General features: G+C 33.5%; 5 protein-coding genes across 26 annotated transcripts in view; 3 read left to right on the top strand and 2 right to left on the bottom strand.

Annotated features, from left to right (window-relative positions):
- The window catches only part of LOC112789907 (phospholipase A1-IIdelta), an 18940-nt gene extending 3327 nt beyond the window's left edge, over positions 1 to 15613 (top strand). The window contains exons 2-6 of one of the 5 annotated variants that reach the window (XM_072232620.1): positions 7515 to 7715; positions 8521 to 9263; positions 9360 to 9446; positions 9578 to 10813; positions 14632 to 15613. In XM_072232620.1, the coding sequence (XP_072088721.1) occupies positions 14675 to 15463 (789 nt within the window). In that variant the 5' untranslated portion in view covers positions 7515 to 7715; positions 8521 to 9263; positions 9360 to 9446; positions 9578 to 10813; positions 14632 to 14674 and the 3' untranslated portion in view covers positions 15464 to 15613. Of the gene's footprint in view, positions 1 to 7514; positions 7716 to 8520; positions 9264 to 9359; positions 9447 to 9538; positions 10814 to 14631 lie in introns of all 5 variants that reach the window. The other 4 variants (XM_029296625.2, XM_029296626.2, XM_072232619.1 and 1 more) reach the window with 4 other exon arrangements.
- A 13847-nt stretch (positions 15614 to 29460) lies between these two features.
- LOC112789906 (RNA polymerase sigma factor sigB) lies at positions 29461 to 35655 on the top strand. Its single transcript, XM_072232618.1, has 7 exons — positions 29461 to 29941; positions 31583 to 31758; positions 33038 to 33640; positions 34166 to 34396; positions 34502 to 34642; positions 34773 to 34973; positions 35076 to 35655. Exons 1-7 carry the CDS (start codon positions 29569 to 29571, stop codon positions 35358 to 35360), a joined length of 2010 nt encoding a protein of 669 aa, XP_072088719.1. The 5' UTR covers positions 29461 to 29568; the 3' UTR covers positions 35361 to 35655.
- Positions 35656 to 69879: 34224 nt separating this feature from the next.
- Positions 69880 to 102548, top strand: LOC112789905 (chromo domain-containing protein LHP1). 7 transcript variants are annotated; one of them, XM_025832061.2, is made up of 7 exons: positions 69899 to 70020; positions 99020 to 99374; positions 99457 to 99482; positions 99560 to 99646; positions 99755 to 100486; positions 102048 to 102108; positions 102213 to 102548. In XM_025832061.2, the coding sequence occupies exons 2-7, from the start codon at positions 99171 to 99173 to the stop codon at positions 102252 to 102254; spliced, it is 1152 nt and encodes a 383-aa protein (XP_025687846.1). In that variant the 5' UTR covers positions 69899 to 70020; positions 99020 to 99170; the 3' UTR covers positions 102255 to 102548. The 7 variants fall into 7 exon arrangements, with proteins under 7 accessions (XP_025687842.1, XP_072088718.1, XP_025687840.1 ...); XM_025832057.3 differs by lacking the exons at positions 99020 to 99374; positions 99457 to 99482; positions 99560 to 99646; ... (1 more) ...; positions 102048 to 102108; positions 102213 to 102548 and adding exons at positions 77343 to 77418; positions 78622 to 80056 and having other exon boundaries at positions 69880 to 70020; XM_072232617.1 differs by lacking the exons at positions 99020 to 99374; positions 99457 to 99482; positions 99560 to 99646; ... (1 more) ...; positions 102048 to 102108; positions 102213 to 102548 and adding exons at positions 77343 to 77418; positions 78610 to 80056 and having other exon boundaries at positions 69880 to 70020.
- A 3043-nt stretch (positions 102549 to 105591) lies between these two features.
- LOC112789902 (uncharacterized) lies at positions 105592 to 107720 on the bottom strand. Its single transcript, XM_025832054.3, has one exon. It carries the CDS (start codon positions 107568 to 107570, stop codon positions 105681 to 105683), a length of 1890 nt encoding a protein of 629 aa, XP_025687839.1. The 5' UTR covers positions 107571 to 107720; the 3' UTR covers positions 105592 to 105680.
- A 29987-nt stretch (positions 107721 to 137707) lies between these two features.
- LOC112789901 (uncharacterized) lies at positions 137708 to 141296 on the bottom strand. Of its 12 annotated transcripts, none has more exons than XM_072232612.1 (8): positions 141245 to 141296; positions 141117 to 141161; positions 140660 to 140695; positions 140032 to 140087; positions 139077 to 139157; positions 138558 to 138599; positions 138272 to 138404; positions 137708 to 137949 (listed from the first exon to the last, which is right to left on the bottom strand). In XM_072232612.1, exons 4-8 carry the CDS (start codon positions 140032 to 140034, stop codon positions 137846 to 137848), a joined length of 363 nt encoding a protein of 120 aa, XP_072088713.1. In that variant the 5' UTR covers positions 140035 to 140087; positions 140660 to 140695; positions 141117 to 141161; positions 141245 to 141296; the 3' UTR covers positions 137708 to 137845. The 12 variants fall into 12 exon arrangements, 10 of the variants coding, with proteins under 10 accessions (XP_072088713.1, XP_072088716.1, XP_025687838.1 ...); XM_072232615.1 differs by having other exon boundaries at positions 138272 to 138401; positions 141245 to 141294; XM_025832053.3 differs by lacking the exon at positions 140032 to 140087 and having other exon boundaries at positions 141245 to 141289.
- Between the last annotated feature and the right edge of the window lie 2883 nt (positions 141297 to 144179).

Genomic DNA, 144179 nt, shown 5'->3' with positions numbered 1-144179 from the left:
TGTAGAATTTACGTTAATAAACCAAACTGAATATGGTTTCAGTAATGAGGCAGATCATATATTAATATAATTCGAACCAACTTGGTTCGAACTGCATTTCTTAATAATTCGAACTAGGTCAGTTCGAATTATGAGTTGAGTCTTCTTCACAAATCGAACCAGCTTGGTTCGAACTTCGATTGCAAGTAATTCGAACCAGAGTGGTTCGAATTATAGAGAGAGAAGCCGGCCAAAGTAATTCGAACCAGGCTGGTTTGAATTAAACAACTTTAATTCGAAGGAGGCCGGTTCGAATTAGTGGGAGAAAGAGCTCTATATATATGGCTGTAAACGTGAGTTGGTCTCATTAGAGGGAGTAAGATGGCTAGTGAGGAGAGTTTTGTTGTTTTGGTTCACCACAGAGGATCCATTAAGAGGAAAACTCGTAGCGGAGTAAAGTTCACAGATAAGGATCCTCTCTGTATTGTCGTTACTCCTACGACGAGCTTTGATGACCTTGTTAGATCTGTACTGATGAAGCGTGCTCCAGGATACCGTGAAGTATGATTGTTTCACGATTAGTAGCGATGAGGACTTGCAAGTAATGTTTCTTTGTCGGCGGCAGTTTCCGGAGGTGAGGACACCAGAGTTGTTGGCAAAGCTGGTTGATGTGGTATCCAGCTCAGGGGGTTCGAACCGGAATACCACCACTTTAGCAACGGCAGCCGGTTCTAGTTCTCGGCCTCCCGTTGGTTCTTCCTCCGTCCCTGTGTACCAGCCAGTGATCCAACCTGTCGCCTCCCCGTCTTTTGCTGTTGATCTCAACAGCAGCGTAGGCGACGAGGTAGGTTCAAGGGAAAATCCGCCGAACCCTTTACTGGGCGTTGCACCGCTTGGCGTTGGAGACGGATTGTTGGGTGATGTAGAGGAGGATGACGTCAAGCCGGATATGATTGACGATGACAGCGGCGATGATATTGGAGCGAGTGAGCCTACATTGGCGGTAGGTGGTTCTAGCTCTGGCACACAGCAGTATCCACCTCATTTTTCCTCTTTGGACTTGGATGCCATGAGGCAAGAGGGGGTTTCTGGGCACTCTGTTGGATTCGGAGCTAGAGATGCAGAAAGGACTGCTGGTCTGACAGAGTTCCAGGTTGGTCAGCAATTTCAGGATAAAGAGCAGGCCCTGTTAAGTGTGAAGACTTACAGCATCCGGCGAGGGGTACAGTATAAGGTAATCGAGTCTGATTATCGCCTGTATGTGGGCAAGTGTTCTGAGTTTGGGAATGGGTGCACATGGTTGATTTGACTGAGTCTCCGACAGCGCAAGGGCATTTGGGAGGTCAAACGATACAATGGACCTCACACTTGTCTTGCCACCTCCATCTCGAGTGACCACAGGAGTTTGGATTATCATGTGATATCGGCGTTCATTATGCCAATGGTTAGGGCTGATGCATCCGTCAGCATCAAGGTGCTCCTGAATGCCACGGCAGCACACTTTGGGTTTAGGCCGACTTACAGGAGGGTCTGGATGGCTAAGCAGAAGGCTGTTGCCCTCATCTACGGTGACTGGGATGAGTTATACAATGAGCTGCCCAGGTGGGTGTTGGGAGTCCAGTTGACGATGCCTGGTACTGTTACAGTCCTAAGGACTAGCCCCGTTCGAGTTGGAGGACAGGTAGACGAGTCTCAAGCTTATTTTCACAAACTTTTCTGGACATTTTCACCGTGCATCGAGGCATTCCGTCATTGCAAGCCGCTAGTCAGCATTGACGGCACCCATCTATATGGTAAGTACGGAGGAACGTTGCTCATCGCAATTGCACAGGACGGGAACTCGAACATTCTACCTGTTGCATTCGCACTAGTAGAGGGTGAGAATGCTCAGTCTTGGGCATTCTTTCTCTCCCACCTTCGTCAGCACGTGACACCGTAGCCGGGTCTCCTGGTTATATCGGACATGCATAACGACATCAAGGCTGCGCTTGAGGCTCCTGACGGAGGTTGGTTACCCCCATCTGCATACCGTGCATTCTGCATTCGACACGTAGCTGCTAACTTTGCCCTTACTTTCAAGGGCAAAGACGCACGTAGGCTTCTTGTGAATGCGGCGTATGCCAAGATCGAGGTTGAGTTTGATTACTGGTTTGATATTCTGCGGTCTGAAGACCCGGCGATGTGTGAGTGGGCGAACCGGATTGATTATTCCTTGTGGACTCAGCATCGTGACGAGGGGCGGAGATTCGGTCACATGACGACGAATATCTCCGAGTGTGTGAACTCAATCCTCAAGGGTGTCAGAAACCTACATGTATCCTCATTGGTGAAGGCAACATATGGTAGGCTTGCGGAACTTTTTGTTCGCAAGGGGAGAGAGGCTGAGACCCAGATGGGAATCGGACAACAATTCACTCAGCACTTGGACAAGTGTATTGAGGCCAACTTGAAGACGGCGATGTGCTTCACGGTGACTTTGTATGACAGGGATAATTCCGAGTTCACCGTAGCCGAAACCATTCTGACTGGTTCCTTCTCATTGGGTAGCTACAGAGTATCGCTTGCCGCTCGGACATGTGACTGCGGGTACTTCCAGGCGCTTTATTTCCCATGTTCGCGCGCACTTGCATGTTGTGCCTACTCACTGGTGAACTGGACCACTTATGTTCACAGCGTGTATAGGATTAGTTCGGTATTCAGTGTGTATCGTATGGGATTCACCCCTCCGATTCCGGAGGGTTTCTGGCCACCATACGACAGGCCTACTGTGATACCGGACCTTGACAAGAGGCATGCGAGAGAGGGTCGTCCGAGGTCCACCAGGATACGAACAAATATGGACGAGGCAGATCCAAACTGTCCAAAGAGATGTGGCCTATGTCGCCAACCCGGACACACACGTCGGAGTTGCCCACAGTTGGGTGGATCGTCTCACACTAGGGGCCATTAGTAGCCATGTTCTTAGCGTTAGTACTTATTTTAGTTAAGTTTTATTGTTGATTTTTTAACTTTCATGTATTCAGCATGCTGCGTTAAGTAATGAATATGTTATGTATCACTTTGAGTCTTGCTACAAATAAATGCAAAATTTAATAAATAAATGTACATATTAGACTATTATATGATGCAATGATTATAAATAGTTACTGATAAATCCGGTAAACAACCGTTTTCAAAGTACAACTCGATGAACAAACAACAAAGGAAAACAGCTCTAAAATAACAACAAAAGTACATATGGCTGTGATACATGAATAAACCCTACGGAACAAAATACATGATACATGACTCATTTAAATAAATGCGAGCACGTACCGCAACGACGAGGTACCCGTGCTCGCTGACCTCTGCGGATAAACGGCTCTTCATCCTCGATCTCATCCGCATCTTCATCCGGGCCAGGCTGTGCAGGTGGCGTAAAATGGGCGGGTGCCGCAGACGGCTCGGCAACAGACTCTGATGCACCAGCGTAGGCGGATGGTGGGGTACCTCCCAAACCAAAATGGTCACCAACATATGCCGTAGGAGGCTCGTTGAGATCAACGACTAACGGTGCCTGCGTGCTGGATGTCTGACCATGCCTTCGGGCCGGCACGTCCTCCTGCATGATGGCGGTGATGTCATCCAGAAACTGTGCACCCCCGAAGTCTGCATCAAGCGTATCTGAGGCAAGGAAGTCTGACCACTGTGATCCCGGAATAACCCATGGGGTACCCTCCTGCTGAGGCTGGTCATGGGCGGGTACACCACCGAAGTAATCTCCAAGAGGCCCCAACCCAAGTCCAGCGTGACCAGGGTCAGCCACGTCACCCATACCTGATCCATACTACTCACCTCCTTGTCCGCCATCGTGGGTACTAACACCATGAACTGCAACAACACCTGCACCATCCCCGCCCACCGGACCATGCTGATCGTCGCCATCGTTGTCAGGGTCACGAGGACGGTGGTCCCCCTACCACGCCCTCTCCGTCTCCCTCCCTGGCCTCGTCGTCCGCCTCTAGTGGGACCGTCATCGTCATGATCGTCAATAGCCGCATCAAGCCACCTCCACTCACGCTGGCTCCGTCGTGTCCCCACACGAGCTCTCCTCTCAACCCGCCGCCTGTCCGGCACGTCCTCAGGTCGATCCATGTCAGGAACTCGCCCAGCACCCCTCTGTGAGGCCTCAACTTGAATAGGAACGGCTCTCGGATCCATCAACTGCATCTCCGAAGACAAGAACATCTTTCCATGCTGCCTCCACCAATCGAGGAACTGCTGCGACGGTCCAGGGTCGGCAACAACATCGAACCTCAGCACGGTGTCCGCACGGGAGTCCCAATAAAGATGCCACTTCTGCAACTGGTAAGGGAACCATCGATCGCCGCCTCTGTCGTCTTTGGACATCAGAAATTCGATGTTCAGGGCGGGATTCTGACAGGGCTGCACACCTCCAAACTGCGGAAGAACCCTATCTATCTGATGCCACTCTATGACGGCAAAGTAGATCAGCGACGTCACAGACCGCCACAACGCCATATGCCGAGGCTTCAAAGCCTCTGGATGCACAACCTGAAGTACGTAGGGAGTTGTGTAAGGCATCCAGATAAACTGCACAGAGAACTCTCCATTGTTAGGGCAACTCATGGACCCAACTCATAAACTGTGGTTAAATAAAGAAACTTATTACGTAGCGTACTCACTTCCCTGTCCTGTAACCGGTCTATCCTCAGCCTCCACATCTGCACTCTAGGACCTTTCTCGCTACCGGAAGGGTTGTATCCTGACCACCTGCATCATAAATGTGTGTTTAGGGTTTGTAATACTTTTTTAATCAACATGGAATTATTTATATTCAATTGAAATAGAGAAGGCTAAGTAGAGTACCTCGACCCCAATGGCCAGCTGAACGTCTCATACCGTTCAGGCCTAAACCGAGGAAATCGTCAGAAGATCCAAGACTGAAGTAGCTGAAGTGGGCCCACTAACTTGACCACATGTCTGTTCGCCACTCGGCACATGCACCGGTACAACCAGGCCAGTGCTGCAGAACCCCAGCTGTAGGTACCCATCTCCTCCAGCCTAGCTACGTAGGGAAGCCATCTGATGTGAATGCAGTTGCCGGACTTGTCCGCAAACAGCTGCGTACCCAACAACATCATGATGTATGCACGGGCATATCTCCGCACAGTTTCGTCATCAGCTTCCTCAGGGCACTCACCAAAAGTCTCTTAAAACCAGCTGCAGTTCACTGCGTACTTCTGAACCTGGCTGGGAGGAGGAACCACTCCGAGCAACTCCTGGAACTACACCCAGGCTGGACGGCCACCCTGGATGTAAATATGGAATTCTGATAGGCAGCCGCTGACGTAACGCCCGTCCACTGGCAAACCCAACTGGTATGCCACGTCCTAAAGTGTGATCGTGCACTCTCCGAACGGCATGTGAAACGTGTGCGTCTCCAGACGTCATCGCTTGACGAATGCACTGACAAGGGCCTCGTCTAATCGGAACCATCTATCGTTCAGCCTTGCTAGATGGTATAACCCGGCCATCTGCAAGTATGGAACGTATCTGTCATCGAGTCGCATGCCCTGCTGCCGCCGCATGCTCCGGATGCATCGCTGGGGCTGCACATGACATGCACCGCATTGTTAGAACCAGCTTCATAACCAATGACAAACATAGCCAAAATGATAAATCATCAAGAAAACGTCATACTAAATAAAACCGCATAAAAATCCATGAACGAGAACCACATGCAAAACAACTACTATAGACCACACAGTTAAACCACTAACATAAAACAGCTAAACTAGAACCACTTTCATAAAACTGCTTAACTAAAACCATGAACATAAAACAACTAACATAAACCACGAACATAGAAAAACAAACATAAACCACTAACATAAAACAGCTAACATAAAACAACTAAAACATACCACTAACATAAAACAACTAACACAAACCACTAACATAAAACAACTAACATAAACCACCAACATAAAAAAACAAACATAAACTACTAACATAAAACAGCTACATAAAACAACTAAAACATACCATTAACATAAAACAACTAACACAAACCACTTACATAAAACAACTAACATAAACCACTAACATAAAAAAACCATACCACTTACAAAAAATAACTAACATAAACCACAAACTAAACCACCAACATAAAACAACCAACACAAAACAACCAACACAAAACAACTAACATAAACCACTAAAATAAACCACTAACATAAACCACCAGCAGAAACCACCTACATAAACCACCAACTAAACCACAATCTAAACCGCATGCAGAATCTCTCAACTAAACCACCAGCAATACCACAACGATTTACTGCTAGCACTAAGTTATTTCTATACTAACCTCGTCGTTGATGACCCCGGCTATATGAGCAACTCCGTCCAAGCGATATAACTGTGTCGGATCGTCCCCCATCAGTAGAGTATTTCGCTCAGGTCTTCGTCGGATAGAATCTGGGTCGTTTTCTCTGAGATTTGGTGGGGTAAGGGAAATGAGGAATTGTTCGAATGAGGCTGATTCGAACTCCTTATATAGCCGAATCACCTGTAATTCGAACCAGGTAGGTTCGAATTATTAATGAGCCACGACAAGGGTAATTCGAACCAGGTTGGTTCGATTTACATGCAATTGTATACTTCGTATAATTCGAACTACCCTAGTTCGAATTATGTGCATAATTTCGAACCACATTGGTTCGAATTATGTTCAACCTTTTCTCACCCTAATTCGAACTGCCATGGTTCGATTTATTAACATTTGTAGTTTGAACCAGACTGGTTCGAATTACATTAAAATTATCACCTGGCTTATTGCTGAAACGATTTTCGTTTTGACTTATTTACGTACCTTGAAATTGCCATTGGCTTATTAGGGTATTTTGCCCTTTTTTTATTTGGAATAGGACACCTAATTTAAAAGATATATATAATAACCCATTAATGGTATGATATGTGCGTTTGTTTTACAAAATTGTTATTTACATATTAAAATTGGTATCCACATTTTTTACATTTAAAAACAAAAAAATATATGAAAAATAAAAAATGAGTGAGTTTGAAAATAAAAGGCTAATATAAAAATAATACTATTATTTTTAGTGTAAAATAACATTATTCTTTAAGGCAAAAAACAGAAATAAGTCAAGGGAGAAAATAATTTACGGGGCAAAATACCCTAATAAGCCCATGGCAGTTTCAAGGTACGTAAATAAGCCAAAACGAAAATCGTTTCAGCAATAAGCCAGGTGATAATTTTAATGTAATTCGAACCAGCCTGGTTCGAACTACAAATGTTAATAAATTGAACCAAGGCAGTTCGAATTAGGGTGAGAAAAGGTTGAACATAATTCGAACCAATGTGGTTCGAAATTATGAAGCACATAATTCGAACTAGGGTAGTTCGAATTATACGAAGTATAGCATTGCATGTAAATCGAACCAACCTGGTTCGAATTACCCTTGTTGTGGCTCATTAATAATTTGAACCTACCTGGTTCGAATTACAGGTGATTCGGCTATATAAGGAGTTCAAATCAGCCTCATTCGAACCATTCATTCTTTCCCCTATCCCACCAAATCCCAGAGAAAACGACCCAGATTCTATCCGACGAAGACCTGAGCGGAATACTCTGCTGATGGGGAACGATCCGGCACGGTTATATCGCTTGGATGGAGTTGCTCATATAGTCGGGGTCATCAACGACGAGGTTAGTACAAAAATAACTTAGTGCTAGCAGTAAATCGTTGTGGTATTGCTGGTGGTTTAGTTGAGAGATTCTGCATGCGGTTTAGATTGTGGTTTAGTTGGTGGTTTATGTAGGTGGTTTCTGCTGGTGGTTTATGTTAGTGGTTTATTTTAGTGGTTTATGTTAGTTGTTTTGTGTTGGTTATTTTATGTTGGTGGTTTATGTTAGTTGTTTTTTGTAAGTGGTATGATTTTTTTATGTTAGTGGTTTATGTTAGTTGTTTTATGTAAGTGGTTTGTGTTAGTTGTTTTATGTTAGTGGTATGTTTTAGTTGTTTTATGTTAGCTGTTTTATGTTAGTGGTTTATGTTTATTTTTTTATGTTGGTGGTTTATGTTAGTTGTTTTATGTTAGTGGTTTGTGTTAGTTGTTTTATGTTAGTGGTATGTTTTAGTTGTTTTTATGTTAGCTGTTTTATGTTTGTGGTTTATGTTTATTTTTTTATGTTGGTGGTTTATGTTAGTTGTTTTATGTTAGTGGTTTGTGTTAGTTGTTTTATGTTAGTGGTTTGTGATTCTTGTTTTGCGTTAGCTGTTTTATGTTCATGGTTTTAGTTAAGTAGTTTTATGAAAGTGGTTCTAGTTTAGCTGTTTTATGTTAGTGGTTTAACTGTGTGGTCTATGGTAGTTGTTTTGCATGTGGTTCTCGTTCATGAATTTTTATGCGGTTTTATTTAGTATGACGTTTTCTTGATGATTTATCATTTTGGCTATGTTTGTCATTGGTTATGAAGCTGGTTCTAACAATGCGGTGCATGTCATGTGCAGCCCCAGCGATGCATCCGGAGCATGCGGCGGCAGCAGGGCATGCGACTCGATGACAGATATGTTTCGTACTTGCAGATGGCCGGGCTATACCATCTAGCAAGGCTGAACGATAGATGGTTCCGATTAGATGAGGCCCTTGTCAGTGCATTCGTCGAGCGATGGCGTCTGGAGACGCACACATTTCACATGCCGTTCGGAGAGTGCACGATCACACTTTAGGACGTGGCATACCAGTTGGGTTTGCCAGTGGACGGGCGTTACGTCAGCGGCTGCCTATCAGAATTCCATATTTATATCCAGGGTGGCCGTCCAGCCTGGGTGTGGTTCCAGGAGTTGCTCGGAGTGGTTCCTCCTCCCAGCCAGGTTCAGAAGTACGCAGTGAACTGCAGCTGGTTTCAGGAGACTTTTGGTGAGTGCCCTGAGGAAGCTGATGACGAAACTGTGCGGAGATATGCCTGTGCATACATCATGATGTTGTTGGGTACGCAGCTGTTTGCGGACAAGTCCGGCAACTGCATTCACATCAGATGGCTTCCCTACGTAGCTAGGCTGGAGGAGATGGGTACCTACAGATGGGGTTCTGCAGCACTGGCCTGGTTATACCGGTGCATGTGCCGAGTGGCGAACAGACATGTGGTCAAGTTAGCGGGCCCACTTCAGCTACTTCAGTCTTGGATCTTCTGACGATTTCCTCGGTTTAAGCCTGAAGGGTATGAGACGTTCAGCTGGCCATTGGCGTCAAGGTACTCTACTTAGCCTTCTCTATTTCAATTGAATATAAATAATTCCATGTTGATTAAAAAAGTATTACAAATCTTAAACACACATTTATGATGCAGGTGGTCAGGATACAACCCTTCCGGTAGCGAGAAGGGTCCTAGAGTGCAGATGTGGAGGCTGAGGATAGACCGGTTACAGGCAGGGAGGTGAGTACGCTACGTAATAAGTTTCTTTATTTAACCACAGTTTATGAGTTGGGTCCATGAGTTGCCCTAACAATGGAGAGTTCTCCGTGCAGTTTATCTGGATGCCTTACACAACTCCCTACGTATTTCAGGTTGTGCATCCAGAGGCTTTGGAGCCTCGGCATATGGCGTTGTGGCGGTCTGCGATGTCGCTGATCTACTTTTGCCGTCATAGAGTGGCATCAGATAGATAGGGTTCTTCCGCAGTTTGGAGGTGTGTAGCCCTGTCCGAATCCCGCCCTGAACATCGACTTTCTGATGTCCAAGGACGGCAGAGGCGGCGATCGATGGTTCCCGTACCAGTTGCAGAAGTGGCATCTCTATTGGGACTCCCGTGTGGACACCGTGCTGAGGTTCGATGTTGTTGCCGACCCTGGACCGTCGCAGCAGTTCCTCGATAGGTGGAGGCAGCATGGAAAGAGGTTCCTATCTCCGGAGATGCAGTTGATGGATCCGAGAGCCGTTCCTATTCAAGTTGAGGCCTCACAGAGGGGTGCTGGGCGAGTTCCTGACATGGATCGGCCTGAGGACGTGCCGGACAGGCGGCGGGTTGAGAGGAGAGCTCGTGTGGGGACACGACGGAGCGTGAGTGGAGGTGGCTTGATGCGGCTATTGACGATCATGACGATGACGGTCCCGCAAAAGGCGGACGACGAGGCCAGGGAGGGAGACGGAGAGGGCGTGGTGGGGGGACCACCGTCCTCGTGACCCTGACGACGATTGCGACGATCAGCATGGTCCGGTGGGCGGGGATGGTGCATGTGTTGTTGCAGTTCATGGTGTTAGTACCTACGATGGCGGACAAGGAGGTGAGTGGTATGGGTCAGGTATGGGTGACGTGGCTGACCCTGGTCACGCTGGACTTGGGTTAGGGCCTCTTTGAGATTACTTCGTTGGTGTACCCACCCATGACCAGCCTCAGCAGGAGGGTACCCCATGGATTATTCTGGGATCACAGTGGTCAGAATTCCTTGCCTCAGATACGCTTGATGCGGACTTCGGGGGTGCACAGTTTCTGGATGACATCACCACCATCATGCAGGAGGACGTGCCGGCCCGGAGGCGTGGTCAGACATCCAGCACGTAGGCACCGTTAGACGTTGATCTCAACGAGCCTCCTACGACATATGTTGGTGACCATTTTAGTTTGGGAGGTACCCCACCATCCGCCTACGCTGGTGCATTAGAGTCTGTTGCCGAGCCGTCTGCGGCACCCGCCCATTTTACGCCACCTGCACAGCCTGGCCCGGATGAGGATGCGGATGAGATCGAGGATGAGGAGCCGTTTATCCGCAGAGGTCAGCGGGCACGGGTACCCCGTTGTTGCGGTACGTGCTCGCATTTATTTAAATGAGTCATGTATCATGTATTTTGTTCCGTAGGGTTTATTCATGTATCACAGCCATATGTACTTTTGTTGTTATTTTAGAGCTGTTTTCCTTTGTTGTTTGTTCATCGAGTTGTACTTTGAAAACGGTTGTTTACCGGATTTATTAGTGACTTTTTATAATCATTGCATCATATAACAGTCTAATATGTACATTTATTTATTAAATTTTGCATTTATTTGTAGCAAGACTCAAAGTGATACATAACATATTCATTACTTAACGCAGCATGCTGAATACATGAAAGTTAAAAAATCAACAATAAAACTTAACTAAAATAAGTACTAACGCTAAGAACATGGCTACTAATGACCCCCAGTGTGAGACGATCCACCCAACTGTGGGCAACTCCGACGTGTGTGTCCGGGTTGGCGACATAGGCCACATCTCTTTGGACGGTTTGGATCTGCCTCGTCCATATTTGTTCGTATCCTGGTGGACCTCGGACGACCCTCTCTCGCACGCCTCTTGTCAGGGTCCGGTATCACAGTAGGCCCGTCGTATGGTGGCCAGAAACCCTCCGAAATCGGAGGGGTGAATCCCATACCATACACACTGAATACCGAACTAATCCTATACACGCTGTGAACATAAGTGGTCCAGTTCACCCGTGAGTAGGCACAACATGCAAGTGCGTGCGGACGTGGGAAATGAAGCGCCTGGAAACCCGCAGTCACATGTCCGAGCGGCAAGCGATACTCTGTAGCTACCCAATGAGAAGGAACCAGTCGGAGAGGTTTCGGCTACGGTGAACTCAAAATTATCCCTGTCATACAAAGTCACCGTGAAGCACCTCGCCGTCTTCAAGCTGGCCTCAATACAGGTAGGTTTCTGACACCCTTGAGGATTGAGTTCACACATTCGGAGATATTCGTCGTCATGTGACCGAATCTCCGCCCCTCATCACGATGCTGAGTCCACAATGAATAATCAATCCGGTTCGCCCACTCACACATCGCCGGGTCTTCAGACCGCAGAATATCAAACCAGTAATCAAATCAACCTCGATCTTGGCATACGCCGCATTCACAAGAAGCCTACGTGCGTCTTTATCCTTGAAGGTAAGGGCAAAGTTAGCAGCTACGTGTCGAATGCAGAATGCACGGTATGCAGATGGAGGTAACCAACCTCCGTCAGGAGCCTCAAGCGCAGCCTTGATGCCGTTATGCTTGTCCGATATAACCAGCAGACCCGGCTGCGGTGTCACGTGCTGACGAAGGTGGGAGAGAAAGAATGCCCAAGACTCAGCATTCTCACCCTCTACTAGTGCGAATGCAACAGGTAGAATGTTCGAGTTCCCGTCCTGTGCAATTGCGATGAGCAACGTTCCTCCGTACTTGCCATACAGATGGGTGCCGTCAATGCTGACTAGCGGCTTGCAATGACGGAATGCCTCGATGCACGGTGGAAATGTCCGGAAAAGTCTGTGAAAATAAGCTTAAGACTCGTCTACCTGTCCTCCAACTCGAACGGTGCTAGTCCTTAGGACTGCAACAGTACCAGGCATCGTCAACTGGACTCCCAACACCCACCTGGGCAGCTTGTTGTATGACTCATCCCAGTCACCGTAGATGAGGGCAACAGCCTTCTGCTTAGCCATCCAGACCCTCCTGTAAGTCGGCCTAAACCCAAAGTCTACTGCCGTGGCATTCAGGAGCACCTTGATGCTGACGGATGCATCAGCCCTAACCATTGGCATAATGAACGTCGATATCACATGATAATCCAAACTCCTGTGGTCACTCGAGTTGGAGGTGGCAAGACAAGTGTGAGGTCCATTGTATCGTTTGACCTCCCAAATGCCCTTGCGCTGCCGGAGACTCAGTCGAATCAACCATGTGCACCCATTCCCAAACTCAGAACACTTGCCCACATACCGGCGATAATCAGACTCGATTACCTTGTACTGTACCCCTCGCCGGATGCTGTAAGTCTTCACACTTAACAGGGCCTGCTCTTTATCCTGAAATTGCTGACCAACCTGGAACTCTGTCAGATCAGCAGTCCCTTCCGTATCTCTAGCTCCGAATCCAACAGAGTGCCTAGAAACTCCCTCCTGCCTCATGGCATCCAAGTCCAAAGAGGAAAAATGAGGTGGATACTGCTGTGTGCCAGAGCTAGAACCACATACCGCCAATGCAGGCTCACTCGCTCCAATATCATCGCCGCTGTCATCGTCAATCATATCCGGCTCGACGTCATCCTCCTCTACATCACCCAACAATCCGTCTCCAACGCCAAGCGGTGCAACGCCCAGTAAAGGGTTCGGCAGATTTTCCCTTGAACCTACCTCGTCGCCTACGCTGCCGTTGAGATCAACAGCAAAAGACGGGGAGGCGACAGGTTGGACCACTGGCTGGTACACAGGGACGGAGGAAGAACCAACGACAGGCCGAGAACTTGAACCGGCTGCCGTCGCTAAAGTGGTGGTATTCCGGTTCGAACCCCCTGAGCTGGATACCACATCAACCAGCTTTGCCAACAACTCTGGTGTCCACACCTCCGGAAACTGCCGCCGACAAAGAAACATTACTTGCAAGTCCTCATCACTACTAATCGTGAAACAATCATACTTCACGGTATCCTGGAGCACCGTGATTGGAATGCGATAGAAAAACTTCTTAACCCGTTTCGCACCTTCTAGACCGAGCTTCATCAGTACAGATCTAACAAGGTCATCAAAGCTCGTCGTAGGAGTAACGACAATACAGAGAGGATCCTTATCTGTGAACTTTACTCCGCTACGAGTTTTCCTCTTAATGGATCCTCTGTGGTGAACCAAAACAACAAAACTCTCCTCACTAGCCATCTTACTCCCTCTAATGAGACCAACTCACGTTTACAACCATATATATGGAGCTCTTTCTCCCACTAATTCGAACCGGCCTCCTTCGAATTAAAGTTGTTTAATTCAAACCAGCCTGGTTCGAATTACTTTGGCCGGCTTCTCTCTCTATAATTCGAACCACTCTGGTTCGAATTACTTGCAATCGAAATTCGAACCAAGCTGGTTCGATTTGTGAAGAAGACTCAACTCATAATTCGAACTGACCTAGTTCGAATTATTAAGAAATGCAGTTCGAACCAAGTTGGTTCGAATTATATTAATATATGATCTGGCTCATTACTGAAACCATATTCAGTTTGACTTATTAACGTAAATTCTACAGCACATTGGTTTATAATGGTTTTTTGCCCTAAAAAAATGGTTGAATAGATTAAATTCTACAAAAAAAAAATTAAATTTGAGATAAAATTTTTAGATACTGACAAATTTAGATTAAAGAGTCTGATAGATACCAAACTGTATTCACAGTTTCATTTGATCAATATGAAACAATAATTAAAATTTATTTTAATTATTTAATTTAATATTTATAATTTTATGTTTATCATATTTACAATTATATATTTATTATATTTAATATTATTGAACTATTTTAATAATAATTAAAATATAAAATAAAATTTGTTTCTTATTATTTCTGATAAAAAAAATATATGAGAAAATATAAAAAAATAACGTTTTTTTATAAAAAATGTAAATAATAAATTAAAAAAATTAATTTTATAATTATTTTAATTTTAATTTAATTAGGTTTGTTTATGTTTAGTGAGTTTAGGACATAACCCATTTTTCACCGTCTATCTAGCAAAATTGAAAAATATATATGAAACATCCCAGTTGCAAGCACATAAATAATTGAACTTAACTTTAATTTATTTTATTTAATTTTGTTCCCATGTGTATCAATTAGATCAATCTAATCAATAACCGAAGAAAGTCTTGCAAATTAATTAATGCAAAAACTTGGACAAAGCCAAAGACGGAGACGGCAGCAGCAGCAGCAGCGACAGCGAGGAAGACGCAGCGACAGCGAGGAAGACGATGACGTCCCCAAAGTAATGAAGGGTTGGCTAACAATCTACACCTCCGAAGATCCAAAATCTCCATTCACAAAACTAAGCGCAAGGACACAAGTCTTAACCAAAGTGAAAGCCCTGTTGAAACTCTACAAAGACGAGAACCCTAGCGTGGTCCTGGTAGGGCACAGCCTAGGTGCATCCTTGTCCATCGTGAGCGCTTTCGACCTCGTTGAAAACGGCATCACCGACGTCCCCGTCGCCGCTTTCGTTTTTGGTTCACCCCACATTGGGAACAAGGCATTCAACGAGAGAGTGAAGAGTTTCAATAACTTGAAGGTTCTTCATGTGAGAAACGTGATTGCCGTAATTCCTCATTACCCAGGGAGGCTGCTAGGGTACGAATATACCGGCGTGGAGCTCGAGATCGATACGCGAAAATCGCCGAATCTGAAGGACTCGAAGAACCCTAGCGACTGGCATAACCTGCAGACAATGCTGCATGTGGTGGCGGGGTGGAATGGGAAGCATGGTGAGTTTAAGTTGAGAGTGAAGAGAAGCTTGGCTCTTGTGAACAAGTCTTGTGAGTTTTTGAAGGATGAGTACCGCGTGCCTGGGTTATGGTGGGTTGAGAAGAATAAAGGGATGGTGAAAAGGTACGATGGTGAGTGGGTCCTGGATGCCCCAGAAGCGGAGGACATACCTGTGCCTGAAGATTATGATTGAATGGGAATAAGAAAGAGAGATAAAAAAACTTAAGTGTCTATACTAATTTTGTTTTGTAAATGAGCACTTGTGAGTGTGAAAATAATGAGAGTATGTATGTGTTGATTTAGTAAATACAAATAATAATATGCTGAAAATGTTAGAGGACAACATTTTTATTGAAAAGAAAATAGAAAAATAATCGGTGTTAATTTAAATATATAAAAAAAATAATTTTGTTAAGTAAACAATGAAAATAGTGAACAATATGAATAATGAATTCAAATTTTGGCTCATCAAAGACAAAAATAAATTTGTGTAGAATAAAATATAAATCTGCGATAAATTAATTTTTGATTTGTCGATCGAGGGATAACCTAAAAAACTAAAAAAAAATCATAATCTAAAATGACAAAACATTTCTCTTAATATATGTCTATAGTTTTTCTTTAACTATTTTTTTTAAATAAACAACCACTGTTTGTGTAATCAAAATGACAAAATAAATCATAATCCAAAATGTGATAACATTATTTGTCGTCGTCGTATGTTACTTCAAAAACTTATTGTGTGTCACGAAATAGTTAACTGAATTAGATATAATCCCTCTTTGAATTATATTAATTTGACTAATTCGCGTGGATATGGTGGTCCTAATAACACGCCGTACTATGGATACGGTGTTCTATTTTGTAAGTCGTGAATCAACTCTTTTCCCTTCAATTTCCTATTATTTGGGTTGAATCTTGTTGAGTTTAAAAAAAGATTTTATTATGGAAAAGTATAGCAAACATCTTTTCTACTAGTGAATATAAATCAACTCTATTATAATTTAAATTTTATAAATAAATAAAAATTTAAAAATTAAAATTTAAAATTTAAAAAAGATTCTATCTATATTTATTAATTATAATCATATTTATAGTATACAATAAAAATAATTCACAAAAAATCTAATTCCCTTTCATTCACTTGGAAACAGTCAAATCTCTCCCTCCACAAAGTTGTCATTTCCACGCAGTTTTCGGCGCCGCCCATTAACTACCGCCACGTCTTTCGTCACGTTGCGTGGCCTTTTTCGCGCGTCTCGCTATTGTCTTTTTTCGTTGGACATAACCGCCTCCACTGCCATGAATTATAATCTCGATACATTTGCACCGCCAAACACCATCGCGGTCTCTATCCGTTGCGCCAGACAGTGCAGAATTTGCACCCAACGGCTCCTTATCCGTCGCGACGCAGCCACCGCCAAATCCTCATTCGCGACGAGCGATCAACTATTTCGATCCATGGCGACTTTTCCACTCGCGATGCGCGACCTCTATGGCTTCCTCCTCGCAACGTGCCACTGTGAGTCCGCACCGTCCACGCAACACTGTCTAAGACGTCGTCGCCGGCCACCCTGCGACTCTTTTTCTTCTCCTCCTATTTGGTTTTGAATGATTCTTTTAACTAGTTTTTATGTTTCTTTTTTCTAAATTAAGGATGATTCTCTGGATGATTCTTTTTTCTATGTTTTATATGTTTTTTCTTAGATTTGGATGATTTCTTTTATTAGTCTTGGATGATTCTTTATCCTATGTTTTGTATGTTTTTTTTCTTAGGATTTGGATGATTCTTTATCTTATGTTCTGGTATTTTTTTTGGAGTTTCGAAGTTTTTTTTTAAAGAAGAATTAGAATTTGCATAATAAATAATAAAAAGTGAATTAAAGTAAAAAGAGGTAATTATTAATAATTAATTTTTTATCTTTTAAAAAATAAAATTTAAATAATCACTAATTAATGACAATTAATTAGTATAAAATGCAGTTAAAAAACACTTGTTGGTGTATTGTTGATTAGACTCCTGTTGATTTTCTAGCGGAATTATTTTATTATTTATTGTAACTAGTGTATGTTCTCGTACACTGTACGGGATAATTAATAAAAATATATAAATTTTTTTATTAAAAGAGATTAAACAAAAAATATATATAATAATTATTACTATAAATATATATTTTACAAAATTATAATTAAAATTAAAGTTTAATTATTTTTAATCTTAACAATATTTAAAATAATTAGTATTTATCTTAACTGATTTAGATTGATTGAGTGGTTATCTCACTCAACTACCTAAGTAGATATTAGAGTTTTGAATCCCGCTTTGTGTATGTAACAACTCATTGACTAGTGGCATACCCTTAATAAATGGAGCTTCAATCTGTGGAGGATTAGTTCTCGACCTGCTAAGTTGAAAAATAGTATTTGTCTTGAAAGTAGAACAATTCTCATTGATGATAGCAATACTTATGAAGATTTGCCTTTGTTATAATTTTATTCATTCAGGAAGTCAAACAATATGATCAACGTTATTACCGGTTAAAATTTTATATTTTATAACATGATTTTCAAACTTCTAAACTTATAAACTTATATCATTACAAAAACTATTAGATTGATTAATATATTTTGGTAATATTACCAAAACACCGTAGTTGAGTATATTAATTTGTGTAAAAAGAAACTATAATAACTTTTGTTATTCAATATATAATTTATTCTATTGAAAAATGAATTATTATTCCTAGATTGAAATATATTTTTTTTCTATTTTTATATCATTTTATTTGACAATAATTTTCATTAAAGAAAAAATGAATGACTATATTATTTTATAATATGATGTACAAAATAATTTTTTATTTCAAAATTAATTCTGGTTAGTAAAAAAAAATTCAAAATATTTTCTTATACAAATTTAAATTAAATTTGAATTTAGAATCGATTAACAACTCACCTTTTTTAAAATTTTAATAACAAAAACAAAATTAGTTAGCTGTAAAATATTCAGCATTTAATAATTTCAATCATTTAAATTTTAATTACCAAAAATTGAGTTAAAAATTAATTATAACTTAATAATCAATAATATATATATATATATATATATATATATATTAGTACACAAATAATAATATTTGATATATCATTTAATTTTTTTAACAGAGCTAATATATAATTTATTGAGAATTAATTTATTGTTTAAATTTTTTTATAAACTTTATAGTATGTGAAAATAGTGATCTTATTTTTTATTATTATTTAAAAAATTATTCATAATTTTTTATTATGTAATTAACTTAATTAATAACTTTTATTATTGTTTTTCTACCAAAAAAATCATGTTTATATTATTTGTATATTTTTTTAATAGTAATAAATATGTAGGTATTCGTACTATTATATTTATTGTCTTAGATAATGGCTTAAGTTACTTATTTCATATGTTAAATAATATAAATTATATTTTATATATTAAATTCATCAATTTATCCATATTAAGAGGAGAAAAAATATCCAATAGATCGTGTGTTATAAAAATTAGTTAATTTACATATAAATTATCTTTAGAAAAATAAAGAAATAATTTATCACATATAATAATCCTTGATATATATAGTGTATATTAGGATGATCTATTTTAATTATGTAAGTGATTATTATTATTCACTTTTTCAATAAGATAGTAAATAATATTTAAAATTAAAAAAAAGATAATTAGATTTTTTTAGTTTGATTATAAAATCTATTGTAAGTATACCTAACTTTTATATATACTAAATATAATCATATTTAATAGTATAGTATTTATTACAGTAATGACTCAAAATATTAAGTCAAGTGAGTAAGATCTAACCTAGGGCTATTGTTAGGATCCTAAATCCGAATTAGGTTCATTGTCTTGAAATAAACCCGATGCAGATAAAGTTCACGTATCCTATCTCAAATCGGCTCAAATTGAATTTTCGTTGCTAGTTAGATATAGTAATAGATACTCGTGTGGGCACGGTGGCGGACCCCTTTTCCCGTCCTTCGCTCCCGTTTAAAAAAAAAAAATCCCCCGTTCGCTCTCCATCTTTATCGCAAGTCCCCCTATTTAATTATCCCCTTAGCGAATGTAGATACCCACGATTATTTATGGATATTCTTTGAAAATTTTTGAAAAAATAACAAAAAAAATTATAATATAATAATAATAAAATAATCAATTCGATATAATTCAACACAACTCAGAATATATTCATTATAAAAAATAACATTTAAAAAAATATAAAAACATCTTCCAACATAATAACATAATATAATATTTTGGAGCGAGATTAAGCGATATAATGACGAACTTAAGAGGTAGAGAAAGTGACTTAGACGAAGAGTAAATACAAAATCAAGGCTAAAGATGAGTCTAGAAAAAAAAAAGAGTTTAAATTGAAGACAGAAATTGGGATTACCAAATTTAAAAAATGAATATATATATATATATATATATATATATATATATATATATATATATAAATTTGTAATTTATATTCAAGTGGATTTAACGGGTCCCTTGAAGAGGATACCTATGTCTTCATCCTAGTCTATTTCACGTGGACAGGTTTTCACCAGTAAAAATTTTACTGATCCCCATTTAGTTTCAGATTGGCTAGTCTTTTTTATTATTCTAATTGCTAGCATTTGTTGGTTCGTGACATGAAACTACTCTAGCCACTACTTAGTAAATTCTTAGATAACCAAAGTTCAAGTTATATCATTCTCATAAAATAGTAACACCCTTAAAAACTATTAATCAAAATACATAAAAAATATACAAAACAAAATCATAAAAAATTTTGGTAAAATAAAGAAATTATAAAAATTATAACGGAAGTAAAAAAAAACAGGAAAAAAAGTATAAAATACATTCTAATTATATATATATATATATATATATATATATATATATATATATATATATATATATAATAGGTAAAACTTTAAATTAAATTCATTTATTTCATTTTCTTATTCATTATTTATTAAATAATTTAATATTTATTTTAGTCAAATCAAATAATTAGTATAATTAATTATTTATACTTAATGTTATTTATTTAGTAGTATAACTGAAACATATTGAAATATCAAAAATAAAACTAAAACTAAATATTAAGGATAAAATTAAAAAAATTATATTTACAATTTTATATTTTTTTAAATAAAAATAGAAAATAATATATTTATAAATAAATAAAAATTATTATTAAAAATTGAATATTCAGATAAAACAAAAATAAATTATAACTTGTAAAAACAATTTATAAGATTTGTTACACAAATATTAAAATGTATGAACCGTCGTGATATCAGTAAACACAAATACAAATCATACAATATAAACAAATATATAAAAGTAGAAATAAAATCTTCAAACTCAATCAATATAACAATAAATGAAAATTTTGTTATTTATCTACTAAACGCGGTAGTAAATACTGGACAAAATGAAATCATATTTTTATAAATATATTTATAGATAACTAAAAAATTAAAAACAAACACACTAAACAATGTAGAGCATCAATGGTAAAATATAATCTAAAAAAGTCACTTAAATTCAAAAAGAACATGTATGTGATGAATTATAATAAATTTATATATGAGGAGTAAAAATAAAATAAAAAATTTAAAAATAAAATAAAGAGAACAAATTAAAATAAGTAAAAGAAGGTAAAACAAATAATGTGTGAAATAAATAAAAAATGTATTGTAATAGAAGATTAATATAATCAATGAATATAACAGATAAAGGAAAAAAATTAAAATACGATCTCATTAAACAAATTTCAAGAAATTTTTTTTGAAGAATAACCTATTAATCAACTTTTATAAAAATATTATAACAAATTTAAAATGTCTTTAAAATAATTCTATTAATCAAAATATATAAAAATAATTGATATAAAATAAAATTATAAAAATATTTAGCAAAAGTATGATAGAAAAAAATAAAAATAAAGAAATTACAAATATTACACCCAAAACACAAAATAAAAAGAAAAAAGGGATAGAAAGCACATTCTAATTATATATAATTAAAATATATTGCTGAATTATTAAATTAAAAAAATTGAATTGATGTCTAAAATAATTACTAAAAATAATAAATTCTGATGAGTAAAAATAATAAATTAAACTAAAAAAATTTAAAAATATTATCTGAAAATATAAGAATCATAGAATATATAATATAGGAGTATATATACATTAACAACAAAATAAAATCGTACCATATAGAATTAGAATCCTTCAGTATTTTTAAATAAATTAAATGAATTCATTTAAAAATAATAAATTTTCATTCATTACAATGATTAGTACCCGTTTTATTTACTGGACCGTACTAATAAAAGAACAATTAAAAAATATATGTGATCAGTTTAAATAATATATTTAAAATCTATTAATTAATACAAAATATAAACTCCTTACCTTCTCAATAATTAATACTCATTTTATTTAAGAATCAATTAATTAATACTCGTTTTATTATATATATATATATATATATATATATAAAATAATAAGATAATAAATTAAATTAAATAAATTCATTTATTTCATTGTCTTATATATTATTTATTAAATCATTTAATATTTATGTGGTTTAATGAATCAAACAAAATTTTAAATAATTTAATATCTATTCTAATTAAATTAAATATTTAATTAGTTATGATTGATGTAATTTAATGAATCAAATAAAATATTAAATGATGAAATATTATTTATTCTAATAAAATTAAATAAATATAATTAATTAGTTATAATTAATACAGTCGAATGAATCAAACATATTAAATTAAAAAATAATTTAACTAATTTGTCTCTTAACCACACAGTTTAAAAATATTTATTTTTTAATAATTTTTATAAAATATTTCTTTTCATAATATTTTTAGCTTATGCTCTAAGGGCACGGTTAGCAGAGCCATCAAAAAATACTTAATTAGTTAATATAAATAATTAGTATACTTGATTTGGTTCAATAAATGAAAGGAAATAAATGTGAAAGGAAGAGATGAAGAAAAAGTGAACGAATAAAAATATGTAGTTATCAAAAGACAATAAAAAAAAGTTTTTTTTATTTATTAATTATTAACTTATTATAATTAATTTCACACTATTTATTATGTATTATTCATCTTACAAATTAACACAATCAATTAATTTAATTATAGATAATTAATTATAATTGATATAACTCATTTCACTATATTTTCTAAAAAACTAATTAAAAAGGCACGTTTTAATTTTTTGTTAAAATAAAATAAAATAAAATATATAAATTGAATAGATATAAATCTAAAAATTATAAAATTTTATTAACAATTTAAATAATTAGTAACATAAAACTGAATTCAATGTCTATTTAAAATAATTACTTACATTCTATTCTTCTAATTATTAATAATTTAAAAAAAATAATACACTATAACTTATTTTTTTATTTATTTTAAGTAATTACTAATATTTTATTTTTTAATTATTTTTTTATTTTATTTATCATTCATGCTTTCGATCAAATATATTAATAAACAAATAAACTAAATTAACTACCTCAATTATACTTGGACTATTTAATAATTCAACATAATCTTTTCAATTTGGGATTAATTACTAACCATAGAAAATAAAAAATTTAGAGTAATTTAATATTATGAACATTAATTATGTATTGTGAAATAACCTAAAATCATAATGTAATTTATTTTTTAAAAAAAAATCAAGCATTAATGTTAATTATGAAATAACCTAAAATTATAATGTATTTTATTTTAAAGAAACAATCAACCATTAACATCAATAAATAAAAACTATCGTCAAAATGCTTTGATTAAAAATATGAGGAATTAATTACTATTCATTATTATTAATATATCGATTATATCAAAAAATAAAAATATAATTGTCCGCATTTACAACATTAGAAGAATTAGCATCACAAGTAGAATTTTATCAAAAAAAAAAAAAGAGTAAAATTGCATATATATATATATATATAGTGAATTTTAAAAATAAAGATTGTTGAATAGTTAAGATTTTTTTTGAAATAAATAGTAAAAAAATGTTATAAACTATATTCTTTCATAAATAACCCTTTTAAGTTGTACGTTATGTTTGGCATGATTTATTTGTATATTATTTAAATTGGCATTATTTTTATAACGATCATTTATTCTTAATAATTGTTAGAGTTTTTGATGCCTTACAATAATTATCTATAAAGAAGAAACATATATATTCTGAAAAAGTTATTAAATAAATTTATTCTTTTTACCCTATTTTTACATTAAAAATTTTTTTGTTCTATCCTTTTTTAACTATTATCATGTTATTATAATTGTTAAATAATATTGGAAAAAAATTTTAAAAATAAAAATAGCGATGATACTTCGGAATTAAACTTAAACGAATAAGATGATTCAATTAATTATACAAATAATAGTATATTTATAAATATTAATAATAAAAATAATCTCACTAATGTAAATGACCAATGCAATAATTATATGAAAAAATAAATAATTACATAATTGCATAATTTTTAAGATCCTATATGATTGAATTTAATGGACAAATTTAAAAATATCTATACGATAATGTTCTAATATTTTAACATACTGTAAATAATACTATAATTTTATATATAATATTATAACTTTAAGTCAACTCCTTAAACACATGAAGTACACATGGTAAAAGAGAATATTACAAAATAAAATTATAGTAAGATTATTTAAAAATATCGTAAAAAAGACACATCTCTTTTGTTAATCAAAAGCTAGAAGGAAAAAAATATGCGCCTAATAGTGAGCAACTAAAATAGACAAAAATCTTTAAAAAATATAAAAAAATGAAATGTATAAGTAGTAATAAAAGAAATAAAAATTAAATAAATTACAAAAATTGTATCCTAAACATAAGAGAAGGAGATAGAAAGAGAGAAAAGAGAAGGAATGAATAAAAAATACATTATAATTTTGTATAAATAAATGCCATTGAAAAAAATAAACTAATTAAATTAATTCATGTATTTTGTTATCATATATGTTATTTACTAAAATAATTTGCTCCAATCAAATCAAATCAAATAAGTAATATAATTAACTAAATTAATTAATTGATATAATTAATTGTGAGATTTAAATTTCTAATTAAATTAATTAATTGATATCATTAATTAGTTATAATTGATTTAATTATATAATTAAAAAAATAAATCGAGAAACATTCTCAGAAACATGCCACGCCACCTCCATTATTAAGTATAGAAATCCAATTTTTATATAATAGAATAGATGTCAAATATTTAATTAATTGATTGTGGCCATTAAATTTAGTTTGTGATTTAATTGAATGTGCTGTAAAATTTCAAGACCGTTAATGCTTTTAATGCTCTTGAGCCTTGGCATGTCATTATATAACATAACATAACGAGATATAACAGATTACGATACCCCTCATGTTGTGTCTGTTGTCACACTTTAAGTGCCTCCCCGATACCATTATATTCTTCCTATCTATCTAAGTAACCTTCTTCTTTTTCCTTTTTTATCTCAATTATAGTTGCTGACTGTTATGCTGTTTTCTATTTCTATTGGATTGGGGTCTTGCTCGTCTTTTCTTTGTCGTGCCTCCATATGAAACCAAATATGCAGCGAAAATAAAGAAAAATTTATGTTTACAGCATACTGTACTCTATCGGCGACCTTCATTTTAGCGACACCAACACCGCCACTCATCCTTAATTTGCAACACTTGGGGTTATCCGTTTTAGATGCGTATTCTGATTCACTCATTCCAAACACTCTTTGGAGAGCCTATACAGATGCACTTGCTCCACCCACCTCCGGTGTTAGGGGTAAGAATTTAAGAGATAGGGAGAGAATAGAAAATTTTTCAATTAAGAGCCAATAAAGAGAAGAGTGAATCCCAACTAGGGCTAAAGAAAAAAGGAATTAATTACTAAAATTATTCATTGTTGTTCCTGCTTAGTAAGCCGGGTTTGAGGTATAACTCATCCTGTTCAGGGATTGAGCTGGCCTTTGCCTGAGACAGATGATGTATACGTCAACTTCAAGAGAAACGACGGCAGCAGACACCTGCAAAAGTACTCCGATGCTCAAATTAGTAAGAGTGGAAGATGAGTATAATGCAATTCAAAGCGAATAGCGTACATTTTATATAGTTAGAGTTTGGTATTTATAGAGTGTAATCCTCTGAAGAGAGGTTGAAATATTTTCCTGATCTTTCGATAACCACCTTAGCTTATTTCTAAGTGGGTTGTTATTGAGATTCTCTCTATACAAAGATAAGCCATGTTTGTTATTGTATTTGAATTATGATTTATAAGCATAGTTGGACTGGGTTATAAGCACCTTATCACAGTTCCCAAGCTTGACATGTGGTCTTTTTCAATACAACGGGTTGAGCTTTCGAGTTTTATGTGGACCTATAAATTAGAATATTGATAGTAATAGTAGTAGCCCCCAAACTCAACTTGTTGTATGTTGAAAAATGATAGTCATGCTTGGGAATAATTTGAGGTGAATAGTAAAGTAAAAAAAAATTGAGAATGATTACAAATAATGGTTTAAATAATGAGATGAAGATTAGCCCCCAAGATTTACTTCATAATTTTGAGAATGAGATTTGCTGTTGCTTGTATTAGTGCACTTTTGGATAAACTCATAGTTGATTGTTTGTTAGATTGACTTTGACTTAGATGTGCCGGTTTGCTTTGACTGGTTTCGACTTATAAATGTCATTTTGTATGGAGTGGTTCTGACTTATAACTGCCGATTTGTTTGAAATGATTCCGACTTATAGGTGTCAGTTTGTTTGGAATGATTCAGACTTTTAATTGCGGATTTATTTGAAATGATTTCGACTATAGGTGTTGATTTGTTTGGAGTGAGTTGGACTTATAATTGCCGATTTGTTTCAAAATGATTCTGACTTATAGATGTCGGTTTGTTTGGAATGATTTGAACTTATAGTTGCTGATTAGTTTGAAATGAATCTGACTTATAACTACCGGTTTGTTGGATTGATACTGACTTATAACTGTCGATTTATTTTTGTATGCCAACATTAGTATTGGTTTGTCGTAGTTCCTCTTAGATAAGAGTTCTATTAGCTTTCAAGAATTGATATAGCAATAACAGAATAGAATATTATAAGTCATGGTCTCATGGAGATTATAAAATGTAGAAAGATAATGATTGGTAGAGCATATATAATTGCTCTCGAACTAATTAATAACTGAGTTTGTTCTCGAATTGATAGAAAGCTGATTTTTGTTCTCTGATTGATTGATAGATTTTGAAGTTGAATGATTGTATCAAAGTATCACTTGTGTGAGTTTCACTTGAGCTTGAGTATCCGATCTTTATAGTTTGGTTGTTAGGGATAATAGAACATGATAAATAACTTGGTATCTTGTGCGTTTGAAAATCGAAGTGTAGTTCGATTTTGATTTGATCGTACTGGATGGCTTATAGATCAATTAGGGATAGTGATCAATGAGATTAATAGAAAAAATTGAAAATAGAAGAGTAAATATATTTTATAAAAATTGAAAATAGAAGAGTAAATATATTTTATTAATGAAAGAAGAAAACATCACCATGTTTCGACTTGTGAGCTTAGCTGAAATGCACCTTTAAGCCAATCTTATACATTGATTATGGAGTTGAGCTCTATTAGAAGGTTCGAATTGTTCGAGTTATAGTCTGCATGGTGGTACTATTGTTGGAGTTATTTTTGGTAAGTTTGTTTATAGCACTGCCTGACTTTCTTCCGGTCGGCATGATTGTATTATCCTGTATACAAAACTTGGCGTAGAAATGTACAGTAAAAACAGTGGTACCAGATATACTTAAAAAAGTTCTATCGAAAAAGAAACGTAGACCGACAATTTACCAAGAAATATAGCGTGTCCAAGGTTAGTATATGAAATGGTAAGATACATAAAAGTGAAGCGATTCAAGTATATAGAGCAATGTATGCCTTATAGAGGTAATGTTGTATTGAAAATTAAAGTAAAAGAATTATATAAGCATGTTAGGTTATGCGTACGCATTGTGTGACCGTGGTATAATGCTTTATCGATTTGATTTGTTGCGGTCATTCGCCTTTCGATTGTTTTTCGAGGTAATTTCGAATTTTTCTTTTTGTACAGAGGATTATAAACACATGTTTTGAATTCATCGGTTAAAGCTAAAGTTGAATTTCATTATTTCGAGAACAAATAATTGAAGAGAATGAGGATAAATATCTGTGAATAAAACAGCATGAGCTAACACTGAGCAGTCAAAAGGCGATTGACAAGGCCAATATTAATAATAGCAATAATAATCTAAATGGCAACGAGAGAAGTTCATTGTCAATTGGCTTAGATTGTTTGGATTATATATGATTCCACTCTTGGTTATATGTCAGAAATAATAAAATCAATTTATTTAATCAAATGCTTGCATAATTGTGCTAATTCAGAATTTCTAATCAAAACATGGGAACAAAAAATGTCTTATATGTAGCTAAAATTATGTACCATTAGACAATGTTACCAGAGAATTTGGCACAATTTGTTTTTTTTTTTGTTGATGAGTTTGGAGTGACTATTACCACGATAGTTATTTCTGAGGTGTGGTCATCATCGCTGTCACCGTTACCAAAACTTCTCTGGTCCTCTTCATCACCTTGTTCGTTTTGGTTTACAAGTTCAGTTAACCTTCGAATTTATGCTTTTAGTAATTCTTTGATCACTAATAGTTCGGCTATAGTAGGAGGAGAAGGTGAATTGTTTTGCTTTTTTGCCATTAGTTATAACCTACAAAACAGGATAAATAATCGGACAGAAAAAAAATAGTGGCGTTAAGTAGACTCGGCCACATGGTGGGTGGCAAATGTTTCTACGTAGTAAGTCGGATTTGAGGTATAACTTGTTTTGTTCAAGGATTGAGCTTGTCTTTACGTGAGACGAATGAGGTACACGTCACCTGCAAGAGAAATGGCGATGGCAGGCACCCACAAAACACTCCGATGTCCAAGTTAGGAAGAGTAGAAGATGAGTATAATGCAATTCAAAATTAATAGCGTACTTTTTACATAGTTAGGGTTTAGTATTTATAAAGTGTAATCCTCTGCAGAAAAGTTAAGATATTTGTTTTATCTTTCAGTCACTATCTTAATTTATTTCTGAGTGGGTTACTATTAACGAGATTCTCTCTAACAAAAGATAAGCCACATTTATTATTGTATTTAAATTTCGATTTATAAACATAGTTGGATTGAGTTAGGTTAATTACAAATTATATTCTTATTATACCTATTTATAGTAAATTAATTACTAGTAAAACTATCTTAATTAGACCTTGAACTTCTTCTTTACTCTTAAGATTAACTTCCCATTAACGACAACCTTGCCTATAAGTTGTAAAAAAAATAAAAAATCCTAATTACAATTAAAAAACATTTAAATCTAAAAATAATATTTTCTATTTTATTTTTATTCTACTACTACAAAAAACAAAATTACCACTAGAATTTCATTGATAAAATTTTATTCCATCAATCTAAAACAAATAAAATATATTTGATGAATAAATCTTTTTTTTTTGGTCGGTGGATTGGACCAACCTCCAATCCTAGGTACACAACACACCCACACACTCCTCACATATTTATCACATTTTTTCCTCAATTGTATCCTCTAGAATTTGAACCTTAGACCTTGAGGTGGGGAGGGGGGAGAAATGCCACTAGAGTCAAGGCTCATTGGCGATGAATATATTTGATGAATAAATCTTTTTTTTTTTTGGTCGGTGGATTGGACCAACCCCCAATCCTAGGTACACAACACACCCACACACTCCTCACATATTTATCACATTTTTTCCTCAATTGCATCCTCTAGAATTTGAACCCTAGACCTTGAGGTGGGGAGAGGGGAGAAATGCCACTAGAGTCAAGGCTCATTGGCGATGAATAAATCTAAAATTAGGTCTTAGTTTGTTAGACTAAAAACTACTACTGAAAATAAAAAATCTAAAATTGGTCCAAAAGAAATATAATTCTCAAAATTGGGCTTGAATTAAATGGATCACCTATCCTCTTCTTATTTTGGGCTTCATTAGGTTTCGGGCCAATGCAACACCAAACTCAATTGACCCAACTCCTCTCTCCTTCCCAGGGAAGGAATCTCCAGCGACTCCTTCTCCTCCACTGTCCTACAGCTGCTGCCCTCCACCCATGTCCAACCCTTGCTGCCCTAGGATTGATGTTGCCGTCCAAGACCAGCACGCCCCCAACCCTGCGTGCAGCGGCCGCCTTTCGGGCATACCCGTCACAGACCCGAGTCCACTTTCACGGTCCCAAGGAAATACGGCGGCCATGAGTGGTGCTGGCTTCGCCATGATTGAGGGAACTCGACGGCACAGACCCCTGCCTTTTACCGTCGCCGCTCTGTCTTCCATCGTCGCTGCTCCGTCAACCCGGAACTTCGCGAGCATTTGCTCTCCCTTCGCGGAGGCGCCGTCCTCGGCGACGCCTCCCCTGTTTAGCTCTGCAACGTCGTCGGTGCCGGGCAAGACCACCGCGTGCGAGTTCAGATGCGGTGGCTTTGTGTTGGGAATAAGACACAATTCCCCCTTGAGAAAACACCTTTGACAGAGAAATAAAATAGACACAATCACAACACAAGAATTTAACGTGGAAACTCCAATTACCGGAGAAAAAACCACGGCCGTTGTCAAATGACAACCAGAGAATATCACTATGTGAAAATTGTTACAACACATAGACTTCTTTCTCTCACCGGCACCCCAGTACACCCACACTCTTTCAAAGCAAATATCTAACTACACCTCACAACACTCTCTAATCAAAGAGTACAGAGGAAAAGAAAAATCAGATACAAGCTTAAAGTGTTTCTGACTGGTGCAAAAACAAATGAAGAACTTAGCCTCATATTTATAGCCTAGGCCACCCACTCCATTTGCTATCCTGAGCAATGTGGGACTAATTCAACCAAATCCTAACAATCTCCACCTTGATTGAAATAGTCACACATCTTCAGCTTCCATTGTCAACACCGACAATTCTTTGCTGCCATTGTCTATACCGACAATCATAGTTCAGAGAACTATCATACTCCACCATGAAAGTATACTCACTTGGAATTAGACCACTCCAAGCATTTCGCCTTGGTACAGATCGAAACCTTGCTGAAAATTCATGGTGCAACTTCCAAATTGGCTTTTCCTGGAAGTTCTTCAGCCATCGACCTAACTCCGCCACACACCTTGCATCTCAACGCCAACCAATGCCCGTGTGCAATTGTGGACCTGATTGCCACAACTCATCCTTATCCATGGCAGTGCGGTAATACCATGAGGATACTTCTTGTCTTCTAGAGAACATCATCTTCTCTCATAGAGAGAGCAACCAGAGATCTTCTCCTTCAACGCCTTGTGCAAACCTGATTGTATCAACACATCCTTGACTTGTACTTGCCACAAGCCAAAATTGATTCTTCCATCAAATTTCTCTATTTCAAGCTTCACAGCACTTGAATATCCTGACATTGTTGCAACCGTATACTGGAATAGTATAACTCAACTGTAGACCGTGCACTAGGAAGGGTCCCCAGGAAAGAGAGGTGGGTCACAATGGACACACTTAAATACCAAGTCTTTCCTTAGCCAGAACCTTTTCCAAACTGCACTCTCACCGAGTCACACTGCCTTCCAGCAACAACAACAGCAACCAAAGAGATTAGACTAGGCTGCAACCACAGAGCATACTAAGAATAAATCCCACCGAACCGAAGCTCTGATACCACTTGTTGGGAATAAGACACAATTCCCCCTTGAGAAAACACCTTTGACAGAGAAATAAAATAGACACAATCACAACACAAGAATTTAACGTGGAAACTCCAATTACCGGAGAAAAAACCACGGCCGTTGTCAAATGACAACCAGAGAATATCACTATGTGAAAATTGTTACAACACATAGACTTCTTTCTCTCACCGGCACCCCAGTACACCCACACTCTTTCAAAGCAAATATCTAACTACACCTCACAACACTCTCTAATCAAAGAGTATAGAGGAAAAGAAAAATCAGATACAAGCTTAAAGTGTTTCTGACTGGTGCAAAAACAAATGAAGAACTTAGCCTCATATTTATAGCCTAGGCCACCCACTCCATTTGCTATCCTGAGCAATGTGGGACTAATTCAACCAAATCCTAACACTTTGGTGGTGGTCGCGTCGCCTTCACCTCTGCCGGTTCTTGGTTTGCGTCCTCCACCTTCTCCGTCGCGACGGCGCCGTCTTCGGCGCCGCTTCTGGCAGTGAGTTTCCCGTCTCCGTTGCCCAGAGTGGTGCCATTCACTGCTCGTCCATCAACATCGTCACTGTCAATCGCGATCGCGGTAGATATATCTTCTGAATCTTCTACTTGTTGAATTGATTGTGTTGTCATATCCTGAATTGTGATTGATGATGCTGGAACTGGACATTGAAATTTTGATTGAATTTCTGGATCTGAGATTTGAAATTCTGCTTGAGCTGTTGATTCTGTGGATGAATTTTTTTGGATCTGGATATGGTGTTGATATGGTAATTTTGGCTTTGAAATTTCTGGAAAAGGATTTTTCCATCTTTCTTCATAAAATTTTGCTAAATAAAATGCATCCAAAGAGATTTAGGATTGTCAAATATAATTTCTATATGGATATGTGTTTAATCCATTGAGAAAATTCTTCAATATTTCCGCGACGTTAAATATAAGATAAAAAGGCAGTAAAATACTCAACTACACTTCCAATTTGTTCCATTGGAGGTGAGATCACCAAACCACCATGAAAATGGAGAATGGTGGCCAATGAAAGCACCAAATGTTAGGGATAAGAATCTAAGAGATAGGGAGAGAATAGAAAATTTTCCCAATTAAGGGCCAATAGAGAGAAGAGAGAGTTGAGAGAATCCCAATTAGGGCCAAAGAAGAAAGGAATCAATCACTGAAATCATTCATTGCTAGTTACATTCTTACTATACCTATTTATAGTAAATCAATTACTAGTAAAACTATCTTAATTGGATCTTAGGCCTCGTTTTTACTCATAACAAACAGCTACCCTTCCACAATCATTTTTTCCCCAATCTATTATCAATTCGATTTCACCATTCTTGGCTCCGCATTCCACTTTTTTGTATTGTTACATTTGTATATTTGGATTGAGTCATGTCAGTGTGATCTTATTGCCCTTGGCGATGCTTTATTATTGTTATTATTATTATTGTTATTTACTCATTCATGGACAGGGAGCTTACTTATTCCTGTTCATGGCTGCATTAAGCCTGCCATTTTGACAAAGTTCAGCAACATTTATCACCATTTTTTATGTTATTATAATTATAATCCAACTGTCGATGAGGCTTGACATAGTTTGTAACATTGAACTGGATGTAGACAATTTCCATTCTATTTTGTGTGCTTCTTGTTACAAGTTGTTGTAAAGGAAATAGTTAAGATAGGAGGGGGAAGGAAAAACAAAATTTCATTGTTTACCCATTTTTTTTATTATTTCTTTTTCACAAATTCATATTATAGGAACTTAAAATAGAAGCCAATCAGGCCATTATAATTAGAAAATAGGTTTAGTTATATCGAACTCACCAAGAGACTAATTTATTTATGCCTATAATCAGGCGAAGTTTAAATCAACCTTATCTACAGAATCACTTCTTACTAGTGAAGAGGCTGTAATAGCTGCTGCTGCTTATGAAGCTGTTGCTCTTGCTAAAGCTGCTGTGAAGGTTGCAAAGGATGCAGCCCTGCTAGTTAAAAAGAAACCCTCGGCAGAACCAGCATTTAGATCGCATGTATCTTCCAAATCTGATAATTTACTTCTGAAGTGGGTTCAACGTATGGAAACAGGAGATGACATAGCAAGACGTCCCATTGACTCTGGAGCACAAACAGTGGAAGATGTAAACATAGTGGATAGTGATGAGGAGTCTGATAATGTGGAGCCTACCTATGAGGAACTTGAGCTTCTGCAGGAACAGCTTTCAGATAGTATAGCCGTAAGATCTAGGCGCCAAATAGAAAGAAAAGCTAGAAGAGAGAGGGTGGCAGAGAAGACTGCCACAAATATTGTTTCTTTCAAGTCTGGTTCCCCCAGCAGGAGAAAGCGTGTTCCCGTTCAAGAAGTAGACTATTCCGATCCACTTCGTTACTTGAGAACAACAACCAGCACTACTAGGCTTCTTACATCAACTGAAGAAGTTCAACTGTCTGAAGGAATTCAGGTGAGAATCTCATGTTAGTGGTTATGCACTATTTTTATACTACACTCGCGTGGCAACCATGGTTTCATGCATTTTATTTTTAATATGCTCCAAATATGTTATATAGTCTCCATAAAATGCATGCTGATTTTATGATTCATCAATAAATTTTATGCCAATTTTAAGATATATCAAGTTATGCAAGTCTCATCCGTTAGGTTTGCGGCTATTCACTTAATCTTACTTCCTGTTTAGCTGACCATTTTTGTTTTTTGTTTTAAGAATCATCAGAGTCAGAAAAGGAATGCAATATTACAATGAAATTAGAAATAATATACTTATGCAGATTATTATTCAAAGAATTTATATTTTAGGAGATTTTAATCCTTTAAGTTATAAAATTGCCATCAAGTACCCCCCTCCCCCCCCAAAAAAAAGAAAAAAAAGAATAACTGTCTTCAAAGTTTCTTTCTGATAATGCAGTGAAGTTTATAATATTCTTTTTGTCGCCTAAATTATCTGGCCCCTACTGCGAATATGATTCAGGACCTACTAAAGCTTGAAAAGCTCCGGGAGGAAGTTGCAGAAAGATGTGGTGGGCAACCCACATTTGCTCAATGGGCTGCAGTAGCTGGAGTAGATCAGAAGACCCTGAGGAAACGTCTAAATCATGGGAAATTTTGCAAAGACAAAATGATTAAAAGCAATATACGGCTTGTGATATCAATTGCTAAGAATTATCAAGGAGCTGGGATGAACCTGGAGGATCTTGTCCAGGTATATTACCGATTCTACAGTTTTCGGTTAAACACATTGTAGCTATGACGAACATGATGACCTTATTGTTTCAGTAATCAACTATATAATTCCCATTGATTACAGGAAGGATGCCGAGGCCTTGTGAGAGGTGCAGAGAAGTTTGACGCTTCCAAGGGTTTTAAGTTCTCCACATATGCTCATTGGTGGATTAAACAGGCAGTTCGAAAGTCGCTTTCTGATCAGTCAAGGACCATTCGCCTACCTGTGAGCATTATACTTATCTTTGGTTATCTTCTTTCTGACTATGCGTGTTACAGTGAAAGAAACTGCAAAGTTGAAATAGATCTAATGTCTATGATCGTCTGTATCATTGCATTGTTTTTTGTTTCGACAGTTCCACATGGTGGAGGCAACTTACAGAGTGAAAGAGGCAAGAAAACAATTTTTTAGTGAAAATGGAAGAAACCCCAATGATGAAGAAGTTGCTGCAGCAACTGGACTGTCAATGAAGAGGCTTGGTGCTGTACTCTTGACCCCAAAAGCTCCCAGATCTCTAGAGCAGAAGATTGGGATCAACCAGAATTTGAAGCCTTCGGTCTGTCCTAAACTTATTAAAATTTATTATGCTTGATGGAAAAGGACTTGTCTATGTGAGTTCATTTTACTGATATGATGACGGATTTGTGTTTTTGACCAGGAAGTGATCGCTCATCCTGATGCTGAAACAGCTGAGGAACAGCTCATCAAACAAATGATGAAGAAGGACCTCGAGATGGTGCTGGAAAGTCTTAATCCCAGAGAGCAACAGGTCATAAGATGGAGATTTGGTATGGATGATGGAAGGATGAAGACATTGCAAGAGATAGGGGAAATGATGGGCGTGAGTAGGGAGAGAGTCAGGCAAATTGAGTCTGTTGCTTTTAGGAAACTTAGGAACAAGAAGAGGACCAAGCATTTCCAGCAGTATTTGGTTTCATCATAATCCTACCAAATATAGAAAAAAAAAATATATATATGTATGTTCTCATTGTTACAGCGGAGACAGAGAGTTAGGCTTATTTGATGCTGGTGAGGGTGCGGTCCATTCTCCCTTTTGCATATTTGTTTGTATCATTGTATGTACGTTCTTCCTCCTTTTTATTTTCGTTTTCATCTTTTACCTTCTTCCTCTCCAAAATAGGAAACAGAACGTTATTGGTATACCACTCGGAAATGGATGTACACACAAGGGAATAACTGTGGATTTATTATTACTAGTCAACCAATTTTTTATCAGACGTTGAAGTGAGCTCTCTGCCCCTTCATTTCCTGACGAAGATAAATAGATAATTCCCCAGACAAGAATATCCTGTTAACCGTTGTATAAATTATTCACAAATCACATTTGCAGATATGCTGCATGAATAATTCAACTACTTATACCACTATCGTTCGTAATAAACATATTTTGGAGTTGTATAGTCAGTATATTTCTAAAATTACTTTTAATTATATTTATTTGCATCAGTTGTATAAGTAAAGTAACTCCACAAATTAATTGTTCATGCAGTATTTGTGAAATTATTCTTTTTTTTTTTTTATACTGATTTCTGATCTGTAAATGCAGGTGCCATAGTTTTTTGTTTTATTTTTTGGGTCTTAGAGGCCTAGAGGGTTGTTACTTGTTATTTGTTGAAGTTCTGGTATGGCAACTTTTGCTAGGGCTTATAATATTAAGTAAAAAAAATATTTAATTATTTTATTGATTTTTATAGTTTTATCGAATTTATAATTAAATTTTTATATTTTATTTTTTTAAATTAGGTTTTTAATTTATATTATTTTTAATTTGATAAAATTATAGGAATTAATGATATAATTAAACCTAAAAAAATTACAAATCAAATTGCTTAAACATGATAAATATTTCAAATATAAGTAATTAAGAACGAATAAAGTAAACACACTAAGCACTAACAATTACATCCGGTAGACAGCTAATTATTATTAGGTGAATTTTATGATGTCTTCCTTAACATATGGTAAAATTTAAATATTTAATAATTATTTATTATTATATTTTAAAATTAAATATTAATTTTTAATTATTTTTAATAAGTAAACAAATATTTTTAAGCATTTATTATTAATTCGGGTCAGAAGAATAGTGTAATATTTGAAAATGGGGTTAGAATGGTATAATACACATGTATGAGTTTAAAAGTAATATCCTGTAATCAGTTAAAAGATATAATTACTAAGATAGAAATTGGAATCAGAATTTTATTCAAGGATTATTTTCTTAAGACGTTGCAAACATGATTTTGTCAGCTAAAATTCAGCAGAATAGGGACAAATTGCAATGGGATTTGAACAAATCCAAGCAATCAATATGATACAGCTTCAGGTTACAGAATTGACTATTTATTTTACCATCCGCCTCTGGAGCTTTGCCCTAATTATATGCAGCAGAAAAAAGCTGTGGATTGATCTATGGAAGTTGAACTTGCCTCACAAAATTAAGCTATTTATTTGGAAAGCTCTCCATGGCCGGCTTCCGGTGCTTGCTCAGATTCATCACAGCATCCCATCTATATCACCAATATGTCCCTGCTGTCATGAAGCAACCGAAACAGTCACTTATTGTTTGATCGATTGCTCTAGAATTAAAGATGTATGGTCTCAGAGTTATCTTCGTGACTGTCTTCCTCCTCAGAGTCCTAACGACTTTTGGACATGGTGGATTGCATCAACAGAGATGCTTAACCCATTGAAGAATGCTGACCGTAATCTTTAATTGCTTGCCATCATTTGTTGGAACTGCTGGAAAGCTCGCAACCAGTTGATTTTTGAAGGTTCTACTTCAATGCCGTTTGCCATTCTAGCAAGCTCTGTCAAGTTGCTCCGTGAAATCCAAAGAACTCCCAGTTTAGGCCGTCATCTCCATGAGGCAAGCTCTTAGTTGCATCCAATTTGATTTATCATTCTTTCTTCTTTAAAATTTTTCTTCGTTTTTCGACCACGCATCGTTGAATGAATACCTTCAGTGTAGTGTTTTTGGGAAATTTCCACTTTTCATTATGTTGTCCTGCTTTTGGACATATTTTTATTTTATTTTTCAATAATTAATGAAATATAACCTACTATGGAAAAAAAAATCCTATAATCAATTAAAAAATTTGTTATTAATTCGGACCAGAAGAATAGTGTAATATTTGAAAATGGGGTTAGAATGGTATAATACACACATATGAGTTTAAAAGTAATATCCTGTAATCAGTTAAAAATTTATATGCATGAAAAATCATGATTCACAGTTTTTTATTTAAAAACGATTTTTTTTATTTTTAAAAGAATAAATAAATGAAAAACGCTACTTATTATTTTTATCTTTTCTTGACAATATCCATATTTATTAGCCATAGCATATACTTGTATAATCTGTTATAATTTAACAAGTTAGTTAGGATTGAATTAGGTATACTAATTAGCTAGACTAGACACAGAGTTAGTTAGACTATTACGTTGTATATCCACAATTGAGTAAGCTAATTCACTTCTTGATCCTCTTACAATCAATAACAGCTAAGTCTATTGTCTTACACTCTTTACATCTTGACCCTTTTACAATCAATAACAACTAAGTCCATTCTCTCACACTCTTCACAATATTCAACATGGTATCAGAAACATTTTTTTTCCTTGAACCCTCCATCCTTCTCTTCTTTCTCTCTTCTCTCTTCCTCTTTTCTTGACTCACACAACTGAGCTTGATGAGAATGCACGTATTTCACCTCTATTCTTGGTAAAAACAGCGATTCCGATCAACAAGACTTAGAAAGAAGCGTCTCCTTTTTTTTCTTCTCCTAATTTCACCAACCATGGCGCAGCTAGCTTCATCTTTATCTACGGTTTTTTTAGCTTCATCAATGGCTGTAAATCCTTATAACCTCTCTCCCGCTAATCAACCAAGTTTGATCTTGGTCACTCAACAACTCGCTGAGGACAACTATCATTCTTGGAGCCATGCGATGCAGAAAGCTCTCAATGCCAAACGTAAGCTTGGCTTCAACACTGGATCGGTGCCTAAACCAGATCCAACCACTGAACCAGAGAAATTTGAGAATTGGCAGTACGTGAATGACGTAATAAGCACATAGATTTTGAATTCTATTTCAAAAGAAATTGCTACCTCTCTTTTATACACAGATTCTACAGCAGAGTTGTGGAACGATTTGAAGGAGCGTTTTCAATATGGAAATGGCCCTCGCATGTTTGAATTGAAGCACGAATTGATGCAGAAAGCCCTCAATGCCAAACGCAAGCTTGGCTTCAACACTAGATCGGTGCCTAAACCAGATCCAACCACTGAATCAAAGAAATTTGAGGACTGGCAGTGCGTGAATGACGTAATAAGCACATGAATTTTGAATTCTATTTCAAAAGAAATTGCTACCTCTCTCGTATACACAAATTTTGCAGCAGAGTTGTGGAACGATTTGAAGGAGCATTTTCAATATGGAAATGGCCCTCGCATGTTCGAATTGAAGCACAACTTGATGAATCTTCGACAAGGTGCCATGTTTGTGTCACAATACTTCACAAGAATCAAGGTTCTTTGGGAAGAATTGAACTCATATCGCCTGGTGCAATGCAATTGCGGTGATGCGCGCGCCATGTAAGAGTTTCTTCAAGTTGAGTATATTCATTGTTTCCTCATGGGATTGCATGAATCATTTTCACAGATTTTCAGGCAAATCTTGCTCTTGGAACCTCTTCCCACAATTAACAAATTACTTTCTCTTATAACACAAAAGCATGGAAAATGTAGAACAAGCAACAATAGCACCACAAAATAAAAGTCCAAAATAAGGGCACAAGGTATCCAATATTACACAACGAAATTGTTCGAATCAAGGCCCACAGGTCGGGTCATCAAAATAGAAAAGTAAAAGAAATCAGGAAATATCACCAGAGGGAATAACCTCCTCTGGTTTCGAAATTTGGATAATCTCTTCATTCTGCACAACCTCCTCAGTAGAAGTCGGGTGAGAAATCTCCTCGGCAACTGAAGAAGAAGCTTTGAGACTCTGAGGAGTTGGAGCATTCTCATTGTCTTCTAGAATTAAGACAATCTCTCCGTTGACCACAAACTTGTCTGGTTCAATGGCAAAAATGTCAACCCCGAGGGCGATCACTTGAAATTGAGCTTTTAAATTTTTCACAAGGGCATCCATTTCCTGTCCAATAGAGCCCTCTAGCACATCATGATCAAACCTTAAATCCTCTAACTAGGACACCAACTCAAGCTTCTCCCCATAAATTCGGGTATAGGTCTCCTCTGCCTTTTTCTTCAAAGCTTCTGCCTTATCAAGTTTGGCATCAGAGTCCTTTACCATATTCCTCAGCATTGCGACGTCTGACTTGAAGGCATTCCTTTCAGCCTCCCATGCCATCTTGGTCTTCTTTAGCTCATCCACCTCTCTTCTAAGGTCGGACACCTCCTTTTGAATGGCGTTTAGAGGAGTTTGGTGAAGCTTTTTAAGAAAAGCAGTACAAATCCCAGCAGTATGAATGCTCCCTTTTGCCACCATGCCAATATTTTTCTCTAGAGAGACACAATCCATGGCAATAGAGCTCCCAAAAAGGATGTACTCCTCACTAAAGGAAATGGTGTTAAAATCTTTGTCGTAAACATTACCGTATTTGTTGGAGGGAGCCTTGTGCTTGTAAGGTGAACCCGAGTCCGATTCCTTTCCCGTGTCCAAAAAGTGAGGGACAAGAGGAATAAATCGGACAGTAGAACCCTTGGGAGGAGGAGAAGCTTGAGCAAGTTGTTTAGGTTGAGAAGAGGTCGAACCTTGTCCAGGAGAAGAGAAGGGAGTTTCAGCCAACTTCCCAAACTCTTTGAGTTGGACTTGCTGAGCTACGACATTCTTCTTGGCTTGGTGAATTTATTGTAATGAGCCAAACCACTAGTCATTTTTTTTTACAAAAAGAAAGAAAATATTTGAGTAACAAGGTAAGCATACCACAAGTTAACTTGGCTTGGAAGTCAGAAATTTCTTTATATCTAAGCCATGAAAGTTTACTATGCTCCAACTCTCATGAAAGGTTACTATGCTCCAACTCTTTCAAATCCTCAAAATTGTATTTTACAACCATGAAAACCTCTTCCCAATACAAACAAAACATATATTGTCCCATCTTATTCCTATAAAAAGGTCAGGTACCACTAGTCAGTTTATACATTTTTGCCCTAAATAGCTTAGAAAGAAGCCCAATATTGTTTCTTCGAGCTAAAGGGCTTGGTCAGTTGAAAAAAGGTAAAAGAAAACCTTAAAGAAAATAGGGAGTTCAAGCTCATGACAAACTAATTAGTACACTTTCATAAAATCCCGAGAATTCGGGTGAAGTTGGATAGGAGAAACTTTAGAGGTCAAAAGGATATCCATATCAAAATTAGAAAAAGAATTGTAACAGCCAACCTAGTGAAAAGACATTCATATATGAATAAGAAATTTTCACCCAACGTGTCATTTCGGGCATAACAAATTTGTTCTTCAGGATCTGGGGCCTCGAAGTCATAATTGGCCTCATCTTCTCTTTCCCTACAAATTCGATGTTTACTTCGGAATTCCTCTAACATCTCTCTATACACTACTGACATGGAAGATAAAATTGTACTATCTACCCAATCTTAGTCGGCGGGAGTGTTAGAAGGCATGATGTACACTACAGATCGAGACATAAAGAATATCTTCAAAAAGAAAATGTTACCAAGTTACTACACACAAACAAGATGGTCAATTGCAAAGGTCTACAAAGATAAAAAAAATGCAAATGTTCAGACACAGATAAAACTTACATCGTCAACCAACACCATTGAATAGAATACATGACTATGGTCCACAAGAATCTCAAATGGCACCATCATCGAGCCAATGTAACACCTTCTACCACACAGAGCTTTACGCTTAAGTTGTAAATCAATGGTGGCGAGGTATTACTACATTTATTCTTAGAGATACATATATAATTATAGAAGAATAATATTAATATTAGGAGCCCATAAAGAAAACTCGAATATCGTTAGCCGTCAAATACTCACGGACATGCTAAAACTATAGAGCGAGCATATACAGAAGCAGAAATATCGGAAGTTTAATAAGAAGGTACATAATAAAGTATATACACAATAGTTACTAGTCTTGACTCGTAAAGAAAGGCTAGCTAGAATATTACATCACTAGAGGCAATAAAAAATAATAAACCTCTCTCTCCAATAAAAATTCTCTAAGAGGAATTAAAGTCATATACAATACAATATCAAAATAGGAAGAGAACTCTAGTCTCAAAATAAAATCTCAAAAGTAATCCTTTTCACTTCAGCACCTGAATCCTGCACTCTCACCGAGGTGCATGGCGATCCATATCTGAAAAATAAGATAACAACAACGGGTGAGAATCCGAAGGTTTCCAGTAGGGTAATTGTTCTATATAATGACTACATAAAGAAATATGAACCCTCTAGGCAATCCTAATCTCAAAACTTTACAGGATTCCAAAGCCTAAGATTTTTAACTAAATCGTTTAAAAGGAACCTCTACTGTGTACTATAACTCTGATTACAATTTAGTTACCTCTATTACTTGTCAATTCATTAGTTAAGTCCTTATTATGATAATTCACTTAAAGTTACCAGCTGAGAACTCTAAAATAAACAATTCACTTATTGACATTAAACCAATACCGCCATAATACATTCCTCATTAATTGATCATCTCAATATGTAAAGTTAACCAAATACATCAAACCTAGCTGCAATCCAATTTATCAACCAAAACCATAATCTCATCTTGTCTCATTATTTTTGGCGAAAAAAACACAAGCAAGACATCCAAAATCAATCACAACAAGGTACAAATAATTCAAGTAGTACAAGTAGCAAATAAATAGATTAACAAGTAGGCAAACCAAGCAATTATGCACATCCAAATAAATCAAACAAATGCATATGATGCATGTCTGTCCTACTGGCCATGAGCTCGCATGTTAGTTATACGGCCAAACTTGACACATCGGGTAGCTATCCCAGACATCATATCTCTGTTGCGCATCCTCAGGGGGAATACAAGGGAAGACGTTTGTCCTACCACCTTCTGTTGGAGGTATCACCAGGGAAAATAAATCGAGGGAAAGTGTCCTACCACCTTCCCTTGTGAGGTCGTGTCATATAAAACGAAGGAGAGTCTCTTTCCACCTTGAAACTAGAGAGAATGTGGGAGAATAAAATCGAGGGAGAGTTCCTTACTGTCTTTCTCACATCCACACCGTAGCACTGAGCAAGCGGGACAAAATTACCATCCTTGCCAGGCTCAGGTGCCTCATTAACAATACAAGTGAGACAAAACCTCTGTTCTTGCCAATTCAGTTGGTATATCGTAATCATAATCATAAGTTATCATCCATCATAACTCCATTTGTTATTAACGTAACTAATATCATCAATCCGTGAGCAGGACAAAGCCACCGTCCTCACTGTGTACGGAATGAATCACCATCTCCACAACATTTATATCTCATTTAACAAGTCTTTATCAGAGAGTGATTCAATAAAATTCATTATACCCACCCCTAATACATTCATAGCCTTTAAAATAGTTATTAGACTCCATATAGAGATTACAGATGGGTACAGGCTTGTCGGAAGGGTTTAATAGTTCAAAATCAGCATTTAATAAAATTCAAGGGAATTGAGCGTACACAGGCGTCATGCATACGCGCCGAACCCAACACTAGTTTTTGAGGATCCACAAATAATGGGTATGCAGGCATCATGCGTACGCACGGATCTGCCATCATGTGTATGCAGCCATCATGCGTACGCACAAAACCAGGCACTACTGCATAATCTGCAGAATTCAATTTCAACCACCAAAATTCAAATGATCATAATTTTTAGTACAAAATTTTTTTTGCTTCTATTTTTTGAAGACAACAAAATAGACATCCCCAATTTTATTTTAACTTAAGTTTTATTAATTTTTAAGTACCGAGTGCCAAGTTATGACCCTCTAAAGTTGGGCTAAAAATCTGTCATAGTGCAGAATTTTTTGCTCCACTTGAAAAAAATTTACGCTAAATTTGCATCCGTTATATACCAACCTAGCAAATCCAAGCTTAGGCCACTACTCATAAATTTCGCTCTTGTTTTCACCTAGCTCTTCACTACATAACTCATCTAAATCTCAAATCTCATCTCATCCTTAATCTTACCGCTCATAAAACTTTTCCAAACAATCAACAATATTCACCCTAAATTCAGTTTCACATATTCATCATAAAAACTCTAATTTCAACAATTGCCACAACCAATCAATACATCCCAAGTAATAGGAACTCAATCAATCAAGGCCTCCGACCATTTTAATTCAACATACAATATCATCCAATACCACATTCATCAAAATTCATTCTCAACAATCTAGACAATCAACCACCACCAATCTCAATTCTAATGAAATGGCAAATAACCATCACAACTCTTATTTTTAATAATCTAGGCAATTTAATACAACAATAATATTATCCAAAATCGAAACCCGTTTATAAACCACTATTTTATGGTTTATCTTATACTCAATTGAGTGGTTTTTATCAATTCTTTACACACTTATTCATATGATTTGCATGAGTTTACATTTTTCCTTCCTGATTTTGTGCTATGATTGAAAATATGCTTCTTTGGCTTTTATTTTCCTATGTTTAAATCCTTTCTTATTACCATTTGATGCCTTGATATGTGTGTTAAGTGATTTCAGGGATTATAGGGCAGGAATGGCTTGGAGGATAGAGAGGAAGCATGCAAAAGTGGAAGGAATACAAGAAGTTGAACAAATTGCTAAGCTGCCCAGCCTGACCTCTTTGCATTCAAATGGTGATAACTTGAGCTACAGAAGTCCAAATGAGATGGTTCCAGTTGCGTTGGAAAGCTAACGTCTGGGGTTTCGCAACGATATATAATTTACTATAGCTGCCTCAAATCCAGGCGACACGAACGGGTAGATCACGCGGACGCGTGACCTGGCAAAAACCCAATCCATGCTAACGCGTAGACGACGCTTCCGCGCCACTTTCCCGCGACCTGTATTTTTGACCCATTTTTCGACCCAGAAAACATAGATTAGAGGCTATAAAGTGGGGGGATGCATCCATTCATTAAGATGTCTTCCATTATTCACTTTTCATAATTTAGATGTAGTTTTTAGAGAGAGATGTTCTCTCCTCTCTCTTAGGATTTAGGATTAAGATTCCTCTTAAAGGAATTAGGATTTCATCTTTTTCAATTACAGGTTCAATGTTCCTTTTATTTATTTTTCCAATTTAATTTATGAACTTTTCTATGTTAAGATTTGAATGTTCTATTTAATATAATTTGAGGTATTTTCAGATATATGATTTTAATTTAGCTTTCTACATTCTTGGTTTTGGTTGATTAATTGGTGACTCTTGAGTTGTCAAACTCATCGTGAATGATAATTGTTATCTTTTCTGATTGATTTAAATTCCCATAACTCTAGTCTTTCCTTAGGAGTTGACTAGGACTTTAGGTGTTAAATTGATTTGTCCACTTGACTTACCTTCATAGTTAGAGGTTGACTTAGTGGGAGCAAAATATAATTCTCATCACCATTGATAAGGATAACTAGGATAGGACTTCCAGTTTTTATACCTTGCCAAGAGTTTTATTAGTTATTAATTTATTAATTCCTGCAATTTATTTCTCTTATTCAAACCTTTTTAAATCCTAAAAATATTGTTTTCCATAACCAATAATAAATCATACTTCCCTGCAATTCCTTGAGAAGACGACCCGAGGTTTGAATACTTCAGTTTATAAATTTTATTTTGTTACTTGTGACAACCAAATGTTTGTACGAAAGGATTTTCTGTTGGTTTAGAAGCTATACTTACAACGCGATTATATTCTTGTGAATTTCTTTACCGATAGAAATCCGATCGTCACCTGTACCTTAGTTGACGACAATCTCAACCTCTTAAACCTTTCTCTCTAGTCAATCAAAGTCTCAATCAATTCCTCACCAATTCAAGCTTCAACCAATGCTATTCAATATAATTTCATTCAAATTACACAAGGTTCATACTAAGGTTTCACACCAATTAGGAGAACTAGAGAGAAAGAGTTCTCTTACCTTATTACACATGAACATGGATTAAAACCATAGTTCTGAAAACTGAACCAGACCAGCCAGTTCAACCTGGTTAATTGAAAATCGGTAACCAGAGTGGTTCGGTTGATCCTAAAAACCGTTTGGCAAAAAACTGATTGAACCAGCGGTTAACCAGTGAACTGGCTGAACCGACCAATTTTTTAGAGGTTTTCTGGTTTGGTGACTCTTCCAAAGCGGCGCCGTTTTGACCCCTTAAAAAAAACCTAAATGGCTACCCGACCCAGTCCTCCAGTCCCCCAGTTTCAGTAATCTCCCCTCCTCTCTGAAAACTTGAAGAATGAACAAACTCAACAAGGAAAAGAACCCTAGCGGGGTAGCCCCCAGCCTTGGAGCCCGCCACTACAGCCCCGCAGGCCCCACAGCCAACGCATCCCCTCTCCTCTCTCTCTCTCTCTCTCTCTCTCTCTCTCTGTATTCGCCGGTGTCGACTTTCTCCCTTTTTACCGCCGTCACTCCCCTTCCTCTTCGCTGCCGATAAGCACTCCCATTCTTCTTCCCCGCCGGTAAGCACTCCCCTTCCTCTTTGCCATTGTGTCTCCTTTCTCCCCTGTTTGAGTTTCCTCTGATAATAGTTAATCTTGTTCATAAATTTTGGTGATATTAGTTAATTCGTTTGCAGAGTTAATTTTGTTCATAATTTTCTGTGGAGTTTGTTGATTTCACCGTGGAGTTTGCTAATTTTAGTTTTACTATGAAGTTTTTTGAGTTAATTTTGTTCATAATTTTGCTGTGAAGTTTGCTGATTTTACTGTGGAATTTGCTGATTTTAGTTTTATTGTGGAGTTTGCTAATTTTTTGCTAATTTTAGTTTTTTTTTGTTGTACATTAAAGATGAAAGAATCACAAAGTGTTAATGATATGAATTAATCATTCTGTATTCTTGATTTGAATTCTGAATTATATGAATTAATCATTCTAAATGTTGGATTCTGGATTTTGGATTTTGTTGTATGTAATTTATAATTTGGATTTCAGAATTTTGGATTTGGATAAGCTTCTTAAGCCATGGCAAATTTCTCACCCAATTCAATCAATAATGCCATTCGCAGACATGTTTCTGTATTGATATGCGTATTTTTTATTTTTATTGTTACCATTTGTATCTAAATAATGGAAAGACCTTGTATTAATTAATATAAATGCATTATTCCTATTAGTGTTTTTATTGAGCATCTTAAAGTATCCATTACTAATGCTCCTAGTTTCATTGTAGAAGAAAATTATATTATGCATTAAGAACAAGATTGTGTCCACTGTGTTTATCTATCTAACTTTTGGTTCAGTATTATGAGTCCTTATAATTATGTGGTTGTAATTTTGCTTGTGTAGTGTACATTAGTTGATCAAACTTTATTAATAAATTTTGTAAGAAAACTACTAATATCTAATCTTGAGGTATAACACCTTCTAATATCATGTTGAGGCATAACTCTAAAACTATTTTCATATTAAAATTTTTTTGACTTAGAAATGATTGAATTTAAATATTTAAAATTATATATTAAATTTTTAATAATTTTATTTAATATCTAATTAAACTGATTGAACTCCGGTCAAACCATTGAATCAGTGAACCAGTTATTTTATCGGTTCAGTTCTCGCAACCTTGGTTAAAACTCTACTAGAATTTGGGCTTGAGCTTTTCGTAAAACATTAAAATCACAAACTCATTATCTCACTACCTAAAAACGTAAAATAGTAGGAAAAAGGAAAATAGAGTAGAGTTCTCATGATTACTCATTACAAAAGATACACAGAAATGTAGAGAGAGATTAGAGCGACACATAGCCGCAAACAGGTCGTCGATCAGGGCTCTAATTTGTGAGAAAAATAGATTTAAAGAAGAAGGTGAATAATATTTTCTAGGTTCTCTCTCATTTTTCTTTCCTCATCACTTGCGATCTTTCTCAGGAGTCACGTCTTTGACTCCTTAAATGAGGAGCATTTTTGTCCTTTTACCTATTAGTCCTACCTAGGGTAAAAATTTTAAGGGTATGTGTTTCGGTTTGCATTCTAAATATTTTTCTGGTCATTTTTATAGTTTTATTTTTCTCATATACAATACCAGACAGTTATAAACGTATACTGTCAATAGGGGTGGAAAAAGGTCAGGCGGCCTAGCAGGGGCCTGTAGCCTAGCCTATGTTTGGCCTGACCTGGCCTGACCTATTATAAAATAGGCACAGACTCAGGCTGTTATAAAAGCCTTATTATGTTAATAGGTCAGACCCAAGCTCACTAATTAGCCTTATTGGCCTGCCTGGGCCTGTTAATACATAATTATATATATAAATAATTTTTTGTTATTAACAAAATTATGAGATATTTGAAATTTATTATATTTAATTATAAATAGTTTTGTATATTTTAAATACTTTAAAATTAATTTTTTTTTATAATTATTAAATATGACATATTACATATAAATATGTTTATTAAAAAAAATTTTAAATAATATTTTTATTTTTATAAAAAAATTATCAAGCCTCTTAACAGGCTTCAAGCCAAGCTTAGTACTTTAAAAAAAGTCTATAGCAGGTTGCAGGCCAGACTCAGGCCAATTGACTACATGACAGGCCAGGCCTGTTAAGAGCAAAACTTGACCTGACCTGACCTGTTTCCACCCATAACTATCAGTTATAACGTCGATACACATTTTTTCATAAATAATTATATTTTTGCGCTCCAAATAATTTTCTGAGTTCAACTTTTATCTGTAAATTATTAAATTATGAAATTTAAATTTTTAACTCAGACTGGGCGATTTAAACACCTTTAACTTAATTTTTTAAATATATAATTTACTAATGAAGTTTTTTGGATCTTACAGCCAACAATGACACAATTTGGGAAAAGAATATATTGTAATATACCTTGATTCACAAAAATCGATAAAAGCATTTTTCACAAACAAAAACATCAAGATTCAACCAAAAGCAGTTATCTTCACAAGATGAGATGAAACCCTAGGAACACAATACGATCAGCAAACCAAGATCACAGGAGGGATTCAAGAATCTATACCTACACCAAATGATGGAAGCAAACATAACAGAAAAACTAATAAAAATACCAACCTTTGTGAAGAACGAAGTATCAGAATGGCACGAACAACAACTCCAGCAAACAATAACCCCTTGAAAATGAAGCAAACCTTGGAACGATTGCCAGAAAAGGAAGAAATAGTTATGGAGATTCTGAGGAAAGAATAGTTTCTTACAAAGAGAAAATAGAGAGTTTTTCGAAGAAGAAAAAACGGAAAAAAGGAAGAAGAGAGGGAGTTACGTTTTTATAGTGATAGAGGCAAAAAAGTAAAAGACCCCCACTTTGAATGATGGCGCACATTTCTCGAAAGAGCGGTCAGGAGGTTATAAAGTAAAATGTTACAACTGCTCAAAACCACGTCGAGCATCCGACCTCTACAAGTATCAACTACGTTAAATTGACCGACTTAATAAAATCGGTAAGTCAACAGGAGCGACCTACTCGGACGACTTTAATTGAACTCCACTACCTAATTGATAAAATGCTTGAGTCCAACTTTTGAAAGTTAACCTCAAGCAGGGGCATTGTTCATAACCGGGACCGTTGCAAGGGGTTGGCCTAAAATGGTTAAAGCCCTATAACAATTCATACTCGTGACCTAGCCGACCTTAAAGAGGTTGTACAAGGCAACATAGGCCTCGCCCTGCTTATCTACATGAGCAATCGACTCCTACAATTTCTCCTATTTATCTAGAAAGGGGATCTTAATAATATCTCCAATAAAAGGGAATAATTATCCACCACCTAAAGTGGAACCATTCTATAAAGTGGTCATTTGCTCTACATCTACATTGATAAATACTCCGACACTTTCAGGTATTTTTTGAACTCTAATCTACTAAAAACCTGCCTAAACCCCTTGCTAACTTAAGTATCAGAGTCCATTACAGGTACCCCCACTATTCTCTCCAAAGAGCTATTACAGCATCATCATGCTAGAGAAGACAAAGGAACATCTCACCCAACAAGAGTCTGGATCTCATGTTTAGATCCAATTAGTCCATTTCTAGTAATACCCGAAACACTATCCATAACTGATTTTGTTGATGTTAGACTAACTTGGTTGAACTTGGTTAATAAAAATACCTGGATGTGTAACATTATTCATTATTATTATTACCCTCATATAATTTCAACATTCATGATAACTTAAATTATTGTTAACAATAAGATAAATTATCTAAAGCATCCTTAAAAATCTATGAACTATAAATCACTATGTATCTCATCTATAATAAACAAAAACAATTAGACTAAATCCAAAATTCTTTAGATTAAATTTCCTTGTATGAAAATTAAATTCTTAAACTTAATTTGAAAAGAAAATTAAACTTGAACAACATAAAGTATGAATATGCCTCTCTAATCTATATATTTATAATAATTCATATTCTAATATATTTTTTTTTGTATTAAGAAGGCCGTAACACAAAAAAAAGTATTACAAAAGACGGGGATATGAGATCCCATACCTATTAGCAAACAGATGCATTGAGATTTCTCTAAGGGGTTGTTCAAAGAATATACTTTCTTCTTCACCATCCAATATCAAGTTAGCTAACCTATCCGCTATCTGATTAGTCTCTCTGAGCACATGTTGGAACTTCACTCTCCAACTATTATTCATCATAGCCCGTATTCTTCGCAGAGGACGAGAAATAGTTGGATGACGCATGGGAGAGTTTTTGATAAGCTCGATTGCTCCTTGAGAATCTGATTCCACTATTAAAAATTTGATTCCTTTACTCTAAGCAATTTCTAGCCCCACTTTTATAGCATTGATTTCAGCTTCTATGGCCTTTGCATTATCCAATCTTCTAGCAACTCCCCACACCTAACCACCATTTTCATTCCTTAGAACTTCAGCACAACTCGCTGGCCCTGGATTTCCTCTGGAGGCCCCATCAGTGTTTAGTTTGTACCAATTTTCCAGGGAAATTTTCCAAGAGATCATTCTATTTCCTCTGTAGTCTTACCTATGAGTTCCATTAACGATGATTTTGTTCTCCTCCATTATCCTCCTGATTCTTAATAATTTGACTCTATATTGATCTTCCTTATTAGAGTGCACATATTCATTCCTCAACTTCCATATCATCCAAATTTTCGTCATAAAAAAGTCCTTCTATTTCAAATTCTGGTCCCTCCCAACCTCTATGGACATATTAAATAGGATCCAGTCTCTTAGATTCAATGAGAAGAAACTTTGGATGTATTGTGATTTAATGCACGCCATCCAAATGATAGAAGCCTTCGGGCAATCCCTTACCGCATGGAGAGGGGACTCATCTTCCACATTACAATTCATATAATTGGATTTATTCCCCCGAGTCTATTTAGCTGTTCTTAATAAGGTTGATAAACCATTATGGGCTAATTGCCAGGCAAATATCTTAATTCTCTATACCCCTTTCCATTCCTAAATTGTCTTTCAAATCAGGTCTTCCTCTTGTTGTTGTTGAGGCAGATTACTATATGTATGTTTAATAGTGAATTCTCCCTTAGGATTTAGTCTCCACATCAACGAATCTTTCCTTTCCTCTGTTCATGGTGGAGAGCACTTGAGAATTTTGGTAACCATGTCATTTGGTAGGAGGATGTCAAGTCTACTCACATCCCATTCCATTAGAATATATATATTTATTAATAGACCAGTTGATTTTCTCCTGAGTTCTCATAGGAGAAGCCTAATCCTGTAACTTGATCCCCTTTTCCATCCAATCATCACTCTAAAAATTAATCTTCTCCCCATCGCCAATTATGTGCCCAACATTCTGGATCAGAATTGGCCAAAGTTTGCACATACTTTTCCATAAGGGAGAGTCCTCGTTCTTTGAAGTACAACGGTGTAGTAAATTATCTCCACGACCATATTTACCAATCATAACCTTATCCCATAAAGAGCTCGAATCATTAATCAAATTCCATCCTCGTTTGAGAATGAAAGCTTCATTATCAATACTTAGATCTCGAAAGCCAAGGCCCCTTTTATATTGATGATTTTGAATCTTTTCCAACCTCACCATATGAGCTCCCCTTCTATGACTGTATGGCTCCAAATGAACGCATGTTGAGCTTTTTCAATCTCATGACAAACACTTTTTGGGATTTGAAGATGTTGCATAGGATAAAGTATCATGGAACCCAATACCGATTGCGCCAAAGTTATCCTTCCCGCCATTGAAGGCACATGGATTTCCACCCCTGCAGTCTGATATTCACTCGATCAAGAATGTGACTAAAGTTGGCCTTCTTTGCTCTAGGATTTTGGATCATGTCCCCCTAAATATCTTCCAACTTCATTCACGGCTGAAAAAACTTTCATAGAGATTATGCTCTGTCTAGTTTGCTCTGTGACATTCTTGGAGAAATAAATGTTTGTCTTTCAATTCACAAGGTATCCCGACAACTCAAAAAAATCCTTAAGAATGGCAATCACATTTCTCAATTGATCATCGCTTGCCTCAGCAAACAGAATAAGATCATCCGCAAACATTAAATGCGATATTAGCAGATCCTCTCTACCGGCCCGCATAGGATTCCACCTATTTCCTTTAACCGCTTCCAAGATCATATGCGACAACCTATCCATACATATAACAAATATATATGGCGAGAACGGGTCGCCTTGTCTAATTCTACACGAAGGAGTGAAGAAATTCGTCTATTGACCATTCCAAAGGATAGAGAATTAGTTTGGAGTAATACATTGGATGATAATATCTCTTAGGTGTTGCGGTATACCAAACTCAATCAAGGAATCCCTAATGAAGGACCAGCTTAATCTATCATATGCTTTCATCTAATCTATCTTGATCAACATTAATCCTCTTCTTCCCCTCACTCTCCTCATGGAGCGGACCATTTCTTGAACTATTACAATATTGTCATGAATGCTTCGTGTAAGAACCGCAACTAATCAACCGGTTAATTAAGTGATTATATTACCCAGATTAGACTCCACAAAGTTAGAGTAAGAATTTGAGGATTTAAATGTGATTTTTAGACTCAGTAGGTATTTCTGAGTCAGAAAATGTGTTTTTTACGAAAAACCGTGAAAAATCACGAACCGGCAGTCGAACCGGTTCAATTGGTTCAAGTTTGCCCGGTGCTGCGCGAGAAAAAGTGGAAACAGTTAAAAACCTTAGAAAACATTAGAAATTGAAAACCGGGCCTTAATTTTAAAGGTTTGGCCCGAAGTTGGGCCAAACGGGCTAAAAACGCTAACGGATTGGATCGGGCCCAAGTTGGGCCCAAGTCCAACATATATAAGGGTTCATTAATGAACCCTCACCTCATAAACACACACACACATCAGAATTGAAAAAGGGAAGAAGAGGAAGAAGAGACACTATTCACACCTCTCTTCTCTTTGCGATATCTCGAGCAACGATACTCCGATTTGCGTATCGTCAGCGGCTACGCGTTCCTTGTGAAGAACTCTACAAAAGCCATATAAAGAATTGGTGAGGAAAGCTTGAAATCCTCTCAGTTCTTCTCCTCAAAATTTCGAGTTTTTTCAGGGCTTTGGGTTAAATGAGTTTTTGTGATTTTGGATGTTTAGGTTTGCTCTAATCCTTGCTTAGCATTGGATTTTGGCTATCAAATCTGTTGGAAAAGGTAAGAGACATTAAACCCTTGTGGTATTATGTTTAAATGGAATCCTAGGTCGATTTGTGATGGTTTATGCATATATAGTTTGATTATTGTGAGTTTGGAGCTTGTTGGTGGCTTGCTTATGGTGGAGAACTCAACTTGTGCCATTTTGGAGTTTTGGTTCATATAGAGAATCGGCCAAGCTATGGTTTTGATTTTCTCTATGTAGTATATAATATTCATGGACACTTAGGCTAGTGACCCATAGGATAGGTTTGAATTAAAACTGGTTGATGAGTGTTGAATGTTGTTGTATGTTGATTGATGATGAATTGATGGTTGTTGAGTTTGATTATGACGATTGATAATGATATGATAAGGATGACTGATTTGTGGAGTTGAAAAGTGAATTGTGTTGATATATGTGATGTTAATGTTGATGATTTGGTAATGTAGTTAGAAAAATGTTAATGGGGATTGATTATAATGTGATATGTTGATGTTAAGGTTGAGGATGATGAATGGTAAAGGAAAATGTGGTAAACTTGGTGTAATGTGAAATAAAGTGTTGATTTTGATGAGAAAGGGAGTTTGAATGGTTTGGTATGGTTTTGGTTGTGTTTTATGAGAAATTGTGGGATTTGTGAATTTGGGTAAAAGTTGATTTTTAGTGAGCTTTGTTCGATCATAACTTTTGCCTCATTTTTCAAAATTGATTAGAACTTGTTTGACATCAAAGCTTATTGAAAATCCTTTAATTTGATATAAAGTTTGTAAAATTTGGGTTTTTGTAGAGGAAGTTATGATCATTCAAAGTTGGTGTTAAAAATCTAAAATTCTGCAAAGTTGCAGAATTTCAGGATTTCGATATGTGCGCACGCACAGCCTTGTGCACACGCACAACCCTGCGAATATCTTATTCTATGCGGACGCACAGACCTGTGCGTACGCACAGGCAGGAAAAGACTCTCTGCTTGCAGCGTTAGCACAGCTTTTGCACGCACACATCAATGAAGAATTGCGACCTGTGCGTATGCACAGCCCTGTGTGCACGCACAAATCGGGAAGGGTCGTCTGTTGGGGGCGCTAGCACACCTTGTGCGAGTGAACAGACCTTACAAGTTTTAGTACCTGTGCGTACGCACACCCCTGTGAGGACGCACACTTTCAAAATCTTCCTGGGCGTGCGCACGCACACTTCTGTGTGTACGCACACGCCCTGTTTCTCAAAATTTTCTTTGTTTTCAACTATTCTACCTTCCCAACAAGGTTGTAGGCTTCTCTAACACCATTTTAGGAATCTTGGGCCTAGTTTTGTATATTTTAACCATGGGAAAGAATTTAGTGGCTTTAAATGATATTATTTGAAAAACTTAGAAGATGGAGGCCTAGGTTTCGGGTGTACTGGGGATGGTTTGATGATATGTGACGAATGGTTGATGTATAAGATGAGATTTGAGGAACTGTTGAGTTCGGGATGGAAATGTGAATTGACAGTGGTTGAGATGAGTCGAGGACTCGAAAGAGTGATGAGGAATCACTGATATATTGAAAATGTTTTCTAAAAAACCACTGTACTACTATTTTATATTGAGATTATGAGACACTATGCGCCCGGCAGGGACGTGTGGTTGGATCCCGCCTGTCGAGGTAGCGGCGGCGACGCAAGAGCGGTGGTTCGTCCCGCTTGCGTTGAGATGCGAGGTCAGTGGTAAGAGTATCCTGCTCGCATCCCTTCGGATCAATAGAGCGTGCAGGCGCAAAACCTTGGACAGTGATCCGAGCACTATATCTCGGGGGTTCCCATATGATGATTCTGAAGGACGATATCTCCATGGAGATGTGTCGAGTGGCAGTTGAACCGACAATGTGCTATCACAGCCAATAAGGCAGGCATTCATCATGTGCATTTTCTATCTGTTTGTTTGCTTTGCCGAGTTGTAATTGTATGCCTAATTGAATAATATGCCTATGTGCTTACTTGATCTACTTGCCTTATATGCTTTTACTTGTGATTTACTTGCATTGTTATTACTTGTGCTTTCTACTGGGATTGAGGAGGTTTGGAAGGCGGTGGCGATGGGATCGCATGGAGGATAGGTTGGGGAAGGCTATGGGACAGCGGTGTTTGGTTAGAATAGAAATCCCTTAAGATAGAGTACCCTGTTTATCTATGTTAAGATTTATATATATATTATGCTTTATGGTTTTAGAATGCTTTAAGTTGGATCTTGTGATGGATATGGAGTCTAGGATTGCCTTCGGCGTCCCGGGGTCTTATATCCTACATTATTGGGCACTGTTACCATATTGAGAACCTCCGGTTCTCATACCATATTTCTGTTGTATTTTTCAGATGCAGGTTGTAACCCACCTCGATAAGTTGTCTGGTTGGTGACAGAAGCGGAGGATCCGGATACTTCTTTTGAGTCATTTTAGGTTATTTTGTATATGTCTCTCACTTTTGTATTTTGTTTTGCCTAGAGGCTTGTATTTGAGAGAACAAAACTTGTATAAGTTGTTTTTTACTGTCTGGTCCTGTATGGTCTATATATGGCTAGCCGGCTTAAACTCCGCGAGCCGTGGCTAGATTCTTATGATATTATACTATGATTATATTGTAATTATTTCTTGTGCTTTAAGTTAGTAGCTTCGTTAGTATGTTTTGCGCTTTTCAAATCCTGTTTTTGAGCTATATCTTTCATCATGCTTCTAGATTATACTATTCCTTACATGTATGAGCTTAGAACTGTCGTAATCTCTAATTAACCTTTGCTTTACGACGCGAGGTAAAGTTTAGGCTAATTAGGGTGTTACACTTCGCCTCGGAACAAAACTAGACTGGAAAGGCGAGATGCGGCCTTTCAAATAAGGCTTCAGCTTATCAACCATGATCTTCGAGAAATCCTTATACATCACATTGCACAAGGAAATAGGACGGAACTGGTTCAGAAATTCAGGTTTATCAATTTTTGGAATGAGCAAAATCATGGTTTTGTTTAACCCTTTCACCTCCTCAGGAAACCTCCAAAGCTGATGAATAACTTGTTCCACCTCCTTGTACACTATCTCCCAGTTCTATTGATAGAAAATGTCTGGCATCTTGTCCTTCCCTGGGGCTTTTAAAGCACCTATGTTAAAGAAAGCTCTCTTAATATTTTGCTACTAGGGCCTTAATAGACTTAACAACAATGTCTTCCCCAACTGGGGGAAAGGTCTTCAAGCAATTAATTTTATCTCTTATATTCTGCTCATCAGTAAATAAACTGTCAAAATAACATAACACCATGTCCTTCAAATTTTGATAACTCCTAACTCCCGTCCTCCCTCCTGAGACACCTAACTTTGTTTCTACATCTTCGAACAACTATTTTTAGGTGGTATTATTTTATATTCCAATCCCCATCTTTACTCCACGCTGACCTGGATTTTGGATCCAAAGTCTCTCCTCCTAATCAAGAGTTTCTGCCAATTGATTTTGCAGATCGCTCTCCAAATCTTCAAGCCTACGATTCCTTCCATACGACTGACACTTTTGAATACCATCAATCCTCGATATTAGCCTCCTTTTCCTTTTGAAGATGTCTCCAAAAATATCTTTCTTCCAATTGCTAATGTTGTCTTTGAGCTGTAGCATCTTCTGAAAATAATTGCCCTTTACATCCCAGCTATTTCTTAAGACTCTTCCAAAATCGTGATGTTGCATCCAAATGTTTCAAAATGATAGTGTCTATTGTTGTGATTGTTTGGGCTACCATTAGTTTCAATTAAGAGCGGATGACGATTTGAGTGAGTGCGAGTAAGACAAGACACAATCGCTTCTGAGTATCTTAGCCTCCAATCAGCATTACACAACCTACTATCTAACCTCTCGAACACTCTTTCCCTCCCATTCCTTATTGCTCCTTTCCAAGTGAACTTGGATCCCTTTGTACCCAAATCAATAAGCTTGCACTGTGAGATCCATGTAGAAAACTCCTGGCATTTTCTTAACACCGCAGGCACCCCCCCTTTTCTTCATAGGGCTCACAATTGCGTTGAAGTCTCCAACAACAAGCCATGGCTCATTAATGTTCAACGAAATCTCTTTCAATCTCCAACCCTCCTTCCTCTCTGTCTCTCTAGGGCTACAATACACAACCGTAATCAACCACGATCGCTTATGTCCCTCTTTCACAACAGCATGGATGAACTGGTCATTCAGGTAGATGGGCCTAATATTCAAATCCCTTCTGTTCCACAATAACCACCCCCCTCCACACTAGAGCCTCTTGCCTCTACCAGAATGGAATTATTAAAACCCAAAGTTCTAATGACTCTTTTAGAGAAATGGGTAATAGACAAATAATAATAATAATAATAATAATAATAATAATAATAATAATAATAATAATAATAATAATATTTAAATTAACAATAATAATAATCAGCAAAAAATTAACAATAATATTTAAATTTCAATAAAATAAAATATCAATACAAAATATATATATATTGACCTTTTTAATTAAATGTGCACAAATATAATGCTCATCTATTCTATTAAGATTTGTTTTTGAATGAGTGACATTATCAAAATAGGAGTGATTTTATTATACAAATTTATATAAAATATAATACAAAAGAATTCATGTAATTTTAAATGAGTAATAAGTAGATGGTGGACATGCTAAATGCAATGATCAATTAAAAATGATAGATAATGGACATGCTATTTAATTATCATTATATTTAACATTTTCACTTTTTTTTAATAAGATTTTAGAAGCAAAAAGATATTAGAAATAAGATGTTATCTTTTATTTTCACTTTTTTTTATTAAATTCTAAAAATAGAAGACTAAAAATAAAAGTAAAATAATAAAAATGCAAATACTTCCATAATTTATCTTAAAAACTTTTAGGATTAGAATTTGATAAAGATTGTTAAAATATATTAGGATCAATTAGCATTTATTAGAATTCTTTAGTATATCTGAATATTTATTACAGGATATTATGTTTTAATTATTTTGATTCTCTTAACACCTATAAATAGCTTCTATATTGTATTATTCTACATGACAACTCAATAATACACTCTTTAGATTACTCTCTAATTTCTAACAAAGATAAAGGGATATTAAAAAAATGAGTGGAACAAATCTTTATAGTAATACAAATGGGGAGCTCATATGCTGACGTGGCGCTTATACGTTGAGTCTGAGAGTTTACTTGCTTAGGTGTCGTTACTAGATTTTTAGATTTATATGTATAAATTATAAATCATAAGTTATTATTTGCTTAGGTTGTTATTTTTTAAAATTTTAAATTATTTATTTGGGTTGTTATATTTAGGTTGTTATTTTTTAAATTTTAAATTTTTTTTATTTAGGTTGTTGTTTTTTAAATCTTAGATTATTGTACTTAGGTTGTTATTTGTTAAATTTTAAATTGTTTTACTTAGGTTGTTATTTTTTAAATTTTAACACTATTTTTTAAAAATTTGTTGATTCTTTTTAGCACTATTTTTTAAATTTTTGTAGATTTTTTTCAAAAATTGCAGCTACATACATAAATTTAAATATATTTACGTTAATTTAGAATTTTAAAAATTATTAATTTATTTTTGTAGATATAACTAATTATTGTACGTTAATTCTTCATTGCCATACTGAATTGAGATGGTTTGACTTGACGAAGACGTGAGTTTTCTACTAATATTTTTTATTTTATTTTAAATTTATATTATTTATATTTTAAATTTGTTTGTTTATCCCCATCTAATTTTTCTTTGATTTTTGTTTATCAATTCTAGGGAGGAAAAATACACGCCTCGGTTAAGAGGGTTCTTGTGTCTTGATTCGTGACAAGGAGGCAAAACAAGTTTTGGGAAAGACCTGTGTAAAGATACTTGATCCACTCCTATTGGTAAGTTCTAACCAATATTTATTTCTAAAAACATTAGTGAAGATATTTTAAATGTTATTTTTTATATTATTTATTATTAATATATTATGTAATACTATGCAGAAAGGAGATCTATTGGATACACCTACACTTTTACTCAACCTAATTGATAAGACCTTCCTCTTCATCGTTGAAGTTTAAATATCTGTTAATCCACATTTTTCACCTTTTTATAAAGTTAAGAAGATGACTGATAATGTGGACCTCATAAATAAATTCAAAAAGGCTCACCCTATTCAAATTGTGAATACAATTATAAGTGTACTTTCTATTAAAAAGCAGTTATTTTTCTCTTCCTTGGTCATTAGTAGTATCTAATTTATAAATAATAAATAATAACTAATTATAATTTTAGGATGTTGACTACACCAGTGATTTGCTTCCAACTTCAAAGTCTTCCTCAATCATTGAAGGAGAAAAAGTAGAAGGTGTTAAGGTATTTGTTCAAAAAATGAATTTTTTTGTTTGTTTGTTTTCTCAAAGTTAGATATTTATTTTATTAAAAAAATATTATTGAGATAAAATCAAAGGTGAGAAGGAAGTCTTTAATTTAACGTAGTATTTTGTACAAAATTTGTTGCTTGAATTCTCCAATGAAGTTGCGGACAATGATGAATTCGAAGTGTTGGAAAATGCTATTACACCAACCAAGCGACTTTCCTTGGAGTTGAAAGATTCGAAGGTGCAAGGAGATACCTCAACTTGCAAGAAGATCAAGATTGAGAATGAAACTTGAGAATTTGGATGCACATGTTTTAGAATCCCTTTTAGAGTATATCTAATAGAATAATGTCAAGCATATATTTGTTTTGGTGGAAACATCATTGTCTTTTCTTGAGTTGTTATTTTTCTTTTGATTCTTTTGGATTTTTATGTTTGGAATTTAGAATTTTTTTAAATATAAATTGAAGTTATTTGGTTATTACTTATGGTTTTATTTTTAATTCGATTCACACCGTTGATATTCTGTTAATTTCTAATTTATTATTTATTATCATAAAGTTATAAATTTTTCATATGAATTATTGTTGATATAATTAAGTTAGTTATTGAATTTTAATGTGTACTTATTTTAAAAAGAAAAGCTAATTATAATTTTTAATTAAAATATTATGTTTAAAATTTTAAATTTAAATTCAAATAAACTTTTTTTTTGAATTTTTAAGTAAGCAATTGGGTTTGAGAATATTTTTTAAAATTTTATATAATTTATAAGCTACTATGTTAATTACAAAAGATTATATTAAAGTAAATAGAATTACCAGTCTTATTAAAATATGAGGTTATTTATTACAAAAGTACCCATGAAATTTACGAACGCTGACAAAAATACCCATAAACTAAGGAAATTAATGCTGTACCCATGAAAGATGGGTTCCGTATGACAAAAGTATCCAAATCCTAATTTTTTGTTAATTTTTTAATAAAATTCCTAAACTACCCTACACTCAACCTTAACTCACTTTTTCAACCTTTCATAACTCAATTTGCACCAACTCTTGCCATGGAGTCCAAAACTACTCCTACAATAAACCAGACCGAAATCAATGGTAGTAGTGATGGTGGTAGAGGATCGGATCTCAACCGATTCACTCATAAGTTTATAATCCATACCCAAACCAAATTAATCAAACACCAAAAAATACTCAAAACATAAAAAATTTTAAATCCATTCATCCAATTTCAATTCACTTTAGCAAAATTAGAAATAGAAAAAGCCATCAACCATAAAAAATCAACAAATCCATTCATCCAATTTGAAATTTATTTCAACAAAAATCAGAAGTAGAAGTAAACCATCAACTGGATCTTCTTTAAATCAATCTCAGCCTTCATAAAAAATAGAAGCAGATTTAAAAAAAATAAAACAGTATCATTTTAGTAGTAACTAAATCAATTTCTGAAAAGAAGAAAAATAAAATAAAAATATTTTAAAAAAAAGAAATACCTTTTTCTTCGCCGGCCGACTGTAACATCATCAATGGCAGAACCTCCATCCACAGTGCCGCCTCCTTTTCTTCTCTGATTTCTCTTTACCACCAAACCCGCTTTCTGCATGCAAGAGTACTACGACCCCTCTCTCTTCTCAGGTGTGCGACGACGGTGTTCTCCTCGGCTAGGTCAGATGTGCCACGACGACGTTCTCCTCGGCTGCAACAGGCGCGGCACGGCAGCATTCTTCTTAGGTTGGGTCACAGGTGTGCGATGAAGGTATTGTAGTCACCTTAATAGTGAGAGGGAGAAGCAGTGAGAGGGAAAGAGATTGGCGGTAATGGAGTAGGTGGATGGCAGACGGCAATGAGGAGGTAGGAAGAGAGTTTCTGTGACTCTGTGAGAAATTTTGAGGGATAAGTGAAGAGAGAGGAAGAAGAGAAGAGAGGGAGTGACGGTAGAATGGGGTTAGGGTGGGGTAGTTTAGAAATTTTATTAAAAAATCAACAAAAAATTAGGATTTGGATACTTTTGTCATACGGAACCCATCTTTCATGGGTACAGCGTTAATTTCCTTAGTTTATGGGTACTTTTATCAGCGTTCATAAATTTTATGGGTACTTTTGGTAGTTTTTCCTAAAAAAAAATTTAATTAAATATTTTTCTATATTTAATTCTGTTTTCAATATTATTCTGACAAAATTGAATTAATTTATGAAATTTTATTTAAAAATTTAAAATTTGTACTAACTAATTAGAAAATTTTATTTAAAAATTTAAAATTTGAAATTCTAACACTAATTCCTAATTAAGTGACTTCTTAACTGTTTCGATTTTAAAATTTAAATTTTTTTACTTGGCACATTTATAAATTTTCTCTTTACTCAATTTACATTGTTATCTTTTAAATTGTTTCTGCACAATATAAGTACTTTCATTTTTTTTCTTTTTTAAATATTTTTTTCTAAATTTATGTAATTTATAAGGTTATTAATGTTTAGATTGTATTTAATTTTATTTATTTTTATCGACAAATAATAGGATTGACACTATTTATGACGAAACTAATAAAATTATTTTTAAATTAACAAATTCCTATATTTCTGATGAACAATGAACGTTTAATTAGAAAATTTTATTTAAAAATTTAAAATTTACACTAACTAATTAGTAAACTCTATTTAAAAATTTGAAATTTGAAATTCTAATACTAATTCCTAATTAAGTGACTTCTTAATCGTTTCGATTTTTAAATTTATTTTTTTTATTTGTCACATTTATAAATTTTCTCTTTACTCTATTTACATTGTTATTTTTTAGATTGTCTTTGTACAATAATAGAGGTACTTTCATCTTTTTTTCTCTTTTTAATTATAAGCTATTCATTTTCAATTTCTTTATTTAAAAAAATAAAAAAAAGATTTTAACTATTAGTTAAATTTATTGAATGTGAGATTAAACTTATATTTATTTAAAAAAAGAAATTTTTGTGAAAAAATATATATTATTTTTTGTAAAATATATTTACGTAGCTAAATAAATGAGAATGAAAAGAAAATTAAAGCCGCCATTGAAGTTAAACTGACCATTTAGTTATTTATTTATTGAGTAGAGATGCAGAGGAGCGAGGAGGTTAAATTTAAACAGGATAGTTAGTGAAATGGTTGGAAAAAGAAATAGAGAGAAAATGAGAACTACATGAATATAAATATATAATAGGGAAGAAGGAGCAAATGTGTGTGGTGGGTCATGGGTATTTTGGCCAAATAAAATCTCATAAAATACAATATTTTCTATATATTATTTAGCTATTGACAAGTAATAAATTATTAGTTTATATTATCTTCGTAATATTTTACTAAATTTGTTTATAAAAAAATTACAGGAAATTCGAGTGATAGTTTCAATGGTGTGCATTTTGAATTAGTATTGTCGGACATTACAAATAGCAGCATTAATACAAGTTAATTTTTGGATGAATTTTTTTGAAACTTGCTTATGTGAATATGTATTCACTTTATGTATTTTGATATTCCTACCATTTATTTAATTATAAACTTTAACAAAAAATTTGTTCAAAACTAACGTCTCGAATTACTTATTAGGTAATAACTCAACACCGTATCGACCAAGGTCTCCAACTATTAATCTACACTCTGTAGGTGAAAAAGAACAATGTACCAATATTAATAGTATTAGTAATTCAGGTATCACACGTGGAGCATATGATAGCCCATGTCATCAGATAAGTCAACAACAACTTCAACAAACATCAAATAATATCGACCAATTTCAAAGCCAGCGTATGTTAATATGCTTTTATTACTTAAAGACCAAACATTTAATTTTTCAATTGGTCTATTAAAAACAATCTTTGGTATATGCTATATAATTATTATTATACATTCATTGGAGCACACAAATCGAATTAAATTGGCCTTCAGTGATGAGATTAACCTTTCATTTGTCTGGAGAGCAAAATATCATCTTTAAAGACGATGATGATCTTGAGAAAATCGTGAAAGAAGAGGAAAAAAATGTACGATGTTCTTAGCATGGATGGAGGCCAATAAAAAATTTGAATCAGGTCAAATTTTGACATATGCTGAGTTTTCAAATCAATTTGTTTATGATAGAGAAGCAAGGGAATGACATCCACGCAAAAGAGGGTATTCTATCGGGAGGTTAAACTATGTTCCATCGAGTACATGTGATATTTATTATATGAGAATTTTGTTAGCTGTTCAGAGAGGTTGCACAACATATGAGTCTATTAGGACAGTTAATGAAATTACATATTTTAGCTTCCAAGATGCTTGCTATTCCATGTGACTACTGTGCGACGATAGAAAATTCATTACAGCTATTAATAAGGTAGCTGAACTTGCATCTAGTCATCAATTGAGAAAATTATTTGCGATGCTACTGATATCTAATATAGCATTAGCAACCCAGAGCATTTAGAATACAACTTGGACATTATTAGTTGATGAAATACTATATGAGAGGAGAGCTTTAAAAAATTAAGATGTTTTACTATGTCTTTTTTTTATATCAAGATTGTATTCTCTTATTATTTTTATTTTTATTAATAATATTAATAGTTTTATTTTGGAATTATTAAATATTTCATAAAACCACCATGTGCTTTTGCTAGGACTAAACATGATTGATGACGAATTGAAAAATCTCTGCCTTATTGAGATTGAGAAGATACTCAACAGCAATGCGAGATCTTTAAAAGACTATCAATCAATGCCATATCCTGAGATATCTGATGTTCGCCTTTTTTTAGAATAAGCTAATAGAGGAGGAGTTAGCATATGACACAAATGAATTGACTCATACAAACTTATATACAGAACAAAAGATGATTCATGAGCAAAGGTTAGTATTCATTGAGATACTCAATGTTGTTATCACAAACTCTGGTGGTTTTTACTTCTTTTATGTGCATGGTGGGTGTGGTAAGACATTTATTTGAAATGGACTTTTTTATGCTATTATAAACTCTTTTATTTGCTTTCTACTTTGAATAAAGATAAAACAACATATTCAGTACGTTTATTATATAATGATGATGATCGTGTCATACTAAACTGAAAAAATTTATAATAAAATATTATTTTTAATTTAACATGTCAAATTTAAATATAAGCCCTTGCATCGCACGGGTTTAATACTAGTATTGAGACAAATCTTAATCAAGTAGATGAGCATCATATTTTTACATATCTAATTAAAAAGATCAATATATTTTATGGTAACATTTTATTTTGTTGTAATTAAATATTATTATTGTTAATTTAAACATTATTATTATTACTATGAATTTAAATATTATTATTATTCACTACTACTACTACTATTATTATTATTATCATCATCATTATTATTATTATTATTATTATTATTACTACTGTCCATCTGGGTGAGAAATGGCCAACCGCTCTCTATTTCGTGTACGCTCTATTTGCGTCAAAATATCAACGGTCTATTTTGTGTGTATTTCATTTAGCGAGCGTTATTAGTAAAAGCTCTGCATATTTTGGAAACAATTTTTTGTGCATATTTAAAAAATATATTTTTATATATTTATTTGTATAAAAAATTCCATCTTGCTCGATGCTGTTGAAATTTTATCAGGTTTTGGAATTGAATACGAATCTCAAAAATAAATCAAGTGAATATTTGAGGACAAACTTAGATTAGAACAAACTAACTTTATTGGACCATGTTCATCATTCTAACTAAATGACACTCCATTTTGTTCATACAAATAATCATAGAAAAAGAGAAAATAAACTCAAACAAACAAAACAAAACAAAAATAATTTTGAGAAAAGGGTGGGGACAAAACAAACCGAAACCATTATCCGACCTGGTCGAACAAATCGTACATGTGTCTTTCATCGATATTAGGGTCCAAATTCTCGATGTACAACGACGTCGTAACGAACTGTTTCAATGCATTCACAGCACCCTCTGCCGTTGTTGGTAAAGGAGCGGCTGTGACGCTATTTTGCAGATCGAACAGCGTTGTGGCCTCCATCACCATCTTCACCTCACTTCTCTTCCTTTCTCTCTCGATGTAGCCTCCTTCTTTCTCAATCCATCACCGTCGTCGCCTCCTTTTACTCCTTCTTCCGTTGTGCTTCTTTTCATCACTGTGTTATTTTCTTCTCTGTTTCGTTCTGTTTTTTACTCTTTTTATCTCTCTCATTTTGTATTATCAGTAGTCACTGTTACTACTTCCATCAGTAGCAAGCTCTTTGCTTTTTCATCCTCTTCAATGATAGCTCCATTTGTGTTTACTCAATCAGAGAAAAAGTAAGCGCAAGACAGAAAGAAGAGAAAGAGAGATAGAGAGAATCTAGCAAAGAATTCATTTTTAACCTAAATTTAAATCGGTATATTCAAAAGGGAAAGATTGCGCTTAACTCAATCATTCCTTTTAAACAATATGTTGGAAACAATCAAACAAACAAATAACCATTTGTAACATTAGTTTTGAATTAATGTTAAAATAATAAGGATAAAGTGTATTATAAATTTTTATCCATCATAAATAATTGAAATAGTTTTTTCGATCCTTATTTTATCTGTGTCACTTGTCAACCAAATAAACTTAGCACCTGTTGTCACAAAAAAAAGTGGTAAGTTACCAAAAAAAAACTTAGCACTTGTTAGTCAAATATTTAGCTATGACACTTGTCAAATAAAGACCACAACTACATTTCTATTATATATTTATAGATATCATAAATAATTGAAATAGTTTTTAGATCCTTATTTTATTTGTGTCACTTGTGAACCAAATAAACCTAGCACATGTCAAGTATTTAGCTATGACACTTGTCAACTAAATAAGCTTAACATTGTCAAGTATTTAGCTATTACACTTGTCAACCAAATAAACCTATTATATATTAATAGATAATAATATTTTTTTTCTTCGATTCAACACTTAATCCTCTTACTCTCATTTTTTCTATTTTCAATTATTTGATATGGATAACAACTAAGTCTTAAAAAAAATAAAATTGAATGAATAATAATGACTCAAAGTCTTAAACAAATGTAAAACATTTTATCAAAAATATAAAAAAAATAAAAAATTAAACATTTACTTAAAAGTTTGATGAAAAAAATAGTGAAAGCAAGGGGGAATGAGTTATCGATGTTGTCTGTAGATCAAAGAGGAAAATGTATTTTTAATTTTTAAATTTTTTTATAAAATATGATTTTTCATCATTTAATATTTTTTTTATATTTTTTTTACTTAAAAAGATAGCTTTTATATATACAGACTTTTATATATAAAGAGATTAGACTTCTATATATACTAAAAAATGTACAACTTTATGATGTCAAGTGTCGATCATAAATAGCATCCACTTGTCAAGTATGGAGAGAACCACTAGTTAGCTTTATATATAAAGAGATGACTTTTATATATCCAGACTTTTATATATAAAGAGATTAGACTTCTATATATACTAAAAAAATATACAACTTTATGATGTCAAGTGTTGATCATAAATAACATCCACTTGTCAAACATGAAGACTACTACTTGTTAATTTTTATATATAAAGAGATAACTTCTATATATACAAACTTTTATATATAAAGAGATGGTGAATGCTAGCACACGCCTCGCCAAATCAGGCGGTTCGAACGCCTCCCTTACGTGGTAAAATCTGACACCGGTTAATGGGTTTCTTATACCTTTTCGCCACCTGTCCCTTACTTAACATGCGTTCCATTTTGAGCATTTTAGTTCTCAATAATTACGCAATGAGGAAGTATATGGAGCTAATAGAATATTTGTACAATGTGTATAATGGAGATTTAGGGATGTCCGATTCAGTACTAGAGATATAACCATTAGTGTTACCTTTTCCTATCAGCTTAAGCTTTTGGGATGAGTGATTTCATGACATGGTATCAGAGCTTTAGATCTGAAAGGTCAAGAGTTCGATCCTTGGTGAACCCCAAAATCAACTTAAGCTTTTGAGATGAGTGGTTTCATGACATGAGATGTTTATTATCGCTGGTACCCGGATGGTTATTCTGAATAGTATGGGACTCATAGCCCATTGTATACATTGTACAAATATTTCATTGGCTCCCTAGCGGGATTATTATGCAATTTGCCCCAATTTAGATATCTTTTTGGTTTAAGATGGATTGGTCCTACTGAAATGAGGTCGGGTCAGTAATAAATTATGGTAATTGTTGCTTCGAAAAACCATTAAATATTAAACTTTAGTTTGGGTAAATAATTTAATTATGTTCTTTTCAAAAAAAATAACTTAAATAATAAATGTTTATATTAAAAGTAGTTTATAAATAAATTATTTTATATTTAATTTTTATTCTAAAAATATTTATTTTAAAATAAATATAATAAAAAATTATTATAAAAAATATTTTTTAATTTTTCTATAAACACTTAAATAGTTTTTTAAAAAAATTATAATTTAATTTTAAAAATTGTACTAAACATTAATATTACTATTTTTCATAAGTCAAAAACTCAAAAAAAATAATTTTTACAACTTTTCAAACTGACCCTAAAGAGTTTATAAATATATTATTGCAGGAAATTAATTTTTATTGCCATAATTCAATATTCAGTTCATTAAATTGAGAAGATCGAAAATATTAAAGATGAGAATAAAATCCTGAGCTGCTGGTGTGTTGTCCTATCTGATACGGTCGGAGTTGAGATTCAGGCTGCTGGTCGAAAGTTCTGGGAGTATGAGTCGATGACTAAAATGCTATGCGATAGTAATGGGAAGACGACGAAGGCGGATAAAAGAGCGCACAAATATCACGAGAGCTGCAAAGCCACCTTCCTATAATATAGTACCACTTTTTTTTTTCAATTTTAAAGTCCTTGTATCCAATCTCTTATGTGTCTTTTAAAATGGGTGACCAAGAGTTCTAATTGTTATATTAAATATACTAAATTTTATAATATAAAACATATAATGTATTTTCTCAACTTAACTATTTTCCATCATCATTATTTTTACTAGTAATGTTAAAAAAAAATAAAATTTATTTTATTTAATATTTATTCATTATTATAGCTATTAAATGACAAATATTTTTATATTTTTGGTAATAAAAAAATATTAATAAAAAATTTTTAAAATTTGTTTTATTTAATATTTATTAATTATAATTAATAAATATTAAATAAAATAAATTCTCACTTTTTTTTCTCTAACATACATCACCGTTTTATTATACACCACGACAAAAAGACAAAATTTTATTGTACACCATGGATGACAAAAAGACAAAATTAGAATAATACGATTTAAATTTGAACATCTCAAAATTAATTTTCATACTATATTTTCTTTTTTTTTTGGTATGGTAATGGGGCCTAAGTCCAAGAGAACAAAAACAAAATATTACTTAATGATTCTGGGGCAAGGTGACCCCATTAGCATCATCACTCAGTAACGGAAGAAGTTCAAAGGGGGAAGAATCTAAGAAGCAAAAATCTTCTTTATACTTAATGCTGGTTTGAGCTAACCAATGGGCGCATTTATTTGTTTCTCTTCCCACGTGATTGAAGGAGATCTCCCATGGCCTCCTAATCAAACTCAGGATTTCTCTTAAAACTTTACTATGACAAGTGGTTATTTTAGTGTGATCTTTCAACATCTCATAAACCTCCATTGCATCAACTTCAACAACCATTCTTCGCATTCCCAAGTCAGCAGCCATTCTCAGACCATGTAGAACCCCTTGCAGCTCTGCTTGGACCGCATTGCACATTCCCAAATTCACACGAAAACCTCCAATCCATTCTCCCTTGCTCGATCTCAATAGTCCGCCGCAGCCCGCTTTGCTTGTCCATTCCTGTGAGGCGCCATCGGTGTTAAGTTTGACCCACCCTTGTTGTGGTGGTATCCATGATGAGTTCCTTATGATTGGCTTTTTATTTTCGTTGAAGAGGCTGCGTTTCATAAATGCTTTTTTGTATTCTACAATTCTATCCTTTATGAATGAAACTTGGTTCACATGTTTGGCACCTTTATCATGGACTTCCTGATTCCGCCACTTCCAGAGCCAATAGCAGGTAATCATGAATAAATCTAACCATTTGAATTGCTGGTTATTCCCTAGATCATTGCATATGTTAAAGACTAACCATGTCTCAATAGGCATAGTGAAAAAGGGAGCTATGACACTTGGGTGTATGATTTTGGCCCAAAGTCTGGAAGTGCTTGGACAGTCACGCAATACATGGAGGATTGTCTCCTTCACTTGCGAGCATTTGTGACAAAACACAGAGGATCCCACCATCTTCGCTTTTCTCTCTGCTGTCATCAGCCTACCATGAATTGTGAGCCACATGAAGGTACGTACTCTTTCTGGACCTTTCCATTTCCAAATAGTATTCCAAATCTTGTTATTTGTTTCCTGTTGCCCTGTGAGTTTCTTATATGCTGATGCAATGGAGAACTCTCCGTTTGATGTTAGCTTCCAACTTAGAGTGTCTTTTTCCCCGCTCAGTTTTGGTGGTTCTGTGCTGATTAGTTCCATAATAATGTCATGGTTAAGATACGGTTCAAGCACCCCGGTATTCCAAGCTCCTCTATCGTTGACAAAATCCTTAACTGTGCTCCACTCCCACTCTCTTGGGATGTCAGTCATAGCTTCGTTAATAAGGTATTTTCCACTTTTTAGCCAACGATCTTTCCAGAAGTGTGTACTTCTTCCATTCCCTAAGATCCAATGACAATCATCTTTCATTTTGATCCACACCCTCTGCAACTCCTTCCAAATAGGTGAGTGTTTAGTGGTATTGTTCATGGTCTCTAGCTCCTCAATCAAACCCATCTTGTCATGGGTAACAACTTGAGTCCATAATGCTCCTTGTTCTGTAAATAACCGCCAAACAATCTTCATCAAGAAGGCCTCGTTCATCTGTTGTAGCTTACGGAATCCCAATCCACCTTGTTGTTTTGGTTTGCACAACGTACTCCACCCAATCTGGTGTACTCTCTTTTGCGAATTGTTGTCTCCCCAAACAAAGCTTCTGATTGCCTTCTCTATTTCATTACAAATCCCTTTGGGTAGCTTGGCATGTTGCATATCATAATAGGCTATAGGGTTTAACACCGTTTTTGCCAGTGTAACTGTCCCTGCAAGGGATAAGCATTGGCTTTTCCAACCTTTTAATTTTCCTTGCACCCGCTGCAGCACATGCTTAAATTTCTCCTTGCCTCTTTTCTCGTTGGTAATCAGGGAACCTAAATATTTGCCCAGACTCTGATTCTATTGAAACTGGCAGACTCTTTTTATCGTCTCTTTCTCTTCTTCCTTTACATTATTAGCGAAAACAATAGCTGTCTTCTGGGTATTAACTTTTAACCCCGATACTTCACAAAATTTATTTATGACTTCCATTACTAGCCGGATTTGCTCCACACTCACTTCTGCGAACACTAACAAGTCATCCGCAAATAAGAGGTGTGAGATGGCTGGTCCCTTTCTTTCCACTGTGATGGGTTTCCACAAATTTTTCTCAACATACTCCTCAATAATCTGGGATAATTTGTCCATCACAATCACAAAAAGATAGGGTGATGCCGGGTCCCCTTGCCTTAACCCCCGCGATGGAGTGAAACTTTCCGATTTCCCTCCATTCCAGAGTAACTTATAAGAGACCGAAGTAACACCATTCATAATTATTTCTCTTAGTTTATTCGTCACTCCAAATTCAGCAAGACATTCATTAAGGAAGGACCACCTCACTCTATCGTAAGCTTTTTCAAAATCAAATTTGATTTCCATGAATCCTTGCCTCCCTTTCATTTTTCGCATAATATGCATTATCTCTTTTGCAATTAAAATATTATCACGTATTTTTCTCCCTGGTACGAAACTCGACTGCTGTGGAGCAATTCTGTCTTTAAGACTCGGCTTGATTCTATCCACCACTACCTTGGACAGCCCTTTATAGGTTACATTGCAGAGGGATATAGGCCTAAATTGAGTGATAAACTCAGGGGTAGACTGTTTGGGAATAAGGGTGATAAGAGTGTTATTCATCTCCTTTATACAGCTTGGATCACTCCAACATATATCAATCATGGAGTACACATTGGGACAAACACAATTCCAATTATCTTTATAAAAGCTCGCTGGAAAACCATCCTCTCCTGGTGCTTTAAGCGATCCAATTTGAAAAAAAGCATTCTTTATCTCTTTTCTATTTGGGGGCAAATCCATGCTGCTTCTAATCTCTTCAGCAATAGGAGGATAAGAATGAGAGATATTCAAGGAGTGTGGACATACCTCATTTTCTTTATACAGCCTTTTGAAGAAGTTTATAGCATGTAGCGCTATCACCTCCTCGTCTTCCATCCACTGACCATTGTCATCTCGCAATTTCAAAATTCTGTTCTTCCTTCTTCGTATGATGGTTTTGGTGTGGTAATACTTTGTGTTTCGATCTCCTTCTACCACCCATCTTTCTCTTGACTTTTGCATCCACATAAGTTCTTCTCTTTCCAAGATGCTCTCTAATTCCTGTTGAAGTTGTTTCTCCAATCTTTCTAGAAAGGGGTTGTGTCCATAGGCCTTCGCTTTCTGAATGCCCCCTATCCGATTGATTAGTATACGCTTTTGTCTCCCAATATGTCCAAAGACGTCTCTATTCCACTCCTTCAGCCCCTTGGTTAGATACCGCAGCGCTGTATTCAAAGGCTCGTCTTTCTTCCAATTACTCTCTACACACTCTTTGAACTCCGGGTGTAGGTTCCACATGGCTTCGAAACGGAAAGGCCTTTCTCTTCTCTGAACTATATGAGGTTCAAAGGTGATTAGTAAAGGGTGATGATCCGAATTGGTTCTCGTAAGGACATCAACTCTAGCCTCTCCATATCTGGTCCTCCATATCGCATTGGCTAGAGCTCTATCTAGACATTTAAACACTCTATCCCTCCCTTTCCATTGAGGGCCTCTCTAGGTAAACTTGCTCCCTACAAACCCAAGGTCTATCAGTCCGCAAGCATTAATCCACTCTTTGAACTTTATACAAGCTCTGGCATCTGTCCTCTCTCCTCCTTTCTTTTCAGACATGCAAGCAATGTCATTAAAGTCTCCCACCACAAGCCATTCTTTGTTGACTATCGCTGCAACCTCAATCATCTCCTCTCTAGAACTTCTTCGAAGTCTCTCTTGGGGGCTTGCATACACTGCGGTGAGGAGCCAGTTGAACTGATTATTGCACCAAACTTCTAAGTGGACAAACTGGGTTTTTGATAGAATAATTCTAACAGTTAAATTAGGATCCTTCCAGAGAATCCAGATGCCGCCACTGAATCCAACGGCATTCTTGATATGAAAGAATTCAAAACCAAGCCTTCTAATGGCGTTCAACGCTTGATCACCGCTACACCTAGTTTCTTGGAGAATAACAAAATCCGGCTTATAAACTCTACAAAATTCCTTCAGAGAGCGGGTGAAAGCCTGACTCACGGCTCCCCTGCAGTTCCAAGAAAATACTCTCATAAGAAAAATTAGACGGAGACAGACCCAGAACTACTGCTCCATCACCATCCTATCCCCCTCTAGGGATGTACTCTCTACTCTTTCTGTAGTTACAGGGTGGCTCTCCAGTCCCACACCATAAACTTTCATATCTCTTCCTTCGACTATTGCCTCATGTGTCTCTAATGCCTGTATGCGCTTCTCTTCCTCAAATATTAATGCTGCTTCTAGCATAATATCTGAGCCTATAGAATGTGGGTCTGGAGGTTCTGGATCCATAGCCACAACTTGGTCTTCCTCCATGAGGGCGGTTTCTGGGACAACTGTATCTTCCCTCGTGCCTTGTGGAGAGTCTGGTTGATGAATAGGGCTCATGCTTGGGGTTTGTTGGGAACTGTTAATGATACTGTTGTGATTTAAGGGTTTTGGATTTTTGGGTTTCGGACTTTGAGATTTCTTTTGTTGGACTGGTGTAAGGGTCATATCTTGTGTTCTGGGTGGGTCACTTATAGGTTCATTTTGGATCTTGGGGGTATTCTGGTTAGTGGCTAAAGGGTTCTCTAAGCTTTTTGGGCTTGTGGGTCTCACTTGTGGGATCTTTGATGATTGGGTTGCGGTATTGTTACGGCCCGAAAAGTTGCTGGATAGGGTCACATTGATAGGCTTATTAGGAATTGCTTGGGGGTTTTTCCCTGGATCCTTTTGATTTGTCTTTACTAGGGTGGCCACCTCTACCTCCTTATGATTGTCATCTTTAGCATTTGCTCCCTCTGCAGATAACACTGCAAATCTCGTACCAGCCACGATTTCCATATTCTTTTTCCTACTTTCTCCATTCACGCCTTTCCCCCCACTACTCCCTGCAGCGTCACCTTTTTTTGTCCCCTTGCTTCGTGGTTGTCGTTGTACGATCATCCATGGTCCAAAGGGATCATGTGGATTCTCTTTCCCCGATTTACCCTCCTTATTTCTGCTAATGACCTCTTTGCCCTTTTGGACACTTTGCTGTTCATCTTCTCCTCCTCTCCCCTGACCGTCCAAGCCTCCTGCCGCCGCTTCAACCCCTTTCTCCTTTTCCGCCGTTATCCTTGAAGGGCACTTATCTTTCTCATGGCCGACTCTGCTGCACTGAAAACATATGTCATATAACCCTTCATATTCCACTAGGTATCTTACTCCATTAATGGAGTAGTGAGAAATAAGAGATTCTGTAAGATCCAACTCTACACACAGTCGTGCAAATTTTCCTCTGCATTTATCAGCTGTGTTAGAGTCTACCTTGAGTGTTCTTCCCAAAACATTACCAATCATTTCCAACATATCCTTCTCATAGTACTCAATTGCTAGTCCGGGGAGTCTCACCCAAGCTGCCACCATATCAATAGTTGCCTCGATAGGGTTAAAATCTGGCTTCCAGAATTGGATTGAAAGATAATGATCAAATATTCTCCATGGTCCTTCTGTCAGAGCATAATCAAGATCCTCTTGGGAGTAGAACTTCACAATGAAAAAATCATTGCCAAGGTCTATCACCTCTATGCTTCCTTGTTTCCCCCACATGCTTTCTAGCCTTCTAGTAAGAACTGGTAGAGAAATCTTCCTTCCCATCAGCTTTACGATTAAAGTATCCCACCAAGGATGTCTGAGATTCTTCATAGCTGCCTCATTTATCACAAAGTTGAAAATACCATTAATTTTTTCTATTTTAATCTCTGGTAGTTTACTTTTCTCTTGTTGCTGTTCCTCTCTATTACCTCCTCCATCCTCCTCCATCTCTTCATTAGAATTATATGATTCTGAAGAACTATCATCATTTTCTATTGCCACTGGCGAGCGTCCTCCCTTCACCATTTCACTGAAAGTTCTTCTGGAGACTCCTTCAGTCACAGCTCCTCCTTTTTCTTCCATCATCCAATCTTCCTCTAAGAAGCTTTGCCCTTCCCCTATTTTTTTAACCTTCTTAGCTATCCTCATGTGGTCCTCTCTCGATTCCCTTTGTGGTTCATGAGAACGAGAATGTCCTCCGCGGACATAGCCACCTCTCATGACGGTGGTTTCAATCACAAGTATAGAAGAATGATGTACTCCTTAAGCAAAACGATGTACTCAGCTTTTTTTTTTTCATACATACTATATTTTCATTTCTTTTTTAGTTGTTTTGGGCCATTACTTCCATTTTTTAATTCATCTTATTAACATTATTTATTTAGGTACCAAACATAAAGAACGTTGAAATTATTTAGATACCAACTGAATGGCCCATTAGTAAGTCCAACCTAACTGGTCCAGTCATAAACCAAAAAGAATAATTTCAGACCAAAAATTAAAAAATTTACCACATATATTCATATTTTATGTATTCCCTCTTTAGATGGCCTTCAAATGAAAATATTTACAAGACCCCTGAACCTGCTGCCGGGTAAGGTGTACCACTGCATGCCAATTTCTTCCCACTCAACACAACGTGGCTCATCCAGACCTTGACAACAACTCAAATGATAAGAGGCGTTCGAACCGCCTGATTTGGCGAGATGTGTGCTAACATTCACCTAAATAAATTAGACTTTTATATATACTAAAAAAATATATAACTTTATAAAAATAAGGATCGATGGTCATAGACAATATTCATTTGTCAAATATGAAAAAAATAACTTTTATATATACAAATTTTTAAATATAAAGAGATTAGACTTCTATATATATTAAAAAAATGTACAATTTTATAATACCAAGTGTCGATTATAGACAACATTCACTTGTCAAGCATGTAAACTACCACTAATTAACTTTTATATATAAAAAGATAGATATAAGATTTTTATTCTTTGATTCAACACTTGTCAAGTATGTAGTATCTAACTATGACACTTGTCAATTAAATAAACCTAACATTTGTCAAGTATTTAACTATGACACTTGTCAACCAAATAAACCTATTATATATTAATAGATGATAAGATTTTTATTCTTCGATTCAACACTTAGGTCCAGTTTGGGTAACCAACTTAATTAAGTTTCTTTTGATAAAATCACTTAAATAATAAATAACTCTGTTAAAAGTAACTTATAAATAAGTTATTTTGTGTTTGGATTTTTAACTCTAAAAGTGCTTATTTTATAGAAATGTGATGAAAAGTAGAAATATTATGAGAAAAGGCATAGGATTCGGTGGTCCAGGAACCTTTGGACCACTTAGTGGTCCAAGTAGAAAACATGTTTTTAGAGTTTTTTTATCAATTGCTATGTAGTCCTTGAACTAATTTTAATTACAAATTAACCCTATATATTTTATTTAATTATAAAAATAGTTTTTTATTTTATAAATTATTATTTTATCAATTATCTATTATATTTATTAACAATCAAATACAAAAATAACAACCAATTATATCCTCCATTCATCCTAATAATTCCAATTGATTAAAAAATTAACCTTGATCTCGTTACGTTCGTCCATGGCTTCCAAATCGTGTTTCCTTGAAATTCAATCGATTGGTTTTTCAAAACAATCGATTGAATGATAACTCAATCGATTGGTTTACACTATATCACAAAACAATCGATTGAAAGTTGTAAGGTAGAATGGTAAAAAGCTTAAACCAATCGATTGTTTATACTTTACAATCGAATGAATGCCTCAAAACAATCGATTGTTGTTGTTACTCAATCGATTGAGTTCACGAAAACAACATGGATTTGCCAAATACAATCGATTAGAAAGTGATGACATTGAAGTTTTAGCCAAATTCAATCGAGTGGTAATGTAATCCAATCGATTGGAAGGTGATGAAGTTGAATGTTTTGCCAATTTCAATCGATTGGTAATGGTATCCAATCGATTGAAATGTGATCTGCGGCTATTTCAATCTTGTTATCTTTTTAGAAATTATCTTATTATTCATCTATCTTATCTTTAAAATTCTATCTTCAATTTTTTCTGTTTTATTTTTATGTAGATAAACTAATCTTATCTTTTCCTTAATATTAACATTATAAATTGGTGAATAATCCATCACTAATTATTCAATCCCACCATTGAAATTGTGTATCATTTTCTTTGATTATAAAAAATTTAATTGTTTTTCTTTGGAATATCCATCTACTCAATATCCAATTTTTTTTAATTTTCATCCATCTATTTAATATCCACTATTTCTTCATCATTAATCACCGTTGCAGCAATCAGCAAAGGTCCAATCAAGTTTTTCATTGTAGTGTTCAAAAAATAAACCATCGTTTTGATTACAACATCGAGGTCAGTGAATAGAATCTCTAATTTTGCAATTATTCTGTTCGATACTTTATTCGTGAAATTGATTGTGTAAGAAAAAAAATTTAAAAATATCTTTTATTAATGCATAGAAATTGAGAAATACTAAAAAGTAAATAGATGTTATTATTTTTTATTATTAATTAATTAGCTAGCAATCAGCGACGGACCTAGAGGGGGTGAGTAGTGGCTCGGACACCCCAAAATTTTAAGAAACTATACTTATCTATAACAATTTATATTAGGAATACAGAGAGTTAGGTGTCGATTATTTTTTTCCTATTTTACTCCTATTTTACCCCATGACAGAATAATGTAACTGCTCGTTAAGATATTCTTATTGGATGTAAATTATTGTTACAAATATTTTTATTAAGATATATTTTGAGGGAATAAAAATAGAATAGTTCAATAAGGATTAATTTTTTAAAAAAATAAATTTACACTAATAATTTTTCTCTTCAAATTATTAACGTACTTTTCTAATATACTCTAAGTACCTACACAATATATAATATCAATTAGCGTTCAAATTTAGGTTCCAATATTGTTATTAACGAGAGAAGTTTATTAATTTTTTTAAAAAAATACATACAATAAGTTTTGTATCAATATATCATGATTCATTTTAAAAATAATATTTATTCATCTAGGTTATAGAGTGTCTTGAAAAATCGTATTTAAATAAGTATTTTATTTTTTAACTATTTTTATTTTTAGATTAAAAACTTTGTATTTTTTTATTCAAGCTTTATTTTTAAATTTTATTTTAATTGTCTTATTCAAAACTATTAATATGAAATTTTATTTTGTAGGATAAACAAAAAAATGAGATTTTTTTTAATAAATTAAATTATTGACAGACTTACTACTTATTATAAAAGAAGTTAAGTATATCTCTTGATTATAAGAATACATATAATTCACTTTTGATTGTAATCACAAGAAATATAAATTTATCCAATTTTTTAAAATTTACATTAATTATTAAAATTATAACATAATGAATGTACTCCTATACACATTTTTTCTTATTTTTGTGCTTTATTTTAATTTTGTTAAACAAAAAAGTTTAAATATTATTTACTTTTAATTTTTAACTTTCACCACAAATAGAAATATATGACTTTGTGTGTATTAAATAATTTTTTTCATCGGACATTTTTAAGATGTCAGGTATATTTACAGACACTGAGATGAATGAGCAATACCAGGAGGACGATGACTTTAACCAACAAGAAGAGCTAGTAAGTGACTAAGATACGATGGATGAACAGAATGAATTCGAACAAGATTTCAGAGATGAATTTATCGAGGGAGCGTTTTTTTCTGAATCTGATATGTCAGATTATATCCTTGAAGCCGCTTATGCGGTTGACTCCGTGCAAGACATTACATCTTTGAAATTTAGTGAGAATGTTGCGGAGGAAATTGGCAAATACCACTTTTCTACTTTGCATCTTGCATTTGATTTTTATATGAAGTACTCAAAGTCGAAGGGCTTTAGTGCAAGGAAGAGCAAAACCTTCAAGAATAGTAGTGGCGAGATTTACAGACAAATGTTTGTATGCCATAGGCAAGGATTCAGGATGGAGAAATATTACACGATGGAAAAAAGGAAGAAGGAGCCTAGATTGGAAACAAGAACTGGATGTGAAGCCCGAATGGATGTTAAATTTGTACCAGAAAGTGGAAGGTGGCATATCTTTTATTTCTCTGACGAACACAACCATGATCTATTGGATACACAATTCAGTGCTATGTTGCCTGCCCACAGAAAAATGTCAGAGGCAGATATTATGCAAATGATGAACATGCTAAAGTCAGGGATCAGCACCTCACAGATATTTGGTCTTCTAGCTAGTCAAGCAGGCGGGTACGAATTTGTTGGCTATGGTCCCAGAGATATGTACAATGAGATTGCTCGGCAAAGGCGTCAAATTCCTGGTGATGCAGCACGAGTGTTGAAGAAGTTGGAGGATATGCGGTTGAAGGATCCACAATTATATTTCAAGGCATGTAACGATTCAAGAGGTTTGTTACGTAATTTGTTCTGGTCTGATGGGATTAGCCAACTAGACTACCGACTCTTCGGGGATGTTATTGCTTTTGATGCTACGTACAAGAAGAACAAGTATAGTTGTCCATTAGTAATATTCAGCGGGGTTAACCACCACAACCAAACAATTATTTTTGCTGCTGCGTTAATTGCGGACGAAACTACTGATACATATATTTGGCTCCTGCGTCAGCTCATGTTTGCAATGAGGGGCAAGACCCCGACCTCAATCATAACTGATGGGGCCATGGCGATTAGGAATGCAGTGAGAGTTGTATTTCCCGAAGTCAGACATAGATTATGCGCTTGGCACCTTATTCGAAATACAACTAGCAATGTTGGAAATCCATCGTTTACATCTAAATTTAGAAAAATCATGACAGGAGACTACGAGATTCCCGTGTTTAAGCATAAGTGGGTTCAGCTTATTGAAGAATTTGGCATTGAGGATAAGCCGTGGGTGATCAATGACAAACCCCAATTTGACGGTTTATCTTGTATTGATTTTAGGGGATTTTATAACCTTTCACCCACATTTATTCAATGAAATAGCATGGTTTTGTATATTCTCCTTTAATTGTGCTTAAGAGTGAAAACATGCTTTTTAGGTCTTAAAATAGCTAAATGTAATTTACCTTGATTCCATTAGATGCCTTGATATGTTTGCTAAGTGATTTCAGATTTAGGAGGCAAAGATTGGATCAAGGGAATGAAGAAAAAGCATGTAAAGTTGGAGAACTCATGAAGAAATGAAAGAACCGGAAAGCTGTCAAGCCGACCTCTTCGCACTTAAACGAACATAACTTGAGCTACAGAGGTCCAAATGATGCGGTTCCAGTTGGGTTAGAAAGCTAACATCTGGGGCTTCGCAACGATATAAGATTTGTCATAGTTGCTACACGTATGATGGCGCGCACGCGCATAGTACGCGCACGCGCCGTTGCTGCCACCTAGTCCACTTGAAGCAAAACGTGGCCAGCGATTTTAGAAGCCTTGTGGGCCCAATCCAACTCATTTCTGATGCTATTTAACCCAAGGAGTGAAGAGGAAAACACATGTTAGTTACCATTAGTTTAGTTTAGTAGTTAGAATTAGTTTCTAGAGAGAGAAGCTCTCACTTCTCTCTAGAATTAGGATTAGGATTAGGTTTAGTTCTTAGATCTAGGTTTAGATTCATCTTCTTCTACTTCTACCTTTCAATTCCTTGTTGTTACATTCTTCTTCCTCTATTCTTTTGTTGTAATTTCCTTTATGTTGTTCTTGTGTTTTGGTGTAGATCTACTTTTGTTCCTTCCTTTCTCTTTCAATTCAATTCAAGGTAAATCATAATAATTGTGTTCCTTTTAATTTGTTGTTATTAATTCCTTGCAATAATTGTTGTTAGGTTTTGTTCTTGTTGTTGATTTACTATGTTTTCCTTTTATGCCTTCCAAGTGTTTGATGAAATGCTTGGTTGGATTTTAGAGTAGAATTTTATACTCTTGGCTTGAAAAGGTAACTTAGGACCTCTTGAGTTACTAATGTCCAAGTGATTGATGATTGGGAGCCATTGACTCTAGTTCTCACTAATTGAATTAGTGGAGAGTTAGGACTTATGGACTAGGATTGATATAGCTCATTTGACTTTCCTTTACTATTAGTTAGAGGATGATTTAGTGAGATTAATCCTTGCCAATTCTCATATTGTGGTTAGTGATTAGGATAGAGATCCTTGACCACCAACCCTTGCCAAGATCTTTTTAGCCATTAGTTTACTTTTTGTCATTTATCTTTCATGTTTCATATCAAAACCCCAAAATAACTCACAACCAATAACAAGACACTTTATTGTAATTCCTAGGGAGAACGACCCGAGGTTTAAATACTTCGGTTTATAAATTTTAGGGCTTTGTTTTAGTGACAAACAACTTTTTGTATGAAAGGATTATTGTTTGGTTTAGAAACTATACTTTACAACGAGATTTCATTAGTGAAATTCTAAACCGTCAAAAATCCAATCGTCAATCAACATGTACGAAGAGAAGCATATGTGGGCTACTGCATATCTAAGAGGAAAATTCTTTGCTGGCTTTAGAACTACATCAAGATGTGAAGGTTTACACTCAGTAGTAGAAGGTATGTAGGGTCGCGGTATGATTTGACAAGTTTTGTAGAGCATTTTCAAAGGTGTGTAGCACACATGCGCTTTAACGAATTTAATGCTGATTATGAATCTACACGTGGGGTGCCCGTCATGCAAACTTGTATAGAGCTGCTAGAGAGATATGCTGCTGAGTTATACACTCATGAGATATTTCTTTTCTTTCGGCCATTTCTCTCTAGAGCTGGATCAATGCGGGTTCTAAACATAGATAATACTGATGATTGCATAAAGTACATTGTGTGTAAGCATGGGAGGCCCGATTTTATGTGGACCGTTGATTTTTGTCAAGAAGAAATGATCTTTATGTGTACCTGTTTACGAATGGAGTCATTTGGTATTCCCTGCGAACATATTGTAAAAGTAATGGTTGACAGAGACATCCGTGAGATTCCCCGGTCATTGGTATTGGATAGATGGACAAAAAAGGTTAAATCAGCACTCAATGATCCAAGTGGGTTCACCAGGGATGCTGTTGTTATTAGTCGTCAAAGTGCTTTGGTGGAATTTTCTAAACAACTGGCTGCTGTTGCTGCTAAAGTACCAGAGAGATATGAAGAGACACGTGATTTAATTATGGGATTGTACTCATCTTACAAGGCTGCAGACGAAGGAGATAATCAACCTCACTCAGGTGTAGCTAGAAGTAGCAATCCGTATGTGCATCCAACCACTGGAGGCTCAGAACAACCATCTAAGAAGAAGAAGCGGCAACGTTGTAGTGTTTGTCAAATGGAAGGACATAAGAAGACAACATGTCCTTGGCAAAAGGACATTGACAACAACGTTATAGAAAATGAAGCTATCGGTTCGGACGATGGCGACATGTGTACCGAAGCGACGGCTGAGTTAGATAGTGATAGTTAGCAACCTCCATAAACTTTAATGTTTTTGGGTAGAAAATCAGTTCCGTATGTGTATCTTTTCTTTTTCACTATATTAATGAGATTTTATATATTCTTCCAATAGTCGTGCTTATGCTTTCTAGGTGTAATAATTGTCAAATAAAAACCGGTTAGCGATAATGGGTAAACTGCCCCTCTCCCTTTTCGCTCACTCTCACTGGCAAAATCCCTAATTTTCATCGTTCTGACAATCGGCCTGGACAGACTGGTCGAACAGGTTTAACTGCGAACCGGTTAAGCATGCGGTCTGATCCTCCTGTAATAACCGTTGGAGATAAAACCAGTGGATAACCGTTAATTCGGATGAGAACCGGTTGGTTGGGTCGAACCGGTTAAACTGTGAGTCGCTATAAAAATGATCCGGACAAATGTTAAAACCGTCAATTTAAAAAACCAGTCGAACCGATGGTTAACCGGTGAACCAGATGAACCGCCCGGTTTAGTCGCGATTTTTGGTTTGAAAGTAAAAGAGCAAAACGGCGTCGTTTTATCTCTTATAAAAAAAAAGAAAAGAAAGGCTAGCAATACTAAATGCCACGGCAACCCACCAGACCCAATTCCCTTCCTCTCAATTCCCTCACTACCTAACCCTAGCACAGCAAACACCGTCGCCATCGTTAGCCCCCATCCCGCCGGCTCGTCGTGAAACCCCACCAGCCACCATGAGCCCCTAGACGCCGCCACTCTTTTCTTCCTCCCCTCCTCTGTGCTCGTCGCGGAGCCCCACCAACTGCCGCGAATCTCTTCTCCTTCTCACCGTCTCTGTGCTCCTTGTGAAGCCCGCCTATGTGATCATCGTTGTCGGCAGCGACAGAGGGTGTCATCGTTGGCCTTGATCTCGTCGCCGTCCTGGACGTCTCTGCTTGGCTTCTATCTCTTCAAGCTCGCTCTCTCTCCCTCTCCGGTCTCACCCTGTCTCACGCGAAATGCGAACGTCTCTGCTCGCGTGTCCTCCTCGCCGTCACCTCCGTTTAACTGCTCGGGCATCACCTCCTCTCGGACGTCTCTGTTGCTCGGTTGTCTTGTCTTATCCAGTGAGCTCTACTCCGGTGTTTCTTTAGTACTTTTTTTTATTTAAAATTAATTATGATTAATATATACTTCTGAGTTAATTATTCTTGTTAATTTGTATGGTTTTTGATAATCCTTTTTTAGTTAAATTTTTAAAATAATTTTGTTGATTGTTGATGATAATTGTTAATTCTAGTTTAATTAGTTGTTTTCTGAGTTAATTTTTTTCGTTGTTCATTGTTGTTAACAGAGCTGAATTATTGTTGTTGTTTTGTTCTGACCTCTGGTTAATTATTGTTGATTGTTGGTAATTTCCTGAGTTATTTTTGTGTTATTTTTTCTAATTCCGAGTTAATTTCAAAGTTGTTGGCTTGTTGCCTTGTTGCCAAGTGAAATTAGTTAAACTTAAAAAAACTTGGCTTGTTAGATTGATTCTGATTTCTGAGCTTTGTTTTGTTATACTGATTCTGATTTTTGATGTTGTTGGTTCCAGATTTTTTCTAATTCTTCTAACTCTAAGTTGTTGATGATACTTTGCTGGGAATAAATGTGTCAATATGCAATTGAGATATTTGTGTTCTTCAACTGGATTTATCTCTGATTTGATATTAGAAGAAGAGTTTTCAATGGATGATCTTGTTATGAATGAATGATCTTGTTTTCAATTGAAGATAAGTGTGTGTTCAATTGTTCAAGCCCATTGTTGGTCCAAACCCTGTAACATAACTTTGCTAGGAACAAATGATCTTATTTTCAATGGATGTTGATTGCCTTTGTGGTTTGTTTGTTACAGACAGTACAAAAGGCTCTTCCACAATTTGATGTCCACTCAAAATCTGCTTTTCAGTTTTTATTTTTTATTTTTAATGCTAAATATAATATTATGGATTCTGGATTTCTGAATGTTACACCAAATTTTGTAATATGGATTATCTTTATGATGGGAACAATGGAATACTTAATGATGATTATGATTATTAATGAGTAGTGTCTTTATTTAGTTGAAAACCTGTTTAATTTTTTAATGCTATATTCAATTTTTGATTGTATATTGATTTTTTTTAATTTTACTGTATATTTAATTAAACCGGTTGGACCATTAAACCAGCTACTTGACCGGTTCAATGATCGGTTCGGTTCTCGCAACCTTGAAAAAATATGAAACCAAAAAAAAAGGGACGAAGCAAAATCAAAAAGCAAGATGTCTAAATGAAGCATTTTTTATGGTATGCACACACAAACTCTATTATTACGGATAATTTAAGGTTTGAGTAGAACAAAAATTTGTTTTCATTTTTTCTACTTTAGTTTCTTTTGATAATTTTAGAAACAAGAAGTAATAAAATAATATTTATTTTCTTAATAAGTAAGAGAAAATCGTCATTGTTTTATTTTGCTTTATTTATTTACAAATTTATCACTTATAGTGTTGTACCTTGTACGTGTAATAAAAATCTATTGCATATAACTACTTCAGAACCACTTATTAGAACAGTTTGAAATAATGTTTGTATGGGATGGTTGTTGAAATAATAAACGGAAATGACATTACTTCATTATAAAAATATGTGTTTTTAAAATAATTTAAACTAAATATCCATACGGTGCATAGAAATAGAGAAAAATTACGAAAAGCAACGAAGCAATACATTTCTATTTAAGAAGTCATTTAAGGAAGTTCGCAAGAACTACATCCACTAACTCTAACAAATAAATACGCACTAACCAAAGTATTACAATCTTTCTAGATAAATTTTAAGAACTGTGCATATTCCAAAACTCCTCGACCGATGCTATAATCTGTGACTTCTTATGGTTGATCCGACCCTGGAGTATATGCACCGCGGTTATCATGCGAATATCGTGATCATCAAGCTACAAATTATTCATTATGAATTAGTACCAAAAAATAGGGATTAAATATTAGAGAGTTGTTTTATAAATGCTCACCTTATTGTTACCATATGGCTTAAATTCATAAGTCATATGCATCCACTTCATCACCCAAGTTGCAGAGTTCAAGCTTGAGGAACATTGAGGTATATCTTCTGGTCTTTCAATTTTGTAGTCATGAAATTGTTTATTATACTCTTGAATGCCATCATCCTTGTAAAAGTTCGACGTGACGACTTGCTCCAATACGTGTGCCTGATTTTATTTCACTGGTTAAATAATAAAAACAAAATAAGATCTAATAAGCTTATGTAAATTTTTCCACAGACTTACTAGTGTCTTCATAATACGTTCACGATAGCGAATTCTGTCATCATTAAAATGGGTGTCCAGGTGATAGATTGTTCGCTCGCAAACCGATATTGCCATTAGATACCAGTGGTTATCCTCTTGAATAGGAACATATATCTAAACCATAAAAATTTGCCCCTCGGTTATGTATGCTAATAATGGAAAACTATATCCAACAATGAATCTTAAGAAAAAATTCTTACATATTTTAAATTAGCAGTAGGTTGCATAAATTTATAAATGTAGTCTTCCATCTTCTTCTTTAAATCTTTCTTGTTGAAGACATCCACCTAGTTCATTAATGCAAACCAATATAGTCTTTAGCACATGATAAAGAAGTACAGTTCTATATCAGCATTACATTTGTAACTTATGATAAATGAACTTATCTTTCAGGGGTTATAGAACATACCGCAAATCTCGGTGGAAGTTGCCATGTTGTCTTGAAACTTATATCAGATTGAAAATTAGTGCAGTTCGATGCCGCTAATTCAAGAATCTGAATCACAATCCAAATATATTACGAGATTATGCCTAGAACCAAACGTAGATTAACTAATAGATTACTTGTGTACCTTATCAGTAATGGGTCTGTCAGGTATGAAATGTTCAAAGTCTGATCTAGTTGCTCTGATTGTATCTGTTACGACAAGCTCTTCACTGTATCAATTAAAAACCGAAACTCATTAAACTGGCCCTCATTCATCGACAACAAAGATAATATGAAATTAACTTACGATGGATCTAGCGATGCTGAAAATATATATGCACATGCCTTTATTTGATCTTCCAAAAGACGTATGGTTGGAGTTGGCATAAATTGACACTGCATTGACTACAAATTTTAATACAAAAGTATTAGCAATTCATCACTAAACGTAATAATTAGCCGTACCCATAAGAAACTAATTAATTTAAGTGGTAATTACGTTGGGAATGGAAAAGAAATAAACAAGTTTTCTATAGTCTTTTGTGGGTTGGCTCAGTGCATAAGACGCCTTCGATTTATTGACTGATCTGGGCTCAATCTTTGGCTTTCTAATTCCGCCTGGGTGAGTGAACGATAATTTTTTCTGCGTCCCCATAATGCTCTTACCCTAAGAAAAAAAAAACAGTTTTAGTATATTCTTATTATCATGTTAAGAATATCAAATAGTAAGAGTTATGAAATTTTACTATACATGCATATATCTTTGACATATTTTTCTTTTTTGGTGCGGATCTTATAGTTGGAGATACTGGTTTGTCCATATTGATCTTGATGTGGAACGGATCATCGTGGGTGAAAGACATATGATCCAGTACAGTAAGATCATCCTCATCGTCTGATATAGCCGTATGAATATCAATAGCCGAACTCTTAGCCTTCAATCTTGAGATTGGATGTCTGTTTTGTACAGAGAGCTTGGTCGGAGTCTCGGAATCATTGTTCAGACTGAGTTGTGATATCATTGTCTCAATGCGACTTACAGATTCAAGGATTTTATCAATTATTTCGTCCCGAGCAATGTTTACAATTCTCATTGACTGCAAAAAAGAATGGTAAAAATGTTATAATATATAAAATTATTTTACATAATATATATTAATTACTGTTTGTCACATCAAATTACCTCCATGCTAGAGAGGACGTTATACACTTTACTAGACAATTCTTGAACTTTATTTAGATCCTCGCTTTGAATAACATCGTCATTAATAACGTGGTCATCCTGTAGAAAATAAAAAAAAATAAAAGTTCAATCTACTCGTAATACATTATATTAGATATTAAATACCCATTAAGTCTTACCTTTGCACTAGGAATTGTAGTTCCAAGTTGATCACCAAAATCAACTTTGATAAAATCACAGCCCAGTGACATATTCTGTGTGTTACATGCATCATTGGAGACCCCCACTATATCTTCGTTGGAAGGAATATCCATGATTATTATCAACAGAAGAATATATTACGAGTAGACTTGGTTGAAAGGCAAATAGTTAAAATAATTTGTCAACGTATACAAAATTATTCGGATTGAACACATATATATACCCAAAAAAGATAACAAAATTTGAATTCTATCTTTTTAAAAATTTTTAAAACAGCTGAATAATCTTAAAACTATTTAAGATATCTTATCTTTTAATTAAAAACAAATACTTTTCAATTTCAACTTAATTTTTATTTTCAATTTAAGAAATTAAATTCGATCAATTTATCTAATTATATCTTATCTATAATTATCTTTAATTAGCTAAATACTCAAATAAAATTCAAAATCATAATAATAATAATAATAATAATAATAATAATAATAATAATAATAATAATAATAATAATAATAATAATAATAATAATAATAATAATAATAAGAAGAAGAAGAAGGAGGAGATTAGACGCATCAGATTAATAACTAAATAAAAGAAGATTTAAAACTGGTAGATAGGCTCACCAATCGATTGAGATAACAAAAGAGGATACTTCAATCGATTGCACTTAGAAAACAATCCATTGAAGCAGTAACTAAATCGATTCCAATCGATTACAACAACAACACAATCGATTGAATGAGAGGTGTGTGTTTTATTCAATCGATTGTATTAAAATCCAATCGATTGAAATAGTATATATAAGAGTTCTCCAATCGATTTCACTGAATATTAAATCGATTGCAGTAAAAAAAATAGATTGAATTAGCAACTGAGGGTACAACAATCGATTTTACTACCAATCCAATCGATTGAAATAACAAGAGAGGATACTTCAATCGATTGCACTTAGAAAACAATCGATTGAAGTAGTAACTAAATCGATTCCAATCGATTACAACAACACAATCGATTGAATGAGAGGTGTGTGTATTATTCAATCGATTGCATTAAAATCCAATCGATTGAAATAGTATATATAAGAGTACTCCAATCGATTTCACTGAATATTCAATCGATTGCAGTAAAAAAAAAATAGATTGAATTTGCAATTGAGGGTACAACAATCGATTTTACTACCAAACCAATCGATTGATTTCCATACACACTTGATTGCAAGCATTTTTCAATCAATTTAATACAAGAACTGATTGCAGCTTAAGTTCCCAGATTTACATGCATAGCTAAGATGTTTTTGGGTACTTTAACTTCTTTGTATAATAAGAAAGTTAGATTGCTATAATACATTAAAAACAAAATAAGCTGATCAATAACTTATGCTTCTGTTGCAATAGTAGTAGCATCAAACATACCTAGGACTCTCAAAAGTGAAATGACACAATGAACAATAATACCTGGAACTCTCAAAAGTGAAATGACACATTTCATCATACAGTGAAGATAACACCTAGATTTTGTCCTAAATTTTTTTAACTCAACAATATTAACTCCCATTCAATCATCAATGGAGATCATACGATGATGTGGAGTTCTAGATAACAATTTCTTCATGGTCCAGGCCTTGGGATGATGCCCAGATTAGTGCATAGACTATCAATTGCTTCTCCTTGACGATTGATAGCTTCCGTTTGCCTGTCTTGACGCTGCCTCATATCAACAAATTGCTCCTCCATATATACTCTCATGCTTCGCAATTCATCCATCAAATCTTGCATTGTTGGCGAAGGAGGGGGTGGTGGTGGGGGTGTCTGTGTTTGTGCTTGCACCTGGTCTTGTGGTTGTCTTTGAGCCTGAGGTTGTTGGGCATCCGGATCTCTTCCCATCTGTCTTAGAATGCTATCATCAATCTTGGCTACATTAGTCAAGACAACACTTTTCTCTTCAGTCAAGTCAATTTCAAGCCATTTGAAAATCTTGGTCCAATGACAAGCATATCCTAAACCAACACTTGATTTTCCTTTCTTCATCTCAAGCATATGATGAACCATAAAATAAGGCCAGTTTATCTCCTTTCAAGTCACCATAGCCCAAAGCACTAAAATATCTTCGTTAAACAAGATTCCATGATTATGTTTTCTTGGAATCAACATGTATGAAAACAAATACATCAATATACGCTGCTCAATCCCCAACCCACTGCAACTTATATTACCTCTAGCATCCATGTGTGGATTCTCATATTGTAAACTCTGCAAACCAACTAATCTGTTGTATTCTCCCTATTCCTCATTTGCCACAATACCTCCAGTAAATTTTGCCCCATGATAACCTAGACTCCATTGTTCAGCTAGTTCTTGTAAAGTAACTCTATAATGCTGTTTCCCTAAATCAAACTCAATCAGCGGCATTACCTCACCCTCTTCATCAGGTTCAGGAACAACATAATTTAAAGTACTATAAACAGCCCTAACCAAGTGCGGGTAATAATCATCCCTAGTTTGTACAAAATCAATTAAGTGTTGTGTTTGCAATGCATTCAACACCAAATTAAAACGTCTATCCTGAAGGAACTCGGCTGTTATGTACCTGGGAGGAATAATTGTCCTGGACTCAAAATTCTCCACATAGTTGTTCAATGTCCTGCGAGACGGCAACCACCTTGCCATGTAATGGGATAAAGCAATTAGTCTGGCGGGGGCAGAGCTTTCTCCCTCAACCCTGGCTCTTTTGGCGTTCTTAGTTCTGGCCATTATGGGGATACTGGTTTTGTGGGTTTTGTAGGGATTTGATGAGGGTTGGAATTATGTATGTGGTTGGGAGTGGATGTGGGTGAGAATGGAGAAGAAGAAGACACAAGCTTTCTGGATTTTAGAGAGAGGAGAGAGGTGCAGAAATGGGGTTCGAACGTTTAAAAGGGGGAGTGGGTGTGAATACTGAGGGTTATCTGCTTTAATACATAGCAAGTTTCAAATTTCAATCGATTGGATTACATTACCAATCGATTGAATTTGGCAAAAAGTTCAATGTCATCACTTTTTAATCGATTGAATTGCATTACCAATCGATTGAATTTGGAAAAAATTCAAAGTCATCACATTTCAATCGATTGGGTACCATTACCAATCGATTGAAATTGGCAAAACATTCAACTTCATCACCTTCCAATCGATTGGATTACATTACCAATCGATTGAATTTGGCTAAAACTTCAATGTCATCACTTTCCAATCAATTGTATTTGGCAAATCCATGTTGTTTTTGTGAACTCAATCGATTGAGTAACAACAACAATCCATTGTTTTGAGGCATTCATTCGATTGGAAAGTATAAACAATCGATTGGTTTAAGCTTTTTACCATTCTACCTTACAACTTTCAATCGATTATTTTGTGGTATAGTGTAAACCAATCGATTGAGTTATCATTCAATCGATTGAATTTCAAGGAAACACGATTTGAAAGCCATGGACGAACGTAACGAGATCAAAGTTAATTTTTTAATCAATTGGAATTATTAAGATGAATGGAGGATATAATTGGTTGTTATTTTTGTATTTGATTGTTAATAAATATAATAGATAATTGATAAAATAATAATTTATAAAATAAAAAACTATTTTTATAATTAAATAAAATATATGGGGTTAATTTGTAATTAAAATTAGTTCAAGGACTACATAGCAATTGATAAAAAAATTCTAAAAACATGTTTTCTACTTGGACCACTAAGTAATCCAAAGGTTCCTGGACCACCGAATCCTGAGCCATGAGAAAAGTCATTTTTTTAAACTTCTCTATAAGCTCCTAAATAGTTTCTTAGAAAGTTGCAATTTGGTTTTGAAAATTGCACCCGATATTAATACTCCTACTTTTCATAAGTCGAAAGTTAAAAAAGTTACTTCTAAAATTTTTCAAACGGGCCTTAATCCTCTTACTCCCACTTTTTTTATTTTCAATTATTTGATATGGATAACAACTAAGCCTTAGAAAAAAAATTGAATGAATAATAATTATCCCAAGTCTCAAATAAATGTAAAAAATTTTATCAAAAAAATATAAAAATATAAAAAAATAAATATTTAATTGGAAGTTTGATGGAAAAAAAATAGTAAAAATAAAGGGAGAACAAGTCATCCATATTGTCTGTGGATCAAAAAGAAAAATGTAATTTTAATTTTTAAAATTTTTTATAAAATATAATTTTTAATCATTTAATATTTTTTTTACTTAAAAGGATAACTTTTATATATACATACTTTTATATATAAAGAAATTAGACTTCTATATATACTAAAAAAATATACAATTTTATGATGTCAAATGTCGAACATAAACAGCATCCACTTGACAAGTATTGAGACTGGCAATAGTTAGCTTTTATATATAAAGAGATGACTTTTATATATAAAGAGATTAGACTTCTATATATACTAAAAAAATGAAAAACTTTATGATGCCAAGTGTCGATCATAGACAGTATTCACTCATCAAGCATGGAGACTACCATTAATTAGCTTTTATATATAAAGAGACAGATATAAGATTTTTATTCTTTGATTCAACACTTGTCAATTAAATAAACCTAACACTTGTCAAGTATTTAACTATAACACTTGTCAAGTATCTAAGCTCTAGAAAAACAAAAATTGAATGAATAATAATTACCCAACGTCTCAAACAAATGTAAAAAAGTTTATCAAAAAAATATAAAAATATGAAAAATAAATATTTAATTGGAAGTTTGATGAAAAAAAATAGTGAAAGTAAAGGAAGAACAAGTTATCGGTGTCATTTGTGGATCAAAGAGGAAAATGAACTTTTAATTTTCAAAATTATTTTCATAAAATACGATTTTTTATCATTTAATATTTTTTTATATTTTTTTACTTAAAAAGATAGTTTTCATATATACAGACTTTTATATATAAAAATATTAAACTTTTATATATACTAAAAAAATGTACAACTTTATAATGTCAAGTGTCGATCATAAACAACATCCACTTGTTAAGAATGGAGACTACCACTAGTTGGCTTTTATATATAAAGAAATAACTTTTATATATACAGACTTTTATATATAAAGAGATTAGACTTCTATATATACTAAAAAAATGTACAACTTTATGATGGCAAATGTCCATCGTAGACAACATTCACTTGTCAAGCATAGAGATTACCACTAGTTAACTTTTATATATAAAGAGATAAATATAAGATTTTTATTTTTTGATTCAACACTTATTAAGTATCTAGCTCTGACACTTGTCAACTAAATAAACCTAACACTTGTCAAGTGTTTAACTATGACACTTGTCAACCAACTAAACCTATTATATATTAATAGATAATAAAATTTTTGTTCTTTCATTCAACACTTAATCCTCTTACTCCCACTTTTTTTATTTTCAATTATTAGATATGGATAACAAGCCCTAGAAAAAAATAAAATTGAATGAATAATAATTACCCAACGTCTCGAACAAATGTAAAGATTTTATCAAAAAATATAAAAATATGAAAAAAATAAATAATTAATTAAAAATTTGATGAAAAAATAGTGAAAGTAAAGGAAAAACGAGTTATCGATGTCGTTTATGGATCAAAGAGAAAAATAAATTTTTAAGTTTTAAGATTATTTTTATAAAATATAATTTTTCATCATTTAATATTTTTTTATATTTTTTTACTTAAAAAGATAGCTTTTATATATACAGACTTTTGTATATAAAGATATTAAACTTCTATATATATTAAAAAATGTACAACTTTATGATACCAAGTGTCGATCATAGACAGCATCCACTTGTCAAGCATGGAGACTACCACTAGTTAGTTTTATATATAAAGAAATAACTTTTATATATACCGACTTTTTTATATAAAGAGATTAGACTTCTATATATACTAAAAAAATGTACAACTTTATGATGGCAAGTGTCGATCACAGACAACATTCACTTGTCAAGCATAAAAAATACCAGTAGTTAACTTTTATATATAAAGAGATAGATATAAAATTTTTATTCTTTGATTCAACACTTATTAAGTATCCAACTATGACACTTGTCAACTAAATAAACCTAACACTTGTCAAGTATTTAACTATGACACTTGTCAACCAAATAAACCTATTATATATTAATAGATAATAAAATTTTTAATCTTCCATGCAACACTTAATCCTCTTACTTCCACTTTTTTTATTTTCAATTATTTGATGGATAACAACTAAACCCTAGAAAAAAATAAAATTGAATGAATAATAATTACCCAACGTCTCAAACAAATGTAAAGATTTTAATAAAAAAATATAAAAATATAAGAAAAATAATTTTTTAATTGAAAATTTGATGAAAAAATAGTGAAAGTAAAGGGAAAACGAGTTATCGATATCGTTTGTGGATTAAAGAGGAAAATGAATTTTTTATTTTTAAAATTATTTTTATAAAATATGATTTTTCATCAATTAATATTTTTTTATATTTTTTTACTTAAAAAGATGGCTTTTTATATATAAAGACTTTTATATATAAATATATTAGACTTCTATATATACTAAAAAAATGTACAATTTTATGATGTCAAATGTTGATCATAAACATCATCCACTTGTTAAACATGGAGACTACTACTAGTTAGCTTTTATATATAAAGAAATAACTTTTATATATACAAACATTTATATATAATGAGATTAGACTTCTATATATACTAAAAAAATATACAACTTTATAATAGCAAGTGTCCATTATAGACAGCATTTACTTGTCAAGCATAGAAATTACCAGTAGTTAGCTTTTATATATAAAGAGATAGATATAAGATTTTTATTCTTTGATTCAACACTTATAAAGTATCTAGTTATGACATTTGTCAACTAAATAAACCTAATACTTGTCAAGTATTTAATTATGACACTTGTCAACTAAATAAACCTATTATATATTAATAGATAATAAAATTTTTATTCTTCCATTCAACACCTAATCCTCTTACTCCTACTTTTTTATTTTCAATTATTTGATATGGATAACAACTAAGCCCTAGAAAAAAATAAAATTGAATGAATAATAATTACCCAACATCTCAAACAAATGTAAATATTTTTATCAAAAAAGGATAAAAATATAAAAAAAATAAATATTTAATTAAAATTTTGATGAAAAATATTGAAAGCAAAGAGGGAACGAGTTATCGATGTCGTTTGTGGATCAAAGAGAAAAAAGAATTTTTTATTTTTAAAATTATTTTTATAAAATATAATTTTTCGTCATTTAATATTTTTTTATTTTTTTTTTTACTTAAAAAGACTTTTATATATAAAGATATTAAATTTCTATATATACTAAACAAATGTACAACTTTATGATGCCAAGTATCGATCATAGACAGTATCTACTTGTCAAGCATGGAGACTATCACTAGTTAGCTTTTATATATAAAGAAATAACTTTTATATATACATACTTTTATATATAAAGAGATTAAATTTCTATATATACTAAAAAAATATACAACTTTATGATGGCAAGTTTCGATCATAGACAGCATTCACTTGTAAAGCTTAGAAACTACCACTAGTTAGCTTTTATATATAAAGAGATAGATATAAGATTTTTATTTTTTGATTCAACACTTATTAAGTATCTAACTATAACACTTGTCAAGTATTTAACTATGACACTTGTCAACCAAATAAACCTATTATATATTAATAGATAATAAAATTTTTATTCTTCCATGCAACACTTAATCCTCTTACTCCCACTTTTTTTCTTTTCAATTATTTGATGGATAACAACTAAGTCCTAAAAAAATAAAATTAAATGAATAATAATTACCAACGTCTCAAACAAATAAAAAGATTTTTAACAAAAAAATATAAAAATATAAAAAATAAATATTTAATTAAAAATTTGATGAAAAAAATAGTGAAAGTAAAGGAAAAACGAGTTATCGAGGTCGTTTGTGGATCAAAGAGGAAAATGAATTTTTAATTTTAAAAATTATTTTTATAAAATATGATTTTCCATCATTTAATATTTTTTTATATTTTTTTACTTAAAAAGATGATTTTTTTTATATATACAAGCTTTTATATATATACTAAAAAAATGTACAACTTTATGATGCCAAGTGTCGATCATAGACATCATCCACTTGTCAAGCATGGAGACTACTACTAGTTAGCTTTTATATTTTTAAGAAATAACTTTTATATATACAGACATTTATATATAAAGAGATTAGACTTCTATATATACTAAAAAAATGTAGAACTTTATGATGGCAAGTGTCCATCATAGACAGCATTCACTTGTCAAGCATAGAGACTACCACTAGTTAGCTTTTATATATAAAGAGATAGATATAAGATTTTTATTCTTTGATTCAACATTTATTAAGTATCTAGCTATGACACTTGTTAACTAAATAAATCTAACATTTGTCAAATATTTAACTATGATACTTGTCAACCAAATAAACCTATTATATATTAATAGATAATAAAATTTTTATTCTGCCATTCAACACTTAATCCTCTTACTCCTATTTTTTTTATTTTCAATTATTTGATATGGATAACAACTAACCCTAAAAAAATAAAGTTGAATAAATAATAATTATCCAATGTCTCAAACAAATGTAAAGATTTTTATCAAAAAACTATAAAAATATAAAAAAATAAATATTTAATTAAAAATTTGATGAAAAAATATTGAAAACAAAGGGAGAACGAGTTATCGATGTCGTTTGTGGATCAAAGAGAAAAATAAATTTTTAATTTTTAAAATTTTTTTTATAAAATATAATTTTTCATCATTTAATATTTTTTTATATTTTTTTACTTAAAAAGATAGCTTTTATATATACAGACTTTTATATATAAAGATATTAAACTTTTATATATACTAAAAAAAATGTATAACTTTATGATGCCAAGTGTCGATCATAGACAGCATCCACTTGTCAAGCATGGAGATTACCACTAGTTAGCTTTTATATATAAAGAAATAACTTTTATATATACAGACTTTTATATATAAAGAGATTAGACTTCTATATATACTAAAAAAATGTACAACTTTATGATGGCAAGTGTCCATCATAGGCAGCATTCACTTGTCAAGCATAGAGACTACCACTAGTTAGCTTTTATATATAAAGAGATAGATATAAGATTTTTATTCTTTGATTCAACACTTATTAAGTATCTAGCTATGACACTTGTTAACTAAATAAATCTAACACTTGTCAAGTATTTAACTATGACACTTGTCAACCAAATAAACCGCACGATATTATCCGCTTTGTCACACAAGGTCTCACGGTTTTTCCTTTGACGATAGAGATGATAGCCGAAACCCCCCACACTCATTCGTCAAAACGCGTCATGTTAGGGAGAGGAGGTATCCACACCCTTATAAGGCATGCTTCGTTCCCCTCCCCGACCGATGTGGGACTTTACAAACTACCTCCCTAAGGGAGCCGAGCGAGGCCCTCGCTAGCACATCGATCCGGACTCCGCCTCTGATACCATCTGTAACAGTTCAGACCACCTGCTAGCACGATATTGTCCACTTTGACACACAATACCTCACTGTTTTGTCTTTGACGATAGGGATGATAGTCGAAGCCCCCATACTCACTCGTCAAAACGCGTCATACTAGGGAGAAGTATTCACACATACTTCGTTCCCCTCTCCAATCGACGTGGGACCTTACATTTACTCTCACTTTTTCTATTTTCAATTATTTGATATGGTCATATGGATAACAATTAAGCCTTAGAAAAAAATAAAATTAAATGAATAATAATTATCCAAAGTCTCAAATAAATGTAAAAAATTTTATCAAAAAAATAGAAAAATATAAAAAATAAATATTTAATTGAAAGTTTGATGAAAAAATAGTGAAAACAAAGAGAGAACGAGTTATCGATATCGTTTGTGGATTAAAGAGGAAAATGTATTTTTTATTTTTAAATTTTTTTTATAAAATATGATTTTTCATCATTTAATATTTTTTTATATTTTTTTACTTAAAAAGATAGCTTTTATATATACAGACTTTTATGTATAAAGAGATTAGACTTCTATATATACTAAAAAAATATACAACTTTATGATGTCAAGTGTCGATCATAAACAACATCTACTTGTAAAGTATAGAGACTACTACTAGTTAACTTTTATATATAAAGAGATGGGTTTTATATATTCAGTCTTTTATATATAAAGAGATTAGACTTCTATATATACTAAAAAAATGTACAATTTTATGATGGCAAGTGTCGATCATAGACAACATTCACTTGTCAAGCATAGAAACTACCACTAGTTAGCTTTTATATATAAAGAGATATAAAGAGATAGATATAAGATTTTTATTCTTTAATTCAACACTTGTCAAGTATTTGGCTATGACACTTCTCAACTAAATAAACCTAGCACTTGTTAAGTGTTTAACTATAATACTCGTCAACCCAATAAACCTATTATATATTAATAAATAATAAGATTTTATTCTTCCATTCAACACTTAATTCTCTTACTCTCACTTTTTCTATTTCAATTATTTGATATAGATAACAACTAAATCCTAGAAGAAAAAAATTTAATGAATAATAATTATTCAAAGTCTTAAACAAATGTAAAGATTTCTATAAAAAAAAACATTTACTTAAAAGTTTGATAAAGAAAATAGTGAAAGCAAAGAAAAACAAGTTATAAATGTGGTTTGTAGATCAAAGAAAAAAATGTATTTTTAATTTTTAAATTTTTCTTTTAAAATATATTTTTTATTATTTAATATTTTTTTAATATTTTTTAACTTAAAAAGATAGCTTTTCTATATACAAATTTTTATATATAAAGAGATTAGATTTTTATATATACTAAAAAATGTATAATTTTATAATGCCAAATGTCGATCATAGATCACATTTATTTGTGAAGTATAGAGACTACCACTAGTTAACTTTTATATATAAAGAGATTTTTATATTTTTTTTACTTAAAAAGATAGCTTTTATATATATAAATTTTTATATATAAAAAGATTAGACTTTTATATATACTAAAAAAATATACAACTTTATAATGTTAAGTGTAGATCATATATGGCATTCATTTGTCAAATATAAAGACTACTACTAATTAACTTTTATATATAAAGAAATAAATATAAAATTTTTATTTTTTAATTTAACATTTAACTCTGTTGTTTCTATTTTTTCTATTTTTATTTAGTTGATATGGATAACAACTAAACCCTAAATAAAATAAAATAAAATAAAATAAATAATAATTACTCAAAGTCTCAAATAAATGTAAAAAATTCTGTATTTTTAAATTTTGTTTATAAAATATAATTTTTCATCGTTTAATATTTTTTTATATTTTGTTTAGCTTAAAAAATGTGCTAGAAGTTAGAAGAGAAAAGAATTCAGAGTATCAGTCGGTCAGTCCTATTAAAGAGCGGGGAACTGAAGAGGTTGGGGGTTTAGGCGTTGTTTGCTGCATTGCGCGAGAGAGAAACAAGAACAAGGTGGGGATTGAAATGAAGGGAGGGAGGAAGAAGAGCGATGCTGCTGCAAATGATGAGCAGATTCAGCTCGCTCTACAAAACAAGACGGAGACGGGAATGGGAATGAGAATGGGAGGGGATCACCAAACCCTTGTGACTGTCCCTCACTCTAACTCTCCCAACCTTGATGACGGCTTCTACGAAATTGAGGCCATTCGCCGTAAGAGGATGCGCAAGGTGCACCTTTTTTCATCTGTCTCTGTCTATTTATTTCATCTTATAATCAAATGCTAATGCTATTGCTATTAAAACCACACAGGGTGAACTCCAGTACCTTATCAAATGGTCAGTTTCCCTTGATGAGCCCTTGTTTGATTATTTGTGTTGTTGTACATTTGATTGATGGGTGATGACATTGACAGGCGGGGATGGCCCGAGACTGCCAACACATGGGAGCCTCTTGACAATCTCCAGTCAGTTCCGGAGGTCATCGATGCTTTTGAGGACTGGTACAAACTACGAAATTCGCGTAACCATTTAGGAATTTTATTCAATTCCAAGCCATGCATCATTATGCAGTGTTCTTTTCCCTAATTTTCTGTGTTTTCTTAATCTAGCCTGAGATCTGGAAAACAGCGGAGGCGCAAACGCAAGCACGTTGATCACCACACACATCCCAAGAAGAGGCACCACCGCTCCGCCACTTCTTACACCCTTAGACGCTTCCCTACTCCCGCAACTGACCACCATTTGGAACCGGAACCTGAACCTCTTGCAGTTGCAGGCCCTCTTCCTCCCGATCTTCCAGCCAATCCTCAGACGGTTGTCTTTGCTGACGAATCGGAAACTAACACTGATGGCAGCAGGGCGCAACCACCCAATCAAAATGGGTTTGCGGTTGCTTCCGGCCAAATTATTCTGAGGAGTCAGGAAAATGACTACGATCCAAAGCTCAGTGAACTTCGAGCAACAACAAACAATGGGGTTGATGCAGATAATCTTGCACCTCATGTTCAACTAGTAAATGCCTCCGCAGGAAATGGTCATCCAGCTGGTGATTTGAAGGTGAATTCCATGGACCCACCTCAAAGTGACCGCTGCAGAGGCGCAAAAAGGAGGAAATCAGGATCTGTGAAGCGATTCAAGTGTCCATCTGAGGCTGTTGATACTCAGAAGTCATTCAGTGCGTTTGGAACAGGCCGGGCAGGAATGCCTCGTGATGTTGGGAATAATAGTCATGGTAGGAATTGCAATGTAGGGAATATTGTCAAGATTATAAAGCCAATAGGCTATTCAGCTTCATTGTCTGGCAACACACAGGATATCTTGGTGACCTTTATTGCTGTGAGGTTAGTCACTCAACTAACTGTCCCATATTTTGTAGCTACACCTTGATATAGAAGCTGATAATTATAGTAGTTTTCATGAGTATGTTCATGCAAGCAAGTAGAATTAGTAGAATTGTGATAGAACCAGGAGCTAGCAGAACGTTAGGACTTTATTGCTGAAAAGGGATTGCAAATCGCACTCTCTAGAAGGTTCTTAGACAGTTGGCACTACCAACTGAGAGAGAGAGTTTCTCTCCAGCTCTAACAGAATTGACAAAACAGAAAAGCATAAAACCAAAACTAACTACAATACACCTATTAATAGGTGGTCAGAAGTAGAGCTAACTAACCAACAGCCGGTTAAACCAATCTAGAATTGCTAACTATCAGCTAATAGAGTAGAGCTACTTATCTCTTCTCTTGTAAAATACCCCAAACCTGTTATTAGGCCCCACTCTATCAATTAACGTACTGAACTTTAGTCATATACTCATGCACAAAATTTGTTATTTACATTTGATGCATATTGCAGCTCACCATTATGAGCATTGAATGATGAACTCATGACTAAAAATTTGAATTATCAAAGTTCTGAAGTTTAGCTTGTTCCAATCACTTGTGACCATGGCTATTTGAAAAAGCACAAAAAAAAGGCGGTAAATTACACTCACCCCTCTAGTCCAACTTATACTAATCCTCTCTAAGCTATCTATTATTGACATGAAATACCAAGAATACCTCCACCTTTTTTGTCCCTACCAGATCACAGTATTACACATTCAGACCATCCAACACTCTTCTCTTTGCTCCATTGCCACTAGTCCACCACCATCACCGCTTGTTGTCAACCTATTTATAATTAATTAGTGATTACATATTAATTAATTCTATAGCCGCCTAGTTACGTGTGTTGTATGATTGTAATGTGAAGTACTTTTGTTTTGAACCCTCATGCTGAGATTGGGATTTCATGAGCTTCTATCTATCAAAAGTAACTGTTTATGGTCCCAAAATATCAATTCCTTCAAGGAAAATAGCCTCCCACTAGCTTAATCTTCATTTTGCAACTTGTTCCCGAACATTCTCTTCAACCACACTAGTTATGAATTTCGTGTTATGGTGGGGGAGGAATGGAGAGAAGAATGTTTGATGATGAATGGAGGAGTTTGTGTTTTCCTTTAATATAGTGAAAAAATGTCACTTGATCAAATTAAACCATACATTTATTGTTTGTTGTAGAAAGAAATATTGATCAAACTTTTGTTGGTAATATTTGCAATGTAATTTATTTCTGTTTCATATTGTAGATTTGTAATGGACAAATGTAGAATGAACTCGTATAAATGTAGCTTGCTATTTATTTTGTATAATTGCAACTTGACATTTATATTTATTATGATTGAAACTTACTTTCATTTGGCTCATATTACGTGATTATATGATGTCTAATTTCCACAAGTAATTTTGTTGTTAAATTTGGTATCCTTTCCACTCCTTTTATGAATACTGGAGTGAAGTCAGTTGTTTTTAATAATCATAAAGCTTGCTTCTTTGCATAATGGTTCCTTTATGAACTTCACAGGTGCGACGGAGCAGAAGTTTTGGTGGATAACAAATATCTAAAGGAACACAATCCCCTCCTGGTAATCTGCTACCCCAACCGTATCAATGTTTGATTATGTCCTTTGAAGCTTCTCAAAATGTTTATGGTCTGTGGCTCTAACACTTTTTGCTAATGATGTTTCAGCTGATCAATTACTATGAGCAGCATCTCCGGTACATTCCATGATTGAACATGTTTAAGGGACTTGTGCAGTTAGATATTCCAGTCTTTGCTGTTCAGTGGTATAGAAAGAATGTATTTATAGAGGCACTAGCTAGTTAAAGGCCGGTTACTGTATAACAACAGTTAGACCAATTGCTAACGTGCTTGTATGACAAGTGTGTTAACATGAGCATGACTAGGAAATCGTAGTTTTCTCTTTAGAAACCTGTTCCTACACCCTGTTATAACTTATAACCGCTTTGCACATATTGGGTTTTTTGCAATTTAAATTTAATTTGGTGTGTGGATGGACTGAAATTTGTGAAAGTTGATCACCCTTTTTTCCTGTTCTTAATGTGAAACTTCAACTTTCGTGGTAATCGGGTTCATTCTTAGAAATTGTTATGAAAAGGAATTAGGTCTGTCTACCCAATACTGATCATACAAATGAGAGAAGTATAGGAAGTTTTTTTTTTTGGGGTCAAGGCTGGTAGCAGAAACCCAACCCTATCCACTACACAGTACCCGACCCAGTTCCTTGTGCATCTCGCCCCCTCCCCCCTTTGAACGACAGTCTCCCGCCTCCTCAGTCTTACCCCCTGTTTTCATGATGAAAAGGAGTTTTTCTTGGAACTTCAACCCCAGTGATTCCCTGACGCCTTTGCTCATGTTTTTGCCGCCAGTATCAGAGACGATGACCATGGTCATCTTTGAGCTCAGAACGCCAAGATCTCCTTCCTCATCTTCCTCAGCAATCTTCTGCTTCAGTTCTTCATGGTGGAAGGAGTTACTCGTCGCTTTTCCTACCTAACGGCTTTCCTAATGCCTCTGTTTCGTGCCACTCCTCTCTAGCCATTGCACTAATTTATTCTCCATATTTTTTATTTTTTTGTCTCTGCGCAAGAACCTGATTATTATTTCCATTAGCTCAGTGCGCCTTATACTCACCGCCACTCTTCAAAAACTCTAATCCTCAATTCTGATTTCTGCTGAGGCCTCATTGATTATATTGTATCTGTTTATTGCTTCCCTATGTGGTTCTTCTACCTCATTTCCTAGTGACATTAACTGTCGTTTATCTGTTCCAATATTTCTTTCATTTCAAATCCCTTGGTTGCCACCGATGCTCTTGCCTTGTTTGATTTCCATGATTTTGTTGTTCCAGAGTTGTCACATTGGTGCTTGTGTGATTAGTGGTTCTGGTTCCTCTCTCCACTAGACTTGGGTTGTTACTCTATCATGTAACCTGAAACTCTCTCTCCCTCTATTCTAATATAAATTAGCTATTTTCGTTTCTTGTCTGATTATGCTCATCATAGGTAATTGTCTCCCAAGTCTATTATCTGATGTCATTTCTGCCCGTTGATGAGCCAAAGAGTTGCCTCCCCATGGTGCCCATGTGACTTCCACATCTGGAGCTTCCTCCAACATTTGAATAACATCTCTAAGAATTGCATTCATTTCTGCCCAGTATGTCTTTGAAGCATGGACACTTTGTTAATTTGTCGTGTTTGCGTGTCGGACATATTTCTGATACGACACTCATCAACACTCGTCCGACACGCATGTTTTCTATGTCCAACTGTGTTTTAAAAAATTAAAACATTATTTTTCGGTTTTGGACACACCTAAGTACCATCACATCACGTGTTCACATGTCCAATCTTGTTCTTTTCCGGTTTTGGACACACATATGTACTATCACGTCACGTGTTCACATGTCTAGTTTTATTCTTAATATCTATTCTTGAAATGAGTTTAGAAAGAGTATATATTATTAATTATTAAAAATTTTTTAAATATTTTATATAATTAAAAATATTAAAAATAATAAAAAATTAATTTATATTTAATATTAATAAAATACTAAAATATCATCATAATTTATCTTAAAAAAATTTATATTTTATATATACGGTGTCTCTGTGACTTGTAAGAATTTCAAATTCGTAAAAGTTTTATATTTGTGTATTCGTGTGTCCCACAAGGTGTCCATGCATCATAGTGAATAACTAATATAAAAGGCAAAGAAAAGTGATGTGTTTATCTAATCATGAATTGAAGAGTCATTCTTAATAATATAATCATGTAGACCATTCTTTCAATGTGATCAAAGCAAAAAATAAAAGACATGTATTTTATTGGAATAATAGCAACTAGCGTCTAGCTAGTTCCAAAGAACAAAATAGTACTTTGCGTTTGTGTTATGGACAAGGCCAAATGTTCTAGAAAAAGAGCTTCAGAAATCGTTACACTGCAATAACGGAAAATAATAAATCAAACAGGTAATGTATCCAAGGTAATAAAAGCAATAGTTAATGAAGGCGTTACGAAGTCAGAAAATTAAGTTGGGAAAATGGCTACGAATTTAAGGGAGTAACGTCTAAGTTACTATAAGAAGGGAAAGGGTAACAAATCAAGGTATGTACATCCACAAATACCAAGACATTTACTGTGTTAACTCAGCTCTTCAAAGCTTCTCCCAAGTTAAAAACATATATCAGTGGATGATTCCCCCAATGAATGTTATGTTAACAACGGTTTCGTCTCATATATTGTGTGTACTTAGCAAAGGGTATACCACACACCACGTTATCTGAAGGTCCAGAAACTTTGTGAAAAAAAAAAAAGAAACACATAACAATTTAACATCCTCAGTCAGTCATTCACAAAGAGAGCACTCAGAGCAGAAACCATGGTTCAAGCAAAATTCTGCTAATATTTTATTTTCCATGACAAGAAAAATCAAATATAACACTGTTATTTAAGAGAAGAGTATTAAAAATTGGGCCAAAAAGGGTAAATTCATACAACAGAAGCTAGAAGAAACAGATGCCAAACTAGTGAAACTAAAATCTTGGCATTCTCACATATTTGTCAAACATCTGAAACAAATCAGAACACATAGTGTGATTGCTTGTAAAGACACAAGTAACATAAAAGCACTAAATGTAGAATGTAGAAACAAAAGCTGTGCCATATGAACAAGTTCAGATTAGGAAAAGCAAATAATAGCTGCTTCTATATTAATTAAAATATAAGATCAAAAGTTCAAAATTAGATATTGGACTTCTTACCAATGCTACTCTTCTGCTTGCTAGCTCCCAACATAACAGACAACATATATCAATGCATCAGATGTTGAAGTATCTCAAATAACAATAATCTGCAAGTGATTTGCATTCAAGTAATAACCTCCAGATAAGGTTCAAGGCTGATATAATCGAAGTAATCTTTGGACACTAGGATTAGTACGATATTTGAATCCATCAGTATTAACTGAATGAAAAATATTATCGAGATTATGACCTACAGCAATAGCAAAATCAATAAACACAATCGAAAACACACACCAAGCATCTACAAGGAAAGGTAGTTAAGGATAATTCATTTTATTTAATTCAACTGCTCATCTGCAATTATCAAGAAAACTCTATTTAAGGTACGAAATTAATCTAGCACAACAAGTTTCTGATACTCCGGGCCAGCAATTGCAGTTTCCATGGCAGCTTCAGGACTTATTTCGCCATCATTGTCCATGAACAAGCTCAACAGATTCTTAGAGAACCCGCTCACGAGCGCCACTCCTTGCTGGGTGGATGGCACCGGAGTGGCCCTCGAATCCCTTAGATTCCAGAAAACAATCTGAGGAACGGCAGAGCCATAACCTTTCTCACTATATTTTCTAATAATTGCTTGGTAGTCAGTCTCCCAAGGGTTTGCGGATGCTTGATCGAACTCCATGTCACTGAACACAAATACCCTCTTAATCATCTGATCTGCTTTCAATTTTCCATTCACAGCCACCTCTAAAATGCGATCAAATACAGCCTGAAAATCTGTGTTCCCTCCCCACTCCATCTCCCTAATAAACTCAGCCTTGGAACGAAGATCTTCGCCTTCAATCAAATGAAGCTTAGGTTCCTCGCTGAATGTGATAACCTTTCCCTTCCATGGTTCCTCATTCAATTCAGACACCAATAGTCCCAATGCCACAGAAACCTCCATGGGGACCCCATCCATGCTCCCAGAAACATCACACACAGCCAAACAGTTCTTCATCTTACCTTTACTGAGCATGTCACTCACCATTCTGCTCCACTGTAGCTCTGCCACCTCACCGCCATCTCCGTCCCCCAAAGACCTAATAATCTCGTGAGGAAGTAAAGCGCCGGCTGCAATGGTAGTCTTCCCTGACTTCACGTCCTCGAGGTACTTCTCAAACCTTTCTTTGTCATGCTTTAAGAACTTCTCCTTATATAACTTCATGGCCACGGAGGCGACTCTGTTGTACGGGATTGAATCCCAACGGTTCGCACCCATGAAAACCTCGGGAAGTTCTAGAACCTTCCTCAGAGGGACAAGAACGTCTTTCCTCAACCGATCGCGGACCCTGTAAACATAATGCGCCTCCTCGATTCCTTCATATTCAGGGTTACCGTTGCGAGGGAAGATCCTCGTGGCAATAGTCTCGCACAACAACGTTGATCGGTCAAAAGAAGAATCAACCGAAGGGCACCACTTTGCTGCAAGACTGATCTTGGTCAACGCACCGGAATTCAGATTCTGGAGATCATTTTCCAAACAATCGGCGAAGTGATCCGAGACGCTATCGTGGAGGAGCCGAAAATTCTCATCGCTGTTGTAACGATCGAGGAGTTTCTTGGCCATGGCGAGTTTCCTCTCTTCCCTCAAAGCATGGGCCTTCTCTTTCTCCGCCACAGGGTCCGAAACCTTCTGTAAGGGCTTTGCTTTGAATGGCCTCCTCTTTAGCCTGTTCCTCTTGCTGGATCGTTTAACGCTAAGCCACCGCTGCTTCTGATCACTGCGGACATCGGAACCTTCTAGAAGCCTGTAGAGTATCTCAGGGAGGTCTTTGAAATATCCAAAATCGGCGAGGGAGGGGACGTTGGCTGCGAGTGTCTTAGGGTGGTTAGAGAATAGCCACGTGGCAGCAGTGTAGAAGCCATCGCGATCGGACTTGCCGGTGCCACGGACGCCTCGGAGGTTACAGATTAGTTTGAGTGTGGTGAGGGGGTTGTGGGCCCATGCCACGTGGAGCCTCTCACTGACGGAGTCCGGGGGAGTGTCGGGGACGACGTGGAAGAAGAAGTCGAGGCATGGGTTGCCGGATGACAAGAAGGTTGCGGAGTTGTTTTCGGTGAATCCCATTGGTGGTTGTGGTTGGATGGTGGTTATGGTGTTGAATTTTGAAACCATTACGTCAATGAAGGGATCAGAGGGTGCGATTGGGGTTGTGGTGGTGGCGGTGGAGGTGGGGGTTAGGAAGGATTGTGGTTTAGGATTGTAGATTTCAGGTGGGCCTATGAGAGTGACCATCGGGCTTGTTGCTGGTGTGTGGGTTGAAATGAAATGGCGATGAAGACAGGCGAGAGGCCAACGTCGATGCGAAACTTGGGAAACCGAGAGAAAATGGCAGGATGGTTGTTTTGAGCGAACAGGTTCATCAGTGCAACTTTTTAGGAAAAATTAGAGGGCGGAGACGGATTTTTTTTAATAAATATTTAAATTCGAGTAAATGAGTTAATAATATACCTATCTCGTTTTAGGTACGTAGTTTATTTTAAGTTTATTTTATAAAAATATCTTTATTATAATTATACTATAATAAATATTTAAGTAATGTTATATAATTATATTAATTTTAAAAATTATTTTTATTATAATTATGTAAAATTAATATATAATATATTAATAAATTATTTATTAATTATCAATTAAAAATATTTTTAATTATTTTAATTACATTGATAATAATAATAATATAATATAATAATTATATAAAAATAATATCGGTTATTAATAATTAATTTATATTTTTTTAAATAAATTTATTTTAGAAATATATTTAAATTATAATTATATTATAATAATATAATTAATATTTAATAAATAATATATAATTATACTAATTTAAGAAAATATTTTTATTATTTATTTATTTTATTCTATTCTATTATATAAAAATCAAATTTTTTATACTTAATGATAAAACTGACGTGACATGCTCTTGAGGTGTTTCTTGATTTGTCATTTAATTCGTTAAAGTAAATTAATTATAATTAATTAATATATTAATTAATTAATTTAATTAGACATTTAAATCTCACCATTTATTATAATTTATATGAATTGATTAATTATTTGATTTGATTAGAGTAAATATCAAATTATTTAATAAATAATAAATATGATAACAAAATATATGAATAATGCATAATTATACTAATTTAGAAAAATATCTTTATTATAATTATATAAAAATAATATTTAATGCATTATTAAACTACTTATCAATTATCATTCAGAAATATTTTTAATCATTTTAATGAATAATGCATAATTATACTAATTTAGGAAAATATCGTTATTATAATTATATAAAATTAATATTTAATGTATTATTAAATTAATTATCAATTAGAAATATTTTAAATCATTTTAATTATATTGATACCATTCTAATTCTTATTCATTATCCAATAATTTTATTAGTAGCAAGTTGTTAACTTATGGTAACCCATTTATAATAATAATAATAATAATAATAATAATAATAATAATAATAATAATAATAATAATAATAATAATAATAATAATAATAATTTTATTATGATAAATATCAAATTCTATTCCTAATATAAAAATACAAAATTTTATTCCTTCCATTTTTAGTTTTTCACTATAAAAAACCATATATACTAGAAGAAAATATCATTTGTTTACCAATTACTCTTTGATTGGATAGCTTTTACAACAATTCTTTTTCTTCTTACGAGGCGTCGTTGTAAGAATGCAACTATCGTGGACACAAACCACCACACTCTCCAATTTTGGTGCTCATCATTCGAAGCTATATATGATATGTTATCCACCAAGAATTTATAGACCATAGTATTATCATGTATACATAAATAAAAAAAAGTTTCATATTTAAATTTAAGTCATTTACCTGTTTGTCTGGTATATTATAGTGTTAAATTACTTTTAATTTATGTTGTGCAATGATATTATGGTCTAATTTAAACTTTTATTTTAGAACTATATTATGATTGTATCTCATAATTTTTTCTTAGATATCAAGTTGACGTATTTTTATTTATTATTATTATTGAAACGGATGTGATATAAAATTTATAAAAGAAAATTCTCACACTCAATTTATTTTATTGTAATTTTATATATCTTTTATTTCTTTTTGTTTTCTTCTTATTCATTTTATTTTCTTTTTAAATGTTATTGTTTTACTCAAATTTTTGTTTCATCGTTAACAACAAATAAATCAACAATTTTTGAGTTTTGTTTCACAATCTTAATTTAAGGAGCGGAAACGACTCCTTTTATGGGTATCTCAATGTCGCAACTGTAACGTCAAATAAATTTAAAAGGAATAAAAGTAACAAATAAACATGTAAATGCAAGGTGCCGGTGGCAAAGTAAATTGCAGAAATTGAAAAAATAGGAAATTAAAAAGAAGATGAAAGAAGAAACATAAATGTAAAAGAGAAGAAAACATAAGAGTAGAAAAATTTTATTAATAAAAACTGAGAAAAAGCAAAGTACAAGTGTTTGAGTTTAGAGGAATTACTTAAGATTTCCAATTTTACTCTGTGATGCCAAGGGGCTGAGAGCATTTTGGGTTTCTAAGTGTTTTCCAAGAAGAACTGAACTGATTACAACGTGTTCCTAAAGCTCTATTTATAGACTAGCCTAATCTCAACGGGCAGTTACTCTTTGTACACCACTTGCAGGAAATTTGAATTTCTTGTAACTGTTCCCGCACTTCTTGCTTGATGTTAATTTCAAAATTTAAATAAATAACCAACTATCAAATGATCTAATTTAATTTAAAATAGATATAAATATTGTATATAGGAACATTACCAAATAACTAATTATTTATTTTTATAAGTTTCTTATAAAAATAATATTTTGTCTAACACTAAGTGATAATAATTTTTTGCCTAACAAGATGCCCCCCAAGATTTCTCACTTGAAGATATGCAATGATTGAAAGTGAAAAAACTTAGTTATTTATTGACATTTTTCTTATTTTTGATATTGAAAGTCAATTGACATTTTAGACACATCCGTTTGACAGATTAAATGCCTACTAGTAATAGACTTAACAGAATTTCTAAGTCTATAAAATTTTTACATTAATAATTTAACTGTCGACGGGGTCTATTCTTTTGTATGAAATTTTTAAGTGTGTCAAATGATATATGTTCTAATTTCGGCACATTAAATGTGTATCAATTGACCTTTGCTTTGACCTTCAGTATTTCAATTAAGAGTTTTTTGACACACACTTTCATTGTTTAATTGACACAATTTTTCTAACTTCAGAAGTAACAGAATTTTAACTTCGTGAAATCGTTTCTTTCATATGTTAAACTTTAGGTGTCAATTAAATTTGATAAAATTTTTAATCTTAAAAAAAATCTCCACACTAACATTCCAATAGTTTTGACTCTAAGCGCTAATAGACTCAACAGAATTTCTAAGTCAATTAGGCTCTTGTATTTATGAAGTACATACCCAAATGTCAATGAGAGATTATTTTTGTTCAAGATTTAAAACTTGATGCTTTGGACACATATTTGTCTCATAATCTTAATGCTTTACAGTGTCGGTAAAACTTGTAATTCAAAGAAATCACAAGAACATGTTAGCTTTTACAAATTGAATTACAAATATTAATTAGCTCTTTACTTTTTCCTTTGACACTTCAACTGGATATTTTCGTGTCCTTAAACATGTGGAATGTTTATCTCATGTATACCTGGCCTATATACTTTTAAATATTTTTCATTTATTGAAGGAATTCTTCTTCCTGATCCGATTTCAATAATTTTATAGGCATTTTCAGAGTAAACCTTGTCAACTAGATAAGGTCCTTCCCAAGTTGGAGACCACTTACCATAAGTTTTTGACTTTTTTTCTATAGGCAAGATTGTTTTCCACACTAAATCTCCAACTGCAAATGTCTTTGCTTTAATACGGTGGTTGTATGATTTTGACATAATCTCTTTTTGTCGAATCACCCGCTCTAAAGCTCTTAACCTTTCGTCATCTAGTTCATTAAGCTCATTATGCAAAGAATTCCAATAATCTACTACTGGTACCTCATCTTGTCTAGCCACCCTTATACTTTGCAGATTAATATCAATTGGCAACACTGCATCATGACCGTAAACTAACTTATACGGGGTGGTTCTAGTAGATCCTCTTGGAGAATTTCGGTAAGCCCAAAGAACTTGACTGAGAGTTTGGTGCCAATTTTTTGGCTACATTCCAATGTATTTTTTAATTAATGCAATCAGAATTTTATTCGCTGCCTCCACTTGTCCATTGGCTTGGGCATAATATGGTGTAGAAGAAAGCATTTTTATATCCCTAGATTTGGCATATTCCATGACCTTTTTCCCAATAAACATGGTTCCTTGATCAGTGGTACTAGACTGAGGAATTCCAAACCTGTGCACAATATGCTCCTCAATAAAATCTATTATTTCATTATAAGTCACCTCCCTTAGAGGGATAGCCTCTACCCATTTAGAGAAATAATCAACACCAACCAAAATGAACTTATGACCTTTAGAAGAAGGTGGGTGAATCTGTCCGATAAGATCTAGAGCCCAACCTCTAAATGGCCATGGCTTAATTATAACATGCAGTTCTGACGTTGGAATATGTTGAAGGCTTCCATGTTTTTGGCATTCTTCACAGAACCTGGCATAGTTTATATAATCTCTTTGAATAGTTGGCCAATACAATCTTCTCCTATTTATCACCCATTTCATTTTTTTCTGATTAATGGGCACCACAAATTCCCTCATGCACTTCAGCAAGAGCCAAGTACGCTTCTTTTTCTCCCAAACATGTCAAGAGGTTTCCATCAACAGATTTCTTAAACAAGACATTACTTATTAGAACATAACTTTGAGCCCTATATTTAAGTTTTCTATCGACACTAAGACTTGGATTTTTTAAATATTCTACAATTGGTACTCTCCAATCTTCTAGGTCTAGTTTTTCTAATGACAACACTTCTCTTTCTCTCAAAGGCATAAATATGTCATTTATCCTTACCAATTTTTCTAGTGTTGAGGGCTTGATCTTATATCTTGAAACAATTTGAGCTAATTCATTTGCTTCTTGATTTAACTCCCTTTTGGAACATGCCTTACAATGACACTATCAAATTTACTCAACAACTTTGTAGCCACATTGAAATACTTTCTTAAATTTTCACTAACATACCTATATTCAAGTGATACTTGACGGACTACAAGCTGTAAATTTTTAAAAATTTCCACATTTTTAACTCCTCTTTTTAATAATAATTCCAGTCCCATTATTAATGCTTCATACTCTGCCTCATTATTGGAACATGAATAATTCAATTCAAAGAGGAATTTACTTGGCTCACCACTTGGAGAAATAATTAAAATTCCTATACCAACACCACCCTTATGGCATGAACCGTCAAAATATAATTTCCAAGGCACCAAACCAACGAAACTTAGTAAATTCACATCAATGTCAATACAAGGGTGATCAACCAGGAAATCGGCTAGAACCTGATCCTTAACCGCTCTTGCAGGAACAAAATGTAAAGAAAATTCCGTTAAGGCCAACATCCATTTTCCTAGTCTACCATGCAATATTGGAGAAGACAACATATATTTAAGAACATCAAAGTTAGAAATTCGTAATTCTTCGCGGATAACCCCAATTTTGGGCATAAACATTCCTAGGAATTAGATAGTACTTAAGTTTTAAACAGGAAAAATATAAAGCTAAACAAAGTTTCTCAATTGGAGAATAACGGCTCTCAACATCATTTAGCACACGATTTAGATAATAAATCACTCTCCCGTTGTCATTCTCATCTTCTTGAGCCAGCATTCCACCAATTGTTACTTCAGAAGCTGACACGTAAAGTTTTAGAGGTGCTTCGTGCCTTGGAGGTGTCATAATAGGAGGATTAGTCAAATACTGCTTGATGTTGTCAAAAGCTTCTTGATGCTCTGTTTTTCATTGGAACTCTTCCTCTTTTTTCAACTTGATCAGAGGCGCAAAAACCTTGGTTTTTTCCTGACAGATTGGAAATGAACCTTCTGAGGTAATTGACCTTCCCTAAAAATGCTTGTAGTTGATTTTTGTTAGTTGGAGGAGGAGCCTCTAAGATAGCCTTTGCCTTATTTTTGTCAATTTCAATCCCTTTTTTCTGCACTAAGAAACCAAGAAAATTTTCTGCACTCACAAGAAAGGCACATTTTAAGAGATTTATTTTTAATTTATGCTTTCTCATTCTTCCAAATGCTTTCTTTAAATTTTCTAGATGCTCTTTTTTAGCATTTGATTTGACAACCGCATCATCAACATAAATTTCCATAAAATTTTCAATAAAGTCATAAAAAAATTTATTCATCGCTCTTTGATAAGTTGCACCAGCATTTTTTAACCCAAATGGCATCACAACCCATTCAAAAGTTCCTAAAGCACCTGGACACTTAAATGCTGTTTTTGACACATCTTCTTCAGCTATGTATATTTGATTATAACCTGAATATCCATCCATAAAACTTAACATTTCATGACCAGCAGTAGAATCTATCAACATATCAGCTATAGACATTGGATATTCATCTTTTGGTGTTGCAGAATTTAAATCTCTAAAATCAATGCAAACCCTTAATTTTTCATTCTTTTTCATGACAGGGACAATATTAGAAATCCAGTTGACATACCTTGCTATTCTTATAAACTTAGCCTTAAGAAGTCTTTTAATCTCTTCTTTGATTTTCTGCACGACTTCAGGAGCAAATCTCCTTGGTGGCTGCTTGACAGGTTTAACATTGGCTTTCAATGGCAATTGATGTTCTACCAATTCACGACTCAAGCCTGGCATCTCTGCATAATCCCATGCAAAACAGTCGCAATATTCCTTCAAAATCTCCACCATTTCTTTTTTGAAATCATCAGGCAGCATCTTGCTCACATATGTTGGTCTAGGATAATCACCGTTACCAATATCTACTTCCTCCAAAGGATCCTGCACTTCAACCTTTTTTACAGTGTCAGTATTATTGACCATCATCATATATATAATCATAAGGTACACTGTCAATGTACCCTTCTCTGTCTGCCATATAGGCTGACAGCCGAGCCAGTTGGCTCGTCAAGCTCATCTAAATTTCTTCTGAGGCCGTATCCGCCCCGGCCTTAGGGACCAAAATAAAACCATTCATATCTATTTTGCACATCTCAATATTTTTAGGATTAAATGCATTGGTGTCAACTGTCAGCGACTTGACTCCAGGATTATACATCCTGAACTCCACATGCATCTCATCGTAGTAACAGGTACTATTGTCAGCAAGAACTTCTTCCACTCCTCCATTTTTATTCCAGAAAATCAATTTTTGATGTAAAGTGGATGGAATAGCACCCATTCCATGAATCCAATCACGTCCCAAAAGCAAGTTAAAACCAGCCTTTGAAGGAACCACAACAAATAAAGTTGACCTATTGACAGAACCAACCTCAACTGACAGCAGAACCATACCTCTAACAGAAGAAGTCTTTCCGTTAAAATCTGTCATCCCAATGCTACTTTTAATCAGATCTTTTTCAGTCTTTCCAAGCCTTCCCATCATTCTTTCAGGCATGAGATTAACAGCAGCTCCCCCATCAACCAAAATCTTATTGACTATCCTTCTGTCAACACGAGCCTTGATATGCAGTGGACGCAAGTGTTCCTTATCATTTTCAGTAGGCTTCTCAAATAATCTTCCACCACACATATTGTCATCTAGCAATAAGCATTCACTTCCAGGAAAGACATCATAACAATCATCTTCTAATGACTCTACTTCCTGGACTTGACTATACTCCTCAGGCAGTATTGACACCACAACTATAGGTTGCTTAACACCAAATATTGCTTCTAAGCTGTCATCAAAATCAGTGTCAAAATTATCAGTAATTAAATCTTCATCCTTTTCTCCCTTGTTTTCAACCATTACCCTCTTCCCAGCAAGATTCTTCTTGACATTTTTATTGCATTTAGGGTGATTAGAAGAATTGTCTGTTTCTGCAGACTTGGCCATGGTTGGCAAAGGAGGAAAATCTACTCCGTGTCCCTTGTATGGATCCAAAGGAACATACTCAGGTATATTCTCCTTCTGCTCAAAAGTTGTAAAAGGAGAATATTTTGAAATATTTTGACAATTTGGCCAAGGAGAATAATTAGGAACCTGCTGCATGTTAGGATTATAACAAGAATAAATTGGCTTTGAGGGAATAGGCACATTTTTTGGAATATATATACTATCTCCGTTTTGCGCATGATTCATGTTCCATAACTGAGACTCATAGTACCTGGGCTTGAAAGGTCTAGGCTTCACCCATTTATTTTTTCCTCTTGCAAAAGCAGTAGGTTGATTCTGCACATTTCTCACATTCTGGACCCATTTATTGTTTGAAATTTTGGTAGGAGGAACTCTTGTCTTTTGAGAAAATTTATCAGGTCTTCCATCAATCATGACCACAGTCTTCATTTTCTGGTTGACGGGTTGTACTCCAGTGTTGTTGACGCACTTGTTCAAAGGAGTTTGACCGCTCAACTTTTGTTTTTCCTCGGCTATCTTCCACTTTAGCTCGTTAGTTTCATTTTCTTTTTCAACAATCTTCTTTCTCAACTCAGCCTTTTCTTTCTCTTCAACTTTGTACTTTTCAAACTCTTTTGCAGCTTCCTTGTCAAAAACAGCATTGCACTTTGGGCACATGGCGATGGTGCTGTCAGATTCTTTAATTCTCAATAAAAAATCTAACAGATCCTCACTAGGACGAGGATAAACTGGCTTCTTATCTTGCTCAAAGACTCTCAGGTCTTTATTTTCATCTTTAGCACTAACCATTGTGGCATCAACTTCTACCATGTTGACTGACAAATTGAATGGCTCGACATAATTTGAGTTAGCAGCAAATGGTTCAGTGTCCACCTTCATAGTAGTTTTATCCTCAAACTTCAATCTTCCCTCCTCAATTGCCTTTTATATCAAATCCTTAAAACGGACGCAATTGTTAGTGGTATGCGAAAATACCTGATGAAACTTACAAAATTTCTTATTCTTCATTTCATCAGCTGTAGGCATTTTTTTCCTTCAGGTAAAATAAGCTGCTTATCTTTCAATAAAACCTCAAATATTTGATCTGCCTTAGAAATATCAAAAGAATAAGTATTATTTTCAACTTTAGAATAAGAAGAAACTTTTTCTTTTCCTTTAACAGGCTTCAAAGATTTGCATACATAAGGAGGACCCCCACGCAATTCAGCAATATAAGCCTCTTTTTTCATATGAATCACTACTATCGGAAAAACAATCAACATATGCAACTTTTTTAGAACCTTTTTTTAAAATTTTCTTTTTCTTTTTTAATTTGTTCTATTTGTCTTACTTTTTCAACTAACTGGAAAAGATCTAAAGTATGTTGATTGACAAATTTCTTTCTAACTCCAAATTCTAACCCATTAGTAGCCATTTTGACAACTTCAGATTTTGGAATTGGAGTAAAACATTTATTCCTCATGTTTCTAAACCGTGCCAAATAAGTGTCAATGGATTCTCCTTCTGCACGTTTGACAGAGAATAAATCTGTAAGACTAACTTTCAATTTACCTCGGAAAAATTGATCATGAAAATTTCTTTCTAACTGCGCCCAAGAATGAATAGAATTTGGTCTCAAGTTGGAGAACCATGTAAATACATTTTTTATTAAAGAAGAAGGAAAGTATCTCATCTTGAGAAATTCATTAGAAGCTGCTTCCCCAATTTCAACAGTATATCGAGCAATATGCTCTACTGTAGACTCATTTTCTTCTCCAGAAAATTTTGTAAGAGATTTTGGAATTTGCTAACCCCTTGGGAGCTCTGCTTGTTGGACACATTCAGGAAAAACAGACACAAAATATGGCCTATTTAAGCAACCAACATTAAATCCCAAACGGTTTAAAACTTGTTCAATATTTCTTGCTAGATTATAATGCCCCCTAAGTTGTTTTGCTTAAGTCTTTCTAACATATCATCAGCATTTTGACCATGTCTAGGCATATGGACATCATAATTAGAAATTACTCCATCGTTTTGATTGACATTATCAAATCTTAAACCCTGGTTATCATTTTCTTCTAAATTTATCACAATAGCAATCCTATTGACTTGCCTATTTAATTGTTCAATTCTAGTATTTGTGTTTTCTAAAAGAGGATTTAAAACTGTCACCATTTGATGAGTTAACATGTTTACTAGATCATGGTGGCTTTCATCCATCTGTTGCCTAATATTTGCTAAAGATCCCACAGTTTGACTAGGTTGGTTAACAAGCCTTGCTCTCGACATGTCAGAAAATACAGGTCTGGAATTTTCTGCCCTAGTGACCGTGGATGTAGTAGAATTAGATGCACTGTTATTTCCTGTATTAATAGAATGTGAAAAATTTTGTTGTGATGCGTGTGAACCTGACGCCCCAGAAATAGGTACATTTGACATACCATATGAATTTTGGTAAAAAGGATTTTGAAAAGTTGAGTAGAGAGGCACAGGCAATCCTTGTGTCATCATGGAGGGGACATACCCCGGTGGCAAGCCATATGGCGGCCACTCCACGGTATTTATGTGAGTTGCATTTAACCCTGTATCGGCATGGCCAACGCCATCATGCCTCACTGACATCAAGGTAGGCTCTGCGTTTAAAATCACAGGAGAATTCTCGGATTTATTTCCTCTAATCTTAACACTAGAAGTAGAAGAAGATGCTGCAGAAGTATTTGACATGTCAACTAACGCTGATTTCCTTGGCTCTGGACGCACGAACTTACCACTGCACAACCACATACAAATTCAAAACTCTTGATTTTTCTTTTGACAAACTACAATCTATTGACAATATCCCACCAAGCGTGCCAATTTGTTTTACTCAAATTTTTGTTCCATTTTAATAACAAATAAATCAATAATTTTTTAATTTTGTTTCACAATCTTAATTTAAGAAGCGGAAACGACTCCTTTTATGGGTATCTCAATGTCGCAACTGTAACGTCAAATAAATTTAAAAGGAATAAAAGTAACAAATAAACATGTAAATGCAAGGTGCCGGTAGCAAAGTAAATTGCAGAAATTGAAACAAACAGGAAATTAAAAAGAAGATGAAAGAAGAAACATGAACGTAAAAGAGAAGAAAACATAAGAGTAGAGAAATTTTATTAATAAAAACTGAGAAAAAGCAAAGTACAAGTGTTTGAGTTCAGAGGAATTACTTAAGATTCCCAATTTTACTCTGTGATGCCAAGGGGCTGAGAGCGTTTTGGGTTTCTAAGTGTTTTCCAAAAAGAACTGAACTGATTACAACGTGTTCCTAAAGCTCTATTTATAGACTAGCCTAATCTCCACGGGCAGTTACTCTTTGTACATCACTTGCAGGAAATTTGAATTTCTTGTAACTGTTTCCGCACTTTTTGCTTGATGTTAATTTCAAAATTTAAATAAATAACCAACTATCAAATGATCTAATTTAATTTAAAATAGATATAAATATTATATATAGGAACATTACCAAATAACTAATTATTTATTTTTATAATTTTCTTATAAAAATAATATTTTGTCTAACACTAAGTGATAATAATTTTTTGCCTAACAGTTATATAATTATTATAATTTATACTAATTAATTAATTAATTATAATTCATTATATCAGTTAATTTAATTCATTAATTTATAATATGCATAATAAAATAGATCATTTGTTACTTTTAACGTTTCTAAAATCTAAATTTGAATAATTATATTTTTACTTTTTGTTATGAACAAAACATTATTAATATACGTGAAAGAAAAGAAAAATTAAAACATCACTATTTAAAAAAATTGTTAATTATACATATGAATGGGGATCGAAGAATACATATGGATATAAAAAATAAAAAATTATTGCATGATTAACAAGTATCTAGAATTAATAATAATATGATACTATAATTTTAAGTTATATAATATAATAAAAAAATATAGCAATTTATATATGCTTTCATATAGCAATAATATTATATATATTTATATATCTCCTCTTTTAGCTCTTTCCTAAAAATATTGGCATATAATTAACGTAGATAACATATATATTGAATAAGTATCTCTATTTACTTAATCATAAAGGTTAATAAAATATAATGGCATAAATTTCACATAATTGTAGCAAGTATCTCCATTGAAAATATTTGTTAATTATTATCGTGTAGAACTAGTATCGTGTATATATATAGGGCAAATCACCCATATAAACTAAGCTGGAAAAAATTTACATGATTCAACCAAATCAATAATCATTATAGGGTTCAACCAGGAGTGCATTTCTATGTAATTCGAATTACACATTCACAGTAATTCGAATCACACTAATTCAAATTATACACAAGCACTAATTCGAATCAGGTAATTCGAATTACACACACAAACTCACATACTAGTTCGAATTGGACTGATTCGAATTATGGAATATTTGCCAAAAATATTAGAAAAATATTAGTGAAATATTTGTCAAAAGTATTAGAAAAAAATGCTATATAATATAAAAAAATATACTACAAAAATATATAAATATTAGTTGAACGTGAATTCTATAGCATAAATCTTTTAATCCATGCAATTATTTTAATATACCAACAATTATATCTATATGGAACTAATGCTAAATCGAATTCAATTAGTTAGATAATACGAGTCTATAAAAAAATTGCATTTTATAAAGTTTAAATATTTTTATTATGTGATAGGTTAGTAACGAGTACATTACAAATCTTTTATAGTACCCATGGTAAGAATGTTTAATTTAATAATTGTTATTAAAATTTTAGTTGTACTCATTACTAAATAAATAATCACAATAATTTTTTTTTATAAAACTTCCTTAAAAGATGACATGAGTATTATAAAAAGTATTTTAAATCGATTTACATAAATTGACTAACAAATTTTTAGTACACATACAATCTTCTAACAAATTTTCACATTTTATAAAATTATTTACAATGAGAGAATATAATAATAATAATAATAATAATAATAATAATAATAATAATAATAATAATAAAAATAAGAAAGAGGTTTAAACATATTTTATTATATTAGGTTAAATAAAAATTAAACTATTTAAATAAATAATTTGGTATTTAGAAGTCAAACATAAGAATAGATTTTTGGGAAGTATTTATCATATTATAAATTCATAATTACGTAAGTATGTGAAGGATTTATTTTTTAAATTACGTTTTTAAATTAAATGACTTTCAATATTATTAGATTGTTCTATTTTTAAATTTGTCAATTCATTTTATATTTATATATTATAATTATTTATTTTGTAACGAGTACAACTAAAATTTTAATAACAATTATTAAATTAAACATTGTTATAATGAGTACTATAAAAAATTTGTAATGTACTCCTTACTAACCTATCACATAATAAAAGATTTTAAACTTTATAAAATACAATTTTTTTCATAGACTCATTTTATCGAACTAATTGAATTCGATTTAGCATTGGCTCTATATAGATATAATTGTTGGTGTATTAAAATAATTGCATGGATTAGATTTATGCTATAGAATTCACATTTAACTAATATTTATAATTTTTTTATATTTTTTGTAGTATATTTTTTTATATTACACTAATATTTTTCTAATATTTTTGACAAATATTCTATAATTCGAATTAGTCCAATTCGAACTAGTATATGAGTTTTTGTGTGTAATTCGAATCACTCTGATTCGAATTAGTGTGTAATTCGAATAAGGTTGATCCGAATTAGTGCTTATGTGCGTGATTCGAATCACTGTGAATATATAATTCGAATTAGACTAACTCAAATTACATAGAAATGTACTCTTGGTTGAACCTGTAACGATTATTGGTTTTAGTTTGGTTGAATCACATAAATTTTTTCCCAACTTAGTTTATATGGGTGATTTGCCTTTCAAATCTAGAACTCTAATATCATGTCATGATACCACTCATCCTAGAGGCTTACATAGATGGAAAAGGGTAACACTAATGGTTATATCTCTAATACTCCCTAAACCTCCATTGTACGCATTGTACAGATATTCTATTGGCTCCCCGTACTTTTCCATATATATATATTAGTGAATTGTTACAATTATTTATTATCTAAAAACTTCGTACCTCAGATGTAGATTTTTTCTGTTTATTATTTTTCATACCTAAGGGCTACTAAACTACGATTCTATCACAGTAGTGTTACCTATGGTAAATTACGTAATGAAAAAAATTGAAAAATAAAGGAAAAAATTATAAGGTTATAGACAGTTCCATCCAAATTTGATAAGAACAAGATGACTTACATAAAAATGGTTCTCATGGATGATAAAGTAAGTTGATTATTTTTCATGATTCTTTCAAGTGATGCTAGGTATATTTTATAAATATTTTTGTTTATATTTTAAGTTTATTTATATTTTAAGTTTATTTGATAAGTAAACCCTTGCACGAATCAAAGATTGTGCGATTTTATAGATTTATAAGTGCTAATAACATTTATATTTAATTTGTTTTATAGTGTGTGATAATAGCCAATATATTTGTTGGTGGATTTAACTATTACTATATTATTTATGATCATATTCAATATATATGTATGATTTATTGAAAAAAATAGATTATTAAAACCGATTAATAACTATTTTAGAGTTAATCCAATTAACACTAGATTAAAAAAAATAAACAATGCATAACATGTTACTTTTTTATTAATCAAATTATTATAATTCAAATTAATTTTAAAAAATAATTTAAAATTATAATTTCAATCTTATCATGTGCGTAGCACGGGAAATTACACTTGTTAGATGAAAATTAAAGACTAATATAAAAAAAGAGCATTAATAGACTCTAATAAATACAGAATATCCTAATACATAAATAAATACTTTAAATGATAATATTTTAATACACAAAACTTTAAATGGCAATAAAATCTTTTATTCTTAAATAATTAAATATAAAATATATAAATACAAAATATATGAATATTTTTTATTCATTAAGATTAATTATTATAAAAAAATTATAATATTAAAAATTATATTAAAATAATATTTTAAACTATAACATAAAAATATAAAATAATTAAAATTTTATTTTATATTATTTGACAAAAAATTAGATTATTATATTTAAAATTTATTAATTAACTAATTTTGTTAAAAATATTATTATATAATATAATTTTTTATCAAAATATTTTTAAAATATAATTTATTTAAAATATTATATATAATACATAAAAATAGTAACTTTTTATTTTTTTTTAATTTTTTTAAATAAAATAAATAATATAATTTTAAATACATGTTTTTGTCCGTTTATATAATTTGAGTATATATGTATTTGTCCGTTTATTTATTTATTTTTTTACTTATAACTGATAAATTAAAAATTGAAAATTATTTTTTAAATTTAATATTTATAGTTTCCTATATATAATATTTATAATGATATATTTATAATAATTTTTTTTTAATTTTTATCATTTTTAAATATTTTTTATTGTTTTAGTTGAATTTTTTATTCTCTAATTCGATCAGATTTATATATATATATAATTGATGTATAAATATTTTTTTCAAAATATTTTTTTATATAAAATTTATTAAAAATATATTTTGTTAAATTCAAGAATAAAATATATATTTTTTTAGTTTTAATGTAATAAATTTAATATGTTATTTGATGTAGACTAACAAGAAGGACTATAAAAAAAGTGAGAGAGAAACTCAATGGGCAATGGGCAAAAGATCAGCGCACAATGCACGGTCTTCATGTTAATAATTAATTTTAATGAATAAAAAATATTTTTATTTTTTGTATTTATATGTTTTATATTTTTAATTACCTAAATTTGATTAGTTTAGGTCTTATTAATATATGTAAATATATAATGTGATAAGTATATATTTAAAATTATATTATTTATTTTGTTTAAAAAATTTAAAAAATAAAAGGTTAATATTTTTATGTATTATATATAACAATTTAAATAAATTATATTTTTAAAATATTTTGATGAAAAATTATATTATATAATAATATCTTTAACAAAATTAGTTAGTTAATAAACTTTGAATATAATAATCTAAGTATTTGTTAAATAATATAAAATAAAATTTTAATTATTTTATAATTTTATGTTATAGTTTAAAATATTATTTTAATATAATTTTTAATATTATAAAATTTTTTGCATAATAATTAATCTTAATGAATAAAAAATACTCATATATTTTGTATTTATATATTTTATATTTAATTATTTAAAAATAAAAGATTTTGTTGCCATTTAAAGTCGTGTATTAAAGTATTTATTTATGTATTAGAATATTTTAAATTTATTAGAGTCTATCAATGCTCTTCTTTTATATTAGCCTTTGATTTTCATCTAATAATATCTAATGGCCTATACAAACATGGCATTCTAATAAGCACATAATTGTTGTGCTCATTTTAGACATACCACTCGTTTTATCCTATAAACGAAATAAAATAAAAATAAATTCATTTACACTATAAATGAAATATAGTATGATAAATTTAACTTAGATATAAAAAAATCTGCAAGTAGTAGCCTTAGTCATTAGCAAATCAGTTCTTATTATCCATTTTTCTTCCCTATTCTTTCAATAAGTTTAATAAGAACGTTTGAATATATTTTTGTGAGTGTATATCATAATTGTCACATGAGAAATAATGACGATGAAGTTGTTTTCGAGTGTGATAATCCTATTTTATTGTGCACTCGTCGATTAGGTTCTTTGTTTGAGTTGAAAAGCATAATATTGACGAATTTGGGTGCTAATGGAACAACAAAGGTTGGAAGAGTTCGGTATAGATTGTTAGCACCGATGAAAAATAGAGTATTTCAGTTTCATATTTTTTGCTTGGAGGGTGATGAGCATGTGCACTTGATGTTTGATGTCCACGGAAGAATCATGACCCAATAAGTTATGGAGCTATTTGCGGAGATAGGTGATGTAGATGGTGGTGGTTCTGGACACTCGAATTTTGTCCAAAATAACCCACCTCTTGCACCACCACCTTCGCATTGTGCTAGTCTAGTGGATCACATAGAGGTGGATAGTAAGAATTTGGATGAAGAATACGTCGCCAACAGCAACGAAAGTGATTCTTCTGGTGATGATGAGGTGTTTGTACCAGGGACGGTGGAACAGTTCAATATCTTCTGCTTGCCTCGAAGCCAGTTCCGAAGTTGTCTGTTGTAGCTAGCCATTATCACACGTTGAATCTTAACGTGATGCATGAGGATACTCCATTTTTCAATATGGGAGGAGATGATTACAACACAGATGACAGCATGGAGTTTCGCATTGGACATAAATTCAAGAGCAGAGAGGCTGTCATGCTAAGTGTGAATAATTACAACATTCGGATGAGTGCTGAGTACAATATTGTTGAGTCTGATCGAGCAAAGTACCACATGCATTGCAGGCAAGCCACAGCAGAATGTCATTGGAATCTCCATGTTACACTCAAACAGAATCTTGGATATTGGTGAGCCACTTTATGATATATAAAGTTGCACCATGCCGAAAATCGATGGTATATCTAAGACATCAGCAACGACATGCACTCGCAATGTCCGTGGTGGCTCGATGTGCTGCAAAGCACGACGAATGGTACGTCCAAGCAAGCACCGCAGAACTCCAATATATGTTGCGACACCTATCAAAGTTTGTTTGCAACAGAAACCACCTAATATGAACCATATTGTTCGACTTATCCGTCATCAGATAACCTCCAATCATCAGCAATATATAGCACCTCGTGTACTATCGAAGAGTGGTAAGATCTGCACCAGCTGGCATAGGCTGCATCTTGTCCCTAAGCCACGTGAGCATGATCAAAAAGGATTCCTTCCTTTGCTTCTCCTACTGCTAATCATGTGGACCTAGCACTAAGGAGATCCTCAACCTAATCCCACGTCAGGTGCTGGTACAATGTTTGAAAATCTCTCAAGCAGCCACCCACTGACTCTCCATTGGTGTGTAATCCAAGGTGGTGCGCAACATCCTACAGAGTGATTATGCATTCACTCCAAGGCAGGTGGAAAGTGTGGGACTCCGGCGCCAGCGCTTCACGAATGCAGAAATCAGGGTATTGTCAAACACAAAGTTCTTAAGTTGCACTGTGTCGCCAAACACAGTCTCCTTCAGATATGGAAGAATGGCGTTCAGTGGGCGGTGGTGCAAGAGTGTGGCTAACTCTTTTAGGAAGTAGGAGACGAGGCCTCTATTAAATTAAAAAATAAATTAATATTCAACTTAGATCAAAATGCAATATTTAAATAAAAATAAATTAAAATACCAATAGACATTTTTAAGTTACTAATATTTTTTGGTTAAATTACTAAATTAAATAACTGTAAAATAAACATAAAAGTTGTTAAATAACTATTTCAAATGTCATTGAGAGAAAAATTTGAAATGAGCAAAGGAGAGAGTGGGAGCGAGAGTGTGAGAGTGAAACACGGTGAGGGCGCTGGTTATGCCGGCGGAAGAAATAAGGGAGAGTGTTGGTGGGATGCATCCGGTGGCTCGTAGGTGGGCAAAAAGGCTGAGGAAGGATCGAGAATAAGAGAGCAAGAGGTAGTCAATATCTCGTTTCGAGACAAGGTTTTGAGCCTCTCTACTCTTCAACCTACAACGAGGGATCCCTCTTTGGTGGGTGAGAGGCTTGCCAAGGTTATTGGTAAGTAGAGTAATGGGGTTCCCCCGAAAGCGATCTTCTCTGAGGAAGCATAGATAGCACTTGCTCGGCCATACAAGGATGCCATCGTCATCAAGATTCTTGGGAAGCACATGAGTTTCTCGGCTATTATTTACAAACTAAAAGGTGTTTAGAGATTGAAAGGTGGTTGTGACGTGTTGGATGTTGGGTATGACTACTTCTTAGTTAAGTTTGATCTTGCTGAAGATAAGGAGATAGTTCTTTTGGGGGACCATGGATGATTGCAGGATCATATGTTGCCGTACAACCTTAGACGATCGATTTTTGCCCTAATGAAAGGACCTTTGGGTCTTCTATGGTGTGGATTAGGATTCAAGGTTTAAATGTATGGTACTATGAAGAAGCTATGAAGCAAGTGGTATCTGTCGTTGGTGTCCCCATCCATATCGATCTAGCCACCAAGTCGACAGAGAGAGAAAAATATGCGAGGGCATGTATTCAAATCAACCTGAGAATGCCCATTTTATGCACGGTTGAAGTGGATGATAGAATCTTCGACGTGGAGTATGAGAGTTTTCACTTGATATGTAATGCATTTTCTTCTTATGATCATGTTACTCGTGAGTATACCATGGGAAACAGAGAGATATAACAACCAAAGCCAGTGGTGGTTGAGAATGATAAGAAAGAAGCATCTGGGAGTGGTGACACCGGGAACAACGATGTCGTTGTGCTCGGAAAGAATGGTGTAAAGAAGTCTAACACGCCATCTAAGCTCCAACAACCTCAATTGGAGAATCCAAGAACGGCAACCCTCCAAGATAGGCGTGGTTTTGAAAATAGCAATAATTGTAGAGAGAATTCGTTGCATGAGGAAAATCCGGTGATAAGTGAGAGAATATTGTATTGGAATCACGTAGCTTATGGAATTGATGATGGATAGACTGTGGTTAATAGGTAAGATAAAGCAAAACTTGGGTCATATAAAACCAATGTGAAAGTTGGGCCTTTAAACAATAAAGCCTAATATGCTCATAAGAAAGAAAATTATTTCTTTAAACAAAAAGGTCAATCTTTAGGGATGAAGTCAGGTGTCTCTCTCGGATTTTTGAGGTCGTCGAAAATAATTCAGAACCAACATCCAATGGGAGTAGTAGGGGAAAATGTTGGAACTTTAATGCAGGTTCGCAAACAGGACGAGAACACTCCATCTTTGGCAGTAGGACAAAAATGCCTCATACCTTGTTTCCTTCAATCATCGCTAGTGGAAAAGTATAGTTTGGTATAGGTACCATTAGCAAAGAAGGTCGTGAAGCATGACAAGTCACCGACACCAAAAAAGAGTGCAGGATAATGCCGTTGTCGAGGTCTAGCTTCTTTTCAATTTATTTGTTTATGCATAGTTTAAATTTCTTATGCTGGAAAATCAGAGGTGCCTCTAACAAACTGGCACGAGTTCATTGTAGAGAATTGGTAAAAAGATTTCAACCTTCTTTTATTATTTTCGTTGCAACCCACTATCGGTTTCATAATCTAAAAACCTTCTGGGAAGGGCTTGGCTTTTATGCTATTGGTATTGTTGAAGTCGTTGGGCATTAAGGGGGCATTTGGTTTCTTTCCTCTATTCCTAATTTATCTTGTCAACTTATTGATATATTTGATCAGTGAATTACTTTTGATTTGTGTTTGGGTCATGGTATTTGGAGATGTATAATACATGAGCATCTTTAGTGATTTTCCTAGTTCATTATTCTAATTAAGTTAGTGATTTCTCTCTAAATCCTATGTTTTTTAGTCAATATACTTTGAGTACTTTGTGTTCTATGTTTTGTAGAAAATTATTGAAAGAAAACTAGCAAGAATAGATAGGAAACACTCATTCCATGCATGGCGTGCCACCCCATTCTCATATGGCATGCCAAACAAGAGATCAACCTCCAGGGATAAGGGCATGCCACGCCCAACCAACTTAAGTGGCACGCCTTCGTGCCTCACCTCCCAAGAAGCAAGGGTATGCCACGCCCCACACTCAAATTGGCATGCCTTCGTGCCCCCACCAAGCACCCAGCCAAGGGCGTGCCACGCCCATCCTCACCCTTTCACATGCCTTCAACCTTTAACCAGCCCTTAACCAAGGGTGTGCCACACCAAGAATCTCAAGCGGCACACCAGGATAAAGATCAGGAGGCCTTCCAAAAGACCAACTTGAAGGCGTGTGCCAAGTCCAAACAACTTTCCAAGGGGCACGCCACCTTACACACCCATATAACCATTCTTGGGCTAACTTCCAGTGATAATCCAAGTGCAATCTCACTTCACCCAAGTGTCAAGCCAACTCTCAAAGTTCCAAGAGTAATTGCAAGGTCCATGTTCTAAATGAATATCAGAATGGCCAAGCTTCGAGTTTCAAGTATAAGGAGAAGATCAACTTTAGCTGAGATTAATTAGGAAAGATTTGATTTGATTTTGTTTTGAATTTGAAAGTTAGGTTTAGGTTAGAAAATAAATAAGTCCAAAGAACTATTCGATGGGAACCACTTTACATCTTATCACACTTTACAATTCTGTTTTGGTTTTCTCTGTATTATGAGCAGCTAAATCTCCTCTGTTAAGGTTAGGAGCTATGTTCATCTTTTTATGGATTATTAATCTAAGTGTTTTATTTTGTTTGAGGTTTTTACATTGATTTATTTCATGATTAAGTTTTCGTTCTTTATCCTTAAAGATTAGAACTGTTGGAAAATATTCTAACTCCATTTTAGATTCTAGTATTACTTTGGGAAATTTAATATTGGAATTAGCTTGAAAACACTTTCTCATGACTTTTTAATCTAACTAAGAATTATGCGTTAAAAAGTGTGCGACGTATAACTCTCATAATTTTCGATTGGTTCAGAACTAGTTTGAATAAGTGACATATAATTCAACCTAGGATTACTCTTTTAGTCCCTGAATGTTGGTTTTAAGTATAGTAAAGAGATTAATCTATGAAAAAGAGGTAACTTGGAGGTGAATAAAACTTGAGACATGATGAATTATGAATAGAAAGTGCAGAAATAGTGTATGTATGAAGTATATGGCCTTAATGAAATTGAATGAATGAATATGAATTAAAATAAATGATGAATTGGGTGGCCATGATGATATGAATGAATGAATATTAATTTGAATGTGGCTTATGTACTTCTTTATCTGAGATATGAGTTTTCCTGGGTAAGATGCAGTGGCTTGCCACCACGTGCTCCAGGTCGAGACTCGATACTCTATTGACCCTACGTTGTAAGATGTGGCCGGACACTTTAATGCCTCAAAAATTCTCTTAATCAGCAGAATTTATTTATGAATGAGAAAAAGCTATGCATAGACTCTTGGGGATGCGCGCACGGGGACTGTCTAGGGTTTAGCATCCGAATATGTAGGGTTGGCTTTATAACCGACAGATGAGTCTCATTAGCCATAGGACAGACATACATCATATGCATATGCTTGTTTTGGTTACTTGTGCATTAATTGGGTTTGCCTATGTGAATCAATTTGCTATTTATTATACTTGTTACCTGCATTAACTGTACTCTAAATGTGTTTGTTTTGTTTGTCTGTGTAACTCTATTGGTGTTCTGAAGAATTTTGGAGGAAGGAGAAGGATTTTGGAGGGGTTTAGTTAGAGTTTGGTTAAGTTTAAGAACCTTAGAAAACCACCCTGCTTATGGTTTCCATTTTAAAATCCTTAAGTTTTATAATATGAGCGTCGGAGTTCTAGGATCGCCTCTGGCTTTCCCGATACATTATATCTTATGTATGTGGCACCTTTACCATGTTGAGAACCTCCGGTTCTCATTCCGTACAGATATTTGTATTTTTCAGATGCAGGTCGAGAGGCACTTTGCTAGGCGACTGGAGTTTCTGGCACAGCGGAGTTGGGATGTCGTTGTTAGGTTATTTAATGTATGTGTGTGTATTGTATAGACTTCTCCTTATTTTGCTTAGCTCTTGTATCTTGTAGAGGCTTTTGATAGAGAACTAGGATTATTTTGAGTTCTTTATATATATTATTTTTAGAAATGGTAATACCACACTATCTCTATTTTACAGCTTAAACTTAAAACTGTGTATGGTAGGATGTTATATAATGCAGTGTAAATGATTTCGGTAAAAAATAATTGCCTACAAGACCAAAACCGAAGAATGCATTATTATTTATGAAATAATTAAAAAAAAATAAAAAGTTAAACAAAAGACTTTTGCTCTAGAACAAGCATTTATGTAATGTAAATAAAACACGTTCATGATTTCATGGAGATATAAGAAAGAATCAGTGTAATTATTTTATATTATAAAAAAGGATATAATATTGAATATTGAAATTATTGACAAATCTCACTATATATAATTACAATTAATTTCTACATCCAAGTTATTTAACGAATCAAGTCTAAATAAGTAATTTTAACCTAATTTTCTCTCACACACGACTATTTCTAACAAACTTTTGACTTAACGCGCTAATATATATAACTACCTTTTATTCGGATTTAGTTTTCTTTTCGAATGTTCTCTATGTTTTCTATGTTTTCTGCATTCTTTACGTTCTCTTCCTTTTCTATGTTTTCTTCGTTTTCTGCATTATTTTCGTTCAAGATCAATGCTCTTTTATTTGATTTGAAGATTTGGATCAAATTTTTGGAAATCAAGCAATGAAAACAGCTTTGAACAGGTATTTTATTTTCGAACACAATGAATGATTCAAGTTTAGAGTATCAATTGAACCAAGGCTAATTGGACTATTGTTTTGAATCGAATTAAATGACTGAGGTGTGATTTGAATCTAGTCAATGTAGTTTGTTAGTAGTTTATAATTTTAGTGTAAAAACTAAGAAATTTATGTGTTATTGTTAAAAAATTTTAGTGTTATTTATTTTGATAAGTTCTGGATAATTCAAAACTCTTTTTCTTCCTTCTCTTCATCTTCTGCTACTTCTTCTTCTTCTTTTTCATCGTCAATATCTTCTATTTTTCTTATTTATTTTTTTCTTCTTGTTTTACCTCTCATGTTTCATCTTGTTTTACTCTCTTAGCAAGAATAAAAACAAGAAAAAATCAAACAAAGAAGAAGAAAAAACGCATGATGTAAAATTACAAGGAAGATGATGAACCTACATTCATTCAACTAAATAAAATTGTAATACATTACAAACATGTGCATTCAAATCTAATATGAGAAGTAATATTCCTAAAAGAAGAAATAAGAGCAACAGAAAAAAAAGAAGAAGAAAAATATACAGCATTATTAAAGAAGACATTTTTGTGTTTTTGTTGCAAAATTTCGGTATAAAACTAAGAAATTTATGTATTATTGTTGAAAATTTTCGGTGTTATTTATTTTGATAAATTCTGCATAATTCAAAACTCTTCCTCTTTCTCTTTCTCATATTCTGTGTTTCTTCTTCTTCTTCTTTATGTTTTTCATCATCACCATCTTCTTTTTTTTCTTATTCATGTTTTGTTTTTCGTTTTATTCTCTTAACAAGAATAAAAATAAGAAAAATCAAATAAATAAGAAAAATCAAATAAAGGAGAAGAAGAAATATATAATACTGTAAAATTACTAAGAAGATGATGAACCTATATTCATTCAACTAAATAAAATTATAATACATTACAAATATATTGATTCAAGTCTAATATGAAAATCAATGCTTCTAAAAAAAGAAATAAGAGCAATAGAAAAAAGAAAGAAAGAGAAAAAAAAAGAAAAAAAATACAGCATTAAAGAAGACATTTTTGTGCTTCTGTAGCAAAATTTCAGTGTAAAAACGACGAAATTTTATGTATTATTATTAAGAAATTTCGGTGTTATTTGTCCTGATAAGTTTTGCATAATTCAAAATTTTTCATCTTTTGTTACTTCTTCTTCTTCATCTTCTTATTTTATTTTTTCATAATTCTTCGTGTTCACTCTCTTAAAAGAAATAAAACCAAAAGAAAGAGAAGAAAAAATCAATGTTACAAAATTACTAGGAAAAAAAGGAGAAAAAGAAAAAAACGCAGCAACAACAACAATAATAAAAGAACGACGATGGGGAGAAAATACACAAAAAAAGAGGAATGCGAAAAAGAAGAAGAAAGTACGTGGAGAAAAAAGAAGAAAGAAGAAGAAAGATATGACTGTTCACATTAGTTGTTAGGGAATTGGAGAGTGTATTCACGCTCTTACTAATAAAAGTGATTTTTGTTGGGTTTGGACCAATCTATCTATTCTTAATATATAAAAGTAGATGGATAAGTTTATCCACATTACTCTTAATAAATCTTTCTCTTCCTACTAATGTCATGTCAGCAACATCGCTTACTTGACAACATTTTAGAATCAACTACTCAATTTTTTGCCAAATCAACTATTATTTCTAAATTAGCAATTTATATATATATATATATATAAGTAATAATTAGAAATTAATAGTGTCTAATCAAATTTATAACCTACAAAAATTTATATCCCTATATTTATTATATCTTACTGTTATAAACAATCTATTCTTAATAAACGTTCATATTACAAATGTCATAATAATCTATTAATCATAATAATTTTATATTACAAATATTCAAATTTCATACTATTTGAACTTTTTATACAAGTCTCTTATCACTATTTCTTCAAATAATATCAAATTTAATACAAAAAATTTATTTTCGCACTACACAACATCTCAAACTTACTCAATGGAACATTATTCTTTGGACAATATCACCAAACAAATAGACAATTGGTTTATCAAAATTTGCGTGATTCGTTCTATAGTAAACATTAACACTCACAAATGAAAAAGAATCTTTTTGTTTAGAAATGATTATATTGGATGAAAAGGTATAAAACAAACATATTTATTGTATTTTTAAATTGAATTTACGAAAAAATATTTTAATTATTTTTGTTTTTTATATTTTTATATTATTTTATAATACTTTATATATAATTATATTTTAATATCATTAAAATTATATTTCTTTCAATATGCTATTTATGGTTCCTTTTAAATTAATTATCAACTATAATTTACTAACAATGCAGGGAACACATCTTCATGTAATTGTGAAGAAAAATATGATGACCAAATTCAAACATTTGTTACAAGAAGAAAAAATCTATAATATACAAAATTTAAAAATAGAAGATGCAAATGATTTGAAGACCAATTAAAGCTACAATGTAAGCAAATTTTTTACTCACAACTGTTGTAAAAGAAATTAAAGATCTAATTTTAAACCTTTTTTAACATTATTTTAAATTTGCATCACTTGAGACATTGTTTGACAGAGTGGATCAAAGAAAAATACTAACAGGTAATTTCACTTTATACTATTTTAATTATTCTTATTAAAAATAATTTATTCAAAAAAAACTACACATTTTTGTTCTTTTTATTGTAGATGTCATTGGAAAACTACATCAAAAGATTAAGGAGAAAGAAAACCATATAAATTCAAGACACATTTTCGGAAGAACAACATACATGCAAAGATGGAATAAATTAAACAACATAATATAAAGTGCATACAACTCAACAATTCATAAAGAACATGCCTTTACAGGAACCTACGACAGAAAGAAAAAAGCAACAACTCTAACAATAACCAATAAAAAAAGGAGGACAAGCGCCACATAAGAAGACTAAGTTCATCAACTAAAACAAATACAAAAATCAAACCATCATATAAAAATGTCACTTTGTACAATTTCAACATCTAAATCTTTTATACTACAAATTATTTTAAACAAAACACCTTTTAAATTTAACTTTAGTTTACACGTGTTTAATTTAATTCTACAAAACATAGTCATTTTTAATATTTATTATATACTATTATTAATTTATCTTCTGCGCATTGCGTGAGTCTCATTTTAGTTTGATTAAATTTAGTTGTCAAAAATATTTAAATGTGTAGTAAGATTAATATAATTAATCACTAATTATTAACAAATTTTATCATTAATATATAATCACTTTCCAAAAATAACTTTAAGAAGAGACACATGAAAGCTAGTTAGAAGGTGTCATGTCAGTATGTTTGTCCCTATAACACTATGCGTCATAGAATAATACTTGTTTAAATTCTGGTATAATACACACAAAATTTCAGTTCAATTCATATTTTTGTTAGAATTTCTTAAATTTATTCTTTCCTAATTTATTAAATCTGTATGTATATATTCTATTATTCAATACATATTGTATTTTTGTATAACATTCTTCATATATGATTAATATTGTTCAACATATTACAATATAATACAAGGTAGTTATAAATAAAATGACTAAAATAAAAATATTGTAAATTAAATAAAACAAATAAAAATATTGTAAATTAAATCAAACAAACACGTATACTATTATTCTCTTAAAATCAATAAATAAGATAAATTAATTCAAAACATAATCATGTTTTTCGTCAAACCCTATCTATTATTCAAAATACCTATCCCATGATTTAATTTTCAATGTATCTCAATTAGATACCTTAATTTATTCTTTATGTAGATAAATTTTTTAATTCATTGTATTTTCATTTTCCAAATGGAGCAAAGGATATTTTTTAAAGAAAATTTTAATTTTAACGGGAGGATAAAGATAGAAAAAATAAAATATTTAGAATAAAAATAGAACACTTATGAACGCAATTAAAACTTAACAGAAATACTAGAGACTAAAATAATTGTTATTTGTTCTAGTGTGTTTAGACTGTGGTGTGGTTTGTTAAATTGAAATTTAAATGAAAGTGATTTTATAAAATTGATTTTTAGTAAAAGTAAATTTGTGTTAATATAATTTATGTTTGATAATTCTATATTAAAATTGATTTTTGATAAAATAAATATTGTTTGAATAATATTAGTTAAAATTATTTTTAGATAGATAATTACTAAAAAGGACATGACATTAAATTATAATGTTATTTTTTTATGCATATTAATTTTTTTGATACTTTTTTTATATGTTTTTTATTTAGTATATTTTTAGTATTCTTTTTTAGTATGCTATAATTTTTTACTATTATTATTATTTATAATTAATTTATTTGTTTAATTTACTTTATTTAATGAGATCAATAAATTATATTATAAAAAGATAATAATAAATATAACACACAAAATCACAATTATAAAGTCAGCAAAAAAAATCACAATGATAAAAGTGTATAATATCAAACAAAAAGGTAATAAAAAAACAAAAATAATAAATAATAAAAAAAACTCATATAAAGAGAAATAATAAGAATTTCATAAATAATACAATAACATGTACAAAGGATAAAGTTGATAAAAAAAATAAATGTTGAATATCTATGGCTAAAAACCTGTTAGTAAAACGTAAAAGCTAAAAATTGTTATTTTTTTATCATTATGATTTTAAGTATAAAATCACTTCTACATTCATAAAGAGAAAAATTAGTCAAACAAAAAATTAAAACTTTTAAAAAACTGAAACGTGCTTTTTTTTTTTGTAACGTATTTGTCAAACACATTTATAGTATATATTATATGAAAAATAAGTTTTAGATAAGTTAATATCCATTTTTTACCAACAAAACCGATCATATTCGGATAAAAGTAAAATTTTAAAAGTCTAAATGTAAATCAAAATTGAATAAGATAAAATAAAAGAATATATTTAAGTATAAAATATTTTTTTATAAAAAATGATTATTCTATTTTTCATTAATTTCTATGAACCAAACTTTCATTAAAACAAAAAATAAATGAACAAATATACACACAAAAATTTGTTATGAATAAGTATATACAAAAATTCATAAATATCAAAATACAAAGATTGTTTTTAATGAACAAAAAATATAATGCCGTTAATGAATATGTAAGACTTGAAATGTACTTTTATTCATTAAAAATAATTTTGAGAGTATACTTTGATATTACAAATTTTAATGCATACTTTTACCTATCCCAAATATTTTATAAGTTATTATAACAAAAAAAAAGATTGTAAAGAATCCAATTGATTCATCATTTTTTTGTTTTTTGAGATGATGTCTGTGGCGAAAAAACTTATTTCATTGTAAAGGAGGTTTATGTAGAGTAAGGAGGATGAGAAAGATGGGATGCCGGTGGTAAAGTGGAAACTAGTGCAAATTCCAAAAAGTCAAGGCGGTCTGGATGTGGGAGATGCAGTGAATCGTAACACAGCTCTCTTGTTTAAGTGGTGGTGGCAGTTTTTAAAAGAAGACTGTCCATTATGGAAGAAGATTGTGTGCTCATGTAATAACTTGAATCATTCAGAGATGCTTGCTAGCCAATATGTGCCTAAACAGGGTGGTCCGTGAAAGGATATTTATTGGTTACAGGTTGTTGATCAACGTGTTAGGGATAAATTGATTCGGGGCCTAAGTTGGAAGGTAGGGGATGGAAGGAGGATTCAGTTCTGGGAGGACAGCTAGCTACAAAACGGGGCATTGAAAGATACTTATCCAAGACTTTTTTCGGTTTCAAACCAATGAGGTTCTGTTATGGGGGATTGTGGTTTTTGTTATGGGGGATTGTGGTTTTTGGGATGGGCTGGAATGGATATGGAATTTTCAATGGAGGAGGGAGTTGTTCTAATGGAAGATGGAGTTACTTAATCAGCTCCATGCAACCTTACAATTGGCCAAGTTAACTACTCTGAGAGAGGATCGAGTCATATGAAAGTTTGATAAAAAAAAGGGGTATTTTTTCTACTAACTCGTTTGTATAGGTTATGCAGGCAGAAATGCTCCCGGAAGATATCACCAATTACAGTTTCACTAGCACTATTTGAAACTATGTTCCACCAAGAGTTGAGTTATTTGCTTGGTTTGTTTTGGTAGAAAGAGTAAACACTAAAGAAAGACGGACTCGTTTAGGTGTTATTGGTCAGGAAGATATTCTTTGTGTACTGTGTAACAAAGAGGTGGAGCACATATTTTACTTGTTTATTAGTTGAGTTTTCTTGGAAGGTGTGGTGTGCTTGGTTGTTTACGTCAGGTAGACTATGGACGATTCCAAATAATATTAAGCAACACTTTGAGAGTTAGGTGGCAGCTTCAAGAGAGAAAAGAGAACATAAACAATAATTCCAGATGATTCCGTAACTTCTTTACTGTTGTCTAAAATATTTGGCTCGAAAAGAATAATAGAATTTTTCAGAATAAGCACTTGGAGGTAGAAGATATCATCAATAGAACGGTAAACAGCTACCTAAAATGACAAGGTATTGACTCCCAAAATTGTTGATAGCAACACTCGAAATGACTATATTTTAACGTGTTTGTTTGATTGTTGATTTTAATTGCTCCACCTTATTGTATAAAATTCTTTACTTCCAAAAAAATATATATACGAACAATCTGTACATTGAGCTACTTTTACAAGAAATTTTAAGAAAGAGCAAGACATGAAAATTTATAAAATTTATGTAAACTAGGTGAATTAAATAAAACAGGTGAGAACATTAATATTAATATTAATAATAATATTTATTATTATTATTATTGTTATTGTTAATAATAATAATAATAATAATAATAATAATAATAATAATAATAATAATAATAATAATAATAATAATAATAACTTGACAACTGACAAGAATCCTTTCTCAGCTTAAATATTCTTCCATCAAATCCAATAATAAGAACAAACGCCACATCCCAATATGTTACCAGCCACCAATTTTCCTCGGCTAGTTTTCAGAACCATCAAATGCACAAAAACACAAGCCTAGATGTCATGAAAAGCAATGATTGCCCAGAAAAAGTCCAGCAATCGGGTCTTCAGGTTGCTCATTCTCCGTCTTTTATGGATCCCCTTATGGTGCAACAACTCTACCATAAACCACACAAATCAAAGGAATCGAAAATTTAAAAGCACATTTCCCAAGATGAAGCAGATGGAAGAAAGCAGCTTGGCAAAAATTTAGCTGAAAACTTATTGCTAGTTAGAATCATTATCATGCATGCCTTAAGTAATTACTAACTAGGAATAGCACAACCACTTGAAAGAAAGGATTATCTCAAGATGACATCGGCTTATAGACCTCAGAGCCTTTTTCCATTCTTGTACTCCCTCATACTTTAGTAACATTAGGATATCAACCTTGAGAAAAGAGTTGAACAAAGCGAGAGTAATGATAGAAGAAATACAGACCTTCACCTCCATCATCTTCCCTCACGCCACCACTTGAAGAAAGATCAGTGGCCTCCTGCACTGCTAGGTTCTGATGTCCGGATGGAACAGTATCTCCATATTCATCATTTAGCATGGAAGTTACCATGGGCTGCTTCAGATTGGGAACATGTGTCATGTATGTAAATTAGTATCTTCATTTTCATTTTTTTTCAATGAAATGAGACAGTCTGAGTAGAAATTCGTTTGTGCGCACATGTGTGGGTGTGAGAGACAGAGGAGAGGCAGGAAGGAGTTTCAGTTATACCTCATCTTCCAATGGAGTTGGGGCAAGAAAGCCATTGATGCCCTGATTAAATTGTACAAGCAGTAAAAGAAAAAGATGAAACTCCATATGTTATAGTGGAAACAAATAGGGTAGCAATGCTAGAATAGCACAAGCTGAAGTCAAAAATATCAAACAAGCATAACAAGGACAGCTACATCTACCTTTAATGTTTTTCTATTTTTAGGATTTTATTAAGGAGAAAAAGTAAAACAGAGAAACAAAAACAGACATGATTCACAAAAACCTAAAAACTGAAAATGAAAACAAATAACATTTTCACAGACCAAACAAGCTCTTATGATCTCATAAATTTCCCAGATTTTTCATTAAGCATCCAAGGCAAATTTTGAAACCATTTCATCCTTCTCTTATTTTGATAAAAGAGGAAATCTTATCGGGGGAAAAAAGGATAGATTATTTGCCTTTGGGGGGGGGGATGGATTGTGGGGTGGCCCCCACACATATAATTTACTGATAAAAAATAATATTACAGCATACCTTCAACATCTCAGATTCAGTGGGGCGGAGCCGAGGCTCTTTGGTCAGGCACTTCGCAACAAAATCATGAAAAATAGAGACCTGAAAAGGAAAATCAAATTAAAGTATAAAACCAATATCAAGTTGTCATGTTTAAAGATATCATAACTGAATTAGGATATGGACATTGCCATGTGATAATAGCACATTAATCGTAATTTTTAAATAGCTCAAATGATCGGGGTATATATACTAACTAGTGCCCTGGTAATCTATGTAGAACATAAGGCGGCAGACCAACTTCGTACTGTCTCTCTGTATGAGCAGGAAAATAAAAGAACATAATAACAATAAGAGAAGAAATTACAATGAATTTGGATGATTAAGAATTCTTATTGAAAGAAAAACGTATTGTTAATCCTTAACACATGATAGCATACTTCCATTTATATGAATGTTCAAGATTTACATGAACTTAAAATCCAACAAATTAGGTCAACTGAGGAGGTTCTTCCTTATAGAAAAAGAATGTATCTAGCATGCAACTAGCTAAAGAGGGCACAATATAAGTCGCTCAAGGGTTATATAGTTTCCTTACCAGAGTTGACTACATAAACTTTAAGTTTAATACATCCTCATTTTAGGTGATCAAAGTTTAATGGCATCTTAATCAATCAATCCTTACACGCTCTCACTTCTTTCCCCTCAAATTTTATATTAGTAAAATAAGCTTGTTCAACAGAGAGTACAGACTACAAGGGCAAAAGTTTTGCAGCAACTTAGTGGTGATTTATAAAAGACAACAGAAGCACAACATATTAATATAGCACATAGAAAATAAAATTCAAGATCAATATTACTATCAAAACAAAAGATAGCATTCTAAATCAATACACAACCAACAAGTAACTGTTCTAGTTTACTGCTTCACTAATAGCAGAAAGTATATCTAGGATATTATAGTAAAGAAACAAACCATTTTTCTTTATCCTCAAGCATTGGAGCTGGCTCAATGGATATCATGAATAAAACCTATGAAGAATAATAAAGGAAAGATCATCATACACTTCATCCAAAGAATCACGTGTGTGGCATGTGTCACCCATCATACTGTTTAGCCAATTAAGCTGATGTATTACAGACTTTAGAGGCGTACAGCTTATAAGGTGTTGCCAGAAATTTTAATGTGATTGGAAAGAAATTAGAAATTAAATATTTCTGAAAGCGGAATCTATTAAGCTCGCACTAACAGCAGATACTACCAAAACATTTGTTCTTTCACACTCATGAAGCTAGTTTGTGAGAGTGTATGGGAGAGAGGAATTCTGGGTCCTTTCATCGCTAGTTAATTATTCATCCAAATAACTCACAAAATACAGCCTAATGTTTACATTCCTTATAATTCATAGCATTTATGTTTCTCCTCCCTGATTTAAATACTCAAAGCTTCTCCAACTGACAAACTTGTAACAGTAACACTTAATCTTCCACACTTTATGTGAACTTCAACATAAATACAAGTTAAACAACAGCTAAGAAAGAGTAGGAACATAGAGATTAGATATTTCTAATACAACAACGTTCAATATCAATTTAGCACTAACCCTCATCGGATGCACTGATGATCTTGGAGGAACTCCCTGAAAAATATGATAACAAAATTTAACCAAATCCAAGCATGAGGATCAGCAAAATTTGTTTAATATCGCATCAGTATAAATAAAGAGAACTACCATAAGACTTCAATTTAAATACAAGAGTTAATACCATAAATAACAAGATATGGATGAACGTGATAATATAACCTCATGACAATAATTCTTTCTACATAAGATCGAAAAATATTTAATATATTTAAACTAACATGCTTTGTACCTCAACCACCTTAGAAGACACCCCAAAACAAACACAAAGTATTAACCCAGTAACAAATATCTTATCTTACAGAAGGTGATAGGAAAAGGAGAAAAGGGTAAGAGGAAAACTCAAATGAACACGCAGTGGATAAACTAACAGCTCATTTGGATACAAAGGAAATTAAAGCAGAGATTCAGTATATACCTCAGCCATTTCAATCGCAGACACACCAAGAACCCAAACATCTACCTGGAGAAAATGTAATAAATAAAGGCCAATGCTACCATGGTGAAGTGAAAAAATTTCAACATGTATTGAAATGAGGTGGATACCTCTTATGAAGGACGCGTGGTCGTGTTGATATGATAGAAGGAGACACGGACTGACTGGCATTAATAGGACGCAGAAATTTGTCCAGTGTTATGAGGCAATTAGATGAAAAACTATGTTTAAATTAATTGCTTAATCATTCTCTTAATTTTGGAAAGAGTTGGGTTGGTATTTATTTATGCAGTTGGGCTTTTTTTGCTAAATCCATGAATTGGACTGATATTGTATGGGAATGATCCAAATTAACCCATAGTCATATATATAATAAATAACTTAGCTGTTCGGAAAAAAAAAAGAGAAAAAGTTAGCTCATAAATTGTAGAGGGAAAAAACGACTTAGTTGATAAATTATTGTTTAATAATCAGTGGTTGCATTACATTGAAATAAATTAAATAATTTATTCTTCAAAATATTAATCTGTTAACAATGATTTATTTCAGTTAACCAAATAGTAACATTGTCAGTCATTTAATCAAATAGGGACTAATTTATTTTATTTTTAAATCACAAAATCAATTTTTTTTACAGTATTAAATTTTAAATAATTTAATTTATAGTCAATATTTTCAATATAACCTTAATATTCACCAATTTAATAAAGGAAATTTTTTTTTTGATAATCAAATACACATGACTAACAATATTAGCATATTACATGCTATCCCGTCCCAGCAAACAATGGAAACATAGGCTATAGGTCTAGCATATGGATTTTGTTATGATATGGGATGGGCTTTTTGGTTCGATTTTTCGGTAGTTAAAATTATGAGTTAAAGTTTTTGCGAGTTGGATAGAGAAGAAAAATTTTGGTAAAAAAGCCCAATAATTATAAAAGTAGAAAACAAAAATACAATGGTAGTTGCTAGTAATTGGTTAATTTAGAAAGAAAAATATATAAGTAAACTCGAAAAAGTAAAATAAAAAAAATATATAACAAAAAAAAACTTAGTCAAAAAAATTATGATTAGAATTTAGAATATTGTTCAGAGTCAGTGTAATTATGATAATTTGAAAATTGATAAGATTTAAGGATTGAAAAAATTAGAAAATGAGAACTTTGGTTTGAAGAAAGAATTGTTTTAATTAAAATATAAGTAGATGTTTATTAAACCAACTAGGAATGATAAAAAAGTAGTTACGTATTTTTAGAGACGATAATAATAGTTGTCATTGTTAAGTATGAGTTAATATTTTTCTAATTTATAATTAAAAAATTCTTGAAGAAGTCATGGTTGTTGTCGGTGTATTTTTGTGTATTCTTATATACTGTTTATATATTTATATATTATCTGGAGATGGTGATAATGCATTAAAAAGCGGAATTGAAAAAACTTATAACCGAGTTTGCCGCGGAGTTAGGTGAACTATATAAAATTTATAGAGTTTGCCGGAGATATGGCGAAGTTGCCAAATTTTATAGAGTTTGTTGGCGGTTCGGCGAACTTGCTTAAATGCCAAGAAAAAAGAAAATCGTATTTAGAGAACTAAAGTTCATAAATCATGCTGGGAAAAATTATACCCTTTTTTGATTTAAGAAAAAAATCCCTTAGGATATGCATTTGATTAAGCAAAATGTAACGCTGAACACGAGACACACCTCGAAAGTGATTTGTGATCATATTCCGCAAAGGCCGTTTCTACCGTGCTGTAGCCATTATATTTCAGCAGGCGATAAACTGAGCTAGCAGCATCTTCTAGTAGACGCGTATTGATAAACTCCGCACGTACGCCGTTCTCCTTTCCGGGCTAATTATGCATGAGACTGCATGTGGTGCTTCACACTCCTCGCTGTGCTTGACGCCGTCAAACTGAGCACAGACAGGAGGGATGCTTGGTGCAGCTAGAGATTGTACTGGAGCGACAAATAGAGGCTGAAGAAGCTCCAGATGGAAAGTCCGAAGAGGATGGGAGGCAGAACGACCGACAGGCACACTTTAATCGGACCTACGGAGGTTACCATCATAGGAAGTAGCTGATGGGTTAAGAGAAGTGTGTTCTCGTAAGCCATGTCGAAGGGGCAGCTGACCTCCGTGTACGCAGTACAAGAACGACAGACAAAGTACATAAAGGTGGAGAAGGTTGGCCGGCTAAGAGAGCCTGTCCGAAAACACCTTATGCCGGTCTTCTGGACGGAGCAGACATTTTTTGGTGCAAAGAAGTTACGCCAGTTAATTTGGTTAGACGTGTTGTGTAAGAATTACCTTTATGTAACCTTCAATTCTAATATACGGTTTACTTCTGTCTAATTTGTATTTACTTGCAGTGATCAATTATGTGTGTTAAGATAATTATATTTTGATTTCACAATAGTTGCAATATTTATTCAGGTGTCTCTAAGTTTCAATATTCTCCAAACTTAGTAAGAGTCTTTCTCGTTCAGACGATTGGCCCATGAAGAAGGAGTCGAGCCCACTATTCTCCAATCACCCATCGTAAGAAGATATATAGCCTCATTTTGTTCGGTATGGATAATTACATTACATCACCTGCGGTAGTGGTATTTTCCAACACATACTTATACTATTTAATAGTGAATCGGATGTAAAGTAGTTAAGAAATTATTGAAATTTAACAATTGATAGTTATTTCATTATAAAAATAAATTAAGAATACGTAGTCCAGCCTAAATATAGCAAAATATATTTTATTCTTGAACTATATTATTTAATATGCAGTCTGATATTCTTAAAATATTATGGGAAAAATGTATTTCGAAGTTAACTTTTAAACCGGTTATTATTTTTGTTTTGTAGTTTCGTAGGCAGTAGTATAAGCTGATGGCGTTGAAAATCGAACCGGACCGGGTGGTTCAACCCGGTTAACGGAGAACTGGTCAGCCAAGCGATCCGAGTAAGCGTAAAGACTGTATGCCAAAAAACCGGTTATAGTACCAGTCGAACTGACGGTTAACCGGTAAATAGGTAAAATAAGTAGGT

The sequence above is a fragment of the Arachis hypogaea genome, chromosome 3 (assembly GCF_003086295.3).
Source record: "Arachis hypogaea cultivar Tifrunner chromosome 3, arahy.Tifrunner.gnm2.J5K5, whole genome shotgun sequence".
NCBI classification, from domain to species: domain Eukaryota; kingdom Viridiplantae; phylum Streptophyta; class Magnoliopsida; order Fabales; family Fabaceae; genus Arachis; species Arachis hypogaea.
The sequence above is the reverse complement of the archived record's forward strand: the minus strand, read 5'-3'. Positions and strand labels throughout refer to the sequence as shown.

Excerpts from the sequence above, each read along its gene's own strand:
- LOC112789906 (XM_072232618.1), top strand. The coding sequence starts at position 29,569 with ATGTCCAACCCTTGCTGCCCTAGGATTGATGTTGCCGTCCAAGACCAG. Across the intron at positions 29,942-31,582 it reads GTTCAGATGCGGTGGCTTTG|GTGGTGGTCGCGTCGCCTTC; the intron begins TGTTGGGAATAA and ends CCTAACACTTTG. Across the intron at positions 34,974-35,075 it reads ACCAGAATTTGAAGCCTTCG|GAAGTGATCGCTCATCCTGA; the intron begins GTCTGTCCTAAA and ends GTTTTTGACCAG.
- LOC112789905 (XM_025832057.3), top strand. The coding sequence starts at position 78,699 with ATGGATGAACAGAATGAATTCGAACAAGATTTCAGAGATGAATTTATC.
- LOC112789902 (XM_025832054.3), bottom strand. The coding sequence starts at position 107,570 with ATGGTCACTCTCATAGGCCCACCTGAAATCTACAATCCTAAACCACAA.
- LOC112789901 (XM_025832053.3), bottom strand. Across the intron at positions 138,600-139,076 it reads CTGAATCTGAGATGTTGAAG|GGCATCAATGGCTTTCTTGC; the intron begins GTATGCTGTAAT and ends CAATTTAATCAG. Across the intron at positions 137,950-138,271 it reads GGAAGATGATGGAGGTGAAG|AGTTGTTGCACCATAAGGGG; the intron begins GTCTGTATTTCT and ends GGTTTATGGTAG.